Genomic DNA, 144,179 nt, shown 5'->3' on the forward strand with positions numbered 1-144,179 from the left:
TATCTTTGTTCTCATTGGTTTCAAAGAACATCTTTATTTCTGCCTTCATTTTGTTATGTACCCAGTAGTCATTCAGGAGCAGGTTGTTCAGTTTCCATGTAGTTGAGCGGTTTTGATTGAGTTTCTTAGTCCTGAGTTCTAGTTTGATTGCACTGTGGTCTGAAAGACAGTTTGTTATAATTTCTGTTCTTGTACATTTGCTGAGGAGTGCTTTACTTCCAATTACGTGGTCAATTTTGGAGTAAGTACGATGTGGTGCTGAGAAGAATGTATATTCTGTTGATTTGGGGTGGAGAGTTCTATAGATGTCTATTAGGTCTGCTTGCTGCAGAGATGAGTTCAATTCCTGGATATCCTTGTTAACTTTCTGTCTCGTTGATCTGTCTAATGTTGACAGTGGAGTGTTGAAGTCTCCCATTATTATTGTATGGGAGTCTAAGTCTCTTTGTAAGTCTCTAAGGACTTGCTTTATGAATCTGGGTGCTCCTGTATTGGGTGCATATATATTTAGGATAGTTAGCTCTTCCTGTTGAATTGATCCCTTTACCATTATGTAATGGCCTTCTTTGTCTCTTTTGATCTTTGATGGTTTAAAGTCTGTTTTATCAGAGACTAGTATTGCAACCTCCACTTTTTTTTGTTCTCCATTTGCTTGGTAAATCTTCCTCCACCCCTTTATTTTGAGCCTATGTATGTCTCTGCGTGTGAGATGGGTCTCCTGAATACAGCAGACTGATGGGTCTTGACTCTTTATCCAGTTTGCCAGTCTGTGTCTTTTCATTGGAGCATTTAGTCCATTTACATTTAAGGTTAAGATTGTTATGTGTGAACTTGATCCTGCCATTATGATATTAACTGGTTATTTTGCTCGTTAGTTGATGCAGTTTCTTCCTAGCCTCGATGGTCTTTACATTTTGGCCTGTTTTTGCAATGGCTGGTACCGGTTGTTCCTTTCCATGTTGAGTGCTTCCTTCAGGGTCTCTTGTAAGGCAGGCCTAGTGGTGACAAAATCTCTAAGCATTTGCTTATCTGTAAAGGATTTTATTTCTCCTTCACTTATGAAACTTAGTTTGGCTGGATATGAAATTCTGGGTTTAAAATTCTTTTCTTTAAGAATGTTGAATATTGGCCCCCACTCTCTTCTGGCTTGGAGAGTTTCTGCCGAGAGATCTGCTGTGAGTCTGATGGGCTTCCCTTTGTGGGTAACCCGACCTTTCTCTCTGGCTGCCCTTAAGATTTTTTCCTTCATTTCAACTTTGGTGAATCTGGCAATTATGTGTCTTGGAGTTGCTCTTCTCGAGGAGTATCTTTGTGGCGTTCTCTGTATTTCCTGGATTTGAATGTTGGCCTGCCCTACTAGGTTGGGGAAGTTCTCCTGGATGATATCCTGAAGAGTGTTTTCCAACTTGGTTCCATTTTCCCCCTCACTTTCAGGCACCCCAATCAGACGTAGATTTGGTCTTTTTACATAATCCCATACTTCTTGCAGGCTTTGTTCATTTCTTTTTCTTCTTTTTTCTTTTGGTTTCTCTTCTCGCTTCATTTCATTCATTTGATCCTCAATCGCTGATACTCTTTCTTCCAGTTGATCGAGTCGGTTACTGAAGCTTGTGCATTTGTCACGTATTTCTCGTGTCATGGTTTTCATCTCTTTCATTTCGTTTATGACCTTCTCTGCATTAATTACTCTAGCCATCAATTCTTCCACTTTTTTTTCCAGATTTTTAGTTTCTTTGCGCTGGGTACGTAATTCCTCCTTTAGCTCTGAGAAATTTGATGGACTGAAGCCTTCTCCTCTCATCTCGTCAAAGTCATTCTCTGTCCAGCTTTGATCCGTTGCTGGCGATGAGCTGCGCTCCTTTGCCGGGGGAGATGCGCTCTTATTTTTTGAATTTCCAGCTTTTCTGCCCTGCTTTTTCCCCATCTTTGTGGTTTTATCTGCCTCTGGTCTTTGATGATGGTGATGTACTGATGGGGTTTTGGTGTAGGTGTCCTTCCTGTTTGATAGTTTTCCTTCTAACAGTCAGGACCCTCAGCTGTAGGTCTGTTGGAGATTGCTTGAGGTCCACTCCAGACCCTGTTTGCCTGGGTATCAGCAGCAGGGGCTGCAGAAGATAGAATATTTCTGAACAGCGAGTGTACCTGTCTGATTCTTGCTTTGGAAGCTTCCTCTCAGGGGTGTACTCCACCCTGTGAGGTATGGGGTGTCAGACTGCCGCTAGTGGGGGATATCTCCCAGTTAGGCTACTCAGGGGTCAGGGACCCACTTGAGCAGGGAGTCTGTCCCTTCTCAGATCTCAACCTCCGTGTTGGGAGATCCACTGCTCTCTTCAAAGCTGTCAGACAGAGTCGTTTGCGTCTGCAGAGGTTTCTGCTGGGTTTGTTATTGTTTACTGTGCCCTGACCCCAGAGGTGGAGTCTACAGAGACAGGCAGGTTTCCTTGAGCCGCTGTGAGCTCCACCCAGTTGGAGCTTCCCAGCAGCTTTGTTTACCTACTTAAGCCTCAGCAATGGCGGGCGCCCCTCCCCCAGCCTCAATGCTGCCTTGCCGGTAGATCACAGACTGCTGTGCTAGCAATGAGGGAGGCTCCGTGGGTGTGGGACCCTCCCGGCCAGGTGTGGGATATGATCTCCTGGTGTGCCTGTTTGCTTAAAGCGCAGTATTGGGGTGGGAGTTACCTGATTTTCCAGGTGTTGTGTGTCTCAGTTCCCCTGGCTAGGAAAAGGGATTCCCTTCCCCCTTGCTTCCCAGGTGAGGCAACGCCTCGCCCTGCTTCAGCTCTCGCTGGTCGGGCTGCAGCAGCTGACCAGCACCGATCCTCCGGCACTCCCCAGTGAGATGAACCCAGTACCTCAGTTGAAAATGCAGAAATCACCGGTCTTCTGTGTCGCTCGTGCTGGGAGTTGGAGACTGGAGCTGTTCCTATTCGGCCATCTTGCTCCGCCCCCCCTCTTGGAGAGTTCTTGCTACTCTGGTGTGTATACTGGTTCCTTCTGTCATAAACATGTGATTTAGACTTTATTCTTCACCTCTGCCCTCCCTGTTTACAAATGTATTTCTGCTGACTCGGTCTCATTTCCACAGCCATGAACTCTTCCTTTCTCTTTCTCCTGGAAGCTCCCCTGGTTTTTGCAGCCCTTCCATCCATCTATTTCTTGTTCATAGCTTAAAATATCCCCTAGTTTTACTGAAAATTGATTTTTTGGTTTCCATTTCTTATTTTCCTTTTGCTTTGGATGATTTCAAAGAAGAGTTGGGGGTGGGAGGTGGGGACAGGGGATGAACTTCCCACATCCATCTTCAAATCAGAAATATTAGTATTTCAAAACTTCAGTGTGAGTAATCTAATGGGTAAAAGGCAGCTATTTCTGAAAATCTTTCAAAGAAAAACAATATGGGATTCATTTTATAGAGCACATGGACATTGAAACCTCAAGGTGGATTTAAAGCATTCAGGGTATTTTCTTAACTTATCACTTGGGAAAGTCATCTAATCTTTCTAGGCCCCATTTTTCCAATGAAGGGGTTCGACAAGAAGATTCCTAGAGCCTGAAGACAGAACAGCCAAAACCCAAGGTTTAATTCCAAGAAATGAATAACTGGTGGTAGAATATAGGCTCAGGGATACCTGGATTGAGGAGAAGTTTGGGGCCTTGGAGTAGAAAGAGAACTAACTTGTATTGAGACATGATTATGTGCCTGGCTCTGTGCTAGGATTAAATATGTGAATATTCTGGGGAGATGAGAAACTGGAAAGAACAATATTTTGGGGAGATATTATGATCACCTCTACTTTAATGCCATAGAAAATGAGGTTCTAAGAAGTTAAAGGACCTATTCAAGATGGTAGAGCCAGGATGGAAATCCTGGCCTTTCTAGCCTTGAAGCCCAGTGTTCTCTCCTAGAGAAATATACAGAGGCATGCAGGCCTGTCCTGCCTGAGATTCATGGGCTGGTTACACTCCAGCCACTGCTGCCTTTGTCGCCCTGCCTTCCACTCTAGCTCCATGGCAAATATTTAAAAACCAGACCTTTTCATATGCATCATACTGATTTAGTCTCTAATCATGAATCCAACCAAAATATCTGGATCCCTTCTGCCATCAGTCCATGGTGACCAGATCCAGGCTGTGTTAGGGGTCACTGCATTCAGCCTGCACTCTGGAAATTACACTCCAAACAAGAGAGTATTCATTTACTAAAGCTTTAACAAAATTATTCAGGCAAGTTATCCATTTAAAAAGTAGACTGAGTAGGTATCTTTGAAGACCCAAGGTTAACAAGAAAAAACAAACTGAAAAAAAAAAATTGGTAATTTTGTTCACATTTAAAAAAAAAAAAAAGCTGCATGTTGACCATCTGTCATGGTTTACTTATTAAATCACTGCAATTAATCTTATATTACTATTTTTTAAAAGTTAAGAATAAGTTTCCTGAAAATGCTTAGAATTTCTGTGGAATTGCTTAGAAATTCTTTCTACTTTTTGAACTTCCTTGGCCTTATAAAACCGTCAGCAGAGTAAAGTAAGGGCCGGTTTTCTGCAGCCATACTCCCTCTCTTTTACAAGTCTTTATTCTTCGGAAATATAAAGTGTTGTGTTGAAAAGCATTAACTGGGAAAATAAATGAGCAGCACAATTATCAGTTTCCATTTAGTGATTAGTTGCCTCTGGTCTGCTGGTTAACAGTGGAAAGCCTTTGAAGGCTGACGCCTTTCTTTGCACCTGGGTAAATGAAGTCTCCTGACTTTGCCCTCACCTTGCCTGGGCCTGTCCAACCCTAGGGCCCTCAGATAGCTGATGGCCCTCTAGGCTGTGTCCCCACTGGCCTGTCAGCCAGCCCTTATGATTCTAAGAACAACTTATCTTGGAATTTCCACCGCCAGCTTTAGACTATAGCACCAGGCAGAGAAAAAGTGAAATTATATCCCAAAGAGATTCTTCAAACCCAAAGAGCTAAGACTGCTTCCTTGCTGAATTCTCACTGCTTCTGATTCTGAAGACAGGGAAGGTGGGACTATGATGTGTTGTTAATTCCTTTCTTTCCCTTGGGGCTTGCCTTGGGCTGCACCTGCCTGAATCCCATTCATTCCAGCTCAGTTCCACCTTCTCCACAGAGCCTCCCATCTACACCTGGGAACCCTGTAGCTCCCTTTTTATGGTTCCTTATTCTGTGTGAGAACCTACATTTCCATCCCTTCAAAGCCAAACTCCTCTATCTGACTACAAGACATGAATAGCCTTACATCACCCAATTTATTACACACTGCTTCTAGACACAGATTCCATTCCCTGAGAAATCTACCTGGGTGTTACAAAGGAAAGATAAATCACAGCTCCGCCAATTAACAGCTCATGCATCTCATGGTCTGCTGTCTTGCCTAGAGAAGGGTTAAAAAATGGCAAATGGATAGATTTACATTTAGTGGAGGAACGAGCTTCCCAATATAGGAAATAACATATGCCTCCTCATTACTGATGATGAACTGTTACCAAATATTCAAAATAAATTAATTCACATCATCTTATATGTAAAGTGAGATATATATTCCTTAGTGGGCAACCGGCGGTGTAGACTACTGGTCATTATTGAAAACCATGCTCTCCTGAACGATTCTGTTCTGCACCCCAGCCACGTCCTTAGGAGTGACCCAGTCCGCCATAGTCCTGATTTGTGTAGTTTCGAGTTCCACCTGCTTGTCTTAGTTGCTCCAATCTTCTCATGTGGTGGAGGCAAAAGGTCTTATTTCTTCCTCTTATCAGCGTGCCTGCTAATTGGCTGTGAGTTCGAAAACCAGAAACCAGAAATTTTAAGAAGCATTTACAAAATAAGAATTCGTTTTGATGGAAGGATGGACCTTGTGAAATCTGATTGTCAAAGGGGATGTGTGAGGGAGGAAGGAAAAGAGACTGTGGTGTTAGAAGAGGCTGCACATTAAAATCCCAGTGCCTGGACCACACCTCGGGCTGATTATTTGCAGCATCTGTAGGAGTGGGGCCCGGCATCAGTATTTCTTCAAGCTTCCCAGGTGATTCCAACGTACAGCCAACGTGGAGAAGCTCTTGCTCCCCTGATGCTGGGGCGTCACTCTCCATGATGAGCTGGCCGACAATCTAAACACACAAGAAAGGGGGCGGAGATGGTGAAGGCAGCAGAACAACATCAGGGCCCTAGAGGAGCTGCTGGCTCATCTCTGCCCTGCTGTCACTTCAGATACAGAAAATTCATCTTCATGAGAAAACAATTCTAACGGGCTTTGACCAGGCTACATTTCCTGAAGCATTTTTTATTCTGCCTTTTCCAGAAAGATGTGCCTTCTCTATTTGGGTCATTAGGATATAATTGATAAATCACAAAATTCCTTAGTTCTTTAGAGAATTTCCGCAGGATAGACTTCGTCCTACTCCTCTGAGGTCGTTTTCTTTTCATTAGAAAAATTATGTATTAAGCAATTCATTAAATGTCAAATACTGAGCAAGATTCTGGGGATACCGTGGTGAGTTGAGAGTCCCCAAGACACCCCGATGTTTGAGTATTTGCAATGAGGACTCACCGGAGTTGGCACATAGCTGTGTTCACAGCTAGGACTTATGACAGTGGTGTGGTGAGGATACACAGCCAAGCCCGGAAAAAAGACATGGGCAGAGTCTGCAGAAATCCACGTACAGGCTTCCTTATGCTCTCTCCCTCCCAAGTGAGGTCACGTGGGGTGCACCTCAGCAATGGAAATGCAGCACCATGCCTGCAACAATTCTGCCTGGGGAAGTCCATTATCGATTCCATGACTAATGTTGGGGCTGGTCACGTGGGCTTCCTCTGCTTGGTGCGTACCAAAATCCCAGATCCCCGGAAAGAAAGTCGCATGTTCAATATAAAGCACATGCTTCTACCCACAGTTTAGGCACGGCCAGCCCCTCTGATCCTATCACTGTTTCATACCAATGTAAGGAACCATTTACCACTCAAGCTCCCAGATGCCAGCCAAAGGCCAACCTTGCAAGCAGGCCGTTCTAAGCATAGCAGTCTCAGGCCTGCCATGTTAACTCTTCACATGAGTGGTTAGTTAAATGTTCTCTGCCTTCATGAAGCTCGGTGTAATCCAAGAGATACACATTAATGTAATTATTAGGCCTAAAAATATAAAATTGTCTCTGTGATAGTTCCATGAAGGGGAGGTCAAGGGCGCTGTGACAGCTGTGATGGGAAGATCTGACCTGCTCTGGGGGTCAGGGGAGCCTTCCTAAGGCTTCCCTATGGCTGACCACGGTAGAGCAGATCTGAAGGAAGATTGGGACTTAGGTCATCAGAGGAAGCTGGCAGAACATTTCAGGTGAGGAGACAGCACAGCTAAAGGCCACATAGCCAGAGTAAGCACAGCACGACTCAGGGTCTGCAGAGGAAGTGTGGCTGCAGAGGGAAGGGCTTCAGCTCTGGCATGCAAGGCCTTGCAGGTCATGATGTGGGGCTTCATCCAAAGAGCAATAAAAGCTTTATAGTGGAGCTGGGTATGTGCGAGGGCATGGGAGAGGCAGGGATGATAGTGAACTTTGTGTTTGAAAGGCATGGAGAGTGCACAGGAGGGTTCTAGAGTTGGATGCTGGTCCTCCAGGTAGGGAGGACACAGTTGTGCTCTGGGAGATGACAGTGGTTTGAACCAGCAGGAAGGTGATAGGAACGGAGCAAAGTATCTGGCTTGGTGAGATTTTAACAGGATAAACTGAAAGATCATGCATGGGGTGTCGGGGTTAAAATAGCGAGGGAGGCCAAGGATGACTCTAAGATTTGTGGCTTGTTATCAACAGGTAAAGCTAGGAAAAACTTTGTCCACCATGCTTGGTTTTAAACACTTTCCTTCTCTACTTCCTTTTCTTTTTTCTTTCTTCTCTCCTTCCTTCCTTTCCTCCTTTCCTTTCTTTTTCCTTTCTTCTCTCTCCTTCCTTCCTCCCTTCCCTTTCCTTGTCTTCCCTCCCTCCTTCCTTCCTTTCTTCCCTTCCTTCCTCCCTACGTCTCTCTCTCTTTTTCCTTCCCTTTATTCCTTCTTCTTTTTCAATTAAGGAGATCATGAGTTGAGACAGTCCTTAAGATACCCAAGTGTGACTGTGATGTCAAAGGACCACTAGACATTCAAGCATGGAGCTCAGATGGGAAGTCTGGATGGAGGTCTACATTTGTGGAGTAGCTGAGTCTTGAGATTTGAAATAATAATGAAAAGGTGGTATTCAGCCTGGACAACCTTACAGAAAAAATATTTAACACCTTCATAGATAACATTTAATCAAATAGAACTAGGTTTTCCAAAGGCTGGTGATACTAAGTTCTTAACAGCTGTATCGTGATGGATTGAAATAATGTAAGCATGAACAAGGGAACAAACAAATGTAAAACAACACAACACCCAAACAATAAACACACACCCAAGGGTTCCTAGACGGATAGGATTCTGGAACACGATTCATCTGGAAGGCTTTTCTGCTTTAATTTTTAGGTTAAAGCTTGGGTGTTATGCAGCTGGAGGGCGTCCGTATCACTAGACTGGCAATCTAGCTAGACTGTTCTGCGGTCTGTGCTATGCTATTTTATTTATATTAAATATTGTGGATAACGCTCTTGCTATAAAGTGACTAAAGAAGGTGCAAGGAAAAGTCCCAAAGGAGTTTTATGAAATAGCAGCTTATTGAGATACTATATGGGAAAAATAGTTAAGAGTGGTAAAATATATCTGGGAGTACTGAAAACTGAATGCATCTCTAGTTTTACAAGGCACATGAAGATATTTGCTCCAAAATCGGTCAGGAGAGAAGCCTGTCAAATTCGGTATAACATACTTATTTTGCCACAAAATGCTGTTCTTTCTCCTAGGTAATATGTATCAATATCTAACCTCTTTTAGCAACAGTGACACAAAGAAAAATGTATCTCAATTTTCTAAAAATGCCTCAACAATATCAAATTTTTATAATTCCCTTTATTATATCATCAAATCACGTAAAAACTGAGGGAGAAATGAAACATTAAGTTAGGCTCATACAATTTTACATATTTCCAGAAGTGGCCTAAGTAACTTCAAAACCATTAAAAGCATAGTAGCAATTAATTTATCCCTATAAAGTTCTTTTGAAAAGCCAAGTACTAGCACTTAGAAATTGAGTCTCTAAAGTTCTTGCTGTGAAGTTGAGCAATTTGGTTACAATCTGCTAGGGCAAAAAAAAAAAAAAAAGCAAAAACTGCATGACACATGCACTGGCTTCTGTGCTCTGCTCACTCAGTAGTATGTTTTTCTCCCTCCCCTTAGTTTTGTAGACAGAAACGGTAGTTATCAGTCCTGGTTGTGATACACTCCAGAGCATTTGCAATTATTTCTAGGGCTCTTAGGAAATCTTCAAAGCAAAATTAATTAATTTCAGCGTGTGTGTACATGCCCAAAACACACAATTCCGAGCAAATCATATATCGCTGACCAGGTTGGGAAGTCAAGGAATCAGATAGTAGAGACCTGAAACTCTAAAGGTGTGGGGACAGAAGAAGGGCAATTATTTGATTACTGGTAGGATTTGCTATGATCTACTTGAATGCTAAGCAAAGAACGGTGAAACATATATAGTATGGTTCTTCCTCCAAGAAACTTACCAAATGAGACACAAAAATTTGAAAAGAGATTATAATCTGGAGAGGAAAATGATGAGTGACCGATATATAAAATAACAAACTGAGTATTTTTATTTTTGTATTAACATAATAGTAAAATGTTTATCTAGAAAATTTCTACAAAGGGAGACAAGAAAAAAGAAAGAAGGAGAGAAAAGAAGGAAAGAAGAGGGGAAAGAGAGGGAAAAAGAGGTATTACTTATACTTGCAGTACAAATTTGTTTTTGTTGTTGTTGTTGTTTGTTTGTCTGAGGCAGAATCTCACTCTGTAACCCAGGCTGGATTGCAGCGGTGTGATCAATAGCTCATTGCAGCCTCGACCTCCCAGACTCAAACCATTCTCCCACCTCAGCCTCCTGAGTACCTGAGAATATAAGCACATGCCACCATGACCGGCTAATTTTTCTTTTAATTTTTCTTTTTTCTAGAGATGGAGGTCTCATTATGTTGCCCAGGCTGGTCTCAAACTCCTTGGCACATGTGATCCTCTCGCCTTGGCCTCCCAAAGTGCTGGGATTACAGGCATGAGCCACCACACACAGCCCAATAAAAAAGTTTAAAAAATAATTTCAGCCTCCTAATTTAGTTTTTTTCTAATTACTTACTATTTAAACAGAACCACAGTGAATATTCTTGTAGCTAAATCTTTGCACACATTCCTGATTATTTCCTAAGGCTGTCTTTCTAACAATGGATATTGCTGAAACAAAGACAATGCAACACATTCAGGCTTTTCATATTTACTTCCAAGTTGGCCTCCAAAAGTTGTACCATTTTCTATTCTTACCAGCAAGGCCCACTTTCCACCTCCTCTCTAGCTCTGAGCATGGCTGTTTTCTAAAAGTCCTTGACAACTTGATAGGGAAGGAGTATGTCACCTTGTGTGTCTGTGACTCACGCGCTGAGTGGGGGATACATGCGGCATGCTCAGTGCTATCCTGGTGTTTTTAGCAACGCGGGTGTGTCTCTATTTGAGACATGGGCCATATGGTCTCTGCCCTCAAGAGAACAGCCTTATGCTTGGTGGCAGTGGGCATGAAGAAGAAAGGGCTAGCTGGGCACGGTGGCTCACGCCTGTAATCCCAGCACTTTGGGAGACTGAGGCGGGTAGATCACTTGAGGTCAGGGAGTTCAAGACCAGCCTGGCTAATGGTGAAACCCCGTCTCTACTAAAAACAATTAAAAAAAAAAAATTAGCCAGGTGTGGTGGTGCATGCCTGTAATCCCAGCTAATTGGGAGGCTGAGGCAGAAGAATCGCTTGAATCTGGAAGCAGAGGCTGCAATGAGCCAAGATTGTACCACTGCACTCCAATCTGGGCAACAGAGCAAGACTCTGTCTCAAAAAATAGAGAAAAGGGCTTATTCAAGTGCCAGAGTTTTCTATGTCTTGATTTGTCTGAATTTTAATTTTCCCATGAGGTATTTCTGAAGGAGAGCTCAAGAGGATTGGATTCTTAGAGGAAACGATGAAATGGACTGTATGAACAGTGACTGTAGGGCTGCTCGGGCTGCGAGGAAACAGATAGAAACTGGAAGTGGGAAAGTGGATAACTAAGAAACGGACCTGAGTCAGGGCCCAGGATGCAGTCACCCAGGGAAGCCTGAGCACTGCTGGCAGTGGGAGGTGGGGATCACTTCTGCCTTCGCTTTTTGTGAGAATGTATCATGAATTACTTGTGATTTAAAGGAAAAAAAAAACAACCGAATGAAATCTTGTAATGTTAGGTGTTTGAATTTAAAGTGTTGGAACAGAAACTCGGGGCACAGGTAAGACAGCAGGGTCTCTAGTGACAAACTTGAACATCATCAGAATCTAGTGGCTTTGGTTTTTGCAGAAGGAAGATTCACTTGTCCACTACAGAAGGGCAGGAATTTTGAAAGTCCCTTGAGGTTAACAAAAATTTCTACATGTGAAGGGAGGTGTGGAAAAATGGTAAACTATGTCCCAGAACTAGGGTCTAATTATTAATAATCTTTGTAGTCAGAGATTCAGAAACAAAATTATTTCCTGAAGAAGCAGATTGGGGTCCTGTGTGAATGCGGGAAGATCAGCTGAGCAGCACCCACACATTCCTCTTGCATGTCAAGTGGACAAGCCAGCTCAAATCTGCAGACATTTTTGCACAAAACCTCCCACTGCCTGCTAAAACATATTCACAACGCACCAGATTCCCCACCAAATCATTTTTTGGCATCTACTTCCAACCTTCCCTCATCTCCTATGTCCTTACTCTGAAAAATAAAATAATACACATACTGGACAAATCTTTTAAAAAGGAAGAAATGTTTAATAACTCCTGGAGAGATAAAACGCCAGTGTTTAGGCATATTTATGAATTAGAAGCTTCCAAATTGACATGGAGTAAAGAAGTGTCAGGTTTTTAAAGTAAGGGTTGAAACTTGGTTTGCCAAAGCTTTCAGGGTGAAATCAAGATAATCAAGTACTTTAAGTCACCACATCCATGCCTAAAACATGCTGGCCTGACCCAAGCTTGAGGTCCTCAGACTATGAACAGGTGCACAGCTGGGATGCTTTGAAGCTCCCGGACAGAACCGCCTAGCTGAGCGCTCCAGGGAGGAATGCTGCTGCCACATAGACTAGTGGGACTCATCAAAGAAATAAAGCATTTACAGTCAGCGCTTTAAAATACACCTTTTGGCACTTGGCAATTTTCCAGAAAGTGCAGAAGAAAAAGTCCGAGCCCTCTGGGAGTGTCTGAAGTTGCAGGGAAAACCGCCAAGCCTTGCGTGGAGCCACCACCGTCACTTGCCCCTTTTCTGTCTTTGTGCTGCCATCTAGAGAGGAAAGGAAAACATGTGTTGTGTCCTGGTGAGGAGAAACAGTCACCTGAAATCCCAAGCACCATCTGCAGCTCCTAGAACAGAACGCAGGGCTGGCGGGTTTAGTCCTGAGGGGAGCTGAGCATTTTTGCTTCTAAGAGATGACCTCAGATACAAGAAGGGGCTCCCATCATGGCCAGCCTCCGAGATCTCATTCTAGAGTTCATAGCAGGCTCCTGGAGAGCACATCAGGAAGTATATTTTTCTTTAAATGTTCAAAGGGAGGGAAATATAATGTTGGGGTGGCCCAAACTTATGGGATGGGCACCATCTTATAGGAAAAAAAAAAATACAAGAAATGCATGAAAATAACGTTCGGAGATGAGTACTTCTTAAACCATTTTTCTTTTCTTTTCTTTTCTTTTTTTTAAGAGGCAGTTCCTTTTATAAAAAGCAGGAAGCCTTATGTGGACTCCAATGTATAAAAAATAGATAAGCAGATACTTGTTGCTGATAGAAGTAATAGCACCTCATGTCCCTGTGAGGAATGTACTGAACAAGTTTAATTACTACAAGTTGGTTTTTATTGAGTGCAAAATTAAAAATAACTTATTTTGGAGCTATATGTTACCAAGGCCTTCTCTGACCACTCACTCCTCAGAACTCAGTGCCCTGCCTGGTCAGCTTTTTCCATAGGTCCTGGCACTACTTGAGATATCATCTGTCTACTCACTCTAGAATGGAAATTCTTGAGGGCAGGTATTTTTGCCTGCCATGTTGATATCTGCATTTCTACCATCTAGAACATGTCTAGCACACAGGAGGTGCTCAGTACATGCTCTTAAAGGAACAAATAAATCTAAGTTGATTCCTTAGCTTCTTTTGCTTGTTTATGCAAGAACTAACAACATGTCTAACTTTAATTTTACATGCATTCTGAATCAAACACGTGTAAAGTAACAATTCTTTTAAAGTCCATGAAGAAGCTCTGATTTCTCTGTAAATTTCATTTGGTGCTGTCCTCCATTTCAAATAGTCTTGATTAGCCTGAGACCATCAAAATAACATTTATTAATGAAAGTACAGTAAATGCTAAAACACTGACAGCTGAATTAAAGATTTGACATGCAAATGTACCAGCTAAGTAGAAGCTTTACTTAAATTCTGGCTTGCTACCGTTGAGGATAAATTGACCTGCAGAATTCATTATGAATAAAGCAAGAAGATGTAGCAGAATAAATGTGATTTTTTTTCCTTTCTTCAAGTAAAATTTGCAATTAAAACAGATTACTTAAGGCTAAATGGTCATAAACTACACAGACAATGGTATGAATAGGAACCTTGGGTAAACAAAAGGAATGAGGCCTAAGCTTGGGCATCTGGGCTTGGCCACCTATCGTCTGTATGACCTCACATGAACCATCAATAAAACAGGGATACCACCTCCTTCCAGTCTAGCTCGGAGGGTTGTTGTATAAATTAATTTATTTTATTTTACTTTTTTAAGAGACAGGGTCTTGCTCTGCCACCCAAGCTGAAGTGGAGTGTTACAGTCATAGCCCACTGTAACCGTGAATTCCTGGGCTCAAGCAATTCTCCTTCCTCAGCCTCCCAAGTAGCTAGAATTACAGGTGTGTGCCACCACACCTGGCTAATTTTTTAATTTTTTTTTTTTTTTTTTTGTAGAAACAGAGTCTTGCTATGTTGTCCAGGCTGGACTTGAACTTCTGGCCTCAGCTTCCCGAAGTACTGGAATTACAGAAGTGAGTGACTGTGCCCAGCTAATATTAATTCAAATACTGATAAATGATTGCTGTGAGAACTGTAAAAATACTATGAAACATAGGGAGGAGTCCTTTTGGTCAGTCTAATGGCTCTGAGGAATATGTAAACCTCAGGACTGTGTAATCTCAGAGTGTATACCAAGGTGTAAAAATCAAATCATTTCTTCTGATTATTCAGATGAGGACAAAGCCCATAAACATTTTCTAAGCACACTTGGAAAACACCCTCCCACTTGTTTCTCTAGACCTGGAGCTCTTTGTCTTCCAAGAGATCAGACTATGACATAGCTAACTCCCAAGACTGCCAAATTTTGGATTAGTCCTAGAGAAAGGGGTGTTTGGGAGAAAATATGTAATACAAGGCAGCTAGTCAAGTTAGATTAGCTTTAAGAACAGAGAAAGTCAACTCCTAAACTATGTGAAAAGGCTGTCTTTCCTATCTGGTGAAGAGCTGATGGTCTAGAATGTAACAGCGTCAAAGTTAGGGCCCCTGGGGAAAGGGAATTTGATGTGGTGGAGTCTGGATGTGAGAGGTCCTGAATTCAAGTTCTGGCTCAGTGATTCATTAGCTGTGTGATGTTGGACAAACGAGCTGACCTTCCCTTTTTCAACTGCAAAACAAGAGAAATAATACCCTTTGTGCCATATGGCTCCTGGAAAGATTAAACACATAAATTCATGTCAAAGGTGCTTTAAAAAAATCACAAAGCACTTTGCCAGTCTTTGTTATTACTTTCCAACAATTGTGTTCTTTGTATTTCTTTCTATTGCAAAGTGAAATAATCTTTGGAAAATGAAGAAAAGAAATATACATATACATGTGTCATGGACACCCCAAAACCCAGCATGAGCATTTTGTTGTATTTTCTTCCAGACTTTCTTCCAGCAAAACACATGAGCTAGTTCATCTAAAGAGTTTAGGGGAGTGCCTAGTATATGGTAAGCACTGCATGAAAGCGAACTTTAAAAGCACTTTCCTCCCAGGTATAAAGGAGATGAGGCTCCCCAAGCACCAGTGACTGGAGGGAAAGACATAAAAAATCTTGATGATGTAGTCCTATCTCATGCTGAGAGGTGACTGGGGCCCAGCGATACCAGTGACCTCCTCCACGCCTCATAGAATTGAGGCAGAACTGAGACTACAACCAGGACCAATCCTGCCACGTTGTATTAATTAGTCTGTTTAGTACTGAAACATGGTTAATGTGAAGTCCTTTTTTCACTTTATTTGTGTTTTTAAAGATTAAGATATCTGTTTACTGTTGTCAGAAGTTTGCATACAATATAAACAACACTGTACATTTAGTAAGTAAATGGGTACACTTTAGGTTCTCACTTCGAGCTTGCCTTTGTGTCTTGCTAGGCCTCAAATAAGAGAACTGTGATTTTGGGAACGGACAGCAGCACAATATGAAATAGATTTGAACAAACAAAAGACAATTCCACTTGACATCCAATTTAAGCCTTACAGAGGAGAGTCTCTTTGGCAGTGCAGAACCGAGAAGCACAAACCTTGAAAGATGACAAGATCTGAGAGTACAAGAAAATTTTAAATTGAAGATAAACTAGTCATAAAAAAGGAAAGAATGTTGGTAACCTGGGATCTCTTTCAGAAAAAAAAAAAAAAAATTTATGGTTTGATGAAAAAGATGGAGGCTCTTGTCTGTGTACCCAAGTGGTTTTGCAGTTTGTAGAAATATTTTGAAGTTTTCCCAAACTTGGCACATTAATCAAAAAGAAAAATGATCTAAGTAAGAGAAGCAAAGGGCCAAAGGATTCGAGTAGGCTAGCGTATCCTAACGTTTAGTACAAGAGAGTCTAAAAAGGCTCTAGTTTGAAATTCCTTAAATTATTTTAAAGGACAGGATATGTAGATATAAGTCTGTATCTGTGCATATGTGGGTACGCATTTATGTTTGTGTGTATATATGTGTGCTTATGAACATTTTATGTACAAATATAAACCCACATGGATTTGTTCCTAATATTATTCCCCAAAACAGCACCTGGTATGTGTAACACCTTTTGTTTTTCACTTTTCAATTATTATTCAACTCAGTTAATGTTGTACATTGCCAGTGGGATCTTCAACTTGGCATCAAAGGTAAAGTCAAATAGGCAAGAAAAAAAAATTGCCAATTTCCCAAATTCCCAAATAATTTGTAGCTAAATCATAACATGAGCTCTTATTCAAGCTCCTGTGAATACAAGGAGTTTATAAAGACCACACATATTCTCAAACTGCAATAATTTAGGTTGTGGGCTTAATATAAATAATCTCTAAGTGCTACGTAAAATGACTCCAGCAAGTGCAGTTCAATCAACTGACAGAAGCAAATTCACAGCCCTTTATCCAGAGAGATTAAAGACTGTATCTATTTCATTCATTACCAGCAACATTAACACACAAATTTAAGGCCCATACAAGTTTATGAGTGAGTTTATGAATAAGTCCTTGGACTTCAAATACTAACGCATCACAGAAAACTCATTCTCAGAATGACTCTTGAAGTTCAAGGGTTAGCAATAAGGCTGTCAACGACTCCAACACTGTATTGCTGAACACCTGTCTGGGGTGTCCAGAACGGATTGATGGATTGGTTGGTTGGTTAATTCTCTCATGCAGCAAACATCTTTGAGGGTCTACTGTATACAACCCCAAGTTAGGTGCTGCGTATGTACAGTCATGTGTTGCTTATTGATGGGATACGTTATGGGAACAGTGTTGTTGAGCAATTTCGTTGTTGTGTGAACATCACAGAGTGTACTTATACAACTTATACAGACCTATGGTGTAGTCTGCTACACACCTAGGCTATATGGTACAGCTGATTGCTCCTGGGCTACAAACCTGTATAGCATGTTAGTGTACTGAATACTGTAAATAACTGTAAAACAATAGTAAGTACTTGTATATCTAAACTTATTTAAACATAGAAAAGGTAATGCATTGTGCTACAACTTAGGTTGTGATGGCTACAACTCATTAGGTGATAGGAGTTTTTCAGCTCTGTTATAATCTTATGGGACCACCATCACATATGCAGTCTGTCATCAACCAAAACATTGCTGTGCCAGGCATGACTGTATGTGAAGCAGTCAGGCAAGGTCCTATGCAGAGAGTAATGCAGGAAAATGGTTTGGAGAGTACTGAGTAGGAGCTGGGTGGAGGTAGGGGAGGAAGGTCAAGGATTGGGTCTCTGGAAGAGTGATTAAGATAAGTGATAATAACAAGATGGAGCCAGTCCTGTGAAGACTCAGAAAAAGGCACATAGAGACAAACCAGTCATCCAAAGGCACCAGTGTGGAAACAGCTTGGCATATTCAAGGACCCAAAAGAAAGCCAGAAAACAGCTTAGGCACTTTAAAGGTAGATAAAGATCTCGACTTCACTGGAAAAATCAAGTCTCAATTAGTGAGAATATTGCTGAGATTATTCAACCTATCTGACTATCATGTACTCATCCTTTACCAATCGCATACTGTGTGCTCAGCACCATGCAAGACGCAAGCTTGAATGGCACAGAGTTCCTGTTGTTAAGAAGCTGACTTTCAACAGGGATAATGATGCAGGTGTTTAAGCAGCTCCTCCTCTCATCTTTTGCCTTTTGGGTGGGTGTCAATATTCTGGCTCGTATGGCACTGTACGATTATAGTTTTTGTACGGATTAAATGAGTTATTATATGTAAAGTGCTTAGGTCAATGCCAAGCACATAAATGCTATGCAGTGCTTGTTACTATTAGTATTATTAGTTAGTAGTATAGTGAAATGATCATAAGAGAAATAGGATATTAACATAGTCTCAAAGTATCTCAAAAATTGAGGGGCATTTATAAAATAACTGGCTAGTACTCGCAAAAGTGTCAAGGTCATTGAAAGACAAAGGAATATTGAGGGACTCTTTCTCTTTTTTTTGAGATGGAGTTTCCTCTTATTGCCCAAGCTAGAGTGCAATAGCACGATCTCGGCTCACTGCAGCCTCCGCCTCCTGGGTTCAAGCGATTCTCCTGCCTCAGCCTCCCGAGTAGCTGGGACTACAGTCATGTGCCACCATGCCCGGCTAATTTTTTGTATTTTTAGTAGAGACAGGATTTCTCCATGTTGGTCAGGCTGATCTCAAACTCCCAATCTCAGGTGATCTGCCCACCTTGGCCTCTCAAAATGCTGGGATTACAAGAGTGAGCCACCGTGCCCGGCTGGGACTCTTACAAGTCAGAAAACACTGAAGAGATGTGGCAGCTAAATGCAATGTAGAATCACAGACTGAATTCTGAAATTAAAAAAGTATTAGTGGAAAGATAGGTGAAAGTACAATAAGGTTGTAAATTTTCTGGTTTTGATTCTTGTAGTATGGTTATGTATGCTAACATTGAGGGAAGCTGGGTAAACGTTATATCTAAACTCTACTATTTTTGTGACTTTTCTATAAGTATAAAATGATTTCAAAATAAAAAAGTAAAAGAGAGAGAGAAAAAAAACAGACCTAGAAGACAGAAAATAACAAAGATAATAGAACTAGCAGATGAGGACATTTAAGTAGCTTTTTTAACTACATTGAAGCATTTAAAGAAAACCAACCATAATAAGAGATCTGGGAAGACATAAAGAAGAACCAAATGGAACATCTAGAACTAAAAATTACAATATTTAAGGCCGGGCGTGGTAGCTCAGGCTTGTAATCCCAGGACTTTGGGAGGCCGAGGTGGGCAGATCACCTGAGGTTGGGAATTCAAGACCAGCCTGACCAACATGGAGAAACCCCATCTTTACTAAAAATACAAAATTAGCCAGGTGTGGTGGCACATGACTGTAATCCCAGCTACTCGGGAGGCTGAGGCAGGAGAATCACTTGAACCTGGGAGGCAGAAGCTGCAGTGAGCTGAGATCGCGCCATTGCACTCCAGCCTGGGCAACAGGAGACGAAACTACCATAAATCAAAGTAAACTTGAAAATACACCAAGAGAAACTGTCTAAAAATTGAAGATAAACAAACAACAAAACAGAAACTCAGTGATAGGACCTGGAGGACAATACCAAGTGTTCCAGCAAACATGAAATTGGAGGCCCAGAAGCTGAGGGGATAGGGAGAAAAGGGAGGAAAAAACAGAAAAAAGTATTTAAAGAAATACTGGCCAGAAATTTTCCGTATTTGATGAAAATTAAAAATTCAAAAGTTCAAGGAGCTTAATAAACTCCCAAATGAGATAAACAAAATCACATCAACACATCATAGTCAACTTGCTGAAAACTAGTAATAAAGAAGAAAATTTTAAAAGAAGCCATGAGGAGGAGATACATTATGTAAAGGAGAGGAAATATAAGAAATATCATAGATGTCTCATCAGAGATTATGCAAGCCAGAAGACAATGGTTCTTTGAAAGGATCAATGAAATTGATAAACCTTTAGCTATACTAATAGAGAAAGCAAAAAGAAGACACAGATGACCAACATCAGGTATGAAAAAGGGAACATCACTACAGATCCACAGACATTAAAAGGATAATAAAAATATGATGAACAACTTATGCCAATAAATTTGACAACCTAGATCAAATGGATACATTCCTTGAAAGATATAAATTACCAAAACTGGCACAAGAAAAAAAATGAAAATTAGAATAGCTCCTCATCTATTACAGAAATTGAACTAGTAATTTAAAAGTTTTCCCCAAAGAAAATTCTAGATCCAAATGGCTTCACTGGTGAATTCTGTCCAACATATAAGGAAGCAACAACACCAACCTCACACAAACTCTTTCAGAAAGTAAGTGATAAAACAATACTTCCCAACTCATTTTATAAGCCCAGTTTTATCCTGACATCAAAATCAGACAAAATCATTACAAGTAAAGAAAACCACAGACCAATATCCCTCATGAACAGAGATACGAAAGTACTTAACAAAATATTAGGAAAAAAAAACCTCATACTACATATAAAAAGAATAATGTACTGTGACCAAGTAGGGATTATCTCAAGAATGCAAAGTTAGTTTAACATTCAAAAATCAATAATTATAATTCATATATTAAAAGACATTCCTTTATTAAAAAGAAAACTACTTGATCATCTCAATAGATACAAATTATCTGACAATATCTACATATGATAATACCTATATATTCAATAGCCATATATGATAAAAACTCACAGTGAACTAGGCATGGAAGGAAACTTTCTCAGCCTGATAAAGGGAATCTACCAAAAAACCACATACGTAGATAAATACTGATAGATACATGGATAGATTTAGAAATGTTGATATGAGTATATAGTGTATATAAATGTGTGTACATGTTGTACACACACACACACATTTCCTAGTGTTGGCTCCTAAGCAATGACATACCAATAGCAATGAGCATACCTACTGCCTAGATCTTGGTTTCTAAACTCCATTCTTCCCTGAAAAGAACCAGCGTTCCTTGAAAAAAAAAGGTGGATTCAGGGCTTGCACAGGGAAAGTACAAGAGGCTGAAACTCCAGTCACAGAAGTAGGAATGTATTAAAGAATGATAGAAATATACTCAAAAGATACAGAAGTCAGCTTGAAGGGTCTCCCACTAGCTCTTCTGAAACAACATGAGCATTAAAATTAATAATAATAATGTAATATAGCCCACTGGACAAAATAAAAATCTATAAAGCCATACTGTTAAGAATTCATAAATGAGTGAGGAAGCAAGGAAAAGGGAAAGTTCTTCCTTACAGAAGAATACCAATTGATAAATATAGAAGATATGAAAGTTAGAAAATCATCAGATCCTACAACTAGTGGGCAAACATCTGATAAGAAATAGGATACTTACAAAGTCCCAGAATACTTACCCACAAATTGCTTATTAATTACAAAAATAATCAACAATAATTCACAATGAAAAACTTGTAGGCAGCACCTTAATCAAGTGATCAAAATCAACAACACTGATATTGGGATAGACTGTGATTCCTGCCATGGTATACTGAGAAAGACATATTGCTTCTGTAGGTGCCCTAAGAGTATGACCTGAATTTAATCAGAAAGAAACATTAGAATGAGAAATATTCCAGCAAATATTTACCCTGTACTCCTCAAAAATGTCGAGTAAGACAAAGAACAGATGAGAAATTCTTGCAGATTAAAAAAAACTGTAACAACAACAAAAAGGCTCCAGTGCTAGATAGTTTTACCTCTAAGATTCTTAAACATTTTCCAGCAATAAAATATCATAATGCAAAATGAATCCTTCCAGAATATTGGAAAGAAAGGAAAGCTAGCCTAATTCTAATGCTAAAGCCTAACAGCAGCATTGCTTATGAATATGGCTGCAAAATTCCTTAATAAAAGCGTAGAAAGTCTAACTGAAAACTATATTTGACAAAGGCTAAGAAAGATAGGATGCATCCACTGTGTTATTGATCCTTTACTGCCAGGGGGAGTTTATCAGACACTCAGATACAGTTTGATGGTAGTAAAAACTTTATGGACACTTCAATAGATGCCAAAAAGATATCTGATAACAACCAACACCAATTACTAATTTAAACCTTAAGGAAACTAAGTATAAAAGGATGGATATTCTTTATCATATTAGCAACAGCTAGTGTCAGAATTAATGGTAAAGCACATCAATAAAATCACCAATTAGACACAGACAGCTATTATTACTCTTTAATACTGTTCCGGATATTCTAGCCCATGTAATATAATGTAAAAAATATAATAAAAGAGGTGTAACTATTAGAAAGAATTGCATGCAATTTTTAAAAACTAAATTACATACTATATTATGTACTGAAACCCAAAATAAATAAAATGGAAAATTTTTCCATTAATAGTTTAGTAAACTGGTTATTTAAAAGATAAATATATAAAAATATAAAACTTTACCACAAAATGACCAGTTGATAGACCTAGCTGGAAAAAACCAGATTTCATTAATAGCAATGAAAATATCTACACATACTCCTACAAAGAGATGTCTAGAACCTATTGAAGATGAAGAACCAAATGTTAGTTAAAGGTATGCTTAAGATTTGAGTAAATAAAAATAAATACTATATTCCCAAATAAGAATATTTAAGTTTGTAAAGATGTTTGTTTTCCCAAAGTAAGTTATGCATCTAACAAAATCTCAATAAAAATTCCATTGGAACTTACTCTGAGAATTTGACAAAATAACCCTACAGATTAAATGAAAAACTAAACTGGTGAGAAAATAATTAAATTACAGCTTTACCTCGCAACATATTTAAACATAATTATACATTCTCTAGATGATTTAAGTAATTAAATATAAAACAAAAAGAGGCCAGGTGTGGTGGCTCACACCTGTAATCCCAGCACTTTGGGAGGCCAAGGCGGGCAGATCACCTGAGGTTGGGAGTTCAAGACTAGCCTGACGAACATGGAGAAACCCTGTCTCTACTGAAAATACAAAATTAGCTGGGCATGGTGGCACATGCCTATAATCCCAGCTACTCAGGAGGCTGAGGCAGGAGAATCACTTAAACTCAGAAGGCGGAGGTTGTGGTGAGCTGAGATCGCACCATTGTACTCCAGCCTGGGCAATAAGAGCGAAACTCCATCTAAAAAAAAACCAAAAAAGAACCCAAAATATAACTATTAAAAAATCAGAAGAAAATAAAAGTGTCTAGTTAAATTTCCTGTAAAGTGAAATATCTTTCTAAGCACAATATCGTGTAAAGGAAAAGTTTATGTATATATGTCTACATAAAAACTAAAAATACCTGCATGTCAAAAATCATAAGCAAAATTAAAGGCAAAGTATAAACCAAGAAAAGAAATTTACAACAAACACAGTAGACAAAATTAATGTCCTTAAGCTATAGAATACTTTTAGTCAATAAGAAAAATATTGATACTCTAATAATGTAGCAAAGAATATAAAAGACAATTCTCTATAAGATGACAATTGATTAGTAAGTACGAAAAAATGTTCAAAATCACTACTAATGAATTAAAACTACAATAAAATGTTTTTTCACTTATTTCCAAAGGTAACAACCAGTGCTAACAAGGCGGCATTAAGCTTTCACATCCACTGTTTGTTAGAGTGCAAGACTCTATAAGCTTTCCATGAAATATATTCCCACAAATATATATTTGAAAATCTAATAAGCCCACATCCAAAAATCCATTATAAGGAAACAATAAAAGATGTGGACAAATATTTACTTATAATCTGATTATTCAAACGCTGAACATTTGTGAATAATCCAAATGTCCAAACAGGATCATGGTTGTTAAACAATCAAATATTCAAATAATCAAAAATTACACTGTCATTAAAAAAACCCATATTTACAAAGAAGAGTTAGTAGTCTGGGAAAATAGTAACAAAATAAAGTTTATAAAAAAGTAACTAACGTGATTCTTCACAGAATTAGAAAATAACTATTCTAAAATTCATATGGAACCAAAAAAGAGCTTAGATAGTCAAAGCAATCCTAAGCAAAAAGAACAAAGCCAGAGGCATCACATTATCCAACATTATCCACATTATCCAAGGCATCCACATTACCCATGCAAACTATACTACGAGGCTACAGTAATCAAGACAATATAGTACTGATATAAAAACAGATACATAGGTCAAAGGAAGAGAATAGAGAACCCAGAAATAAAGCCACACACCTATAGCTATCAGATCTTCAACAAAGTCAACAAAAATAAGCAATGGGGAAAGGACTCCCTGTTCAATAAATGGTGCTGGGATACATGACCAGCCATATGCAGAGGAATAAAACTGGACTCCTACCTATCACCATATACAAAAATTAACTCAAGATGGATTAAAAACTGTAAGACCTCAAGCTATAAAAATCCTAGAAGAAAACCTAGGAAATACCCTTTTCAACATCAGTCTTGGCAAACAATTTATGACTAACTGCTCAAAAGTAATTACAACAAAAATAAAAATTGACAACTGGGGGCCTAATTAAACTAAAGAGCTTCTGCACAGCAAAATAAAGTATCAACAGAGTAAACAGACAACCTACAGAGTGAGAAAAACTATGCATCTGACAAAAGACTAACATCCAGAATCTATAAGGAACTTTACACAAATCAGTAAGATACAAATAGCCCCATTAAAAAGTAGGCAAAAGACATAAACAGACACTTCTCAAAAGAAGACATACAAGTGATCACAAACATATTAAAAAATGCCCATCATCACTAATCATCAGAGCAAAGCAAATGAAAACCACAATGAGATACCATCTCCCACCAGTCAGAGCAGGTATTATTTAAAAGTAAAAAAATAACAGATGATGTTGGCAGGGCTGCAGAGAAAAGGGAACACTTTTGGTGAGAATGTGAATTAGTTCAGCCACTATGGAAAGCAGTTTGGAGATTTCTCAAAGAACTAGAAACAGAACTACCATTCGACCCAGAAATCCCACTATTGGCCACTACTGGCTATGTACTCAAAGAAAAATAAATTATTCTTATTCTACCAAAAAGATACATGCACCTGTATGTTCATCACCGCACTCCTTACAATAGCAAAGATATGGGATCAACCCAGGAGTCCATCAACGGTGGAATGGATAAAGAAAACATGGTATATATGCACCAAGGAATACTACACAGCCCTAAAAGAGAATGAAATCATGTCCTTTGCAGCAACATGGATGCAGCTGGAGGCCATTATCCTGAACGAATTAATGCAAAAAACAAACAAATAAAACCCAGAAAACCAAATACCACATGTTCTCACTTATAAGTAACAGCCAAACGTTGGGTACAAATGGACATAAAGATGGCAAAGATAGACACTGGGGACTTCAAGGGGAGGGAGAGTGGGAGAGGAGCCAGGTTTGAAAAATTACCCATCGGGTACCATGCTCACTACCTGGGTGACAGGTTCAATCACATCCCAAACCTCAGCATCACACAGTATCGCTCTGTAACAAACCTGCATATGTACCCCCTGAGTCTAAAATAAAAGTTGAAAAAAAAAAGTCATAAAATTACTATAATTCCCTTCTAAAAATTGTTATAAGAAAATATATTATCTCTGGGTAATGAAGAAATGGGAGATTGAAATTCTTATTTTATTACTTTCTCTATTTTCTACAAAGAACATCTATTCATAAAGACAGAGAAACACCATTAAAAAAATTTACCAAAAACTAAAGCCTTTTTAAAAGTAATAATTTACCTGACAGTTTTGTAATCCAGTTTCCCTCAGTATACTAAAAATATTATTACTATACCTACTGGGTGCAAAGTTGCATTAAAAAACAGTCATACACTCTAACATTGTCACAGGTCAGTTTATTGAGAAAATCCTGATGCTATATGTTAATTCTCTTCACGTGATTACTTTTCATTATGTCAGATGAGACTCCAAAAGGCCATAGCCATGAAGTTACACAATTACTTTCCCATATTTCGTTCAGGAACACAAAAACCAAATGCAAAGAAATGTTTAAGAGAACATGAAATTGGCCTCTTCCTTCCCCCCATCAAAGGTAGTTATTAATGGTCAGGAAGCACAAATTGAAACATGTAAAAAGCAAATATTTTTGCTAGATTTTATTATCAAAGTTTCAAACCTTTCCAATTGTTTTTTTATTTTTTACAACAAAAAAGGTATCAATACTTTTCATTCCACTCTTGTCAACTTTAGCCAAAGCCTTCTGAGCTGCAGTCATTTTGCTATTTTTCTGTTAATGAAAATAAGAGAGAAAAATTGTTATGAATGTAACATTTATTAATCATACATGCAAATCAAAGGAGACTGCATGTCTCAAGTTTCATTAAGGAAGGTAAGCGTCCCCCACTAACATGCTTCATAAGGGAGTGAAAAAGTTCTGATTTCTATTCAGAATTCAGACCTCAGAGACAGAATATGTTAAAAGAGGTGGAAGACAAAACTGCCGCCTTCTAAGGAGCAGAATGTTCCAATCAATGGTTTACATTGGAGAGGGGGTGGATAATTCTGGAGGGCGCATAAAGTGCAATAACACAAACAATGGAACTGACACAGGCCGCAATTGTCAGAGGTAGGAATTACAGCCTTGTATTACCACTTGATGAATAATTCACACCAATTTACCATCTGATTTCATTCATTTGCTCCATGGGAAACCAAGGACAACCCCATGATATTCAAAAGATGACTCGTGTTGCAAAGCATCCCAGACCAGCAGGATAGCTGCCTTATTTTTCCTCCAACAAAGCAATACTTTCCAAAAAGCTGACTCCAAATAATTCTGCCCTGTACATTTCTCTCTCTCTCTGGTCACTGAATTTTTTTCTTCCATGTCTTATATAAAGCACTGCAGAAGGTAAGTAGCAGCTGATTTAACTTTGATGCAGATGCACCACAGCTTGTTTGGAAGAAGCATAAATGATGGGAATCAAAAAACAAAAAACCACCTGTCTACCTGGGAATTGTAAGACAAAGTCATTGCCACAGTATTTTTTAGAGGCACAGTGTATGATTCCCACAATTCTGCTTTTCACATTCAGTCACTTATAATTTAGTAGGCTTATTTTTGACTCAATGGTGCAAAGCAACAGTCTGCTTCAGACTTATCTCTGCGTTTAAGACATTCCCCATGCTGTGCCCAAGTGGATACAGTAAGTGGCACTCACACAGAAGGGCGGGGCACAAAGATTTCTCTCAGAGAAACTGACAATGTCCCTGCTGACACAGCATCGGGATAACTAGCTATTTGGACAGATCTTAAATCGAACTATCCCCAATACCATATGCCCAAATAAATTACACATTGATTTAAGAATAACAGTTCTAAAAAACATTAAACTCAAAGGGGAGTTAGTATTTTTAAAATCTAAGTGAAAGTTAACTTATCTTGAGATGGGCAATGCCTTTCTAAGCATAAAAACAATGGAAAAATCATAAATGGAAACAATTTCTGTACTTAATCCTCAGAAAAATTTAACACTGTTAAAAAATCAAATGAAAAAGTTAAAACAAGTTTGTATCCTATATTTCACGAAAAGTGTATAATAGCCTTAATTTAGAAGGAGCTCATACAAAGCAACAGAGAAACATTACTATCTCAACATAAAAACAGTCAAGGGACAGGAACCAACAATTTGCAAAAATGCAAATGGGCCATAAGCATTTGGAAAGACAACCTTTCCAGTTAAAGAAATGTAGCCTAATTTGACAGGCAGCAATGTTCAAGAATAAAAGTGATACTCAATGCTGTCAAAAATGCAAGATAAATACTCATTGGCAATCATGTTTGGGAGCACAAATTTCTACAGTTTTGAAAAGCACTTTAGCTATATATATTTCAATTATCATGAAAGAATTCATGTTCTCCAAGCTCTTACTTCAAAGTTGTGTCTAATGAAATGATTGGAGATACAGTCTATAAGTAAGAATGTCTATCACTTCAATAAAAACAAAAAATAAAAAAATCAGAAGTAACCTATATGTCCAAATATAGGGGAATTATTAAATTACATTCCATATGGTGAAATAAACACCCATGGCTGAATATCATAAAAACATGAATAATTTTTCAAAGAATGTTTAATGACATGTGAACATTTTCACAATTTAATGCTAACTAAAAAGGGCAGAACTGAGTATTATAATGCCAGTGTTAAAGGCCACATATGTATTTACAAGGCATGTATAAAACTCAGTAAGGAATGTCACCAAAATGCCATTTGCCAGGGTGAGTGCTGAATGGTGAAATTGTTGATAATTTTTATCATCATCATCATAATTTCTGCTTCTGGGCAGCAGGGTTCATAAAAAATTACCTGTAGAGCTTCCTCCTTCCTTTCGCACCCTATCACTCTATGAATACATAGCAAAATTTAGGCACACTCTTGATAAGTAGTATATTGTTTTTCTTTCACTCATTATAAGTCTTAATTAACTAGTAACTTAATAAATCATAAATGCTTAACATTTTCATTGTCATACACAATTCTGAATTAATTATTAAGTCACAGAAATGCAAGTTAATAATTCTTCCTGGTCAAAACTGCAATCACGATCAAGTGTGCAACTGTTCCGCGTGTATTCATGTACATCACCCAATGAGTACGAACGATACGCCACTACACCTGAACCCACATACCTTTTCAGTCTTCAAATCTTTAGTATTAAACTTAGTGTAATCTTCTTTTGCTTCTACAGGCTCATCTGATAACTTTATTTTCTGCAACATTAGAGCAGTGAAGTGGTGTCAAATGTCACCTTGACACTAACATCAATCCATTAAAAAAAAAAAAAACAACATGTATAATTTAGACCTCCACAGAGGCAAATGGAAGAGAAGACACAGCAAAGGGCTTACTTTTTACAGGCTCCTTTACATTTTGTCAATCATTTAGGGAATCAAGTCACACATCACTTCTAAGAAGCAGCCTTGGTGATGGTGGGTATGATTGGGTAAGTACATGGCTGAGGTCCTTAGCTGGTCTAGCAAACACAGGCTTTGTAGGTGCCAGGTATGGTGGGCACGAGGGGATTGCTAATTACCAGATGAATGCAAAGCACAGAAGTCAAAATGAGAATAGTCTCTCGAAGGAGGCCAGGTGTCCAGCCAGAATCCCTATTTCATTTACCTCCTGGGCTGGTTTAATGTTCACTTATGAATGAAGGGACAATATTATTCTATAATCACTATCTTTGTACAGCTTCATGTCCTTCCCTCCTTTCAATTCAATTATCTTACTTTATCCATGCAAGAACAACCTTGCACAAGCAAGCAGCCAGCAAGAGAGGGAAGCACAGAGAGGCTAAATGAATAGCTTAAGGTCACCAAGTAGAGGACTTCGGCCAAGGTTTCAATTTTGATACAGTGTTCTTTCCATTAGGCCCAATGCAAGTAAGTCAGACCTTTACTTAACATTTTCTCCTTTCACATGAACATTTTACACCAGTGAATGTGAGAATCTTGTCAAGGGCTAGCCTTTAGCCTTAATGATCACAATATAGAAGAAATCATGCCACACTTATTATGTAAAAGGTACAATAGCAGGGAAGACAAGTCTTGCTGTTGAACATGGAGAATTGACTGCATGGTAATCACAAGTCAGATTTTTATAATTTTCAGGCTGGCTGTGGAGACACCAGGCTGACCAGACCCAACATGGATCTACCCTAGGAAACAGACTTCTTCCCAACTTCATTCTTCATGCCCCTGCTTGGCTAAACAAAGAACTGGTAGAATTGGTGCTAAAAGATTCCACAGCCCATGGTGTTTTATCCCACAACCCAAGAGAATAAAACACCATGTCTTGAAATTGTTTGCTGTAAAAAACAGAGGCTCATCCTGGGAATATACCACATACTATAGGAAAACCTGTTGGTCACACAGCAACCTCTAGCAAATTAATCATTAAAAGACAAAGACTAATCCATCACAAATGAACCACCTATCAGCACCAAGTGAATGTATATTTGCAACTTTGTTAAGAATATATGTTTTGGCTGGGTGCAGTGACTCATGCCGGTAATCCCAGTACTTTGGGAGGCCGAGGTGGGCGGTCACTTGAGGTCAGGAGTTCGAGACCAGCCTGGCCAACATGGCAAAACCCCATCTCTAATAAAAAGATAAAAATTAGCTGCGCATGGTGGCATGTGCCTGTAGTCCCAGCTACTCGGGAGACTGAGGCACGAGAATTGCCTGAACCTGAGCAGTGGCTGCAGTAAGCTGAGATTGTGCCACTGTACTCCAGCCTAGATGACACAGCAAGACTCTGTCTCAAAAAAAAAAAAAAAAAAAAACGAAAAAAAAAAAAAAAAAAAAAAAAAACGAAAAGAAAAGAAAAAAAGAAAAAGTAAAGAAAAAAAAGAATATATGTTTCTATTTAAATTAAGACAGTAAAGGGTGTTTAGGTGATGCACATTTTTTCTAGAAAGGGATCTTCAGCTAGGAGTGTGGAACTCACAGCTAATAATGCTGAAGGCCAAAATACTTTCAAAACACAAAAAGCTTGAAGTTATGAGGATGCTGTGGCAAAATGTTCCTAACATAGATGTCATTATAAACACTTAGGCATCATTCCCTTTTTTTCTTTAGAGACAGGGTTTCACTGTGTTGCCCAGGCTGGAGTGCAGTGGCTATTCATAGTTGCGATCATTACATACTATAGCCTTGAACTGTTGGGCTCAAGTGACCTTCTGCCTTAGCCTCCTGAGTAGCTAAAACTACAAGTGTGTGCCACTGCACTGGTGAGGTTCACTTTTCACTGATAATTCAAATAAAAAGTGTTCATTACAAGAACTTAAGATGAAAAGTACTTTTGTATGGACATAAAATGTTTAATTGGAGAAATGATTTGTTCAGGTGTTTTAATAGCTCACAACAAAACAAGATACCAGTTATAAGTATTTAAAAAAAGAAAATGATTGTGGTAGTCTCTACACAGAACTAGTTTTTATGTTATTCCTAGTGCACTGTTGAATATATTGGAAAAAAAGATGATTGAAGCATTTACTAAAATTTTTGTTATTTAAAAGACCAAATCACTATGGATTTGGGAGATTGTTTCAGCAGAAAAGTGGCTCAGAAAGACAGTAACAAATGACTAGATGGATACAGTTCTGGAAAGAGAACAAAGTACAGAGTACCACAGGGATTAATGTTAGGCCTTCTTACAAATGATTTGCAAGAAGAAACTCGGGAACATCTCCAAACCCACTGGTTGTATTCAACTCTGCTTGCTGACAGTGACAAATTGAAAAGACTGGAGCGAGTGAGGGTTGGAAGCTGAGTTTCAACAAAGGCAGACATATGATAGTAAAGGAAAATAACATAAAACATATTAAGGATGACAGGCTCCATGCTATCGATTACAACATAGATACAAAGATACCTAACAGCTACTGGAATATATTTCCTGCAAACAGTCAACTATATTACTGTAAAAATCAATCAAATCCTGGATACAGACAGGAAAGCTAGCAGAAGATATGTCCTACGCTTGTTTAAATGATGGTACATCATCCAGTATAGTTTATAATGTGTACACTGGAACCCCAGAAAGACACAGAGTAGAAGACCTCGAAAAGCAACTCAAATAATATAGAAGACAAGGCTGGGGTTTAGGAAGAGCAAGATGCCAAAATCGAAATCAGGGCTTGGCAAATGAAGGCCCAGGGGCCAAATCCAGCTGGCTGCCTGCTTTTATAAATGAAGTTTTACTGGAACACAGCCATGCTCATTCGTTTATGTATTATCTGTGGCTGTTTTCACAATAAAACAGCAGAGTTGAGTAGTTGCAACAGAGTCCATCTGCTTCATGGAGCCTAAAATATTTACTATCGGGCTTTAGAAGAAAAAGTTTGCTGATCCCTGATCTAAATCATAAATGATGAAGTCACAAACAACTTAAATTCTGAAAATTAAAATAAGAAAACAGAAATCAGGAGCAGAGAAGAATAAAGTTATGAAACATATTACTCCAAAAGGTACCCAAGGCTAAAGCTTTCAAGAATAGGTTTAGATCAATTCATGAATGATCTCTCAAGTTACTAAGGAAGATAGATATTTGGGAGAAAAAAATCTGCTTAAGTCTTGGATGAAGAAACATAAGAAACACTCTCAGAGAACCTACCCTCTTAGTTTCAGCAACACAATTGTGCCTGTCTAGGTCCTCTAGAGCTACTGTCAGAGATTAACGACTGGAATGAAAGAAGCATGGGTCTGGCCTAGAGCAGTCCTTAGATCTTACAGGAACAGGCTTCTGCCCAGTGCATTCTCCAACAGAGTAAAAAATGCATTTTTTTTTTGACAACATGCTGAACATAGCCCCAGACAAACACTGCTGTACTTTCAATTTTCTGTCCTTTTCTAAGGACAATGTTTTTGGAGCCACCACCACCTCTATAAAGGGAATGATATAAAAATTTCTGAGCATGTTGGCTACCTTATAGGCCAAGGAATGAATGCAAGGGAGAAGGAAAGTTTGTAACATCCGCAATATGTCCATTTTACATTCTCAAGGCATTCTTTACTTTGCTGGCTGAAGAAATGACCTCACTGACAAGCTGGTGCGCATGCTTATTTCCCTGTCTTGGAGCAGCGTTTAACTCATCTGAGATCTGGTCTGGGCTGAAGGAACGCTGCAATTTGCAGTCAGGTGTGGTTTATGATTGGCTTGTCCATTCTCTTGATCTAGGAGATAAACACACCAGCTGCAGAGGAGCTGTGGGTAGCAGCCTGAGAATGAATGAGGGAAAGATTTTCCACTAACAAAGATTACACGTAAATTCGTCAATCATTTCAAACTGAGAAAAAAAGTGATCATCCTTTCTCAAAGGATTCTTTGTGTTATGGAAATCACTTTCTGTTCACCTTTGTGTGCCAGTGACAATTAGATTTGGCAAAATGAATTTTAGTTATATATAGAGTATGATTAGTGATTACTAAATTTAATTAAGTGATCTAACTAATGCAGGAAGATTTAATTTTAACTATATGTCTTTAATATTGTCATGGGGTACCTTGCTAAAACCAACTCTTCTTGGGTTTTCATGGCACTTTATTTACCATTCAGGTGGAATCTACAAAAATAAAAAATAGTGATGGACAGCCCACTACAATCTTTATTCCACATGGCATCACTCCATGCAAAATGGATTTAGTATGTTTTAAAATATATTAGAAAAAACTAAACTCATGTGGTAAGAGTGTAATATTTTTCTAAGTCCCCCAAAGATATCTTAGTCACAGCTTCTTACCTTTGATGGAGGATTTGGCAACGAGGCTGAAGGTTCTGGAAGCCTAAGGAAGTTAAACATAAGAATCAAAGTCATGGTTTTTCATAGACAAACAAACAGAAAGACAGGGCCAACTTAAGACTTAGTAAGTCCTACTTTTCAACTTACAGCTTTACCTCCATATATCTTCCTGTTCAATTACCTCAGTGTAAAGAACGAAAGTTTTCTCAATAAAAGAGTCTTTATTTTGATATGTAATTCCTTGTTTTGGCATTGTCTGAACTAAAAAATAAAATTAGAACCCATCTGTTGGAACAGAGTTACTTTTCTTTAGCCTCTATAAATTTGTGTTTGGGTGTTGGAGTATTTTTTCTTCATAATAAAGATGCTAACATATATTTAAAGGTGAAAATTATTTTAACTGTTCACAAAAAGCCACATAAATTTCAACTTTTCTTCCATTAGAAAGCAGTTTAATTGGCATACCTTTCTTCTGAACTCTTCAACCAAAACTTAAAAATGTTAGTGGAAAGAAAGGAATCTATACAAATAACGGAGTACAAAGACATGAGGTCTCTAACAAGACAAGCAGCATAGAAATCTGGGGATATTAAGCAGAGGGATGTGATTATCAATTTGAAGCAGGCTTTCAACACACTTTAACTATTATAGAAACCAGCTTCCAATCATTGTTTTTTAAAGTAGGACCTCTGGAATTTGCTAAAACCAGTAACTATATCTATTAAAAAGTCATTTTATCTTCATGACTCAGAGGATAAAAAGGATTTATAAGGATCAGGAAAAGCTATTAAATCATCACACGCATAAAATCTTAACAACAAAATTAAGTAACGATTTTGCAAAAATCTAGAAAATAAACACTTCTTTTTCAACTTAAAGTCTAAATGTATAAACTCTTTATAAAGAAAGGAACATACATTAAACCATTCTTAAAACCCTTCTTCTGCCCCTCAAAGACACAGCTTGGGTTTCATATTACTTTGACTTCCAAGTCTTAGGCATAGTAAAGTCCCTTTAGTGAACATCTAGTGATAATAGTGCAAATGATACAAATATTTTATAAATTTAAAAAAATTCTATATTCCATCTACTCTTTCCATCCCTCTTTTCTACCTCTTAAAATGATCATAAAGAACCAAATTAGTTAAGTATAATTGAGGATAAAATTTTAACATAGTTAATCCTCTAAAATCAGACCAAGCCATAATTCCAATCTTGACATTAACTAGTTCCTGCAATCTGTATCCATCAAATCAGTTCATTCCAATCATCCATTAAAAATCACCTCCAAGGCACAAAGTAATATGACACAGCTCAAGAATAATCTTGTATCATAAACAGTGATATGATAAGCCATAAGGAAACCCCACTGCTGGGGAAACCAAGAAGCAGATGGTACTTCATTATGACTGAAGATAATCAATACTTACTTTAAGTATTTAGATAAGTCATCACTTAATTCTTTAGGGATGTAATCAGATATCAGACCATGGGCATAACGAATATAATCCTCTGAAAGAAACAGAAGGAGGAGTGAAAGTAAAAAAAATAGTAATTATGGTGGTTTTACAGTCAAATTGACCTGAGTTCAAATTCTGACCCTATCTGGATAAAGGGAACTCACTTAAGCTCTAGCCTCAGTTTTCTCATTTGTAGAATGGGGATAGTAATATCTATCTGTCAGACTAGTGGGAAGATATGATGGATGAGATATGACATGGGATGATACCAAAGATATAAGATAAAACAAGTATAATACAGTAGATGCTCCCTAAATGACAGTAAAAACAAAAACTCAGGGTTGCTTTCTTAGTCGAAACCATTGAATACAAATAAAGTTTAAAAATCAGCTATAACAATATGATATAGTCATGTCTTTGTTAAAAGGGTAATCTTTTCTAAGCCTGTTTCAATAAAGAATAAATCTAATTATTCAACAGTAATGAGCATACTCATTTAAGAGAAATAAAATACCGTATGTCTCTACTACTAGGTATTTGCTTTATAAGAACCCTGAAAAAAAAAATATATAGTTCTATATGTACATATTGTTCTATATATAGTTCTACACACACACACACACACACACACACACTCCCAAACTAATAAAACACTTAAAAAAAAACCAACTAACTCAGAATTTGTCATCATTAGTTCTAAAGCATCTGGGTTCTCAGTACTAAAATGCAGCTCTGGCAGCAATTAGAAACACAGTTACATAAGAAGACAACAAAAACTGTTTCAAAACTCTGTTCCTGAATTCAATATTTTATGTAGAATACAAGCAGATAATCAAACTTAATCATAAGATGGGATAACCATGCGGGGATATAAACCACCAAAAGCAGACCCCAGGTTTGCTGCTGGGATATTCATTCACTTCCTTTTTTCCATTCTTCTCTGCTCTCAAGTGAAAGTAACAATTTGCCTTAGTATTACATAGAAAATGACTGCCGTCTGGTGACCACCTGACGTCAAAAAGTCTTCAGTAAGAGATTTTCATTGTCAACGTAGAACTGAAAGTTATCATTTGACCCTTCTTAAAATTGCTCATGGTTCTGGGATAGTCATTATCCAACCAGTCATGACTAGACAAAGAAAACTATTTTAAGAAAGTCAACATATAGTTCATTTGCTTCCTCTGGTACCAAACCAAGCTAAATATCTAAAAAAGGAAATAATGTACAATATGTAAAGCTTACTTTACGGCCAGGACACTAAATGGCAATATATAGCCAAGCCCAGAATCTTAATATATAGAGTACTGGTAAAAGCACTAGACTTAGAACAGAAGATCTTGAGGATAAGTTACTATCTCTCCATTTAAAAAATGAGATGATCTGTCTAAATAACCTCTAACATCTCTTCTTCTACTTTTAAAACAAAATCTATGGTTTCATCCATCCATCCATGGATGCATCTATCCACCCACCTATCTATCCATTAATCATCTATCTCAATCCCTCATCTTCTATTGTTAAAGCCAATTAAAGACACTGACAGCTGGTAACTCAGTATGGCAAAGGTGCTGTCCACCACTCCCGGAATAGCAGTAGCCAACTAGCTATACATGCAAGGCAGATTCCTGCAAATCAGATTGCCTGAATTACTATCAATCACAAACAGGCCACTATTCCTAGTTTTTATTTATGTAATGACTAAAGCCATATGTATACCCTGAACAAGGGAACAACGAATTGGAGTTTAACGTCAGAATAATTTCTGTCTCACTATTTGAGATTGTTAACTGTATTATATAGCTGTTCTTATTCAACAATACATATAGAAATAAGAGGACTCTACTTGGAAAAGAAAATAATATACCTTTTTGAGATTATGAAAGAATAACCTAAAAGAAAAATTGCCAAGCAAATCAATTTTCATCTAAAATCAAAGTATATTGATCCCTGTATCAGGAAACATGCGTCTTGAGAAGAAAATGCAAACAGATGCAGCCACTGGAACAGTACAACTGTGTCGCAGGAACAGTATCACAAAAAGGTTATGAGTGTGGGCTTGAGAGACAAGCTCCATAAATAGCTCAGCTTTGCCATTTACTAGTTGCGAGACTTTGGACAGGGCCTCAAGACGCTCATTATGAAATTTACTGGGAAGGTTGGATGAGATCATGTTTGTATAGTGGCAACTTAGCAAAGGGCCTGGCACACAATACACCCTCAATAAATGATAGCCAGGGTTGTTACTACTATCAGTGTAAAAGAAATATTTGCTGAATAAATAACTTAAGTATCAATGAATAACAGAAGTAACCTATCGTAGAAATATTCTTTGCTTCTGAAACAAGATGCACACCTGCCACAATGTATACCAGGCATTGGTAGGAATATGAGGCTTCTGTGACATTAAGATTTTTAAATCTTAAGATAGGCATTTACACAAAAGCAACTTACTCCAGACAAAAATCATTTCTGATAAAATGCTTTACTTACCTTCCTTGTCAGTGGAAACTTGGTCACCAGAGAAAAATGCAGTTGACTGTACCCGGCAACTGACATTCACATTATTGGTTTTTAATGCTGCTGTAGTTTGGTTAACCTACAAAGCAACCAAAAGGGGAAAAGCAGCGTATTTTCAACTTAACTTTAGAAATCTATGACTTCATAGGTGGCCTTCAAACCACTTAAGAGATCTGCAAAGATGTATTTGAGAACCTAGAAGTATCTTCACCAGACACCAGAAGATGAGAAATGGTTGCCCATTTGAAGAAAGGCTGAGTGGCAGCAGGATCTCTGGATGATCTCACTACACAGACTGCCATGGCCTACACAGTATGAGAGGCAACATATTGTGATAACTGAGAGCTCTGACTCTGGAGTCAGGCCGCTGGGCTTGGCTCTGTAACCACGGCTAGTTACTTAACCTTTCTGTGGCTCTATCTGTGAAATGGGGAAAAAAATAACATCCACTTCACAGGACTACTGTGAAAATTAAATAAGATAATATATGTAAATAAAGCCCTTAGAATAGAACCTGGCATAAAATTTATATGTAATAATTTCCTAAATAGAATAATATAAATTTCCCACTTCCTAGGAAATATAATCAGTAAGTATAAACTCCTCTTCGCTATTCATATCCTTTTCCCTGGCTAAGAGCAAAAGTAAACATCAAGGATTCTGCTCTGCATTGATGTTCATTCTTCGTCTACATGGAATACTACTACTACTATATCACAAATGAAAAGTGAAACACGGCACTCTAAATCTCTCCACTACTTTGCACATTAGGAGCCTGATTATTCTACTGGACTCATTTCCAGCTTCTCAGGCTTCCAATGAGCCTGGTAACATGATATGACAAATAAACACGATTAATTTATTATTTATTATTATTTATTATACTTTAAGTTCTGGGATACATGTGCAGAACATGCAGGTTTGTTACATAGGTATACAAGTACCATAGCGGTTTGCTGCACCCATCTACCCGTCATCTAGGTTTTAAGCCCCACATGCATTAGATATTTGTCCTAATGTTCTCCCTCCCCTTGCCCCTGACCCCTGAAACGGCCCCAGTGTGTGATGTTCCCCTCCCTGTGTTCATGTGTTCTCATTGTTCAACTCCCACTTATGAGAGAGCACATGCGGACAAACATGATTTTTCACACAAAAGACGGAAGAGAATCTTAGGAAACAGTACTATAACTACTGGTATGCACTGATCTTGCAAAAACTTTATCATTATTCTATCTGGTTTAGTGAGATTCTTAATCAACGTGAGAGTACATATTATCCTTAGACCAGTGGCTTTCAAAGTTTTTTTTTTAATCACAACCCCATGGTAAGAAATATACAGCAATCCAATACTTAAACACATATAAATATGTTTCATAGAGCCATACTTAATACTTGCCCTTCCTCTGCTATATTTTAATACATCCCATCCCATCCAATCTGTTTCATTGCAAGAGAAATACTGGTTGTGACCTACTAAATTGATTTGCCATTCCCTGCCCCAGTCCTTCCATTAGGTCAAGATTCTTAGAATCACTAAGATACAGGCTTTGCCTGTAAGACGACCCCTCCTCAGCATCCAGACCCTGAAAGTGGGACATACGTCCTCTAAACCTGAACACCTTTGCCTGGCTGTGTCCCTGGGTCCCTTTGCCTGGCTGTGTGGGAGCAACATCACCCTTGGAGACACCTGTAGGACTGACAATGGCCAACAAGTGCCAGGCCTAGTATCCTCTTACTTGGAAGACTCAAATCTACACCAACAAATTATTTCATTCCGTAGTAGGATCAGGGAGAAATGAGAATGCAGGTCATGAGAAAACATAAAGTTAACTTCAGAGATACACAAGTTAGGGAGGATTGAAAAGTCAAAGCCTTCTTCTCATACTTGGTATCTCTACACAATTTTCCTCTTTTCACTGAATATACAGGATGGTCTCTGGATTCAGACTTACCGCCTTCTTTGAAAATTTCTTAGAGAACTGAATTTTTTTCTTTTACCACAAGGCACTAGAGAGGAACTATACCTTTTTTCCCAGCCACTTTAATGTCTTCTCTTTGCTGTACTTGTAATATTTCTTGTTGTCTATTTCTGGATTACATTAAAAGAAAAAAAAAAGACTCAGTACAATGAATTTAAAAAATAAACTCATAAGGTTCTATCATATACAAGTTAACCATTTAAAAATATTTCATAAGTTTATATTCTTGAAAAACTTAATTTACAAACCTGAGAACATACTTGAAATGTTTTTTTAAATGTTAGTAGTAGTGTGGCTACCTCAGGAGTCATCAACCACTAAATGAGTAAGAATTTAAGGACACCTTCCAATTATACACACAACTCTGTAGAAAAGGTAATTTTAAAACCTCAACAAACAAATGTGAAAGGAAAATAAATCTTGGTGATAGGGACAGGAGGCAGGGAAATTCTGGGCAGAAGAGGGCCAGTCCCTAGCCACGGCCCCACCCTCAAGCCAGACTAAATTGTGTATTCAGTGGAAGGCTGATCAAAAAAATGCAACCTTTTGTCTCTTCTCTATGTCTAATGTGGAAGCCCCCACTTTGAGTTGTTGCTGCCTTACTGGACTAAACCAGTGTACACCTGACACATATTGATTGATGGCTCATGTCTCCCTAAAACATATAAAAGCAAACTGTACCCCCAACCACCTTGGGCACAGGTCTCAGGACTTCCCAAGGCTGTGTCATGGGTGCGTCCTTGACCTTGGCAAAATAAACTTTCTAAATTGACTGGGACTTGTCTCAGATACTTTGTGTTCACACTAGCATACTAAGCAGTCTTAACTGTTTTGAATAATTTTAAGCTCATCTCAATGTTTTCAATGAAACACTTTTTTTTTCTTAAAATAAAAATGAAAATCCCAATAAAGAAAATTGAAACTAAATGCAGGTATCTATGAAGTTCACTACATACATTCAGGAAAAAAATCTTGGTAACTACTCAGTAGTGGCCTGGTGGGATTGGGGGAGCATTAAAAAAAGATCTATCTATCTTTTAACATATTACCAACATAATCATAGCTCTTTCAGAAGATTTAGATTTATGGTAGGCTCAACCTGGCCCTTTATGGGGATAAAAGTTTCACCTCTTATAAATTACACTTACTCTCTTCACAATCCACCCAGCCTTATATACCATGCCATTAAACCATGATCTCCTCTGCAACCTTTTTCATTCATGGGATTTCTTCTTTCTGTGCAATTAGCAAGGGCAGCACTTCCACTCCAGCCTCCTCTGTCCACGCAGGATTTATCTTTATGACCACTAGTAACCCTTGGGTCTGATGTGAATTCACCACCTCTGAGTTATATAGAATGAGGCTCTTTCTCCCTTCCCCTTGTGATGGGAAATGGAAACTGTCCATTCAGGGGTCATTTTCTGCAGTCTGTTAAATTGTATGGGAGAGGGGTTGGGAGGTCCCTGGCCTTAGTTCCTGTGAATTTTCTCCCTGTGTCAGCCTATGGTTGTCAATGCTGTAGGCAAGATGAGGCAGGCTGGATTGAGGGCTGGACATCTATAGCCATCTCCTCGGGACATGTCACTACAGTAACAAAAAAGAGGGACAGGTGCAAATAGCATTGTCAGGAGTGTGAGAATTCCAAGGTGCAATGTCTGCGGTTTTGAAGCCAGGACTACCTGGGCAAACAGCCTACTGTAAACCAAAGCCAATGAGACTGAACTCAACTTACTTGGAGGCTATGCCCCAACCTATGTACAAACCAGGGGAATTCTAAGAGCATACAGCAATCACTAAATAAATATATGCTGTTGAATGGCTTTTAGAAGTTATATTCATTGCCTGAGGAATGAATATAACTGAGGAATGAAAAAAGCAACTCCAAAAGAAGCTCACTGCTCAAGGTTCTCCTGAAAATCCTACCCTGATCTGGCATCTCACTTCTTTCTTGCATCTACCTCCAAATTTTCTGAAAGAATGTCTCCCACTCCCTGAGCCCCACCGGGAGGCTTCTCCTCTACCTCTGGGAATTGTTCTCTAAGAAGGGGCAGAGAGCACAGACCGAGCCATGCTACCAGGGCTCATGCATACCCCAGCACATGCTGTCTCCTTGGGAAGCTGCCTCGCTCTCAAAGCCTGTTTCCCCATGTGTAAAGAGAGGCTTTTTTCTCACTGGGCTATTCTGAGCATGAAATGTGATAATCCATATAAATCCTATAGCACAACACCTGCCACTTAGCAAATACATAATATTAGCAAAGATATCATGATGCAAAAGATGATTTATTAATAAAACATAAGAAACTAATGTTTATTCAGGTCTGTGCTAGGTACATAATACACATTTTCTCATTGAATGGTCAGAATGAATCTCAGAATCAATTAAAAAACCATGATTTATCCCCATCTTTGAAGACTGGGTCTGAGCGACATGAAGTAAACTGTCCTAAGTCACTGAGGAAGTAGGCAAGAGCACCCAACTCCCACCCACACTGACATCAAAGCTGTGGATCTGATGTTCACTTTACCAAGATCACTAGGTCTACACTTTCTTCAGTACCTCCTAACAACCGGTTTGTGGGAAAAACCTCTCCTCCATGGCATATATAAAATTGCTATTTTTTTATGTCTCTAATGACTTGTCTGATTCTTTTCCCAGCTCTGCTTCACCCTCCTCCAAAGCCAACTGTATCCTTTCATCTGGTGTGATCTCCTCCTGGCTCAACAAGACTCAACAAACTAACCGGGAAGCCCAAAGCCCTGAACTGAGGCTCCATGTGTCTAAAACCCAGTGGTTCATCTTCCTCCCACACCACTCTCCGGGATATCAAGGCCTAAACCTCAGAGCCAGTGCTCACACTGGCCTTGCCTCCCACATTCCATCTCTCCATCCCATGGGAGGTAGCAAGTGTGGAGAGAAAAGGAGCCAATATTATTTTGGGGGAAAGGGGGAATTAAAAAAAAATAGTGTGTTAGAAATCAGGAGGCTTAGCTTCTAGTGCTGGATCAGTAAATATTGTTTTAAAAATGAATTTTATTTAGGTGTTCACACAATGTTCATGTTCACACAATGGACACACCCATTTTAAATGTACAATTCGAGGAGTCTGGAGAAATGTATGCAGTCATGTAAGCATCATCCTCAAAGTTCCCTGGAACCCTTAGGTAGTAAATTCTCCCATGGCTACCCAGACCGCAGGTCACCACTCATCCATCATCACAGCGTAATTCTTGCTTTATTCTGGAACACCATAGAAATGAAATGATACAGTATATACTTTCTGTGTCCAACTTATTTTGCTCAACATTATTTCTGTGAGATTTATCCATTTTGTTGCAGCTAGCAGTAGTTCCTTCCATTGTACTAGGGAGTAGTAGAACTCCTGAGATGTAAGAAACTGTCAAGTGGCTTTATCATTGTAAGCCTTGGACAGCCAGGTAGGTGAGTTCCAACTATCCCACAACTCACAATCTCCTTTTTTTCTTAATGGCATTTTTCAAAAACAAAAGATAATACTTTTGATAAAATACAATTTATAATTTTTTTACAGTTAGTGGGTTTTGTGTCCTAAGAAATCTTTGCCTCATTCCCAAGGCAACAAGGATTTTATCCTATGCTTTCTTCTAGAAGCTCAATAATTTTCATTTTTGAATTTAACATAGTGATCCATTTTGATTTAATTTTTCTGTATGAGGCGAGGATCAATGTTATTTTTCATATGTATACCAAATTCTTCCATCAACATTTGTTGTAAAGACTATCCTTTCTCCCATTGAATTATCTTCACACCTTTGGAAAAAAAAATCAATTGACCATATAAGTGTGGGTTTATTTCTAGATTCTCTATTCTATTCCATTTATCTATACATTTCTCTTATACCAATACCACATTCATTTTATTTTTATTTATTTTTTAAATTTAGGGACAGGGTGTCACTGTGTTACCCAAGTTGGAGTGCAATTGTGTGATCATTGTTCACTGTAACCCTGACCTCCTGGGCTCAAGTGATCTTCCCTCCCCAGCCTCCCAAATAGTTGGAACTACAGGTACATACCACCACAGCTGGCTAACTTATTTTATTTTATATTTTTATTATTATTTTTTTTTGAGACAGAGTCTCAGTCTGTCACCAAGGCTGGAGTACAGTGGCACGATCTTGGCTCACTGCAAGCTCCATCTCCTGGGTTCATGCCATTCTCCTGCCTCAGCCTCCCGAGTAGCTGGGACTACAGGTGCCTGCCACCACACCTGGCTAATTTTTTTGTATTTTTAGTAGAGATGGGGTTTCACCGTGTTAGCCAGGATGGTCTCGATCTCCTGACCTCATGATCCGCCTGCCTCAGCCTCCCAAAGTGCTGGGATTACAGGCGTAAGACACCATGCCCGGCCCACAGCTGCCTAATTTTTAAACTTTCTGTAGAAATAGGGTTTTGCTATGTTGCTCAGGCTTGTCTCGAACTCTCAGCCTCAAGCAATCCTCCTGCCTCGGCCTCCCAAACTGCTAGGATTACAGGCATGAGTCATTGTGCCTGGCCCCCACATTTTCCTGATTATGGTAAGTCTTTAATTCAGTTTGTATAAGTTCTCCAAATTTATTCTTCTTTTTCAAAATTGTTTTGACTATTATAGGTCCTTTACATCAGGGCTCCCCAATCCCCAAGCCATCGACTGGTACTGATCTGTTGCCTGTAAGGAACTAAGCCACATAGCAGGAGGTGAGTGTCGGGCAAGCAAGCATTACTGGCTAAGCTCCGCCTCCTGTCAGATCAGTGATGGCATTAGATTCTCATAGGAGAGAGAACCCTATTGTCAACTGCGCATGCGAGGGATCTAGGTTGTGTGCTCCTTATGAGAATCTAATGCCTGATGATCTGAGGTGGAAGTTTCACCCCAAAACCATCCCCTTCCCCACCCCATCCATGGAAAAATTGTCTTCCACAAAACCAGTTCCTGCTGCCAAAAAGGTTGGAGACTGCTGCTTCTACTGCTTTACGTAGTCATATAAATTCTAGAATCAGTTTATCAATACTTACCAAAAAAAGAAAAAAAAAGAAGCTGGCTAAGCATTACATTGAATCTATAGAACAACTTGGGGAAAATAGACACCTTAAAAATATTGAGTCTTCCAATCCATGAACATGGCCTATTTCTCCATTTAGTTAATTTTTCTTTAATTTCTCTCAGCAATATTTTGTAATGTTCAGCATATTGGTCTTGTACATATTGTGTTATATTTAGCACTAGAATGTTATTTTTAATGGTAGTATAAATGGTATGTTTTTATTCTATTATCCAATTGTTCACTGCCAGTATATAGAAACACAACTAATATTTGTATATTGAGCTTGTATCCTGAAAGTTTGTTTATCAATTCTAGTAACTTCTTTTGTAGATTCTTCTGGATTTTTTCATACATGACAATATTGTCTATGAATAAAGACAGTTGTACTACTGACTTTCCAATCTGTATGCCTTTTTCTTATCATATTGCACATGCTAGGACATCCACCACATGGTGAATAGAAGTGGTAAGAGCAGGCATCCTTCTCTTGTACCCAGTCTTGGGGGAAGATTGTGTTCAGTCTCTTACAATGAAGATGATGTTAGCTGTGAGTTTGCCATAGATGCCTTGGAAGTTCCCTTTTATTCTTCATTTGCTGATAATTTATATCATGACTGAATTTTATCAAATACCTTTTCTGTGTCTTTTCAGATAATCATACAATTTTGTAATGCATAAATATGGTAAATTACACTAATTGATTTTCTAATGCTCAACCAATTGTGAATTCCTGCAATAAACCCCACTTAGGTTTTACATATTTAATTTTTAGATATTTGATTTTCCAATATTTTCTTAGGATTTTTCAGTCTATAATCATAAGGGATAATGGTCTAATTTTTTTGGTAATAATTTTGATTTGGTACTAGGGCAATTCCAGTTGCATAAAATTAGTTGGGAAACATTCCTTCCTCATCTATTTTCTGAAAGAGTTTGAGCAAGTGTTATTTCTTTGACTATCATTCTTCCTTAAAGTGTAGTAAAATTTATTAGTGAAGCTAGCTGGGTCTGGAGGTTTTTTCCTCAACTTTCATAGAAAGTTGACACTTGCCAGGAAGTTAACACTCCCTGGCAAGATGATTACTATATCCCAGAAGGCTACACATGGACCCAGTGTATAAATTACTGCTTATTTTTGAAATTTACAAATTTTGAAAAACAAGGAGGTTTAAAATATTCATGAAGGCCACAGACTACCCATAATTATGAAAAATACCAAAGCATATTCATTTGTGTCCTAAATTTAATATTTGTGAGAGTCAGTGAGTTTGATAAAACATGCATATGCTGGAAAGGTTTTTTTTCCCTTATGTGCCTGGTGCCTATAAAACGGATTTCAAACATCTGGAAAGACTGGGTTTACAAAATAAGGATGGAATAAAAGTGAGTTCACAGTTAAGTAACATGTTCAGCAATTGGGTAATCGGCTCACAAACTTGAATTTCCCTGACGTATTGTTGAACTGCCTCGAGCACATTTTCACTTCTACTTTCTCAATGTTTTCCATAACTGAGAAACTCATATGATCGCTTTCTTCCCCTGCTTCCTAGGGAAAGAAACTTGGCAATTGTACTTGGGATATTTTAATCAGGTAAGTTTTCCTGGCTCTTCCTGTTAATCACCTCAGACAGTGCACTGCAGCTTGTGCTGGCAATATGAAACAAAGGGTTACATTCAAGATAAGGTTCGTGACCCTTCATTAGTCCTTTCCCATACCATCTCTCCACTGAATGTGCACTTCTTTGGCAAGAAACCTGCTCTGAGCCCCACAACGAGCAAACAGAGACACATCATTTCTTTCACTAATAAAGTAGGCAGGGCTAAAGTCACAGCCATCATCATTCAGGGTACAAACAACCGTGGCTAGGTTCATTCACCAGAGAGAAGGCAAAAGGGGAAGATTCTCACAGGCCTAGCAGCCTTTACCAGGTCTTTAATGCCACAGATGTTTAAGACAGCATCTGGAGTTTAATATCAAAACAGCTAGCTGGGGAATTTGAGTATTTCAGGCTTTACTCTATCTGCACAAGTGCCTATGGAGAGAATGGAAGTTAGAAAACATCGCTTTCTTCTTTACCTTTACTCCCCATCATGGATAGTAACTGACCACTCTTTAGTAGTCGTCTTTCTTATTTAGAAATCTAGAAATAAATTACAGAGAATGGAAGCAAACACTAATTTATAAATGGACAATAATCCACATTCAAATAAGTAGCCAGTACCCAACGCAATCACTAGAAGAAGGCCTGTGGAGTCACATAGTGCCTAGAAGCTCTAGGAAGTTCCCTGGAGGGATAAGAATGGCCATTTCCTTAAGCTATGGAAGTTTTTTCTGTCTCCTTCCCTGTCTCTCTCTCCTTTTGCCACACAAAGGGAAAATATTAAGAGGGAATATGTGAGATTAAAAAAGAAAAATCAAAGCGAGGCATGGTGGCTCATGCCTGTAATTCCAGCAGTTTGGGAGGCTGAGGTGAGAGGATTGCTTGAGCCCAGAAGTTGGAGACTGGCCTGGGCAACATATAAGACCTTGTCTCTGCTAAAGATAAAAAAACTTAGTTGGGCATGGTGGTGCACACCTGTAGTCCCAGTTACTCTGGAGGCTGAGGTGTGAGGATCACTTGAGCCCAGGAGTTCAAAGATGCAGTGAGCCATGATGACACCACTGCATTCCAGCCTGGGTGACAGTGAGACTCTGTCTCTAAAAAAAATTAAAGAAAAATAAATTTTAAAAGAGTCAAGTTTTTGGCTGGGTGCAGTGGCTCACACCTGTAATCCCAGCACTTTAGGAGGCCAAGGTAGGTGGATCACCTGAGGCCAGGAGTTCGAGACTAGCCTGGCCAACATAGTGAAACACTGTCTCTACTAAAAATACAAAAATTAGCCAGGCGTGGTGGCGCCCGCCTGTAGTCCCAGCTACTCGGGAGGCGGAGGTGCGAGGATCACTTGAGCCCAGGAGGCAGAGGTTGTAGTAAGCCAAGATTATGACACTGCATTCCAGCCTGGGCAACAGAGTGAGACCCCGTCTCAAAAAAAAGAAAAAAAAAAGAGTCAAGTTTTTTTTTTCATATGAAACACCACACATACACACACACAAACGCTTATATATAGAGTACTTTGGAAGTGTTACATACACAGCTATAAGAAGGAAGGCAAAAGAGTTGCTGTCAGACAGACATAGGTTCAAATCCTGGTTCTACCACTTCAACTTCTATAGTGTCAGTCAAGTTACTTCAACTCTTTAAGCCTCAGTTTCCTCATTTGTGAGAATGCAGGTTATAATATATAATGAAAGAAAATTACTGCAAGGACTACATAACATATGTAAACCAGTAACCAAAGAAGTTTTGCCGTCATACAAGTGCATGTACTGCACTTGTCTTGGACTCTATGGCAGTGGTAAACTTCCGAATGCCGATCCGTGTAGATCTTCATGGAAAAAGATGTTTATCTCAGTACACTGTCCCTGTACACAGATCTTCCATAAAGAAACATATTTCACATATTTATGTTTTGGGTCAAGGGGTAAAGCAAGTAACGTGAAAATGCTTGTATGTATTTTGATGAAAAGGTCTTTTTGAGGATGAGGCATTTGAGAATCTTACTTATTTTTTCCCCTCATTTAAAAATCTTTTTGAGAATGGGCATGGTGACTCATACCTATAATCTCAGCACTTTAGGAGGCTGAGGCGGGAGAATCCCTTGAGTCCAGGAGTTCAAGACCAGCCTGGGTGACACAGAGAGACCCCCCTCATCTCTACAAAAAAAACTCGAAAAAATTAGCTAGGCATGGTGGCTTGCACCTGTGGTCTTAGCTACTCAGGAGGCTGAGGTGGGAGGATTGCCTGAGCCCCAGAGATTGAGGCTGCAGTGAGCCGTGATTGTGCCACTGCATTACAGCCTGGGCAATAGAGCAAGACCTTGTCTTAAAAAAATAAAAAATAAAACTAAAAATCTTTTTGGTTCTGTTTTTAAACCTTCCATTATTTTGAGATTCACAGGCTGCAGTTTATTAAGGGAAGAATTTGATAAAAAGAAACTGCCAAACCTCTAGAGATTGAATACATCTTTTACTGCGTGAAATTTATTCTAACATATTTTATGTTTTGCCCATCACTTAAAAATAAAGAAAAAAAAATTGACGCCTAGAGTTTTCGAAATCTGGCAAATATAAAGGCCAATAATATAGCTACTTTGAAAATGGAAGTGCAGAACTTCCAAAAGTTAGGCAATATTGAGAAGCAAAGGAGACTAAGACAGAAGTTCAGATAATGATGCAATAAATGGTCAGGGGTTCAGTGTACAAGAGGGAAGGGATGAGACAGAGACAGCTTCTTGCTCTCGGCTGCAGACTGTAAGGAAACAAATGCTGAGGCACTAACACTGTTTCTAAACCCAGATTTCTGGGTTTTAAGATGATTGTTCTTATACAGCTAATAGCAGAATTCTGGACAATGAGTTAACTGCATTTTCAGCTTGTGTTAAGTTGACAAAAATTAACATGGCTTCATTAAATTATTCTTCATTACTTTATCTTTTAAAAGTGGTTATGGGTTACTTCATTTGTCACCCACAAAAAGATTGCTGTCCTCTGCCAAATTCAGCATCAGAGAATATCTTTAATGGAACTGCTTTGATAAAACCTTGGCACCACACATCCCTCAGTTCCAAACTGGAGCTCCAAGTGTGGCCAAGTATGAATTTACTGGACCCCTTAAACATAAAATGTAATCAATAGGTTCTCCTCTTGGCATCACCACTTTCGTGGTCCCAGAAGAACTGTTATAGTTGGCCAAACCATCTATGACCCAAAACAGCCACTACTTATCAGCCCAACATTCTGGTTCCCACACTTTGCTTCCATATTAACTCTGAAACTACTTGGATGATTTTTCGAGACACTGAAGTCAAGTTTTTACACTATTTCCAACCTGTCAAAACACATTCACACACACTGCCTTACTTTCCCTTCTGAAAAATTAAATGAATGACAGTTAAAATGCATCTCTTCATTACCCTATCCTGCTTCTCCAGCCCATGTTCCCTGTGTCCAGGATCCCACCACTACACATCCTTTGGGTCAGGCACAAACCCAGAAGTCACTCTTGACTCCTCCTTCTCCTTGACCATCACCCAACCACCAGATGCAGTTGGATCCATCTCTACATGGCTACTTTTTTCTTGTTCTGTCTCCTAAGATCAAGGCCACCATTATCTCCTGTCTGGATCACTGCAACAGCCTCGGTGGACCTGGCTTCTCCAATATACTCTCCACACTGCAGACTGCCATGCTTAAAACTTCACACACACTCCACTAACATTAAGCAAAGTTCAAACACACACAGTGCCCTTTACCATCTGGACTCATGCCCAGCATTCCCGCCTCATTCCTTACCAACCTAAATCCTTCCCTAGCATCCTATACTTTGAACTTCTTGGAACTTCTTGAACCTGACAAACTTTTCCATACATCTAAGCCTCTGTTAAACTGTTTCTCTGACTATCCTTCAGTACTCCATAAAGCGGTCATTTCCCCCAGGGAAGCAACACAACATCTATCCACCTGCACCCCCCACCCAACCCCGCCAGATTAGAAACCTGTCCTGTGCATCCCCAGCAAATTCAGAGTTCACTTCCGTTACACTGTGCAGGCACTGCTCAGCTTGTCATTGACCCCTGTCAGACTGGGCGCAAAGTGAAGAAAAGGATTATGTCTTATTCATAAGTACCTAGAGCTTAGCACTAATGTGCAACATGTGCTTTTGGAAGGTGCTCGATAAATGCTTCCATCTATTAAGGTACAGGTTTTATGTAATTTTACAATGAGAAATCTGAGGCAGAAGGCAGCTGAGTGACTTGCCTGATGTCACAGAACTAGTTCAAAGAAGAGGTGAGACTGAAGGCACACCTTGTGATTCCTGCCCTGTGGGACATAGCACTAGACTGCTATGGTTGTAGTTTCAAAGACTAAACACTCTAAAGCAATAGAGGAACGGTGCTGGCAGTGTTAGCAAATCTGAATGGCAACTTTCCCTATGGTGGACACAGAATAAGCCTTACATTCAGTGGGCCTGTAAGCAGCCACATTCTTAGGCAAGGTCCATCCTTTCTACCAGTCATAAATCTTTAAGTTATACCATACCTTTTTCCTCCGTCACATGGTGAAGTAACTTCTCAAGTCCAGGAAGTTTCAGCAACAAGATGCAATTTGGAAACATGTTATCCACCACAACTTGATCAAGGGGCTGAAACTTCCCCTGAAAAAACACTTTAGTTAGTTGGAAAGCAAGCATTTCATTCAACAAAGACATTCAGAAAAAAAGAGAAAAAGACACATTTACTCATGACTGGGCCTTTAAACTTAGTGCAGAGCCACCTATTCCATCTAAGGAATCCCTACAATGGGACAGGCTCTAGGACGGACCCCAGCTCCCTTTAGGAAGTGCCTGTGAGCACCGCCGTCACACGCAGCACACCATCTACCTCAGGTGTACAGTCCTCAAATGAAACGGGGAACAAAATCAATCAATAAAAGCACTGGAAGCCACAGAAGCTTGCAAAGATGGTGGAGACTGCCTGGGGCTGGTCCAACCCATTCAGTTTGAAGAACCAGCTGTGGTCACAGAGCAAGAGTCCTGACTATCACATTGGAACAAGCCCAGACCAGGCTCAGACATACATCTGCCTCCCCATTGTCACTCTAGGGATGATGAAAGAAGCACCCACCACAAAAAGAAAATACAAAAGTGAATCTACCCCTGTCAGAGCTGCCTGACAATGCTTCCAAATTTAGACCAGAATAAAAGAAAAGACAGCCAGAGGGAGAAGTCCTGGGAAGCTGCAGACAGGCTGAATCAGGCTCAGCCACAGAAGTTTATACGGCCTGGTTGCCAGTGGGCCAGAAGTGCAGACCATATGGATTCACAACATCATTCTTCGGAATTAGGTCCAGTTTTTCTTAACTGTACTAGTAGCAAGTAGAGGTGAAGTTCGTCTAAATTAAGGTATTAGCCCCCTGATTTGGGGACACCAGACTGTACCAGATGTATGGCCTTGCCCATGCCCCACTTCTAGCTCGCTCTCTCTCTCGTGTACTGACAACTCCTCCTGAAGACACAAAAACTGTGTCTGATCAATTTCTGCAAATGCAGCTTTCTTGGGTTTTAAGGGTAAAATCTTTTCAATCATTTGGGAGCACATGTGATAGCTTGCCATACTTTCTCTTAGGTTAACTAGTGCCATGAACTATCTCAATTTAAATATTCTTTTTCCTTCAAATAGTAAGAATAATGCATAGATTTTTCCCAAGTCTTACTGTCTTTAGATTTCTACCTTAAATCTTTAGTCTTCCATGATCAATCGATATGTTAAATATTTGACTACTCTAAAACAATATTCATATGTAATGGACTACCACACAGTCATGATATAAAATAATTTCATAATTAACTAGCGTTTCATTCTTATTTTTATTTACCGTATACACATTGAAGGAAATGCAATAAGCAACCTGCCTTGACTGTAAAGCTAGTAGCAGTGGGATGCCCAGAAAAAAAGTTATTTTTACTGATGTTAAAATAAAGTTTAAAAGAAAAGGTCACATTTCAAAAGTGTGTATCATAATTTTTAACTTAATAGGAAATGATCATATCTAAAATGCAGAGAAGGAAATACCCAAACATCTCAAGTATTACTTTAAAGGGCATTTCTGGCACTTGGGAAGACGTGTTTGGGAAGTACGACAGTTTAAAATGAAAGCCAAAGACCATCCTGAACAGCATTTCTGCTTCATTCTGCACCTGTCAACGTGAGTTCCATAGCACCCCAGAGGCACCCAGAGTGCCAGGATAGGGTTAATCCCCCAGAGTCATGGTCCTAATGGGAGATGGAGAAATGCTATCAAAAAGGGGAGGGGAGCCTTAAGTGCAGATCAATACATGTGCTGAGGCTGGTTGGTGTCTTTCTGCTCATTAATTTATCCCAGAAAACACCACATAGGTGAGCCACTGAGGTTTTCAAATTCCTCACTGAATATTCCCCAGGGCCTTCCTGGTGGTGATTAGGACCATTTCTGTTCCTTAGAGACATGAGGCTTACCAGCCTCACAGCTTGTGTGCCCTCGTTATACTGGCCATCACAGTAGCTTCCAGATCAAGGGACACATGATTAAACGAAGTGACAAAACTTCACTAATCCACAGTGAAGGGCAGAGGGCAGGGAAGGAGGAGGCTAAAAGAGGCTAAGCTGCATCAAGAGAAAGCATGCATTGATACTTTATGACTTTCAGCATTTATAGCAACTTAAATTAATTTACCTACCAAATGGAGGTTTCAGGAATTTGGTCTAAGGATTAAGCAAGAAATTTATAAGTGTTCAAACTTTATGCAAACATGAGAGTCCAAAAAAACCAGATTTTTCTAAGCAGTTTGAGTAATACTTATCACTTAAAATTATTAATTAAAAGATTTTCCAACTATGGTTGATGGATTCCTGGGTCATGAAGTACCCAAGCTCAAAGCTATTTTCCTAATACTGCTAAGATGCTATCTGCATTTTCACTGTGTGGACATCTGCACTGATGATTCAAATGCAATGGTGGGTAAAACTGCTGGCTCCTTAGCCCGAGTCTGCTGGTGGCACCAGACTGTCCTAGTCATCATTTGGATCCTCATTGCCATTTATGTGCAGTTTAAAAAATGCCAGTATCACTTAAGAATATCCTTGAGTAAGTAGTAAAAGCAATTAATTTTACTTAAATCTTGAATCTTGAACACAAGTCTTGTAAATTATCTGTGATGAAAGTGAGGTATGGCTAAAGGCCTCTGGATGCTTAACCAAAGGTAAGCTGATTACCAGGAAGAGCATGTTCTCCTGGGGCTGGCTTAGTTGCAAGCAGAACCAGCTGCTTTTTCACGGATACCATTTTTATTTGAAAAACCCACTATGAATTATGGTGATTCAGGCCCGGTATTAGGCAGAATATGAATGAAGTGAGCCTGTCATTTCAAGGGAAAGATTGACAGTATTTGCAGCCAATAATAAAATTTGAGCTTTCAAGCAAAAATCAGAATTGTAGAATATTTCTATCTGCCACTATGACAGCTTCTCAATACCTAAACAGCTTTCTGATGAGATCAGTGGTAACATTAACAAAAGGGAGTGTGTGTGTGTGTGTGTGTGTGTGTATAAAATGAGATGTGTCAACATTTGGAAGATATGCATAACTCAACAAATCAATATTTTCCAAATGACCAAAGCATGATGTTACAAAATCATACATGGGTAAAAAGATCCTTTATTTTTTTTTTTTTGAGACGGAGTCTTGCTCTGTCGCCCAGGCTGGAGTACAGTGGTGTGATTTCAGCTCACTGCAAGCTGAGTCTCCCAGGTTCACACCATTCTCCTGCCTCAGCCTCCTGAATAGCTGGGACTACAGGTGCCTGCCACCACACCCGGCTAATTTTTTGTATTTTTAGTAGAGACGGGGTTTCACCGTGTTAGCCAGGATGGTCTCGATCTCCTGACCTCGAGATCCACCGGCCTCGGCCTCCCAAAGTGCTGAGATTACAGGTGTGTGCAACCGCACCCGGCCAAGAAAGATCCATTTTAAGTGCAAGATAGACCAATGGATTTTAATGTAACAGAGCATAAAAAGTTAACTGACAAAGTTTCAGATTCCACATTGCAACTAAACTTTAAAAAACTACCACTTGTTGATTTTTTAGGTAGTATTAAAGAAAAATATCCACAATAATCTAAAAAGGCTGTAACATTATTTCTTCCTTTTCTAACTACAAAGATGTACGGGGCCGCGTATTTTTCATATAATCTCACCAAAATAACATACGGAAACAGACTGAATGCAGAATCAGGTATAAGAATCCAGTTGTCTTCTAGTTAAGCCAAACACTAAACAGATTCGCAAAAATGCAAAAATGTCACATGCCTCATTAAATTTGGTTGTTTCAATAAAAAATGTGTTATTTATGTTAACATGTAATGGTCTTATTATTTTTAACTTTTAAATAAATAATTTTTAAATTTCTCAGTTTTAATTTCTAAGAGTGAGTATTGCTAGAACCCACAGAAACATAAGCTCTTTGGAACCCTTAATAATTTTAATTGTAAATATATCCTGAGACCAAAATATTACAGAAATTCTGGCTAAAATTATTACTATTAGTAAGCTGTGTCTTTATTTCTATTCCAAAGGTAAATTTTATCCATCTGGGATTCCTTAAGTCTCAACTAGCACATCCCCATTAATAAGCTTCTACTGGACCTGCCCCAGGTTACCTATTCCACAGTCTCTCACTAAAGAAGATACATTTTTCCTCTCCTAAGACATGTGGTCAATTTTTAAATACCTGTTTTGTATTTCAAGGGTAAGGAATACTTAATGATAAAGGAGTGTTAGTTGCTAGGCTTTGTCAAGCAGTAAGGTGCATAGCACAGTGAGTCAGGCAAGTCAGAGGTCACAAGCAAGCCAGGGGCAGACTGGATCAAGAGTAAGGTGCTGCTTCTCTGGCCTGTGCAGTAGTGCTCTGTCCTGCACTGGCCATATATGACTCATGTTTTTTTCTAATTACTGTATTAGATCTGAAGATAGAATCCACCTTTGGATCATTAAAAGCAGACAGAGGAGATCAAGCAAAAATAGTTGATTCTGTTTCCTCACTGTGGATGCCCCAAACTGGAAACTCACCTCCTTATCAGCCTTTATGAGGTAGTGGAGAAGCAGAAAGAGAGGATCCACAGGTGTGGCGAAGTGGAGAAGACCTCCTGCAGATTACAAAAAGGACGAAGGGAATTAAACGTCTTGGAAAGACAATGTGGCTATTTCACCTTAATCTCAAAGTGAAAAACAGTGTTGAAAAATATATGTGAAATTCCAAATTCAAATCTCTTCTTATACAGGTCTGAGAGTCTATGTGATTCTCTCAAAAGGCAGAATGTGCTCTATGAGATTTTACTCCAAAGAGCTTCAAATCCCTGTGTGGAGAGGAGAATCAAGACCCTGAAGTCGATCTTTAACTTTCCATTTCTTCTTTAGAAATCATTTTTAACACAGCCTCCCAACCCCCTGCAAAAAGAGGGGTTAGGAGGAAGCACAGACAGAATGAGAACACAGCAATGTTAGGAAACCTGTATAGTCAGTCTATCTATAAAGCTGCAGTAAAATGTAATTTCCTGTGCTTTTGAGGACAAAGCCATGGGAAAGCAGTGCCATTCTCTCTATACACAGTCCCTTCTGTAGTCTGTGGGCAGCAGGATGTGGGATGCTTTGAATACCCACTAACTGCCCCCACCCCAGAACAGGAGGCAGAACAGTTCCATTGGCCTACTCTTCCTTTAGTCAGCACTGTCCCCAAATTAAGGGAACACCACAAGAAACAGAACTTTGGTGCTGGGGGGTGTATGTGTGTATGGGGGTGGGGGAGCACGTGGGCAGGCAGGTATATGACAAAGCATTTTAAAGAAACTTTGTTAAGTTCGAGCCTATGTTAGAAGCCATATCAGTATTCAGTTTCAAGGAAATAACATGTTAAAAACACAAAGATCCTCAAAAGAGTTTCCAATCAACATGGTATGTGCCCCATGTACAAACCTAACTTTTAACTCAGGACGTGTCACCGTTTTAGGAGACAAATCAGAGTTGCTAGCTTAAAATTTCCTACCGTCTAAGACACACAGGAGATGACCTAACCTTAGTGCTCAAATGAGCTTTCCTTTCTCTTGATTAAACCTGCTCTGATGCCAAGGAAGGCTAAATCAGTGACCAGACTCCAAACCCCGTGACAGACCCACAACCCCACGTGTGAAGAATAGAAGAGCTGCAGTATGTGTTTAGTTATTGGAAATGCTTACACCTACCTGATTGAACTGACTGATTTATAAACCAAGAATGGTGTTTTTCCTTGAAAACTTTTACTTCAAACAGCTGCTGTAGACACATATTGAACAAGTAAATGGCTCCTTCTCCTGTTAAGACAAATCTGTCTTTTATTTGTAAGTTTTCTCACACACACACACCCCAAAAGACTATCCAGTATCTCTGAGGAATGTTCCTAATATGAACATGAACATAAACATACACAGGTCTATTCTAAGCTTATAGCTATTATACATAGATGGCAATTTTCCAGCTCCATAATCCTCACTGGACTTAAACCAAAAAATCAGAAAGTGCAAGTCATTTATCTTAACTGCTACAAAGCCTGTCCTTAAATCCTCCATCAGATCAAGAGGGAATATCCATTCCTAAACTATCAAAACACAATAGTTCAGCCATATGACATGAGCTGGCACATGGGTCCCTGCCTCTGGGCAGTGTGTGGCTCTCCCCACACAGGGTCTAAGACAGGGACCAAGCCCATGGACCCCACAGGCCAACCCTAAGTGAGAAAGACAGACATGCTTGAAGCCGTAGGGAGTGAGTAAAGCTTTATTCAACTGAATGAATTTTTTCCTTTTCTTTCTTAACCAAAAAAAAAAAAAAAAAAAAAAGGGAGGAGGCAGAAGAGGGTGAAGACTGTGCACATCTGCATGTTTTATCACTTCAACTAATGAAAAAAAATTCTTTTAACCATAGCACAATCTCTGGAGACAAGGATGCTGCGTTTAACTCTATCTTCACCATATGCTGGGCACATGCCCTTGGGGAAGTTACATAAACCTTCCTGTGGCTGTTTCCACATCTGTAAAATGGGGACAATACTGAACCTCCTCATAGGGTTTTTTATAAGAATTAAAAAAAGAACACATGTAAATTTCCTGAACCAATACTTGGCACATGGTAAGAACTCAGCAAATGTTAGCCTTTACTTTCCCACTGCCAATGTAGCAAATAAAAACATTTGTTCCTCTGTGGTCTATGAGCATTTAGATAAAACAGAAATTTTAAAAGAGGGCTGGCTTTCTTCTGTACCTGTACTTTTCTTAAATGCTTTAGAACCTTTCCTGCTACCTAAAACTTCTCTTCAAGAAATATTTCTCACCTCAACTTAGTCTGATATATAACTAAGAATTCTAAATATAGCTGACCAATTACAGTCAATTTCATTTTGAAGAAAAGAACACTGGAGAAAGTCAGGAATGTGTTTCTTCTCTTGTTGCTTCTATTTACATGTCTCTATAACAACAAGGCACTACCCATTGGCCCTCCCGTACTTTTACTATTCAGTATTACTGTCACCAGGAGAAACCTCTAATATGGCAAGTATCAAGTGTCTATGCAAAACCTTATAAATTAATGGAAAAACAATTACACACAGAGATAAACACTATCACCCATATCACTCCATATTTAGAATACATTTTAATATTTTTGCCTAAAAAATGTGAAGACAAAACTGAAAATGCACTGAATATAAAGTTAAAATAAAATTGTTTTTCAATAAAATATGAATCTCTTCAATATACAATGCTTATCATTAAAAAAAATCATCCCCTGACAGAGAAAAAAATGTACTACTTTTTGGTCAGAAGAAAATAGGGAAGTATAGCTAAAACTGAAACTAATCAAAATCTTGGCATGTCAAGTAAAAGCCTTCTGTTTTTGTTTTTGTTTGTTTAATTCTGGTTGTTTATTTTACTTTATAAGATAAAATGAATAAAAATGGAGGCTAATGTTGAATAACTACTCTAAGAAAAGTTGGCTTAAAGAAGCCAAAGAAAATTAATCTGTTTTTAAAGAGACTCAAACATGCTACTTTTTTGTTTTGCCAGTATTTCTGACGGCTGAATAGTTCTGTGAATTAAAATTATGAGAAGAAATTGTTTAAATTGTTTAAGTCAAATGAATTATCTGGGAAGACTAGTAATGTCATCAGCTTGTTTTCTTTTCGTCACGGTGCCATCTTAACTTTAAAAGCTATTCAGAAAGAGCAAAAGCAAGGACACAAAGACATAAAAGTATATATATTCAGTAGCCACAACATTTAAGAACATTCAAGTTACGAGAAGAGAACTTACCTGAACACGGGTTAACTAGTTTTACAAACATTAGCCCACTTTTCATCTTCTTTGAAGAATCTTTTAAATATTCTGAAAATAAACCATGAATATCTAAAATTAAAACACATAACTGCTTTGTTGCTCACCTTACTTTATCCTGTTTTCCTTTCTTCTACTTACACAACTTTTCTAAGATTTTTAACTCAATTTATCACTTACAAATGATGTGATCTTGAGCAAATTACCAATTTCTCTGCAAGCTGCAGTTGAATTTCAGGTAGTTTAAATTTATTTCTATGAGGAATAATGAGAAGCAGGGGTCTAGAATCAGAAGGCCTGGGTGATAATCTTGGCTTAGCCACTTGGATAGCTTTGTCACCTTGGGCAAGAGTCTTAATCTCCTGTCTCAAACGCCATTTATAGAATGAAAATAATAGTATACTTGTTCTTCAAAGTATCAAATTAACCAATCTATTGAAAACATTAAAATAATCAGGCAAATAGAAACATGAAATAAATGATAGCTATTATTAGTAGTACTATCATTTGTAATTGTTACTGTTATTATGAAGTAGAGAATTATAAACATATTTACCTGAAACATATTTTTTACACAATTAAAAATATAAGTTGCCTAATTTTTTTTTTTTTAGGCAACTTATATATTTTTTTCTTTGCCTAATTTTCGAGTGGGATATTTGGCTTTGTTGTTGTTGTTGTTGTTACTACTTTGTGAGGTATCTTTATATACTAAGGATATCAACTATATTTTTAATCCTGCTCATAATGACTTTTGCCATATAAAAGATAAAAAATCTTCATGCAATCATATCAATCTTTTTCATTATGGTTGTATCCTTTATATCACACTTAGAAAGGCCTTTTCTTAAGATTATGTGAATTGCCTATATTTTCATCTAATATTTAGAAATTATATCTTTAACTTATCTGGACTACATCTGGGTATAAGATATTAAGAGGAAATCCAATTTAAATATCTTTTTCAATGAGTTAACCAGTTGTACCAAAACCATCAAGTATTTATCACACAAATTAAAACATAATAACCATGACTATTTTATTGGTAACACTCATCATATATTTTGAGTGGCATATTCATGGAACTCTCAAAATGTCCCTATTACCAAAAGGAACAATGGGGCTCTGATTAGTAAGGGGGCATAGCAACAATTTACCAAAAGAGCAAAAGAGAAAGGATGAAAGAAAGGAGATTTTACTCTCTTTTATTTTTCTATGGCCCCCACTCCCTTTACTCTACTTCAGATCTTCATAAGCTTAAATAGAGCAGACATATTTTAGAAGTTGGCTTACCCATGAATGGTTAAAATACGACCATTTTTTTCTTAAACTAATAGTGACATTAAGTATCTACAGAAAAAAAAAAAAAAAAAGAGATTTCTACTTTCCACCAAGATGGAATAACAGGAATTCAATTAACCCTCTGAAACAACAACAACAGAAACCCACAAAACACCAGACAAAATATATGAAACAACTATTCTCAAGGCACTACACACAAGCCATGCAGGAGTCCCTGAGAGGTGGGAAACAAATTAGATGAGCCCTATGATTGCCCAGCTTACTGCTTTAAAAGAGTTTCCAGGCCACAGTGCAAAAAGGGAGAACACAGTAAAGCCTCGCTGACTTGCTGAATTGAAGAGATGATGCTGAGAATTCCAGCGACACCAAGGTGGTTAGGGTTCCCAGGTCAGCACACACGAAAGGAGAGGGCTAAAAAGAAACAAGACCCCAAAGATCTGCAGAGGGTCCTACTTAAGTAGGATCAGTGCATGCATGTGATGAAACTACCCAAAAGCCAGGAGAAAACCCATCTAAACAGATTTGAGGGAACAGTACCTCACACTCCCTCAGGGTCTTGAATTGTGCCTAGTCCCAGACACACTGTAAAACCTCACAATTCAAAAGGGTATAGTACTCAAAAGGGTACTCAGTAGTAGGGAACAGTCAGCCCTATTTGCTGCTCTGGTCCCACCAAACTAATTATAAAAGCAAGACCTAAAAGTATCCAATTCTTTCAAAGTAACTGTGTCCTAGAATGAAGTTCAAGAATAGTTATAGAAGCACAAAAATACTCATCACCCAAAAGGACAAAATTCACAATGTCTGCCATCTAATCAAATACTATGAGGCATTCAAAGAAGCAGAAAAATATGACCCATAATAAGCAAACAGAATCAATTACTGAAAGAGGGGTATTAATATACAAGATAATAGAATTGATAGACAAAGGCTTTAAAAACAACATTCCTCATGGACAAGTTAATTAGAGACATAGAAGATTGCAAAAAAAATACCTAAACTGAATTTCTAAAGATGAAAAACACACTGGATAAAATTAATAGCTGAAGAAAAGATAAATGAACTTGAAGACACAGTAATAGAAACCATCTAAAATGGGAACACAGAGAAAAAAACTTGAAGAAAAAAGAGTATTAGTAAACTAAGGGACAACTTTATGCATTTTAATATATGTATAACTGGAGTTTCCAAAAGGAGAAGAGGGAATGAAAAAAAAATTTGAAGAAAATAAGTCTGAAACGTTCCAAATTTGATGAAAACTACAAATCCAAGAAGCTCAATGAACTCAAAGCATAAGAAACAGGAATAAAACTATACATCACAATAATACTTTGAAATCAGTAATAAAAAGAAAATCTTGGCTGGGCATGGTGGTGCATGCCTGTACTCCAGCACTTTGGGAGGCCAAGGTGGGCAGACTGCTCGAGCCCAGGAGTTCAAGACCAGCCTGGGCAATGTGGTGAAACCCTGTCTCTACAAAAAATACACGTGTGGTGGCATGTGCCTGTAGTCCCAGCTACTCGGGAGGCTAAGGTGGGAGGGTCACTTGAGCCCAGGAGTTTAAAGCTGCAGTGAGCTGTGACTGCACCACTGTACTCCAGCCTGGGTGACAGGGTGAGACTCTCTAAAAAAACATTGTTATTGTTCAATTGTCTACATCTCCCTTCAGTTCTGTCAGTTTTTGATTCATGTAATTTGGGGCTCTGTCATTGGGTGCATATGTTTATAATTGCGGTATCTTCCCAATAGACTGTTACATACCTAGTAATAATTTTTATTATAAAGTTGATTTCATCTGATACTAGTATTGCCACTCCAGCTCTCCTTCAGTTACTGTTTGCATTGTATATCTTTTCCCATTCATTTACTTTCAACCTATTTTTGTTTTTAAATTTAAAGTGTGTGTAAGTGTGTCTAGTAGATAGGATATAGTTGGGTCAGGAGGTTCCCCCCCCCTTCTCTGCATTCTCCCAATCTCTGCCTTTTAACAGAAGTGCTTAGTGCATTTATATTTAATATAATTATGGATAAGGTAGGATTTATATCTGCCATTTAGCTCTGTTTTCTGTATGTCATATTCCTTTGGATTGCCCATTACTGTCTTATTTTGAGTTAAACAGATGTTTTCTAGGGTACCATTTTTGATCCTTTGTTGTTTCTTTCATTTAAAGGAGTTATTTTCTTAGTGGTTATCCTGGGAATTACAGTTAGTATCTTAACTCACAATGTAGTTCAGATTAGTATTAACTAAGTTTCAAGAGTATTTAGTAAGTTTTCTGCATATTCCTTTTCCTCTCCTCTCCTTTGTGCTACTGTCATACAAACTACATCTTTATGTATTATAAGCCTGTTAACACAGTTTATAATTATTGCTTTATGTAGTTATCACCCAAAAGAGTTACAAAAATATATTTGTGCTTTTATGTCTATTTCTGTATTTATCTTTACTAGTGCTCTTTATTCTTCATGTGGATTCAAGTTATCATCTAGTGCCTTATCCTTTCAATCTGAAGGACTCCCTTCATAATTTTTGTGGGACAGGTCTGCTAGTGACACATTCTGTTTCCCTTTATCTTAGAATGTCTTGGTTCCTTCCTCAGTTTTGAAAGATAATTTTGACAGATATAGAATTCTTTGTTGAGACTCTCTTTATTTCAGCACCTTAAATATGTCATCCCACTCACTTCCAGCCACCATAGCTTCTAATGAGAAGTCAGCTGTTAATTTTATTGAGGATCCCTTTTATTTGATGAGTCATTTTTCTCTTACTGCTTTCAAGATTCTCCTTGTGTTTTCACAGTTTGACTATGACACACGCAGGTATGGATCTCCTTGAGTTTGTCCTATTTAGAGTTTCCTGCACTCATTAGTTGTGCAGACAAATATTTTTTAAATCAAATTTGGGAAGTATTTGCATTATTTCTTCAAATATTCCTCTCCCACCCTTCTCTTCTCATCTGGGATTCCCATAATGCATATAACAGTAGGCTTGATGGTGTCCTACAGGTCTCTGGGACTACATCCAGGTTCAGTTTTCTTTATGCTTCTTCTTTCTGTTCCTCACCCTGGATAATCTCAATTGACCTGTCTTTGAGTTTTCTAATTCTTTCCTCTGCCAGCTGAAATCTGCTGTTGAGCTCACTAGTGAATTTTTCATTTGTTATTATACTTTTCAAATCCAGAATTTAGATCCTTTTACAATTTATCTGTCTGTTGATATTCTCTATTTGGTGAAACTTCATTGTCATACTTGCCTTTCATTCTTTAGACATGGTGTTCTTTAGTTCTTTGACTATGTTGATAGTAGCTGAATAAAATCTTTGTAGAATAAATCCAACATCTCAGCCCCCTCAGAGACAGTTTCTATTGACTACTTTCCCTATTGTGTATGGGTCATACCTTCTTGTTTGTGGATGTATGTCTCATGCTTTTGTTAAAACAAAACAAAACAAAACAAAACTGAGCACTTCAGATAATAATAAATGTGGCAATTCTGGAAATCAGACTCTCCTCTCCCAACTCCCCAGGATTTGTTGCTGCTGTTTTTTGTAGTTATTGCAGTTGTTGCTGTTTGTTTGTTTAGTGACTTTCTGGACTAATTCCATAAAGTCTGTATTTCTTGCAGTGTGCAGCCACTGATGTCTCTGTTTAGTTAGCTTAGTGGTTAGCTGATGCTGTGAACCAATAAGTGATCCAATCTTTGCTGAGCGGTGCTGTGTGTGTAGGTTGAGGCATACTTTCAACACTTGGGCACTTTAATCTTCTGCTTTAGCTTGTATTTATTGCTTTCTCAGGACCTCATGGTCAGTCAGAGGTGAGACACTGAGGCCCTCTCAGGTCCTTCTGAGCATGCACATAGCCCTGCATATGTGTGTAGCCTTCTAATCTCCTAGGAATATGACAGAGTTTTTTAAAGCCTCTGTGTACATCTTGTTCCTCATATCTTACCCTTAAGTTTTTGGCCAGGTTTTTATTTGCGCAACTAGTATTGACCCCTCAGAAGCTACAATATTAAACGATTGTCACTGATTGTTTTTGACAAATACCCTGAAGATAGGGCTCTGTGGGAACAGAGCAAGCTCTGAGCTCCAAGGTAGGTCAAATAACAACTATGCCCTGCAAATGAGACTTTTCCAAGGAGCTGTGAGAAAAGTCAAATAGGGACAATGCTCTGGGAATGGGACTTCTTGAGGATCTTCCATCTAGGCCTATCCTATCCAATGGTTGAAGGCTGTTGGTTTTTACAAGTACCGTGTTTGCAAGACTGCTGGTTTTCAAGGCTACTGCAGAGCTGAGGAGAGGAAATGGGAGTAGTTCAAGTTACAATCCCACAAACCCTGCTGTTCCTAATAAGATTCAGAAGATTTTCTTGAATAAACACTTCTCAAACTGTTGGAAGCCTTTGGCTAATTTCAGGGGTTCTGAAAAAGTTGCTTTTCGGTATCTTTGCCAGTTTTTTCATTGCTTTTATGGGAGGGTGGATTTACCCTAACTGAACTTTGAAGACTTGGTATGAGAAAAAAGAGTTCATTTACTATAATATTTCTGATAAATTCCTTAGTCTATACCTGGTATTAGGCATACAAAATTACTTGTAACTATAAATTAACGCTATCAAAGTTAAAGAGTTTCCATTTACTCTAAGAAAATCCTGGATCATTTCATGGACCAGCTTCTCACCCAACAGGTTTGGAAGCTCCATCCTTTTTCTAACTTCTGCTATATTTTACTTGCATCTAGCACGGGTGAAGAATAGCTAAATTAATTAGAGAAGAAAACTCTGCTTTTAGAGTAATGGGAAAGAATTAGAAAAGAGAGAGTGAGTGTGAGGAAGGGTCATGATCTATAAACCTACTTTTAACTTATGTCTATTTCTTCAATGATGTCAGCATAGAAAGAACATTGGACCCAGAGTCAGATGGGTTCATACTCCAATCTCAGTTTCTCTTCTGACTCAGCAGTGTGACTCTGTGCAAGATACTCAACTTCTCTGTGGTTCAGTTATTTCATCTATACAATGGGTATAATAATAATAATTTTACATGTTTCTGTTAGATTGAAATGAAATGTATGTGAAAGTGCCTAGAACACATAATAAGCAATCAATTAACAATCAGTTTCCCTTCCTTCAACTACGTGGAAAAAGTCAGGAACATGTAGGGAATAATAAGATCAAAATATAAAAGTCACAAAATCTAAGCACAGAGTTACATAAGGGCTTAACAATTAGTCTTCCAAGAAAATATTAAATTAGAACCAGCGTATCTTGTTTAAAAGCCAGAACACAATGCATTTTATATGTAAAAATCAAGATAATGTAAATTCCCAGCGGTGTTTCTGGCACATGAGATATACTCAATAAAGATAACATAAATGAATTGTTCAGTTTTAGAAAAAACTCAATAAGAAATTATGAAAGCGAGTTTTGATACTAAAAGAGCCAAATTTCACTTGTCTAGAAAATTTACTCATATGAGACACCTTCTTCCAAAACTATGCTTCCAACTCTATTTTTAAAAGAGTAGCTATACACTTTGTCTTTTTTTACTCTTTTATCTAAGAGATGATATAGTCGTGCTGGCTAAAAAAGTATTTTCACAAAAAAAGAAAAAACTCAGACAACTGAGAAGCAGCTATCGGTTTTGCTGGCCATTTTAGGTTTAATAATATGTTAAACTTCCCAATTATCTCAAGCTCTGCCCCTCTGGTTCCTTAAAAGTAACTGATTCCACAATAGTTATTCTCATGGTCTCTATATTCTCTGTAAAGATTCAATTGTATGTCCCACTGGTCACCATTAACTCTGGCAGCAAATCTTCCATCTCTTTACTATCCTGATCTAAATACTTCCACAGGCTGGGCACGGTGGCTCACACTTGTAATCCCAGTACTTTGAAAGGCTGAGATGGGCAGATCACTTGAGTCCAGCAGTTAAGAGACCAGCCCGGCCAATATGGTGAAACTCCATCTCTACTAAAAATACAAAAATTAGCCGGGTGTGGTGGCACATGCCCGTAATCCCAGCTACTTGGGAGGCTGAGGCATGAGAATCGCTTGATAAGAATCGCTTGAACCCAGGAGGCAGAAGTTACAGTGAGTTGAGATCACGCCACTGCACTCCAGCCTGGGTGACAGAGCGAGACTCTGTCAAAACAAAACAAAACAAAACAAAACACCCTCAACAAACAAGGAATCTCTGATTGCTACTTTCCTGACATCTGTACTTTAAAGAAAACATACTAGTGACAGAGAGACAACTGTGTCTAATGAATGTAAAATCAAAAATAACAGCTAATATGTATTGGCCATTTACTGTCTACCAGGCACTGTTTAAGTCCTTTATATTGGTCACATAATAAGTGCCATATTAATTTCCACTTTTTTGGATGAAAAACTTGCCTGAAGGTCAGAGTGCAAGTCAACTATAGAGCCAGGATTTAAACTCAGTCAACTATTATCCAGAGCCAACGTTTTAAACTATAATACTGTAAAGAAACTCTTAATCTGAAGTCCCATACCTCTTAACTTAAAAAGCACAAACTGCAGCTTGGAAACACAATGATCCTGACATGACTATTCTCCTATGATGTAAACATTTAAAACTTTCCCTCTCTTGTCCTGTCCTCCTCATCCTCAAAAACTAGCAGAGTCATCTAATCAGCTGCAATCCAGCTACTGTAATCCAGTCAGTAGACCCAGCCATGGGGCAGAAGCAAGAGAAAGGAGGGAGAGCTGGGAAAGCTAAAAAGAGAAAGGGGTGGGATCCAAAAATCCATATAAGAAGGATAAAGGGAGATAAACTGGTTGTGGGATATAAGAAACACCTAGTGACAAAAACAGATGAAACATTTGACCAATGGCAAGAAAAGAAAACTGATCTTCCTATTAGAGTTTACAATATTCTATACATAGATGTATATACTTCTCCCCACCACCCCCAGATATCTGTGACATTTTAATGCTTAAAAATTAGGTTACACAGCACGTATCAATGCACAGACTTAACCATTCTGTATTTTTTAAAGTTAGTCACAAAGTATTGTATAAGCCAAAATGGTACATGATTTTTCATCTACAGACTATACAGTACAGGTTGTTGTACAGTTGATATGAAGTTATTTATCAAGCAGGTTTGTCAAACTTGGCAGCTCTTTCTTATCCCTCTCTTGGTTAAGACAAGTTTTTTTCACTGCATTTAAAGTTCAAAGACAAAAGACAAGTGATTTTTGCCAATTGTTCTTATGACTTGGAATCAATGGACATTTGTTCCCGAGCCTGTCTGATTTTTGGCACATAGGAGATAAGCTCTGAGAAACATACACCCACTGTTACATAGAGGAGAAAGTACAGACATCAAAGCACCATTCACTTTATTTTTAGATACCATATCAAGGCTATTCAGGTTTCTTAAGAAGATCCAATAGAAAAAAGAAAAAGAGAGATGAGATTATCACTCTCATGCTTATGCAATACTACGTCCTAAATAGGTTCCAGTTCATTTTCTTTAGACTTCAGCCATCAGAACATATTCAGATCCTCCCCTTCCCCCGACCCCTGGCACCCTCCTGCCTGTTTGCCAGATACTTCCTTGGAAACACTTTGGTAGGACACAAATACGATGCATGCAAGACAAATCAGCATAATTTTCAAGTAACTTGCAGCTTCCAGGAACACTAATTTCAGTAATAGCTATATGCCTTCCCTTCCCAAAACATCAGCACTGCTGTCAAAGACATCTGGGTCATTTTCCTGGCTTTGAAGCTCTTTGTTTCTTCAAAGACTACAAGAGGCAACCAAGAAAGCAAGAGAGACATACACCAGGAAAATTATGTGATTACTGAAGTAATAGGTTCCTCTAAGCATAACTTTCTTTTGAAACTTTGGAAAAAAAAAAAATTAGAAAACTAGCCTTCAGCAGGACCACAGAAGACAAAATCTCCATTCTTTCAGGGCTGTCCCTATCAACAACCATATTTCTAGGAATGACCTGTGCACTGAAGAAGCTAGTAAAAAAATTCAGGTTCACAGCCAACTCAGAGCTACAAAGACCAGCAAACATATTGAGATGGAGCATGAACTATGTGGGAAGCAGGAAAAATTCTGGAATGCTAGAAAAGACAGACCTGACTGGGGGGACTGAGAGCAATCAGGTTTGGTTCCAGGGAAGGAGCTATATCTAGTCCCCAGTCATCAAACTGAGAGCAGTTTGAGACCAGCCTTTCCTGGTCCTCTGGCCTCTCCCACAGTGGTGAGGTATCATTATTCAGTCAGCAGAGTGGCCTCTGGCACATGCAGGAGTCCTGGAAAAGGACTTGAGAGAGTTGACAGTCTCTGCCACTGGATTTCTATTGTATGTTGACAGATTATTTGACTTCTCTGAGTCTTGGTTTCCCGATGTGCAAAATGGTGATAATAAAGCTTGCCTTAACTGCTTCCCAAGGTCATCAAGAGGGTCAAACACAATTATATGAAAGTGTTTTGCAAAGTTATAACAGCTAGAAGATGCAGACCTAGAAGCTAGGCTTCCTAAAAATTATACAAACTTTGACTAAATGAAGGCAAGTATAAGTTACAGCTAGAACTCAATTCTCCATACAAATAAACCTCTGCCATATCTATATACAAGTCAGTCAAAGAGACAACCAGCAACTGAGAAACCCCTAATGCTGGCCGTAGGCAAGACAGCTCACGAGTCCCACTGAGGTTTCTGGCCAGAGCTCAGAGTCCCACTGGTGAATGACGTGGTAGCTAGTTCCTCTGCTGTCTATCCTGGATCCTTTCCTTCTTCCAGAAAAGCACTCTTTATCCTCAAGTGCCCACTTTGTCCTCCTCTCGCACCTTGTGCTTACAGTGAAGCCTGCCCTCCCTGGTTACAGTAGGTATGTGATTACTGAAGTAACAGGTTGCAGGTGGAGGGTGGGACTGCAAGTGACCATAGCAGGACTGGTCAGAGGCTGTTTTGAAAGGTTTCAAACTGGAACTAAGAGAAGAGGCCCCTCCCAGCAGACACCAGGGGATCTGAGGCTTGGGAATCATGTGAAACCAGTTTTCCACTAAATGGAGGAAGTCGGTTTGAGAAGAGGAAGTTAACACTCAGGCAGAAACCCTGGACTCCCCCTGCTGCAACACCCTAGGGCCAGATGTCCTATGCTCTCCCCCACGCCACCACCCCTGCTCCTTCCTGGGAAGATGTGAACCTGCTAAGGAACTCCCACAGAAGTTCAAGTCTGGTTTTGTAACACACAACCCAGGTGCATTGATCCCATATTAAAAAATGGCAATTTCCATACTAAGGCAGACTCACAGGCTATTCAAACCAGTATCCACTTTCAGGAAAGCACACCAAGGGATGTTTGCAGGAGGCTATGGTTGTCCTCAAAAATGCAACCTGCTTTGAATGACTTCTGAAACATCCTAGTTTGCCATTGTGTCCAACATAGCTCTGTAAATGTATCTTTACCTATTTTGCACCTATTTGTATTTTCAATCTTTATCCACTTTCAAAGATAACCCATTCCAAATATGTACTGTCTACTGTGTGAAGCAATAAGTAATACACCTCTTCAATGTTCAAAGCCTAAAATACAAATTCTTTTTGTCAACTTGGTTCATATCACTGTGTAAGTTTCTGTCCTTATCAAAATCAAGAGACAAAAAACAGCCCCTACCTCTATTAAATCAACTGAACTGTCTGTCTCCGATTTTATGTAGAACAGCACTATATAAACTTTTATGTAACCCCAATCTCCCTGAGTGTTTTAGTGTTACATTAAATAAGTAGTAAGAGTAAACAATGAAATAAAGGCAAAAATAGAAAAATAAGAAAAAAAATTTAACAACACTGGAATTCATTTTGTAATATAAACAACATGAAAAGACTGGAAATAAGAATCTCCAAAATTTTTATTTTGGGTGGCAGGATGATGGACAAATTATTTTATTCTTTATTATTTTTCCTGTATTACTACAATTTCTATACTGGGTTAAGTATTACTATTCTAATTATTTAAAGTTATTAAAAAAAAAAACTCTAGGAGAAAAACGTGTAAATGTAGAGTTAACTGGTTAAAAGGGCAACAACAACAACACAAAACTTGAAAAACAATGAGGCAAAGGCAGCCGAGCATGCAGGAGAGCCTCACCAAATGCTGAGACCCAGGCCCTCGGAGGAGTCAGCACTGACTGGGGAGACCTCAGCCAGTCTCCAGCTTAGTTGTTTCGGGGAGAGATAATGAAACAGAGACCAGAACATGTAGCCCCAAATCCCTTACATCCCCTTGCCACGGGGTGGCCCATTCTGCTTTAGCAAACAGTCATCTTTAGACAAGGAAGTCATAAAGGTAGCGCCGAACAAAGGCCTGGAAATCCTACGTGACATGGTCTACTGTTTGGAGGTTCTGCTCTAAGCTGAAGGCTGAGGTGCCCACACTGAGAAGTGAAATGGCCATTCAGGGAGAGAACACACTTGGACTCGCTCTAGCTCCTGGCATGTATTAGGTGTTCAACACATATTTACATAAAAATGGCACTTAAATGAATAATCATGATGAAATGTGTAGGTGGTCAAAGAGGTACCATGAACCTGGGCAGTAACAAGAGGAGAGACCCATGGGAAGGCTTCCTGGTAGAGGTGATACTTGAGCTGGGTTTAAAGGATAAGTAGGAATTTGCCAGGTAGATAAAGTGAAGAGCAGGCAGGATTCCAGGCAGACACAAAGTCAAGACAGAGAAGTTGAGCTGGAGCAAATGGCTTAGCTTTGTGGAAAATAAAGTTGAACAGAACCTTGAGGAAAGGGTAGAATTTGGATAGAAGTAGAAGGGGAGGAAAAAGCAGAATAAGCAAAGACATTGCAGGAAGAAATGGAATGTGAGACTTTTATTCGTTCAGTAAATATTTATTGAAATATCTACTCTGTCCGAGGCCCAGGGCTAAAAGCCTGAGGTGTAAGAAATCTTATGAGTAACTCAAACCACAGATAACAACCCCACGAGACTGGTATTGTTCTCCCCACTGTAGAGATAATGAAAGTGAGGCTTTATAGTGAGGAGGTAAACCGTCCAAGGACACAGAGCTAATAAATAGCATAAATCTGGCTTTTAAGTGTGTGTCATTATAGCGAGGCTTTGGAGCACACTGACTGAGTTGTTTGTTTTTTAGCATCACAGTTAAAGCTCAGAGGATGTGGAAGAATCCATGCAGTCCCTATTCTGTTACTCAAATAAAAAATCATGAACACTGCTTGCTTTCCTTTAATGAATATATTTTTTTCTGACCTGGAGAATAAATACGTGGGAGTCATGAGTTCTTATTCATAAATATCCCAAGTATTTTGGAACAATTACTAAAAGGACAAGATCAGACCCTGGAAACAGCCTGATTACACCAACTAGCAACTGAAGTCCATCCACTTCAGAACGTGCTCAGATAGATAGCGAGGGGGGCGGATCCAGTGGCCATCTGAGAAAGGTCAGTTGGGTTCCACCAAAAAACATTTTGCAAAAACAAAACCAGACTGAGGATTCATGTGGAAAATGTTAAACACGCTCTATGCTGGAAAACTCTGAGACTCCTGCATTGCTGACTGCCTGCAGTAGACTATTTGGTAAATGACACATCTTCCAAAAAGGTGAGCTTAACTATTCTGAGGTTGTCTAAAATCAGCACTTGAACTGGCCAGGTTCTCCATCATTTGCCAAGTGAAGTTCATCTCTTCTGAAAATAAGGAAGCTTTTGGCCCTCAGGTGTATTTCTAAACACAAACATATACATACATACCGTTTTGACAAAGAACAAAAATCCTGCTAAGTTTTTCTTCTAAGATTAACCATGTGCCATTAGGTAAAGAAGAGAAAAGAGTGTTTTTTTAGTGTCACTGAAAAGTCAGTTAAATCTATAGTCATTCTTCCTTTGCCATACACTTTAAATCTTTACTTTTTTTTCTCCCCCAAAACAAGAGGCATTTCTTTGGACTTATAAAAAGCTACAATTATGCCAGTTGGTGGATTAAAAAAAAAAAAAAAAAAAAAAAAGCTTCAAGACTATAATCAGAAATAAATTTTTCTCCATCATTAAGAAAATTAGTTTTTCCTTTTAAATTTATTTTTTAAATCCTTTAATTAGAACATAGTTCTAATGCACGAATTTATACAATCCTTCCACATCTATTTTTGCATTCCACTTGGAGAGACAGCTCTGGCATAATCATTTGTGATTATCACGATGCCTCACATAAAAAGCTGTTATTGTATTTGAAATGTCTAAGGTAGACAGTGATTCTTATCTCCCAAAAAGCAATCCATCCTCTACCTCCAAGAAACTGCTTTCTGTGGGGAAATAAATAATAAGTGCAATCTTTCCTAAAATACTTTTTAACATATATATTCATGAAATAAAGGGGGATAACTTTATTGCAAAACTTGTTTCTAACTGAAAATCTGAGTTGAGGTCCAGTTTCACCTCAGGACTGTTTAATCAGGGAGCTGTTTAAGGAACATTTTAATCAGCCTAAGTAAACCCAAATGAGTTTTGTTTTAATAGGCCTGAAATGATTTTTCTTCTTCTTTTTTTTTTCATACACAATGTTAGGGTTTCCCAATTAACATTTCCTTGGAGATGAACCCAATTAACTGTTCAGCCCCCAATAGCAATAAATGCAGTCTTCTATACACAGTGAATTAGGTGACCTCTCACACCTGGGTACATCCCAACTTACTAGCATTAACAAGAAAAATTGACTTAAGAAAAATATTAAAAATATGACTCAAACATTTACTTTTAGGGCAGAAAATGAGGGATAGAAACTTATACTACTTTCCAAAAAGTAAAGATGTTAATGGCCTCTTATAGAAATTAAAACTGCAAACAGGGTAGTATTCCCAGGCCATTTTACAGAAACATTTAAGACAACCCCAACTAAAAGAAATGCTTGCCTTTGCTGAAATGGGAAACGGTTCTGTCTTCACCAGCCTATGAAAACCAACGTCCCAAGTCTGAATATCTCACAAGTATCTCTTCCAAGTCCCAGATTTGTTTATCTGAGATAGTCAGCTTCTCCAAACAAATGGAAAACTAGAGGCAACATACCTAAACCAAACATTTAAATATATCCTTCAAGATATAACACAGTGCTGTGGCAGGCAACTCGATGAACAGCATGAATTAAATGTTGAAAAAATGTATCATTGCAAGGTTAGGCAGCTTTACCCTTGTCTCATGGATAAATCCCTTTAAAGTTCTGTCGGCCTGTGGGTTCATGTGCTCACTTTCCAGTACACAGAGTAAGTTCTTCAGATCCCAAGTTTTCTAAAACCGAATACAGGCCGCCTCCACCAAATACTTTTGAAAAATGTTTAATAATCTTTGGTTTCTTTATTAAGGGCCCAACTTTACTGGGGTATGGTGCTCCCTCAGCCGAGGGCATATCGTTTCCAACTCCCAAATGTGTAACTAAGCAGGCTGATTTCTCACCTTCTGGAAAAGACAACTGGGAAGATGAACCTCATACTCTGCACTTACATGCACTTCCCTGACCATTTAAAGTGTGGCCCACCACAAAGAGGGCCAAACATGAGGCTGGTCATTCCTATATCCCAATCTAGTTCCCAAAGTCTTTACTGCAGTGGTTCCTGGGGTGGGGCCGAGATTTCCGGACAAGCAGCATCAACATCTCCTGGGAACTTGTTACCAATGCACATTCTCTGGCCCCAGCCCAGGACCTACTGAACCAGAACCTGTGGGGGCTGAGGCCCACCTCCCTAGGTGAGTGATGCCTTCAAGTTTGAGAACTACTGTTGCACTGCAGTCGCTATTAAACCGTGTTGTACCCTCAGAGCCTGCAGGTGGCACTAAAGGCCAGAAGGAAGAATTGCAGGAGCTGGCAGCCCAAGTTTTTAACTGTTAAGAGTTCCTGCCCGCCTGACCACACAGCTCTTTCTAGCAGTTCCCAACAGCTGCTCAGCCTCCGCCAATGCCTTAAAAGGTCACAGTAGATCTCAGCTTTGAACAGAAACTCAACAGAAACTCTTCTCACAACCCAGCAGTAGATATATTAAAACCTACATTTTTCAGGGATACAATCAATATTTAATTCTTTTGAGGGTTTTGTGTTTAATACAATAAGGACACAAACACTTTTAAAACGACGATGTCAATACTGATGAAACAGAACAACAAAATAAGAAGCTCAAATTATCATCAGCTATGTGTATATCTGAATAATAATAATGCACTTGATTCTGAAAGAATGATTAGAGTTCCTACCCTGAAAATCTAATTGTCTTGAAGTGACAAAGTGAGAAGGATGATTTTTCTAATGAAAAGCATGTATACGGGTAGTCCTTTGCGAGATTGTCAAAATTCTGAATTTTGCATTGGCTGTTTTACCACCCAAACGTCTTTACTGAAGATGTGCAGCAATGGGAACTCTCATACACTGCTTGTGGGAATATAAATCAGTATAACCACTTTGGAAAACCATTTAACAGTGTCAACTACAGCTCTACACGCAAGTACTTAGAACCAGCCATTCCACTCCAGGGTATACACCCTGGAGATATGAGTGCCTATGTCTACCAAAAGCTGCCTAAAGGAATGCTCTGAGAAGTGTAACTTGTAATAGTGCAAACTGGAAACAATTCAAATGTTCATCCACAGTAGGGCAGATAGTTTGGATATTCATACAATTAAACAGAAGTAGCAATGAAAAAACTAACCAACCAAACAACTGCTACAACATGAATGAATTTCACAAACCATGGATGAAACTTTCGGCGTGAAAGAAGCCAGACACAAAGGGGTACACTCTTATCCAAACAGGCAAAAGTAACCTCTGGTGACAAAGGTCAGCATAGAGGTTCCTGGGGCTATCTAAGAATAGGCATAAGGACCTAGTGGAAACAGTCTACATCTCGAACTGGGGGATGGTTACTAGGGTGATGTATACGTATGAAAAGTTCAATGAGTTGCATACGTAAAATTCGTACACTTTATATATATTTTTTAGAGGCAAAAAATATTCTTCACAGCCTGTCATGTAAACATTTTCAATAACCATCATAAAACTCTGAATTCCTGGGAAAGAATATTGGTATCAGACTATATTTAGGCAACGAACACGCTGCATTTGCTGAGCTAAACTCAAAATTTAATACAGGGAACAGGAGATTTTCCTTTTTTCCAATGTTTTACATATATAAAAAGATCAAAACTTTCTGGCTTGCATTCCGTAGGCCAAATTCTTTTAACTGTATCATTTAATCGATCCTTCCTTGTGTGGCACTGGCTGTCCATTGTCTCAAGCCCTCGCATGTCCTGGATGGCCGGTCATCATTCACACGGGGGCTGAAAGGCCCGGCTCCAGCACTCCTGTGGTCATTATCCTGCTGAGTCGCTTTGAACCACCCTTGGCCTAACAGCGACTCCCATCCCGCTTCCCTCCTGCCTCGCCACCGCAGGCCTGTCCCTCTGCTTTCTTGTTAAAACGGCGCACCGTCTGGGGCCACTTCGAGCCTACTGGATCCCTGGTTCCAACCCAGTAGGATCACAGAAGCAGGACCAGCTGCCAGGTGGGGAACACCAAGGGCAGAAACCTCCGGGGCCCGCAGCGCACCTATGACCCCGAACCCGCGTGGCTCCCCGCAGGCTGAGTCGGCTTCCACCCGCCCACCCGAGCTACCGGGGATCAGGGCCCAGGAAACACGCTCGGTCCTTTTCGGCGCTTCCGGGTTTGAAAACCGCGGTTTGCTATGACGTGTGACCAAGATGCGGGGCCAGCTGTCCCAGAGAGAATCCCATCCCGCGCCAGGCCGGGGAATGGGAGTTGCCGCGGTGGGGGGCAGCGCGCCCGGGGTGGCGTGCCGCTTCACCAGCTCTTGGGCAGTCCCCGCCGCCCGGGCGCGCGTGTTTACCTGGAACCAGGAACACGTGCTGCCGGGCGCCAACCCCGTCCCCGCAGTCCGCGCCGGCGGCCATGCCACCCGCCTCTTCCGGGGCGCCGCAGGCCCAGCGCTGCGGGCCTCAGTCTCCCAGCCCCGCCGAAAATGGCGGGAGAAGGGTCTGTTCCGGGTGGCGCGGCGCGCTGAGGGACCGGCAGCGCCCGGGAGGAGGCCCGGGGGCCGAGTTTCGTTTCGTTTCCGGGACCAGCCTGCTGCTGGTGTTACGTGTTTAAATTTAGCGCCAGGCGAGGCGCTCTGAATGCCGGCGCAGGGCCGCCGGCAACTGGAAGGGGCCGCGGCCTCTCCCTTGCAGCTCCGCTAGTGGTAGGTGCTCACAGCGCGCCGCAGGGCGCCGAGTGACGCGGCGCGGGGCGGGGTCGTCGGGGCCCCGCGCTCTGTCGCTGCACCCAGCGGCCCTCCGTGGTCTAGCGAGCGAGCTAGGACTGGGTCTGCGTGGTGTGGGCCCGGACAACGGGTGACGCCCGCCACACCCCCAGGGCCGGGGGACTCTCCTGGAGCTAGTCCGTGTTAGGGACATTAGCAGTCACGTCGGAATCCGAATCCAACTCTTAGGCATGGTCCTCAATTATTTGTGAATATATATTGGTCATCAGTTGCATTCTATGTTGCTATTGATGTCAGAATATATGTGCATTGTGAGTTATAAGGGATGTCCTCAATTTGGACTCCGTCCTCATCACTAAAAGAGGTGCACAGTTTTAGGCTCAGAATATGAATTTGTTGTTTTGGAGAACGCTGTAATGAGGTAAAAATTTAGACATTTATTTAAAAAGTTAGAACCACGAAATTTGGGGGTTTAAACTTTTAAAAATAACATTTTAATTGAAAAGTGATGTTTGTTTGGTACATGGGTTTTAAGAAGAAAGTACATATTCCTTTCATACTTTAGAGAAAAGCATGGGCCAGGCGCAGAGGCTCAGGCCTGTAATCCCAGCTCTTTGGGAGGCCAAGGCAGGCGGATCGCCTGAGGTCAGGAGCTCGAGACCAGCCTAACCAACATGGTGAAACCCCGTCTCTACTGAAAATACAAAATTAGTTGGGTGTGGTGGTACACATCTGTAATCCCAACTACTACGTAGGGAGACTGAGGCACAAGGATCACTTGAACCCAGGAGATGGAGGTTGCAGTAAACCGAGATCCCACCACTGCACTCTGGCCTGTGCTACAGAGCTAGACTCTGTCAAAAAAAACACACACACACAAAATCCACGAAAACCTAAATTTCTTTTTCTTTCTTTCTTTCTTTTTTTTTTTTTTAAAGAAAAGCATGATGTCTCTCTTTTATCCCAGATCCCAGGGGTAACTGTTAACATTTCTTGTCTATTCTTGCAGAATTTTTCCAAGCAAAAACGAGTCAATATCTTATTTTTGCACAATTGAAAGAATAATATACATAACTCATGCACTTTGCTTTTCATGTTTAATCTTGAAAGTAGTTAAATTTAGCAGCACTAAATTTATCTCGGCCCTCTGAAAAGGTTTTTAACTTCAAACCTGTTTCCCATGGGGTGAGGCAAATATGCTGCAGTTGATTGCAGGACACAGCTGGTGGAGAAGAGGCCTTTCTGGCTGAGGAAAGGCGCCTCTTGCCAGTTTTGGGGCAAGGAGCAGCAGATTGGTACCGCTCTGATCTTCCCTCTTCCCCAAAACTACGGTAGAAGATGCTGTGGTGTATAGCGCAAATCCCCAGGTACACCATCATCTTACTAACAGCTACAGAAGCACCCCATTATTCCTACAGAAGCACTACATTATTCCTGCAGGATGGGATCCAAAACCCCCAGTGAAGGCCTAAAACTGCAGATAGTACCAAATCCTATATATACTGTTTTTTCCTTTGCATGTATATCTATGATGAAGTTTAATTTGTAAATTAGGCCCAGTAAGAGATTAACAACAACAATAATAAAATAGAAGAATTTTCACAATATGCCAGCATCACTACTCTTGCAACTATTAAGTGGCTCATGAGGAGTGACTTCTGCAGTGACTCATAAGTGACTTCTGCAGTGTGGATCCGCTGGGCGAAGGGAGAATTCAGGTCCTTTGCAGGATGAAGCTGGATGGTGCAAGAATTCACACCACTCAGAACACTGCACAATTTAAAACTTACGAATTGTTTGTTTCTGGAATTTTCCATGTAACATTTTTGGACCAAGGTCAACTGGGGGTAACTGACACCTTGGAAAGCGAAACTTCGAATAGGGGGAGCAACTGTACATGAGAAATGTTACCCATTATTCCGTTGCTCAGACATACATACCTGTTTCATTTTTCTCTGATCCTTTCCAACCCTTGGCTATATGAATGTGTATTTTTGTGGTTGTTGTCACAATTTAGACTATTTTGTCTGCTCTTCTCACTTAACATTGTCAGAAGCATGTGCCCCTTCATATTGAGAGCTATCATTCTTAATGGAGGCATGGTATTTAACACTGCTGGTGTACCAGGATTAGTTATCCATTCCCTAGTGTGCAGTATTTAGGTTATTTCAAGCTGTTATTATAAATAATGCTACAATGTGTATTGTATATGGGCCATGTATACAGAAGTTTGACACAGTGATTGATGTACATATACAAACAGATGCTTTGTATCTAAAGAAAAAAATTTAGATGCAGGAAATTATTTTTAGCAGAATACCATGTAGGTAATTTTAAAAGGCATAAAGAACAATATGATGTATTTTGCAAGGATACATGTGTATTTAAGACCATGTCAAGCACATAAAGAAATGGGTGTCTTTACATACATGTGGCCAACAAACATGAAAAAAAGTTCAGCATCACTGATCATTAGAGAAATGCAAATCAAAACCACAATTATATACCATCTCATGGCAGTCAGAATGGTGGTTATTAAAAAGTCAAGAAACAACAGATGCTGGCAAGACTGGGGAGAAATAGGAACGCTTTTACACTGTTGGTGGGAATGTAAATTAGTCTAACCATTGTGGAAGACAGTGTGGTAATGCCTCAAAGATATAGAGCTGGAAATACCATTTGACCCAGCGATCCCATTACTGGGTACATACCTAAAGGAATAGAAATCATTGTATTATAAAGATACATGCATGCATATGTTTATTGCAGCACTATTCACAATAGCAAAGACATGGAATCAATCCAAATGCCCATCAATGATAGACTGGATAAAGAAAACGTACGTAAACACCACGAATACAATGCAGCCATAAAAAGGAATGAGATCATGTCCTTTGCAGAGACATGGATGAAGCTGGAAGCCATTATCCTCAGCAAACAAATGCAGACACAGAAAACCAAACACCGCATGTTCTCGCTTATAAGTGGAGCTGAACAATGAGAACACATGGACACAGGGAGGGGAACATCACACACTGGGGCCTGTAGGGGGAGGGTGTTGGGGGAGGAGATCATTAGGGAAAAGAGCTAATGCGTGCTGAGCTTAATGCTTAGGTGATAGGGTGATAGGTGAAGCAAACCGCCATGGCACACGTTTACCTATGTAACAAACTTACACATACTGCACATCTGCCCTGGGACTTAAATAAAATAATAAAAAACAAACAAAAAATGAGTGTCTTTAATATGGAGAGGAATGGGAGAAAGGAATAGGTAAGGAATGAGGGGCAGGAGAAATTAAATGAGAGGGCCAGGCTCATACGGGTAATGGTCACTATACTCTGTGAATGAGAAAACAATGAACTCTGCCCTCTCTGTAAATAATTTCCTTTATCATTAAAAAAAATTATGTAAGTACCTTTTTGAAAAGGGTATCATTACTGATAGACTGACTCCAGATCCCTATCGTCTTCAAGGTAAAGTCTAAGGTGCTAAACTTTGAACACATGGCCCTTGAGATCCGGTCCTGGCTGGAATCCCCAGCTACAGTTCCCACTACCTACGTTGCTCTCCATCCAGTCCACAGTGTGGCCACAAGGAACTGCCTGTGGTTCTCTCCTCTGTCACATCTAGCACTTGGTATTGTGTCCCCAATGCTGAGGCCATTCTGTTCTCCACAAGCCTCGTTCCTTCCTTTCTCCCTTACCCTTTACCACTGCCAGGACAACTTTCACTGATCCATCAGGGCTCACTAAGTGCCTTCTCTTCCTGCCTCCTAATACCCTCCCCAAGAATAAGTGAGATGCCTCCAATTTCACCAGCTAGAGGAACCAGTCAGTTCCTTGAGGGAAGAATAGCATCTAGTAATTCACCACTATATTGTCAAAAAATAACAATGGCTTCACTGAGTACTAACTATGCTGAGCACTGGACTGAGCAGTTAATGCAAATGACCTCTTTCAGCCTTCCAACAGCCTTAAGGGTAAGTATTATTGAGTCACCCACATTTTACAGAGGAAAAATGTAGAGTCGAGAGAGATCAAGTACCTGCCTATGATGACATGACTAGCAAGTGGCTGAGCAGGAATTCCAACCTGGGCCTTAGGACTCCAGAGATTGAGCTCTTCACCTTCCTTCCCTCCCTGGTGTCCCCATGCCTGGGACAAAGTAATATGGAAACATAGCGTGTGTTCAGCAAATATTTTTTGAGTAAATATTTATGTAGATAGCTAGGCAGTCGTGGCTTGTGGTATTCCCAATTTTATAAATCAAAACAAATTGATTATATCCAGTTGATCATAAAATAGTCTGTGAATTACTTGCAGTGCTAGTCTGTACTAGTTAGTCTAACAAGAGACAAGCAGGTTGTTCTTCAAACAATAAAAAGGGAGCAGCAACTTTAACACCTCTGAGTAGAAAATTTGCGACTCTTCTAAATGCTGAAAACAATAGATGTTTGGTTTTTAGTAAAAAGAGAAAAAAGAAAAACTGGGTGGAGCACAGGAGAAGAAGTCAGTGCCAAATAACCTTTAGGAATGCTTAGTGGTAATTAGAGGAGACATTGTATCAAAGGTAGTGGAATAATATTTTCTCCTCTGTATTATTAGAAACCTGTAAGATTGCTTCTTTCAAAACAAAATTAAAATTAAAATCCATGTTTATCACCATTTTTCTCAGGAGAAATGGTTGTTCTCTTTTACCAAATTTTCCTGCCATCAAATGCTCATCCAGTGACAACAGAGAAAGCACCACAGTCCTCAAGCATCAGATTGGGAGAAGAGTTCGCTCTCAAGCGCATCTACTATGTAGAAAGGGGACCAGGGAGTATGAGTAGCACTGAATCATTCTTTCTGGGAAGAATATTCCCTTTCTGTTCTCTCGTAACCAACCCAACCTAAAATTGAACTGTAGTTGGCAGTGTGACAAAAAGGCACACATAAACCTGTGAGCTCTGCCCATTATAGGATAAGAATGACTGAAGCTATTGAGGAAGGAAAAAGGGCAGCCCCTGACACCCAGAAGCTGGCCTGGCTCTCATAGGCAGACCCTGTGATTCTCCTATTAGACATGAACCATCTCACAGAAAACCAGCCTCTGACCAGGCTACTTTGAGACTATGATTAAATAAGACCAAGCAAGGCCAATTCATAATTTTGTCTAAGCACAGACAAAAGCAAGTCACTGTACCACCCACGAAATACCAAACACCCTATCTCTTGGCCAAAATGAGTGCTACTTCTTTACCAATGACAACTTTATTCTCACTATAATTTCCCCTTCCTATAAGAGTAAGTGAGATCCCCCATTACAGAATTACTCCGCTTTCTAACAGCATCCAATCTAGAGGGAATCCCTGCTGCCTTTGACTCTGCCTCAAATCACCCAATCAAAGCCCAGATCCTATGAGGTCCTTTCTAACACCTTCTTACTGAAACACCCGTGATTCCCGTGACGTGTGTTCTCCCTCGCTGCAACAAGTAATGAACCAAACGTGTTCAACTACAGGTGACTTCCTGGCTTCCTTGGCTGAAGAGTATTGATGCTATGTTTACACATTTCCATATGCGTATATGTGTGTATAGAGTTATAAGTGTTACATTTATTTATATAAAATCAAGGTAACTAGAAATTCAGGCAATTCAAACTCCAAAGTATACTTTTCTGGCTGAAGTATCTGTAGAGACAGACTACCAGAATTAAATCAGATAATCAGATAATTACATATTTTGCTGCCTGGCACCCTAGTAACCATCATACAATTCATATAATTTTAATAACTTGATGTCCTAGTTATTCTCACCTAATTTGCTTTTATATATGCTATTAATATTTTCTACAATGCAGTGTGTTTGAGATTTTTTTCAAGCTATGCATTTTTTAACATGATAATAAATGGAGAAATCAAAATGTTGGTTACTTTAAAAAAAATTGTTTTTCAAAGCAGGATATAAACTTTTATAGAAAATATGATCACAGGTAAAAAGAATAATAAGAATAAAAGGGTGATTACTAAAGTCTAACCATAGTTGCACTTGAATCATTTCAACTGTGATATATTTTCTAACATTTTTAATATTTTTAATTTGATGGTGGAAATACTATTAATTTCTGGTTTCATTTTACCCTGTTCTTCCTCTTAGGTGCCTAAACAATGATATCCTGATTCGCTTTTGGCAAATCTTAATTACTTTTACCAACAGTCTCTACAATTAAGAGGCTTAAGGAGACACGCATTACTAAAATCAAAGCTGTTCATATCTGCTGCTTTCTCACTGTAAGTAAAATACTCTTCAAATAGTAATAAGATATTTTATTAATTCATGCTAATAAAACATCTGTAAAACAGGAAATGCAAGTACTAAATATGGTTTGTTGCTTGCCAAAGATTAACAAATTTTTCTGGTAATGTGAGCATTTCACCCAATGTTTTGCTTAAGAGCAAAAACAGGTAATATTGACTGAGTATTTAAAGAGAAAGTGTTGTAACTTCTACAGAATAATGTCAATTTCATGTTGACTTCTGCAATTATGTTGATCCTGAAAGAGCAACATTTCTGAAACTTAGTCTTCTTCATTTGTTCACTACATATCTCTAATTATTTAAGAATGTAATTCAATTAATAAACAGATTATTCTTTAAAAGTCCTTATAATTTCTCTATTTTTAGCATAAACATGCAGCACATTTAAAAAAATATCTTTATCAAAACCTTTAGGCAGAGTAAATGAGTCTTTTGTATTTCTTATTAAGATTATACTAGAGGTGAAGATTGTAACAAAGCAAGCATCCTTTTTCTGGATTTGGAAAGAAACCAGAGATTTAAAAAGGATTTAATATTGAGTTAAAATGTAAAGGATTGCTCTGTACTTATAGACTACAATATTCGTTCTGTAGGATTAATTTTGAGTTAAAATGTAAAAGGATTGCTCTGTACTTAAGGACTACAATATTCGTTCTGTAGTAATTTCCATAGCAATGGCAGTAATTGATTAAATTGTAACTAAATTGACAAAAAAGTGGCAAGCCTATAATGAAACAGACTCCTTGTCACCTGCTTGTGGATGGGCACTCTCCAGACATTGCTATCTAATTAAAATGTGGATTAAGATTTAGAAAATTAAGAAGTATGAACAAGCTATGGCGTAACATTTGTGGTTTCAGAGTTAAACACTGAGTTAAAAGGAGCTTTATTGCTGAATTGATGTTCAAATTGCTCAGACCGTAAGTATAGACTGGGACAAAGAAGGTATAAATTTGGGGATAGAAGAAAAAAATACTTTTTTGTTTTTTACATTATCTGAACAGTAGAGGTTAGGACAATGATTAAAAGGAGTGGCCAAATCTTTAGACATCCCTTGCTGAGCTTTTGAGCATTTTTTGTTTGTTTGCTTGCTATTTTATGATGTCAGTGTATTTGAAGTTGCCTCCGTTTCTTATTTCTAACATCAGATGTGTCTTCTCTGAGCAAACATCCAAATGACATTACTGTGGTAACCATGTACAACTCAGAAGTGATTTTCTACCATTTTTTCCAGGAATGATTTATTTAATAATAAACTCTTGAAAAACAGAAGCTACTTTACATATGCTTCATATAGCAATGTCCAGATCAAGCTATCATTTTTGGAGTCAGTACACAAAGGCACTGTTGACTTCATTAGGTGCAAATAGCAGCCTGTCTTTCTGGGTATGCTGGACATTTTCAGGCAGGAAATAATGAGATGGCCCAAGTACATAACACTCCTGCCTCAGCAGCAGAGCCAACTCCACAGTTTAGTTTATTCACTAAATGTGGTAACTCCAGCAGGGGCAGGGGCACCTCTGGGCCCATTGCACTGATCCTGTTACTTTTCTTCCTTAGTTTTATGTTGTAAACCAACTATCCCCGAGATTTATTTTCTGATCTTTTTTTACTATTTCATTTTCCATGTTGGATAAATAAGTTCAGCAGAAGCACATGTTTTGATGATTTTGCCTAGATTTGCTATATTAAGACTATAAATTGTAAAGAGACTCCTTTTTTTTTTTTTTTTTAAACTTTCAATACACTCTTCTGGGATGAATTCCTAGAAGTCAGTAGAAGCTGTTGCTCTAATATCTTGTAGAGCCAGATGGGAATGGGCCCTATAAGGAGGAAATGTAAAAAGAATAGCTACTTCAAATGAGAGTTAGAAGTTTTTCATAAAAGATAGGACATAACGTAAGAATGCACTAGAATCTCCTGTAAAGTTGTATTTGATGCTTGGCCAGTCTCTTTTTCTCTCTCTCTCATGATCTGGACCAATCTGAATTAGCTCATCAATATTTATTAATACCTACTTTGTGCCAGACACTGTTCTAGTTGCTTGAATTACATCCATAAATAAAATATATTAAAATACCTACCCTCCTGGAGTTTATATCTAGTAGAGGGAGACAGACAAACAATACACGTAATAAATACATTCTGCAATGTGATAGAAGGTGGCTGGTGCTGTGGAGGAAAGAAATACAGCAGAAAAAGGAGGTCTGTGAGAAAAAAGGGGAGGGTCACTGTTTTAAATAAAGTGGTCACAGTGGACTTCATAAAGAAGCTAACATTTGAGCAAAGACTTGAAGGAAGAAAAGGAGTTAGGTGTGTGAATACCAGAGTGAAGAGTGTTCCAGGCAGAGGGAACAGCCAGTGGAAAGGCATTGCAGCTGCAGCCTGCATGGCACGTTCAAGGACGGCAAAGGAGGCTGTGAACTGAACAAGAGGGAAAGAGCAGTAAGAGGTAAGGCTGGAGAAGTGAGGACCTCACGTGCCATTGGCAGGGATGAAATGGGCTCCACCAATGGGCTGGCCAAGGGATGGTAAGAAAGCATATGTGTGTATAGGAGAACAACTTCAATCATTATGCAGCCAAGGGCCAAATCTAGAACAACTTCAGTTGCAATAAAAAACCTGAAAGAAGCCTGGGGTTTCTCAAAATGTTTTTACTGTAATCCACAGTCAGAAATACATTTTTAGGATGACTTTGCAGTCACACAAAAGATACACACATTATTAAAACAAAGGTTTCATAAACCTACACACGTTGTGCCCAATGTATGCTAATATCTTTGGTACTATTCTAATCTATTAGGTTTCTTTTCTTTATTCAACCCTAATAAAATCTATTAAATTGATTTTATAACCTAGTAATGACACTTCAAAAAGCATTGCTATAGGCAATGTGATTATTTTGGCTATACGCTAACTGGATAACATAATCACATCATTGTCAACCCTGAGCACACTTTGGCTAAAAACCACATTGGGGCTAATTACTTTAAACAGAGAACCACCATTAGCTCATTAATCAAAATACAATGTATATATAAGATATTCTGCTTTCCTGACAGCTGTCATTATGTAAAAATATTGTGTGGGCTGGGTTACCATGAGGAAATGTAAAACATGTGAAATTCGGGTACATCATTTCTGACAGGCAGCCAAATTTATGGTAGTTGGCTAAAGAGATTTTACTTCAAATAAACAAATGTTTAATGTTTCCATAAACACATAGACATGACCCTAATTAGTAAATTTATTAATAGATTTTGGTTCATTATCTCCACACCAATCTTTAGATATATTTATTTTTAGAAAACAGTGAAAACTTTACAGCCGTGTCTCAAAATATTTTGAGAGTTTCTTAAAATGTTTGAAAGCAGCATGATTTTACGAGTGTATAAGCATTGGTACTTTTCCAAACTGTTAAATTGCCCTTTCAAAACTCAAAATTCATTTTCAACTAGATTCTGGTTTTAGATATTTTTTTCTGCTGCAGAAAGTTCTTAGATTTTACCATAAGATGGGTTCAAGTTTTTTAATACAGTCATGTACTACATGATGACATTTCATCAACAACAAACTGCATATATGACAGCAGTCCTGAAGAATATAATATTGTATTTCTACTGGACCTTTTCTATGTTTGATATGTTTAGATACACAAAGACCATTGTGTTTCAGTTGCCTACAGTATTCAGTACAGTAACATGCTGTTCAGATTTGTAGCCTAAGAGCAATAGGCTACATCATACAGCCTAGGTATGTAGTAGGCTACACTATTTGGGTTTGTGTAAGTACACTCTATGATAATCACGCAACGATAAAATCACCTAATGATGCATTTCTCAGAATGTGTCCCTGTTGTTAAGTAACACGTTACTGTAGATCCATAAGAGAAACCTTAAAAGCATACTGTCTTAAGTATAAGAAAGTTCCAGAGTGATACGTAAACTGTGGTATGATTTACATAAAGAATATGAACACTTAAAAATGGTGCATATTGTATATGGAATTTATGTAGATATCCCATGACATAAACATGTATATGATATATATGTGTATATGAGATATGTTCATTATATATATTTCTGTGAATATACATATATATTATTTTTAAACTTGCCAGGAAAAAAAATGTCCCTGACTTCAGAATAGTCATTACTCTTTGGAAGGGAAAACAGGCAATGGTACAAAGGCATCATTCACCTCTATCTATAATATTTCAAATTTTAAAAGAAAATATTTAAAGCAAATGTGACAAAATTTATCTCTACTTTCTGTATGTTTCAAGAAGAGCTTACTTCCTTATAGTCAGTACTGTAGATGGTCATTTATTTTCAAACACAGACCAGATATAAAACACAACACCATGTCTTTAACTTGTAAAGAAGATAAGCTGGGAATACATGTTTTTAAAAACAGTTATATGGTGTGGACACAGTTTTCAGCAAAGAAAGCCCTAGTTCCTGTTTTCACTTAGGGTTGTGATAAAGGGAACAGACTTGAGTGGCAGACAGAGATTTAGATTAGATATTAGAAATAACTTCCTATCTCTGCAAGACACTTAAGACTGCCTGGGGATTTTGAGAACAAGAACTTTGCTTAAACAGCTTAGGCCCTATCCTACTTGGAACTAGAAGAGATTATCAGTGTCCTAGTGGTCCTTTAAAATTTGAGATTCTGTCTGCCATTTCTATAGGCATGAAGATCTTAACTGATCTACTCAGACTCTACAGCAAGGCAGAAAGAAGGAAGTGGAAGAGAACTAAAACAAACAAAAAAACTTGGTCCTCAGCCATCAAGAGCCTGTTCTAACATTAGAAGCTAATGGTACTCTAACAGGACAGTGGCAATGAAGGCCCTGGGGAGGGGAGGAAGGCAAAGAGGGCACCACTTCACTTGTACTCCAGTTATTTCTATCCATCAATCAGTAAGCTTGTAGAGGAGCTTTCATCTTCCATATGTGCAAGATGCTCTGTAGAATGCATGTAAGAAAGAAAAACATCATTGCTTATTCTTAAACAGCTTATAATCAAATTTGAAAAGATCCACACATTAAATACTGAAAAAAACAACCTGTAACACAACAATTGGTGGCACAGTTGTGAAAGCAAGAAAAGGTAAGGACAATCAGTATGGGCTAGACTCATCATGAATGAGAAGGCATTTACAAAGAGCCCCATAGGTTGAATGGAACTTTAACAGTCATGGGAAAGTTGGTTGAGAGGGCATTTCAGATATAGGCTAAAACCTATAAAACACGGGCTAAAACCTGAGGGAGGAGTACTTCTGAATATCAGAGCATGTTGTTAAATGGAAGTTTCTGGCTATAGTGCAGATGTTTTAGAGAATACAGGAGGTGATGAAGTGAAATAGCTGAATAATTGGGGGTCACAGATTGCTTTTTATTTATTTGTTTTTAAATTTTTAATTTTGGGGGGTACATAGGTGTATATATTTATGGGGTACATGAGAAATTTTGATACAGGCATTCTATGTGTAATAATCACATCAAGGTGAATGGAATACCTATCACCTCAAGCATTTATCCTTTGTGCTACAAACAATCCAATCATCCTTTTTCAGTTGTTTTTAAATGTATGATTAAATCATTATTGACTACAGTCATGCTGTTGTGCTGTCAAATACTAGGTTTTGTTCATTCTTTCCAACTATTTTTTTTTACCCATTAACCATCACCACTCCCCGCCACCTCCACCACTACTCTTCACAGCCTCTAGTAGCCATCCTTCTACTCTCTATCTCCATGAATTCAGTGATTTTAATTTTTACCTCCCAAAAACAAGTGAGAATATGCAAAGGTTGTCTTTCTGTGTCTGGCTTATTTCACTTAACATAATGACCTCTGGTTCCATCCATGTTGTTGCAAATGACAGGATCTCATTCTTTTTTATGGTTGAATAATGCTCCAATGTGTGCATGTACCACGTTTTCTTTATCTATTCATCTGTCTATGGACACTTAGGTTGCTTCCAAATCCTGGCTATTGTGAATTGTGTTGCAATAAATATGGGAGTGCAGATATCTCTTTGATATACTGATTTCCTTTCTTTTGGGTTTATACTCAGCAGTGAGATTGCTGGATCATATGGCAGCTTTATTTATAGTTTTTTTGAGGAACCTCCAAACTGTTCTCCATAGTGGTTGTACTAATTTACATTCCCACCAACAATGTGTGAGTGTTCCCTTTTCTCCATATCCTCGCCAGCATTTGTTATTGCCTGTGTTTTGGATATAAGCCACTTTAAATGGGGTGAGATGATAGCTCATTGTAGTTTTGATTTGCATTTCTCTAATGATCATGATTTTGAGCACCTTTTCATATGCCTATTTGCCATTTGCATGTCTTCTTTTGAGAAATGTCTATTCAGATCTTTTGTCTATTTTAAAATTGGGTTATTAGATTTTTTTTCCTATAAAGTTGTCTGAGTGCCTTACATTTCCTGGTTATGAATTCCTTGTCAGTTGGGTAGTTTGCAAATATTTCTATGGTTTTTCTCTTCATTTTGTTGATTGTTTTCTTTGCTGTGCAGAAGCTTTTTAACTTGATGTGATCTACAAAATACTTTAAAAATCAGCCAGAGAATTCTAAATTTGAGGACGGCAAAAAGAAACAAGTGTCTGTTCTTAAGTAGGTCAAGGATATATTGAAAATGACATTTCAAAGTCTTCTTTAGCCGCAACTTTCACAATTATTTCATATGGATTCTGCATAAAATAAAATTCATCTTGCTATTTATGCTTTTTCATATTAAAATGTAGGGTGTTTTGTTAACTGGCTACTTGATTATTTTATAACACACTTAAGAAGCCTAAATATAATCAGATAAACTCAACATCAGTAGGACAACTGATGCTGAACCTTAACTTGGAGCTTTAAACTCTTTCCCAAATGGTTTGTCCTTTAGATTTTCACTGCATCTGAGCGCTGTGAGCTAGTTATTTCTCAGAAAACACCAATAACAGTAATAACACCTAATATGGCAAAAATAAAAAATTCTGACGTCTTAACTATAGACTCTTAACAGTTTTATTTCAGATTCCCAATACAGTGTTTATATAATGCTCATGTGCCATAGAGAAGAGGTGCTGGAAATAAGTGTGCAGCCTCAGTGTACCAGGACAGCAGGTCAAGCACAGAACTGAAGCCTTGGGCTCTGTCCTATCTCTAGGTCTAGTCTATTGTTTCTTAGTCATTTCCCCATTGTAGGTTTACCTAAAAAGAGGGGATTAAGCTGAATAAACTAAAAGAAAACCACAACATTTTTCAGCTCAAACTTTATAAAACTACATTTGTTCATGTTTTGGGAGTTCCAGCATGAGCCTAGCTTGACATTGTAGGGCATAACAGGGCCTATTTGTCAGGTGGGTAGGAAAAGTCTAGTTGCATAATTCTCCCAAGAATTCTCTTGGGAGAATAACCCACTAAAAGAGTTGAGCTCACACCCTTGGGTCAACCACAGTGCTCTAGCACTGGAAAAAGAGGACAACATTGAGTTATATTGTTTACTACTCAGAGCTTCTTCTGGCCCAGTCCCTGGGATTAGTAGTTAAATTCTAGGAACATTTCAGAGACATTGGAGTACAAATTACTCATAAGACCACTTAAATTAATTAAGTAGTTTCACCTATGAGGAATCAAAATACCTGACTCAAGCTTGTGTATGCAATAAGAACATTTATCTGCCTCACTGGATTTCAAAGGTAGGGCAGCATTAGTTTCATCCTAAGACTGGTTCTCCTTGTGCTCACAGTATGGCTGCCAGTGGCCATGGGGGATATATACTTCCTGGTTTACAATGTAACATGAAATATGAGTCTTTCCTTTTATTCTGCTTATTTCATCTCGGATTATGGTGCCCGTCCCTGTATAATCTCAGAGGGTGGAAGACTGCCATTGGCTTCAACTAATTAGGTTCTATCCCCAGTGATCCAGATATGGTCAGTTTCCTCTGAGGTATTTGGAAAATAGGTAGTTTTCTGATAATTACTTTGGTTCTCTAAAGTACTAAGGAATATTTTGCAGAAAGTGAACACCTTCCATGACTCTGACTGGTGTCTAGGCTAGTGGGAAAAGAGAGCATCTGCTGGCTGATGAAATAAACTCAGCTTGAGGACATCAGAGCAGGAGGTTGTTGACAAGCACGGGTGTCTATAACAGTCTTGGAAGAGCTGAAAGTGTTACTGGCGGTGAATCTGTATAGGTCTGCAGCAACCACAGTTCTTGCCTTCTCAGAAGAAAGAATTTGGCTCAGGGACATAAGGCAGAGTGAGAGACTGAGGCAAGTTTTAAAGCAGTGGTGAAAGTTTATTAAAAAGCTTTAGAACAGGAATGAAAGGGAGTAAAGCACACTTGGAAGAGGGCCAAGCAGGCAACTTGAGAGATCAAATGCACAGTTTGACCTTTCGACTTGGAGGTTTATGTGCTGACATACTTCCAGGGTCTTGGGTCCCTTCTCCTCTGATTCTTCCCTTGGGGTGGGCTGACCACATGTGTGCTAGTGCTTGGGAGGGGCTGCATGCGCAGTGTGTTTACTGGAGTTGTACGCATGCTTACTTAAAGCGCTCTTCTCTTACCAGTTGATTGCTCCTAGAAGGTCATATACCAGTCAAACTCTGCCATTTTGCCTCTTAATGCGCGTGCTTGAACCCACTGGCCCAACTCCTGAGATCTTATCCGGAAGCTGCTGATGACTAGTTTCAGGTGTTTTCTATCTATTGAGAGGCTGCCTTTCCCTGGCACCTGGGTTTATCGTTCACTGCTATTGACTTGGGCTGAAATTACATGTTGCATGCAGCTGGAAGGAAGTTGCCTAAGAAAAGCTATCAAACACATGTGAGGATTGGAGACTACAGCAAATGTACAAGTGATGAACCTGCTGACTGGGATATGAGATGAATGAAAATTCAAGAAATATATTTGGACAGACCTCTAGAGATCTGGCAAAAATAAACAACAGCAGACACATAAAAAAGTGTTTTTCCTTGATTCGTGGTATAATTATTCTTTAAACCATGAATCTAACTCATTTCTTGATAGGTGGGTTTGAACTGCAGAAATTCTGGTTCAACTTTTACCTCTTCTGATGGCATCATTTTAATGTTAATGCATGTTGATATATGTCTCCTTTCTTTAGCAATAGGACTTCCTTGAGCTGATTAGAGTAGCTGTGCCATCAGCAAAAACCTTACCTTAATGCACTACTTTAAAACCTTAACAACCTTAATGCATCTACTTTGCATGTAAACAGGGAGCATGGCTGTGGCCTAACTGAATTTCTATGCCTGTAAGTGTGGTTTCCTGAAAAAGAAAATGAAACCCTGTCTCCTTGTCTTTACAGCATGCATGTATGCTTTTTTTTTTTTTTTTTTTAATCTGTGCGTCTGAGTCACACTGAACAATGCTCTTTCTACTCCAAAGGGGGAAAATAAGTTAAATTTATGTTTCATGCCTGTAAGGCATTTTAAAGTTAATCGGGCCCTTTGGGCCTAATTTAATTTGTGTAAGATTGCTGTTGATGATTAGAATAACTATTTAAGATTTTTGTTAACAGTCTGTTACGTGGACTTAATGGAAGCACTCCAAAAGCAGTCTGTTCACTTTCCCCTGTCAAATTCAGGTTACAGAGCCTTCGCAGATGTGAGTAGACATCAATATGAAAAGGGGATAGAACACAAATTAAAATCAGAAGTGTACTCAAACTGCCAGTGTTGAGCTTTGGTTAAAAACATCTGTCACATAAAAGCAAACACTCAGAGCCGTTATGTCTTGTAACAGTTGTCTTTATTTTTCATATCTTTGGCATTTTCATCATTTTATGTTAGTGCTGTCTTTGGAATTTTTCATACAAGTGATTGCTTTTTTAACATCACTGATTTCTCTACACAAACATTTGTAAGGCTTTTGTCCCAACACTACAAAGAGAGAATGCCCAAGCAGAGCTGGAATTCTAATGGTCTCATAGAATCTGAAAAATCGGCTGACCAGGGCAGAGCACTTTAGTGAAGTCAATGTATTTGACTCATCCTGGCCAATATTAGATCAAACTTTCCCTTTGATTCCTGCTACAAGGTTATTTTTCGTCGTTTCAAAATTTACAGCTACCATTCTTATTTTACAGATGGCAGTGATCATAAGAAGCCCAGGTCTCCCTTTGGTACAATCAAGGAGATTTCAGGATGCTCTTGAGTCACTCTCCTGATATTTGTTATAAATCATATATATTTTTTTCAGAGTTAAGACTTTATTTCTCTCATTACTTTGTTTCATAGCTTTTACAGTTTCATTCCTTTATTCTGTTTTCATTTTCTGTTTTCCAGGCGTTGTATTTCAAAACCATGGCCCTTCTATTTCCTCTTTCTTATTGTTTTTCTATTCCGTGTCCGCTTCTGCCTTCCTTAATTTTCTTTCCCCTCCTTTACTCTCATTTCTTTTACAGAGTGAGTGATTTCTGTGAAAGCTTGGCAAGTGTCTCATGAGCTCCCGCTAAGGATGCAACTACCAAAGGCAAGATCAAGGGACAAATGAGCACCACCTCCCCCAGCGCCATGTTCCCCTGCCCGGGAAACACCACCTGCTTCCTATGTGGCTGGAGGGGTGGGGGCTCTGCACAGCAGCGAAGATGCTAGAGATTACAGGCAGATATTTTGCAAATAATCTTTTTTAAAGTTATTGATTCATGTAAATGGAATATAAGATTTATGTTAATCCTATTCCTTAAATCAGAAATCTCTAATGTTATACTGTTTTATGCAGTAGGTAATTTACATTAAGAAAAAGGATTTTAAAAAAACTAATAGGAAAGTTTGTGGATCATCCCATCCCAGTCCACTTTCTTTCTGGTCACCCCTGACTGGTCACCTCAACCTTCTGCTTTCTTATGCTGCCATTTGCGCCATGCATGACGTTATATCAGCTCTCTCTTTCTCTTTGTTCAGAACAAAATCCCTTTTATAGTAAAGTGGAGAAAATTCTCGATGCCATGAATGCTGAGTGAGACTCAAATGCAAAGGCCCTGCAATCACATTTCCCCCATAATTAATTATGTTATTATAAAGCTTTGTCAAGCCATTGTATTCCCCCTCAAATATATTTTGAAGAATTTTAAAGCTTTTGTTTCTATACCCCTGACAATAATGATAAAACACCCTTACCTCTCCTATTTCCACGTGTCTATCACCTTTTTAATAATACTCTTGATAAAAACATGAGATCACTGATATTAAAGTAGAAAGGTCTTGCAGCTTTTTCCTATTTACTTTGATTTGTGGAACTCTAATTTGATTGTGAGCATCCTTTATACGGCTTGTTCCACCCTCTCCTGTGGAGCTGTACCAGCTGTGACTCCTGTTTTAAGAACTATGTTCTCTTCTCTGTTGCAGACCTATGTTATATTTGCCTTAGTGCATGGGCTGCTGGTCCATGCTAATAGCTGGCTCTCAGGGGAAAAAGAAAAACCATCTGTGGCATCTGCCAATTTCTGTGGTGTAAATACTCTCAGCTCTGCCAATTTCAAGCCATCAATTTGACATTGCTGAACCCAAAGTTGGCAAGGGGTGTGCCCAATTGGCTTTTGTGAGCAAGTAAGAGTTGTCTTGGGGATTATTAAGCTACTCAAGAAGCATTTGCCTACTGGCATCCACTGCTTTTTTAATGTACTCTGGGAGGAGAGGGTATATAAAATAGTGCTCTTGGCTTAAGAGGTTTACATTCTAGCCAGTGAGAAACAGTCCAAAGCAATGACCAGAGAAAGCAGAGTGCAACAGTGATCCACAAACTCCACTGAAGGGATTCAGAGCAAAGCCCTCAAGAAAGGCACTTTAGCAAAGAAAGTGTGTTTAAAGGATGCAGAGGGTTTCATGACATGGAGGAAAAGGGGAAAGGCATTCCAGGCAAGGGAAGGCTGGAAGGTTGGAATAGACATGGAGTGTTCTTAGAAGAGACAAAACAGAGTCTCAGTCACTGAGACTGCCTCATGATCCAAACAGGAGGTTTTTGGTACTATGACAGAATATTCACTTCCCTGTTTACCAGGTACTTTTACACACATATTTCTTTTGATCCTTCCTATAACTGTAGGACATTGGTAGAATATAATAGGTGTTATTATTATTATATTCACTTAGCAAAAAAGTATACTTAGAAAAGTAAGAAAACTAAGGGAAGTTAAGGGCCCTTGTGGACCCTTTTAAGCCAGGCCCAGAATGCTGTCTCCCGAGCATTGCACCCCAGTCTTATCACAGCCCAATCTGCTCTGAGGACCCTCATTAGGCAGTCCTTCCATACAGTAGCCTCTCAAACTGCAAGACCTTTCATTGCATGAGCAAGATCCATTTTTCCTTACAACGAAACTGAAGAACTGCCTCAATGGCTTTACAAAGAAAAGCAAAGTCTATTTCTCTTCTAATGCCTGTCCTGAAAAGGGCTTTGGGGGCATGGTGCAGTGGAAAAGTCACTGAGCTGGGTATCAGAAGAGCTAGATTAAGGTTTGGGATCTGATTCAGGTTTGAGATGTATTGGAGAGCTCTGTGATATTGGGCAGATGGCTTAACATTTCTGGGTTTCCGTATGTCATACAGAAACTGATGAGTTTACTTGCATGGCCTCAAATGTTCCTTTTATCCCTGAAAAGCTGCACTTCTATATATACTAAAATGCCAATCAAGAACTATATCATTACATGGGCCTCCAGAGAAGCCGGGGAGCCTAGAGGAGTTGAGTGTGTTGAAGGTTGAAGCACAATTACCTTACAAAATAATTTAATTGAAGTTGTTGGATATTACTTTCTCAAGATGGGCTTTTTTTTTTTTTTTTTTTTTTTTTTTTTTTTTTTTTTGCCTGGGCAAGAATGCAGTGACATGAACATGACTCATTGCAGCCTCAACCTCCCAGCTCAAGCAATCTTTCCACCTCAGCCTCCTGAGTAGCTGGGCCTACAGGCATGTGCCACCACACCCAGCTAATTTTTTCTTTAAATTTTTTGTAAGGGGGAGGTTTCCCTATGTTGCCCAGGCTCAAGATGGCCTTCTAATGGAGCCAATATCTATATATTCATTCAACATATTGCAAATAAACTTTGGAAATAAACCAGTTATGTGAAATAGAGAAGTAAATAAATTATTAAATGAATGGCCTTACTTTATTCTTTCTCCTCTGCAGGCTTCTGCAAAAGACTTGAGACAACTCACGATGAAGTGCTCTGTATCAGTCAGGGTGATATTGATTGCAAGGGACAGAAACCCAATCAGAAACTCACTGGAGTCATGAGGAACACTTATTGGCTCAGATAACCTAACCGTTGGATGGGCAGGGATGTATCTGGTTTGGGAGCAAATAGTACCAGGTGCTGAAAGTAGCTGTCTCAGACTCTGGTCTATCTGTCTTTCTGTGTCACATTCTTTCACACCTTGGAGGTTGTGGCCATCTGGCTTATCACTGGTCAAGAAGATGCCTCCTTCAATAGTTCCTTGATTTCAATTTGAAATAATGCTAGTCAAAGACTCTGGCCTTTGGCAAACACCATGGCAATGGTCTGAGAGTGGCAGAAGGCAGAGGTTGACTGCATTAATAAAATGATAAGGTTGGGTTGGGACAGGTGGGGAGAAGGGTTTATCTAAAAGAAGGTGCTGCTGCTACCAGAAGAGGGAGTGTTTGGGCTGGGGGGACAAAATAAAAGATGTCCACAACAAATACGTAAATAGAATCATTAAATAAAGCGGGATGGGATGGAAATGAGCAGGGTTTGTTGTGTAAGAAAACCTAAATTAATTATGGTAGCTTCAGTTTAGCTCTCACATATGTGAAAGTCAAGGTAACACAGAGAAACTTATCATTTATAAACAAAAGGAAACAAACATTCTCCTATGTGTAAACTGTACTATGATACTAAAATAGGTTTACAGGAGTCATTCAGTGGACAACATCTTCCATAGTGATTTTCAAAAACGATGCAAACAATTTTTATTCTGTAATATCTTATGTCAAAAAATTATATTTAGAGCATAATGTTAGCTCATATTTCTTTTAGGTCTTCATGGTGTATTTAGGATGATAAATAAGGTATATCTGGGGAGATAAATCCAGGTATATAGCTTTCAGATGATCAAATCTATTAACACATCCAACTAATGGACTATTCATGATACCACATTTTTATCAATGTGTAAACGTTATGTTTGCTCTCATTTTGAACTTTTTGTTTGTGTAGAAGACTGGAATGATCATATTATGTGACGCTGTGTTGAAGAGAGTCACTAAGAAAGAGGTAATGTCAAGTTACAGGGAAAGTAAGAAAGACTGGAACACATTGGGACTGCCGTAAACATAAAAGACAGGCATTCAGAACAGTAAAGAATTGTACTCAAATTGTTTGAGTACAAACTGTGTGACACTGTGGCACTGTGTTAGGGAAACCAAATAGTGTATTCATTGGCAATGTCTTTTATGGATACCAGGAGATATTGTTAGTCAGCTATAGTGCAATTATTGTTGATTTGTTTGGTGTATTCTTAATTTATTGAATCTTTTGAATTGTGCTACTCCAAGTTCTAGTAAATACTAGAATGTATTTGCTACTCAAGTATTCCAGTAAATACTAGAAAGTATCCAGCATATTCCAAAAGACCGAGAGTCATTGACTTAGTAGACAATGAAAATTGTTACCTTAGTTGAACCAATTTCAAACTGTATGTGCTGTATCTCTGGGGGCAGAGGGGAGAAGAGTGACTCCATCACAGTCAGGTAGTTCCAAATGTATCTGTTTTGCATATTTGACTTGCACATAATTGACTTTTAAAAGAAATTGTCTTTAATCCAAAACAAAACACCTTGAAAATCAGTCTTAGACTGTCACTTTTATTTTTCTAATATCTCTTAGTATTCCTGGACTTTCAAAATTGTTCTATTAAGGAAATTCTCAAACATCCAAAAGTAAAAAGACAGTATAATAAACCCCATTTACACAATATTCAAATTCAACAATTTTTAACATTGTGTTTTTCTTGGTTTTAAAAAATATTTCACATAACTGATCCAAAGGAATTTTTTACACATAATGTCACCATAGAATGTTAGACTTTTTTATTTAAAAAAAAAACCTGATTATAAATATTTGCACATTTATAAGAGGAGTTTTCAGGAATTTGACAGGGCACACCTAGAACCACCAGGGTGGTGCTCAGGACCCACCAGGTACACCAAGGACCCACCAAGCACAGGTCCAGCCCCAGTTGTCCATCTTGTTTTATCTATTATTCACTGTTTTTGATATCATATTGTTTTTATCCATAATTATGTCAGTAGTATATAAATCTAACAGATGAGGATTTTTAAAAGCCACAAATCCACCATTCCATTATCACATCTGACAAAATTAACATTAATTCTATTATTTCACCTATTATGCAGTCCATGTTCAAATGTCCCCGATTTTCTCAAATATAAATATTTTACAGTCCTGTTGAAATCACAGAATAAAGTCCACAAATTGCATTTGGCTGAAATGTCTCTTAGGTATTTTCTAATCTATGAGAGTTCCCACTTCCCCACTTTTAGTCATTTTTTTGTTTGTTGCAGATATTGATTCATTTGTCCTGTAGAACTTCCGGCATGCCAGATTTTGCTGATCGCATTAGATTAACCAACCCATTAATCTAATAACTTGTTCCTTTGTATTTTTCATAAGCTTGCTGCCTGAGTGTGAAGCTTGCTTAGATTCAGATGCATTTATTTTGGCAAATACTCCATAGGTAGTATCATGTGCTTCCGACTGCATTCCATCAGGCGGCACATGAGGTCTTGTGGTCCCATTTTTAGAACTGTTAACATTGATCAAGGGTTAAGTGTTGTCATCTAATCTACCCTTTCACTAGTGTTTTCCTGAGCCTCTGACAGATGTTTCATTGAAAATGAGATCTGGCGTGCCCATCCAGTGGAAGCATTTTGAATTTTTTATTGATTCTTAAATGTCCTTTCTCATGGAAGCCTTCATGCCATCCAATTAAAATGGCAACTCCCTCCTCTCTATTGGCCTTCTCTGCTTTTTTCCTTCCTCCATGGAATGTATTAGTATTTTAATCTTTTATAAACACATTACTTATTTCCCCCAACCATTGTATAAGCTCCATGAAGACAAGGATTCTTGTTTTTTTAATTAGTAGACTTTGTTTTTTAGATCAGTTTTAGTTTTAGAGAAAAATTGAGTAGAAAGTACATAGAGTTTCCTTATATGCCCTTTCCCATCTCACCCTAACCCCCCTAAATTTCCCTTATTATTAATATCTTGCATTAGTGTGGTACATTTTCTACAATTGATGAACCAATCTTTATTCATCATTAACTTAAGTTTACTCTTTGTTTCGTACAGTCTTATGGGTTTTGACAAATGTATAATGTCATGTATCCATATTATAGGATCATATAGATGATCCTAAAAAAATCCCCTATGCTCCACCTATTCATCCCTCCTCCCTCGATCCCTGAACCACTAGCAACTTCTGATCTTTTCACTGTCTCTATAGTTTTGCCTTTTCTAGAATGTCTTACAGTTGGAATCATACAGCATGTTGTTTTTTCAGACAGGCTTCTTTCATTTAGCAATATGCCTTTAAGTTTCCTCCACATCTTTTTGTGGCTTGACAGCTAATTTCTTTTCATTACCACATAATATTGTACTGTCTGGATATACCACAGTTTAGTTATTCATTCACGTACTGAAGCCATCTTTGTTGCCTCTAAGTTTTGATAACGACGAATAAAGCTGCTATAAACATTTGTGTGCAGGGTTTTTTGTGGACACACATTTTCAACTCGTTTGGATAGATACCAAAGATTGTAATTGCTGGATTGTATGGTAAGACTACGCTTAGCTTGTGAGAAACTGCTAGACTGTTTTCCAAAGTTGCTGTACCATTTTGCACTCCTACCAGCAATGAATAAGAGTTCCTGCTGCTCCACATCCTCGCCACCTTTAGTGAAGTTTCTGTTTTGATCTTTTGCCCGTTTTTAAGTTGCGTCGTTTGCTTTATTAATGCTGTTTTAAGAGTTCTCTGCATATTTTTGATGTAAGTCTTTTATCAGATGTGTTTTGTAAATATTTTCTTCCACTCTGTGACTTGTCTTTTCATTCTTTTAACAGGGACAGTAGAATTTTCAAAAACTCTGCTTTGTTTTCTGTCTTATCTCGAGTGCCTAGAACAGTGCCTAGTTTATAATAGCTGGTCAGTCTAGTGAGTGCTTGCTGAAAGTGGTCTATATGCCTTAGATACAGCTAAGAACAAAGTTGACACTTGATTGTAAAAACGAAAGAGCTGATCCAATTGGAGGACTATTCCCCTCTTCACAGAATTAAAGCTTTCATTGACCAACAGTTCTGATTTTATCAAAACATTCATACAATTGGAAGTCTTTCTTTCAAATTGGAGGTAGTCTTAAAATAATCTAATTTGTTTTACAGTTAAGACCCTGAGCCCTATTCACAGAGTGTCAATCTCTGCTCTCCCAGTGACTACTTGAGGCCTAACAGAATGATTCTCAAGTTCTTATTTCTCTGAGACATATTCTCTAGTATTTTCTTTTAGGGTTAAATAATGAAGTATTCAGACATAGAAAAGTATAAAAATATCACACATTCCTATCTTCACCATATGGTAACATTGAACTGGTTTTCACATTTTGTCATGTTTGTTTTAACTCTCTCTCATTCTCTCTCTCCTCCTCCTGTCTTTCTTGGAAGAAATATTAAAGGAATGGCTGAAGCCTCAGATACCTCATCCCTACCTCTGTCTCTACCTTCATTTTCCCTCATTAGTACCCATGATAGTGAAATTGATGTATAATTCCCATACAAGTGTTTGCAATTTTTTATGTATTAATATAGACGTAACTAGCATATTGCTTTTTGTGTGTTTATAAAATGACACAAATATTATATTAATACTAACCGGATCATTCTGGGTGGTAGACACTGTGGTGTGGCCCACCGGATCTTCAGGACAAGGCACTTGCTCCCTCATTTGGAGATGTAAGCTTAGAATAGCTTCCAATTGAATCTCTCACCGAGAATTCCCTTTGACCATAAGTCTTGCCCAAAGTCACACACCATCCCTATAAGCATCCACTGACCGTTGGCTGGGAGAGGGGATAGGACATTTATGACACTGGAGTAAGGGAGTATTTATTAAATAAGATTTTAAAATATAAATCACAAAAAGAAAATGAACTTGAATATCTTAAAATTTTAAAAATACCTCTGCACAATAAATGAAATCATATAGTGAAAAAGCAAGATACAAACTAGTATATTTGCACAGCAAATACAGTTATTAGTACATAAACAATCCCTATTCCTTCTTCAATAGGAAGATCTGGCCTTCCTGCCTCAACTCAGGGCGACTCTAAAGGGAGATCCCAGCTCCAGAGCTCCCCATGGGCTTGACTGAAGCCTCTGCTGCAATTGCATTGTGGTTCAACTTCTCCCTCTGCCAATCTCACTTTCCTAACTCCTTGTAGGGTTTTGTTTTGTTGTTGTTGTTGTTGAGACAAGGTCTTTCTCTGTCACCTAGGCTGGAGTGTACTGGTGCAATCTCAACCTCCACCTCTCAGGCTCAAGCAATCCTCCCACCTCAACTTCCCAAGTAGCTAGGACCACAGGCATTTGCCACCATGTCCATGGAATGGACGGGAGTCGTACACTGAAAGCTGGTGCCAGGGTAGGAGAACTGAGAAATACCCTCCCCAGGTACTCCAGGTCTTCCCAAAGTATAAGAAAGTAGCCCACTGAGCACAGGAATTAGGCAGGAGAAGTGAGAATGATTTTCCAAGGCATATGAAGTTCATCCGTTGCAAGGCAGTCCCCATTACACACTGGGGGTAAGGCAGGAAAGGTGAAATAAATCCCCTCCTAAAAACCACGGGGCTTTCACCAAATGCAAGGCAGCAGCCTGCAGTAGCCAGAGGCAAAGGAGGAGAACTGAGAGAAATAGATGCTCTCAAAAACCCTTTCAACTCTCCAATCCCCTCAACCCTACCCACCCACCTCACCCCAACCCCCACCCCACTACACAAGGTCTTTACTGAGTACATTGTAGCCACCTATTGAATGCTGGAGGAAGAGCTATCTCAAGGCTCTGAGATGTGAAGGCAGAGTTTAGGCAAAGAAAAGGCCCCAGCAACCCAAGAAGTTGGTGGCTGGGCTGTAAGGCATAAAGAGAACTCTCACAGTTTGGAAAGTTGGGAGCTGGGCTATGTGAAGCTTGGAGAAATTTCCAGAGTCTTACTGTCTCTAGGATTCCAAGATACACTGAGAGAAAAGTACTGATCCTACTTTTCAGATATTAAAACCAGTCAGGAACTGAATTCCAACAAGCTGCAAGAAAGCTCAGACCCAGCCCAACCACACAGAGATCAGATGGACCCTGTCTCTCATCACAGGGGACTGACAGAGCCAGGGCTTTGCCATTTTATAGCCATCAGTATTATTTGCCTCAGTCACTATTGTTGTTTCTACATGAAATGGTCAGCATACAACAAAAAATGTGTATATGTATCAGCAGTGTTTGATTGTTTTAACAATGTTTATAGATAGATGATAGATAAATAGATACTAATACCATGTTCATGGGTGAAAGATTTAATATTATTAAGACATCGATTGTCTCCAAATTGATCTATAGATTCATTGCAGTCCAATTCAAAATCCCAACAGGCTTTTTTATTTGTTTGTTTTTGTAGGAAATGACAAGCTAATTCTAAAGTTCATAGGAATGTAAAGCATCTAAAATAGGCAAATTAATTTTGAAAAAGAAGAACAAAGTTGGAGGACTAAGATGACCTGATTTCAAAGCAGAGTGCAAGGCTTCAGTAATCAAGACAGTTTAATATTGGCACAAAGACAGACAAAGAGATAATGACACAGACATTAGGTCCAGAAGACAGTCCAATAATAGACTTTCACATATATGGACAACTAATTTTTGACAGTGCCAAGGCAATTCAGTAGAGAAAGGATAGTTTTGCAACAATGGTGCTGGAACATTTACATATCTATATACAAAAAACCCCCAACATTGATCTGTACCTTGCTTCACATGCAACAATTAACTAAAAATGAATCTCATACATAAATGTAAAATGTAAATCTATAAAACTTCTAGACAAAACATAGGAGAACATTTTTGTTACATTGGGTTAGGCAAAAATTTCTGAGATGCAACAACAAAAGCATAGCCCATAAAATTAAAAAAAAGATAAATTGAACTACATCAAAATCGAAAACTTCTGTTCTTGGAGAGACAGAATTAAGAGAATGAAATGAGAAGCTGCAGACTGGCAGAAAATATTTCTGAAGCCTATATATGATAAAGGATTTATAGCCAAAATATGTAAAGAACTGTTAAAACTCAATAATAAGAAAAGAAACAACACAATTAAAAATCAGGCAAAAACTCTGAACAGACACTTTACCAAAAGACATATACAGATAGCAAGCAGATACAGGAAGATGTGCTCAACATCATTATTCATCAGGAAAATACAAATTAAAACCACAATGAGATAACACTCCACACTTATTAGAATGACTAAAATTAAAAAGACTGACTATATCAGGTGTTGGGAAAATGTGTAGGAAATATACCTCTCATATGCTGCTGGTGGGGAATGTAAAATTGTCCACCTGCTTTGGAAACATTTTTATAGTTCCTTAAAAAGGCAAACATACACCTACCATCTGACCCATCCATTCCACTCTGTGATGGTTAATTTTTTGTGTTAAGCTGACCAGATCTTGGGTTGCCCAGGTATTTGGTAAGGTATTATTTTGAGTGCATCTGTGAGGGTGTTTCTGGATGAGAATATTTGAATCTATACACCGAGTAAAGCAGATTGCTGTCCCCAGTGTGGGTGAGCCCCATTCGATTTGTTGGAGGTCTGAATAGAATTAAAAGCTGAGTAATAAAGAATTCTTTCTCGCCTGTCTTCAAAGTTGGACATGGGTCTTCTCAGATTAGAACTTACACCCTTGGCTCTCCTGAGTTTCCAGCCTGGCAACTGCAGATCTTGAACTTCTCAGTCCCAATAATCACACGAGCCAATTCCTTATAGCACATATTAATATATATGTACACACATACACACATATCTCTATAATTTATGTTTATGTTTATATATATTTACTAGAAAAAATTAGCCTGCACATGCGTGCACACACACACACACATCACAAGGTCCAATAAGCATTTCCTTTGAGTATGACCTTTGAGCATTACATCAGATTTCATAAAGTTTTGAATTTTGGAGCATTTCAGATTTTGGATTTTCAGATTAGATATGCTCAACCTGCATCTCCTATTGCTTCTGCTCCTCTGGAAAGCCTAGTCTATTACATACTCTTAGGTGTTTATGCCCCCCAAAATGAAAACATCTATCTACACAAATACTTGTAGACAAATGATTGTAATAGATATTCATAATAGTAAAGAACTAGAAAAAACCCAAATGTTTCAGCAGGTAAATGGATGAAGAGAATGTGGGTTATCCAGTGTAACCATACAATTAAATACAATTCAGCAATAAAAAGAAGGGAACAATTTATATATATATATGCATATATATATATATAATGTATATATATAACCACATGGATGAATCTCAAATCCATAATGATGAGTAAAAGAAACTAGATAGAAAAGATGATACATGTATATACTGTATAATTCCATTTATATAAATTTCTAGAAAAAAATTAATCTATAGTAACAAAAAACTGATTAGAGGAGGGAGCATTGGACTGCAAAGGGGCGTGAACACACTTTTGGGGGTAATGGAATGGTTCTGCTTGGATTATGATGGAGGTTTACAGGAAGGTACATCTGCCAAACTCATGAAATGATACACTTAAAATGGATGTAGATTATTGTACTGTATTGTAGGTTATATTTCAATGAAGTCATTTTTACAAAATGGAAATACACTGTTATACATATGCAAATACGTAACAAACGGCTTGGACGATCACTTCTGTACAAGAACTTTACATTTTCCTTTATATAGTTCCAGATTTTAAAAATGTACTAGAAAGTATATCAATGTAATTCTTGTAAGAACCTAAATATTTAAAAAATCCAGTTTTATAACAAAGATTGGGGAAGTTGACAAAGATTCTGATTGGCCACACTTTAGTCAGGCTCCTGAAACTTCCCCTAGGCCCATCTGGGCACTTCCTTGTAAAATCCAGTTTTAGAAAAGAGCCCTGCTCAGTTGGTTTAGCAAGTGGTCCCATCCTCAATATCTGATCACCCTTGATATCTGATCGGGTTCCTCATCCTGTACCATTCCCCTCCCCACCCTGGGTGATGTCTGATCACCCTGGCCTATCTTCAGCAAAAAATCACATTAAATTGGATTAGCCAGAATTCCCCTTACCCCTGCTATTTCCTCCTGGTCATTTTCCATCCACTGACCCCCACCCTGCTGCTTGGCTATAAATTCCCACTTGCCCATGCCATATTTGGAATTGAGCACAATCGCGCTCTCTCACTGCAAGACTCTGTTGCCGTGGTTCCTACACCTTTCACAATGCTCCTGAATAAAGTCTGCCTTACTGTGCTTCAACAAATACCATCAAATAATTTTGTCTTTAACAAAGTACAGAAACCTTTAAGAAAAATTACAGATTACTCATAATCTCATCACTCAGGAAGAGTCTTCTTACCATGTTGACTTAACTTAAATCAGTTACATGTGTGTGTGTGCTTGGGAACATGATTGTACAGATGCACATAAAATTGAGATCATTCTGTATGTAATTTTTGTATCAGGATTTTTTTATTGAAGATTATAGAATGAGCATTTCCAAATGTCTATACTTATTGTTTGAAAACGTGATTTTTATGGGAGCATATGGAATATAGTTTCCACTATATGGAAACACCATAATTTACTTAACTTATTCCTTATGGTTGGATATGTAGATTATTTTGAAAATTATAAACAATGCCCAAATAAATACACATATATGTTAATCTTTTCATGCATCCCTATTTGTTTTCTCAAAATAGATTTCTAGAGGTAGAATTTTTGGATCTAAAGCAATACAGACACTATTCATTTTGCACAGTTCTGATATCATTGAGTTTCTGAAAAACATGGCATCATGCAAAGAAAGAGCTGCCTGCATGTAAAGGCTATTGATGCCTATAACCATATAACTCTTCCAAAAATAGTGCCAGTTTACATTTCCACCAGCAATCTATGCTATACCCCAGCCAAATCTGGATAACGTCACTTTTAAAAGTCTTTGATAATTTGAGAGGTAAAAACATGGCATTTAATTCTTAATTTATTTTTCTTTATTATTAGAATGGTTTAACTTTTGTCATATTTATTGGTCATTTGTATTTCCTCCTTTGTGAACTGTACCCTGCTTTAAATCTTGAAGCAAAATGCTCTCCAAAGGCAAAATGGAATTTTCAAGCTATCTCTATAACAATTCCTCTACTCTCTCTTTCTGTAAAACTTTTAAATCTTTAGAATCACTAACATAAAATATTTAAAACTTATCTAGGATAATATCAGGAAGTACAGAAGCAGTGAATAAATGGTCCGTAGTAGACAAATGCTGCTGGAAGAGAAAAAGTGAAACAGAAATCTAAACCTATCTTCCCTTAGCTTAATTCAAAGCTTTCAACCCCATAACGTTTGAGTGGGCTCAGTATTCTCAATAAAACCGTATCTTAGATACACAATTTTCCATTTCCTGTAAAAAGAAGTTATAGTTTGTTTCAAACTGTAGTTGTTGGAAATACAAATGTTTCAGGTTCAATGTATATTTATAATATGTAACTTTCTACAATCAATATCATAAAGACCTGTTTATTTATATTTATTTATTTATTTTAAATTTTTTTTACTTTTTTTTTTTTTTTTTTTTGAGACAGAGTCTAGCTCTGTTGCCCAGGCTGGAGTGCAGTGGCACGATCTTGGCTCATGGCAACCACACCTCCCATGTTCAAGGGATTCTCCTGTCTCAGCCTCCCGAGTAACTGGGATTACAGGCACATACTACCACGCCCAGCTAATTTTTGTATTTTTAGTGGAGATGGGGTTTCACCATGTTGGCCAGGATGGTCTCGAACTCCTGACCTCAGATAATCTGCCCGCCTTGGCCTTCCAAAGTGTTGGGTTTACAGGCGTGAGCCACCGCGCCTGGCCAGAAGACGTGTTTGAAATGATGAAGTTTATCATGAAAAGGACTATGTCTAGTCTGAAGCACATCTGTTAAGATAGGGCAGACAATATCAAACCCAAATGGTCTTTCAGTTTGAGGGCTCAGCAAAGGCCGGGGGCATAGTAGGCATTCAACAATTAAGTGCATCAACTGGAGTAAAGGATGTCTAAGTATATACTATTCCTACATTCTTGGGATTTTTGTTTTCATTTTTTAATGAGGCGATTTACAGACTACATACAGGAGTTACGTATTCAGTCTAATAAGTTTCGATCATTCTTTACTGCTATAAATACTGATATTATCTCTGTGGCTCTGAATGAAATCTTCCCCACCATGCTTTCCCAGATATCATTGAACACTTTTTTCTTTTCACCACCAAAACCAAAATATGCTTTCATCACCTCAGAAAGTTCCTTTGTGTCCCTTTTCAATTAATTACCTACCTCCTAAACCCAGAGGCAACTGGGTTTCTGATTTCTGTCACCATGTAGTTAGGTTTTATTGTTTATTGACTTAAAGAAACTGAATCAGCGGTATGGAATTTTGTGTGTGGGGGGATTATTTTGCTGAATATGACATTTTAAAGTTTCATCTCTGTTGCTCTGGGTATCATTCCTTTTTACCACTGAGTTGCATTTAACTGTATGGATAGCCTACATTTGCTTATCCATTTTCCTAATGATGGATATCAGGTTATTTTCCATTTGAGGACATTATGGACAAGGCTGCCATGAACATTGCTGCCTGTTTTTTTGTGGACCTAAGTTTTTTGTTTTTCTTAAATAAATTCCTATGAGTGGAATTGCTGAGTTATGGTGGGAATGGATATTTACTTTTATAAAAAATTGCCAAGCACTTCTCCACACTGGTTTTATCATTCTAAACTCTCACTAGCACTGCATGAAAGTTTGAGTTTCTCCACATCCATGCGAACATTTATTGTCAGGCTTTTTTATTTTAACCATTCTTGTGGGCATATTGTGGTGTCTCATCATAATGTGTGTGTGTGTTTTAATGAAGATATAAAGTTTAATGAGTTTTGACGATTGTATAAAACCAGGTAATCACCATGTAAAACAATATACAGAGCATTTCTATTATCTCAAAAATTTCCTTCTTTTAGTTGGTTTTCTTCTTTGGGAGACAACTACTTTCTAACTTCTATCATCATAGAGTTTTAGCTCTTCTAGTAATTTAAATAAATGGACAAATACAGTGTGTTAGTTACCTACTTCTGCATAACCAGTTGACACAAACTTAGGCTTAAAACAACAGCCATTTTATTTATTTATTTATTTATTTATTTACTTACTTATTTATTTATTTTTGAGATGGAGTTTCTCTCTGTCACCCAGGCTGGAGTGCAGTGGTGTGATCTCGGCTCACTGCAAGCTCCCCCTCCCGGGTTCATGCCATTTTCCTGCCTCAGCCTCCCCAGTAGCTGGGATTACAGGCACCTGCCACCATGCACGGCTAATTTTTTGTGTTTTTAGTAGAGACGGGGTTTCCTCGTGTTAACCAGGATGGTCTTGATCTCCTGACCTCATGATTCACCCGCCTCGGCCTCCCAAAGTGCTGGGATTACAGGCATGAGCCACTGCGCCTGACCAACAGCCATTTATTATCTTACATTTCCATAGGTCAGAAATCCAGCAGAGCATGGATGAATTCTCTGTTCAGGGTTTCACAAGGCCAAAATGAAGTTGCTGGGTGAGCTGAGAATCTCATCTGGTTCTCTTTCAAGCACTGATTGTCAACAGAATTCCTTTTCTTCTCATCCTTTCCACTCGGATCCCTCTTTCCTCAAGCTAGTCTGAGTTCTTCTCAAGCTCTGAATTCCTCTGCCTTCCCCTTCGGGCTCTGCTTTTAAGTTTTCCTGTGATTAATTGGTTCTACTAGGAAAATCCTGAATAATCTCCCTATCTTAAGGTCAACTGATGAGTAACCGTAATTACACACACAAAGTCCCTTTTGCCACATAATGTAACATATTCATGAGTGTAACAGCATAATGGTCATAGGAGCCCAAATTTTGAAACCTACAGTAAATACTCTTTTTTTGTTGTTCATTTGCTGCAATCAAATTAATATCTGATTGCAAGATTCAAGCATATTTTTACAGTTATCAGTAGTTAAAAATAAGTTTTGAGAAGTATTCCATTATGCGAATATATGATAGTTTGTTTAATCATTCTCTTCGTGGATTGATAGGTGTTTTTCCAATTTTTGGCTATTGTAAATAAGAATGCTAGGAATATTCTTTTGCAAGTTCTTTGTTACACATGTTTGCATTTCTCTTGGGGAGTACCTAGAAATGTAACTGTTGAGTCATAAGGGCTTTATATGTTTAATTTTATAAGAAACTCCCAAACATTCTCCAAATTGCTTGCACCATTTTTTTACACACCCACCAGCAATGTATAAGACTTTCAACTGCTCATAATCTCTCTACATTTGTTGTTTTTTCATTTTTTAAAATCATTCTAGTGGCTGTAAAATTATATCACACTGTGGTCTTAATTTGTATTTTCCAGATGACAAATGAAATTCACCTACCATTCTTGTGCTTGTTGACTGTTCATATGTCTTCTTTTGTCAAGTATTTTGCCCTTTTAAAAAATGAAATTTAAAAATTCTTAATTTGTATATATAATAAGTAATTCATCAGATATGTACTGTGGATATGTTCTCCAGTTTGTGACTTGCCTATTCATTTTCACAATGATGGCTCTTGAATAACAAAATAATAATAATTATAATAATTTTCATAAAGTCCATCAATATTTTTGTTATTATGATTAGTGTTTTTGCAGTTCTAAGAATACTTACCTATCTTCCCAGAAGCTGTATGGTTATAGATTGTTTACTTTTAAGGCTATGATACATTTCATATTGATCTTTTCACTACAGAATGACATAGTGGTTGAGTTTGCCTTGATTACGGCTTATAAAAAGTCATGATATCAACTTTGCCCTTCTTCAAAGCTGTTTTGGATGTTATAGGTCCTGTGCATTTCCATATGAATCTTATTGCCAGCTTGTCAATTTATGCAGGAAAAGTCTGCTGACATTTTGAATAAGGTTGTGTTGAATCCATTTATTCATTTAGGAAAAAATTAACATCTTGACTATATTTGATGCCTTTGATCAATGAACACAGCATATCTCTCCATTGATTTGGGACTTCTTTAATTTCTTTCAGCAATGTTTTGTCATTTTTCAGTGCACAGGTCTTGCACATCTTTTGTCAAATTTATCCCTAATTATTTCTTGCTTTTTGATGTATTGTTAATGACACTTCTTTTACAATTTCAATTTCTTATTGTTTGTTGCCGATATAGTAAAAAAATTTTGATTTTGGGTATTGATTTCTATTCTGTGAACATGCTGTACTTGTTTATTAGTCCTAGTGATTGTTTTTTGTAGATTCTCATTCGATTTTCTACATAGATGGTCATGTTGTATGCAAATAAAGATAGTTTCACGTCTTTCTTTCCAATCCGTATATGTTTTATTTCTTTTTCTTGACTTATTACACTGATGAGAATCTTCCAGAATAACGTTGAATAGAAGTGATAGTGGACATCCTTGCCTTGTTTCCAACCTTAGGGGAAATAACAATCTTTATCATTAGTATGGTGTAGCTATAAGTTTTCCATAAAGGCACTTTGTCCACTGCAGAAAGTTTCTTTCTATTCCTAGTTTCCAGCAAGTTTTTGTTGTTTTGTTTTTGTTTTTATCAGAAATAGATGTAAAATTTTGTCAAATGCCTTTTCTGTATTTACTGATATGATGATAGTTTATTTTAGACCACTATTTTAGTGTATTTCATTGAAATACTGTTCATTTTTCTTCAGCATCTTGTCTGCTTGTTTTGGTTTGGGTGGGTTCTATTTATCTATGTCCCCCCTACAATTTCCAATCTGTCATTAAGCCCATCAGTTAAATTTAAGTTTCAGTTTTTGTAGTTTTTACTTCTAGAAATTCTGTTTTTTAGAGTGTTCATCTCTATGTAGAGATACCCTATTCTATTATTCACTGATATCATAGTTTCCTTTAGAACTTTAAATCTCTTTATAATTGCTGTTTGTAGTCTTTGTTTGCTAATTCCAACATCTGAACCAGCTTGGAGTCAAATTCCATGGACTGTCTTTATTTTCTTAGTATGGTCACACTTTTCTGTTTCTATGCGTGTTTAGTGTTTTTTGTTTAGAGACTGGACATTGTATTTAGTACATTGTGGTAACTGGATTTTGCGATGTTCTTCTGAGAATGATAGGTTTTTATTCTATGAGACAGTTGATGTGTGTGAATTCCACCTGCTAACTTTCCTCTTTCACGTGCGCTGCTAAGATTGTGCTCAGTTCTCAGGGTTCTCCTTTTCTGCTCTCCAGCCTTGCCACTGCATTATTTGTTAGTCAGTCGCGTCTTTGGGCATAGATAGGGCTCACCCTCTCAGTGGTTTCTTTGTTTCTAGGTATTCCCCTAGTTTCCAGCTGCTCTGCTGTTCTTTATTCTTTATTCTGTTCTTTATTCTTCAGGGCCATAATGATTCACCTTCCTGCAGCCCAAGTTGTGGCATGGTTGGGAATGTGCTTGGAGAAAGAAAAGAGAAGAGAAAAGAGAAGGGAAGGGAAGGGAAGGGGAGGGGAGGAGAGGGAGGGGAGGAGAAGGGAGGGGAAGGGAGGGAGAAGGGCTAGAGGGAAGGAAGAAAGGAAGAAAGGAAGGAGGGAGAAAGAAAGAAAAGAAGAAAAGAAAAAAAGAAGAAAGAAAGAGAGAAAGAAAGAAAGAAAGAGAGAGAGAAAGAAAGAAAGAGAGGAAAGAAAGAAAGAGAGGAAAGAAAGAAAGAAAGAAAAAGAAAGAAGCGGGAAGGAAGAAAGGAAAAGAAAAGAAAAGAAAGGAAAAGAAAGAAAAGAAAGGAAAGGATAAGAAAAGAAAAGAGAAGAAAAGAAAAGAAAAAAGAAAAGAAGAGTCAATGAAGCCATAGATCTGGCCTCATGTGATTTTGTCTTTCAGGACCAGACTTCTTTCTGCACGCTTATTTGGTGGACCACTAGGGTCTCCTCCATGCCTTTGGAGTTTGGCTGTTAGTCAGGGATCTGAGCAGAGCGTATATTCAGAACTCATGTTTCACTTTTTCCTTACGCTTTCCCTGCCAGGATTGTCCCTTTAAATTTCCAGCTGCTTTTCCGTCCCTCAACTCTTATCTCTGGCACCTTTAACTAATAAAGATGTGGTTTGATTCCACAATTTTCTGTAGCCATAGACACAGGGATTGGGCCATGCCCTTGGGCCAGAAAGCCACAAACTCATTTTACCCCTTCTAATTACAGGTTTTTGTACTTAAACTTTCCTGCAGCTTCAGTCAGATCCAGTTTTAAGACAGACTCACTGTCTTAAAATATTTTTATTTTATTTTACCCAGTTTTTATAAATGTTGTTTGAAGGGTGGGTTCATGTGACCCACCCTGTTTACTCCTCTGCTATTACCAGCGGTAGCAATTGATAACTATCTTCTTGTACAATTTAAAAAATATAATTGGAATCATTGTATACAAGTTCTGTGACTTTTAAAAAATATATTATGCCTAGACTATTTTTCCATGTCAGTATGGTAATTCCTCACTTAACATCGTGGATAGATTCTTAGAAACTGCCTGTGACTTTAAGGAAACCAATGTGTAATGAAACTAATTTTACCAGAGGCTGATTGATATAAATAAGAGTTAAGTTTCTATGGCATATTTCTGGTCACAAAAACCACCAAACTTCTAAATAAAGACCAAAACACTTTTCAATATTAAAATTTGAAATAAAGATAAGCTATACATACATTTAAGAAGGATTAATAAAAGCAAGCTAATTGCATTATTTACCTGCTTATTCCATTTCACAGTCCAGACTGGCTGGAGCCTCTCCAGGCAGCACAGGGTCAAGGCAGGAACCAACCCTGGACAGGACACTATCCCATTGCAGGATGCACTCTCATACACCCACACTCACCCAGACTGGGACACTTCAGACACGCCAACTCACCTAACGCGCACCTCTTTGGGAGGTGAGAGGAAACCGGAGTACCCAGAGAAAACCCATGCAGACATGGGCAGAATGTGCAAACTCCACATGGTCAGTGGTCCCAGCCAGGAATTGATTTCTTTTTTCTCATCAACACGATAACAAAACAATGTTGAACAAAATGACGTTATTTGAGGACCTGCTGTACTTAGATTGTTCTTTTTAATGGTTTCAGTGTATTTCTTAGTATGATATACTCTAAATTATTTATTCATCTCTAATTATGTAGATGAGGCTAAAGAAAATGAGCTTAACAAAATAAATCAAATGACTGAGGCTTAAAACAATTAATAGTTTGGCATTTACATAATGTAAAGCTGACTCTTGAGCAACATGAGTTTGAACTGCATGGGTTCACTTATGTGCGGATTTTTCTTTCTTTTCTTTTTCTTTTTGATTAATTTATTTTTTTTGAAGTCTCACTCTGTCACTCAGGCTGGAGTGCAGTTGCGCGATCTTGGCTCACGTCAACCTCCGCCTCCTGTATTCAAGTGATTCTCATGCCTCAGCCTCCTGAGGATTACAGGCGCCTGTCGCCATGTCCAGCTATTTTTTGAATTTTCAATAGAAACGGTTTCACCATGTTGGCCAGGCTGGTCTTAAACTCCTGACCTCAAATGATCGGCCCTCCTCAGCCTCCCAAAGTGTTGGGATTACAAGCGTGAGCCACTGCGCCTGGCCATGTGTGGATTTTTCAACCAAATCTGGATCAAAAGTACAGTATTCCTAAGTATATAAAGAGGGACGACTTTTCCTGCACTTGGATTCCGCAGGGCCCCAGCAGGACGTGAGTATGCTTGGATTTTGGCACACGCGAACGTTCTGGAACCAGGCCCCTAAGGATACAGAGGGACAACTGTACTGACAACAGGTACACACAGCACACCTAGATATACCCATGCCTGTGTTTGTATATGAAATATAGCCTTGCTGTCAAAAGGATGGGCTTTTTGTACCCAAATCAATTGCTTCTCAATGGATCCTCTTGTCTTTCTGTTTCCTAGGGCTGCTCCTGTGCAATGAGGAGTAAGGGAGATGGCTCACAGCTGGTTTCTATACATGTTAGCTATTTGCCTTATTACACTCACAAACAGGGCAACTTAGAGTACAGTAAGTTTCTCTATTCGACATCATTTCTTTGCCACATACAACTATGTCTTTTTCTTCTTTTAGCAATGACTATTACTTTTCTCTGATACCTCTTTAAGCTATATAATGCCCAACATTCTATCTTAAGCAAAATGCTTAACCACACCACATCTTTAAAACCACAAAGACCTACTAAAATTTTAAGCTGTAACTAAAATTTTGTAACTAAACGCACATCATATCATATCCCTACAGATCCAACATGCATTATCAACATCCCTGAAGCTGAAATTTGTGCCATACTCCCCTGGTGCTTTCAAAGTTCCCGGGGCTGTTAAAAGGCCCTGCAGCTGTTGTTTTCATTAGCACCTGAAGTGCATAGGGGGTGCTCCGACATTATTTGTAAATCATCATCTAACTGCCTCAAAATGATGCCAAACACAAATTTTCCCACAAAGGAAATTGTGTCAAAGTTAATTCTTCAACAGTAGTTCTTAATGCACCAAAGAAAATTTATTTGTATTCGGCTTATCTTCTTTTGAATGTCATGAGTGATATATAATTTGATTAAAAAATTTGCTTCTCCCCATTCCACTTTTTGTTTTTTTGAGGGGAGTTTTTATTATTATTATTATTATTATTGTGAAAAAACACATAACATAAAATTTAACATCTTAACTTTTTTTTTTTTTTTGAGACGGAGTCTCACTGTGTTGCCCAGGCTGGGGTGCAGTGGTGCCATCTCTGCTCACTGCAACCTCCGCCTCCTGGGTTCAAGTGATTCTCTTGCCTCAGCCTCCCAAGTAACTGGGATTACAGGCGTATGCCACCTCACCTGGCTAATTTTTGTATTTTTAGCAGAGATGGAGTTTTGCCATGTTGGCCAGGCTGGTCTTGAACTCCTGCTCTCAAATGATCTGCCCACCTCAACCTCCCAAAGTGCTGGGATTACAGGCATAAGCCACCACGCCCGGCCCATCTTAACCATTTTTAAGTGGCATTAAGTACATTCACATTGTCGTGAAACAGATCTCCAGAACTTTTTTATCTTGCAAAACTGAAACTCTATGCCCATTAAAAAAATCCTCATTTTCTTCTGCCTCCAGCCCCTGGTAACCACCATTCTGCTTTCTGTCTCTATGAATTTGACCACTCTAGATACCTCATGTAAGCGGAATCACAGTATTTGTCTTTTTGTTAACTGGCTTATTTTACTTAGCATAATGTCCTCATGGTTCATCTGTGTTGCAGCATGTGACAGAACTTTCTTACTTTTTAAGGCTGAATAATATTCCATTTTATGTATTTACCACATTTTGTTTATCCATTCATGTCAATGGACATTTGTGTTGCTTCTAGCTCTTAACTATAGAGAATAATGCTGCTCTGAACATGGATGTACAAATGTCTCTTCAATATACTGATTTCAAATTATTTGGATATATATCCAGAAGTGGAATTGCTGGATCATATGGTAGTTCTATTTTTAATATTTTGAAGAACCTCTATACTGTTTCCATAGCAGCTGCACAATTTTACAATCCTAGCAATTGTGCATAAACCTTCCAATTTCTCTACCTCCTCACCAACACTTGATATTTTATGTTTATTGTTTTTTTTAGAGTAACCATCCTAATGAGTGTGAGGTAGTATCTCATTGTAGTTTTGATTTGCATTTCTCTGATAAGCAGTAACAGTGAGCAACTTTTCATATGCTTGTTGACCATTTGTATATCTCTTTGGAGAAAGGCTTATTTAATTAATTTGCCTATTTTTTAGTTGGTTCCATTGATTTTTTGTGGTTGAGTTGTAGAATTTTTTATGTATTCTGGATATTAACCCCTTATCACATATATGATGTGCAAATATTTTCTTCCATTCTGTAGGTTGCCTTGTCACTCTGTTGATTGCTTCCTTTGATGAACAAGAATTTTTCAAGTTTGATATAATCCCATTTGTCTATTTTATCTTTTTTTGCCTGTGTTATTGGTGTTGTATTCAAGAAATCATTGCCAAGTCCAATGTCATGGAGCTTTTCCCCTGGGTTTTCTTCTAGGGGTTTTATAGTTTTGGGTTTTACGTTTGGTCTTTAAGTCATTTTGAGCTAGCTTTTGTGTATGGTATATGAGAAGGGTCCAACTTTATTCTTTTGCATGTGGCCATTCAATTTTCCCAACACTATTTGTTGAAGAGGCTGCTCTTCTCTCATTAAGTGGTGTTGGTATACTTGTTGAAGATCACTTGACTATATATGTAAGGGTTTATTTCTGAGTTCTCACCTCTGTTCCATTGGTTTGTATATCTGTCTTTATCCCCATATGACACTGTTTTGATTACTGTAGTTTTGTAACATATTTTGAAATCAGAAAGTAGAAATCCTCCAACTTTGTTGTTTTTCCAAATTGTTTTGGCTATTCCTGGTGCCTTGAGATTCCGTATGGATTTTAGGATAAATTTTTCTGTTTCTAAAAAAAATGCCATTGGAATTTTGATAGAAATTGCATTAAATCTGTAATCACTTTGGGTGGTATAGACATATTAACAATATTAAGCCTTCCAGTCCATGAACATGAGGTATCTTTCAATTTATTCATATCTTTTTAGTTTCTTTTAGCAATGTTTTATAATTTTTAGTGTATGAGTCTTTCACATTTTTGTTTTGGTTTATTTCTAATTGTGTTATTTATTTTGATGCTTGTATAAGCAAAATTGTTTTCTTAATTTTCCTTTCAGATTGTTCATTGTTAATATACAGCAACTACTTTTTCTTCACAGTATTAAATTAAAGACATATGTGTCACATAAACACAAAACCACCAGCTCAAGATTTTTTATAGATTATTGTAGTTTTTATTTTATAAGATAATGTTGCAACGTATAACATTACAATTTAAAGTGTTCAATCATGTTATTGTCAAATGCCATCATTTTTTAATGACAAACTTTCCTCCATCATTTTACATTGTATAATTATATGCAAACAGATCACCTGAGTTCAAATTAAATCTTTTTTTTTTCAGCTTTTATTTTAAGTTCAGGGGTACATGTGCAGGATGTACAGGTTAGTTACATAGGTGAATGTGTGCTATGGAGGTTTGCTGGATCATCCCATCACCTAGGTATTAAGCATTAGCTATTCTTCCTGATGCTCTCCCACCCGCCACCCCTCGACAGGCCCTAATGTGTGTTGTTCCCTGCCATGTATCCATGGGTTCTCATCATTCAGCTCCCACTTATAAATGAGAACATGTGGTGTTTAGCTTTCTGTTCTTGCATTAGTTTACTGAGGATAATGGCTTTCAACTCCATCTAGGACATGATCTCATTCCTTTTTATGGCTGCGTAGTATTCCATGGTGTATATGTACCACATTTTCTTTACCCAGTCTATCATTGATGGCCATTTATGTTGATTCCATGACTTTGTTATTGTGAATAGTGCTGCAGTGAACATACACATGCATATATCTTTATAATAGGAAGATTTATATTCCTTTGGGTATATACCCAGTAATGGGATTGCTATGGTCAAATGATATTTCTGCCTCTAGGTCTTTGAGAAATCACCACACTGTCTTCCACCGTGGTTGAACTAATTTACATTCCCACCAACAGTGTAAAAGGATTCCTTTTTCTCTGCAACCTCACCAGCATTGGTTGTTTTTTGACTTTTTAGTAATTGCCATTTTAACAGGTGTGAGATGGTATCTCATTGTGGTTTTGATTTGCATTTCTCTAATGATCAGTGATGTTGAGCTTTTTTTGTATGCTTGATGACTGCATGTATGTCTTCTTTTGAGAAATGTCTGTTCATGTCCTTTGCCCACTTTTTAATGGGGTTGTTTTCTTCTTGTAAATTTGTTTAAGTTCCTGGTAGACTCTGGATATTAGACCTTTGTCAGATAGATAGATTGGAAAAATTTTCTTCCATTCTGTAGGTTGCCTGTTCACTCTGATGATAGTTTCCATTGCTGTGCAGAAGCTCTTTAGTTTAATTAGATCCCATTTAAATGATCCCATTTGTCAATTTTGCTTTTGTGATTGCTTTTGGCATTTTTGTCACGAAATCTTTGCCTGTGTCTATGTCCTGAATGGTATTCCCTGGATTTTCTTTTAGTTTTTATGGTTTTGGGTTTTACATTTAAGTCTTTAATCCATCTTGAGTTAATTTTTGTGTATGGTATCAAGGAAGGGGTCCAATGTCAATTTCTGCATATAGTTAGCCAGTTCTCCCAGCACCATTTATTAAATAGGGAATCCTTTCCTCATTGCTTGTTTTTGTCAGGTTGTTGAAGATCAGATGGTTGTAGGTGTATGGTCTTGTTTCTGAGTTCTCAATTCTGTTCCATTGGTCTATGTGTCTGCTCTTGTACCAGTACCATGTTGTTTTGGTTACTGTAGCCTTGTAGTAGAGTTTGAGGTTGGGTAGCATGGTGCCTCTAGCTTTGTTCTTTTTGCTTAGGATTGTCTTGGCTATTCAGGCTCTTTTTTTATTTCATATGAATTTAAAAATTTTTTTAAAAATTCTGTGAAGAAGTCAATGGTAGTTTAATAGGAATAGCATTGTATCTATAAATTACTTTGGGCAGTATGGCCATTTTCATGATATTGATTCTTCCTATCCATGAGCATGGAATGTTTTTTCATTTGTTTGTGTCATCTCTTATTTTCTTGAGCAGTAGTTTGTAGTTCTCCTTGAAGAGGTCCTTCACATCCCTTGTTAGCTGTATTCCTAGGCGTTTTATTCTCTTTGTAGTAATTGTGAATGAGAGTTCATTCATGATTTGGTTCTCTGCTTGCCTGTTGTTGGTGTTTATAGGAATGCTAGCAATTTTTGCACATTTAGTTTGTATCCTGAGACTTTGCTGAAGATGCTTAGCAGCTTAAGAAGCTTTTGGGCTGAGATGGTAGGGTTTTCTAGATCTAAAACAATAATAATTTTACTTCCTTTCTGCATATTTGAATACCCTTTATTTCTTTCTCTTGTCTGATTGCCCTGGCCAGAATTTCCAATACTATGTTGAATAGGAGTGGTGAGAAAGGGCATCCTTGTCTTGTGCCTATTTTCAAGGGGAGTGCTTTCAGCTTTGACCCATTCAGTATGATACTGGCATGGGTTTGTCATATATGGCTTATTATTTTGAGGTATGTCCCTTCAACACTTAGTTTACTGAGAGTTTTTAACATGAAGGGATGTTGAATTTTATCAAAGGTCTTTTCTGCATTTATTGAGATAATCATGTGGTTTTTGTCTTTAGTTCTGGTTATGTGATGAATCACATTTATGGATTTGTGTATATTCAACCAACCTTGCATCCTAGGGATGAAGCTAACTTGATTGTGATGGATAAGCTTTTTGATGTGCTGCTGCATTTGGTTTTCCAGTATTTTGTTGAGAATTTTTGCATCAATGTCCATCAAGGATACTGGCTTGAAGTTTTCTTTTTTTGTTGTATTTCTGTCAGGTTTTGGTATCAGGATGATGCTGGCCTCATAGAAAAAGTTAGCGAGGAGTCCTTCCTTTTCAAATTTTTGGAATAGTTTCAGTAGAAATGGGGGTAGCTCTTCATTGTACCTCTGGTGGAATTCAGCTTTGAATCCATTTGGTCCTGGATTTTTGGGGTTTTTTTTTTTTTTGTTTTGGTTGGTAGTCTATTTATTACTACCTCAATTTCAGAACTCATTATTGGTCTGTTCAGGGATTCAATTTCTTCCTGGTTCAGTCTTGGGAGGGTGTGTGTGTCCAGGAATTCATCCATTTCCTCTAGATTTTCTAGATTATGTGCATAGAGGTGTTTATAGTATTCTTTGATGGTTGTTTGTATTTCTGTGGAGTCAGTGCTGATATCCCCCTTATCATTTCTGATTGTGTTTGATTCTTTTCTCTTTTCTTCTTTATTAGTCTAGCTAGTGGTTTATCTATTTTATTAATATTTTCAAAAAACCAGCTCCTGAGTTCATTGATTTTTTAAAGGGGTTTTCATGTCTCTGTTTCCTTCAATTCCACTCTGATCTTGGGTATTTCTTGTCTTCTGCTAACTTTGGTGTTTGTTTGCTCTTGGTTTTGTAGTTCTTTTAGCTGTGATGTTAGGTTGTTAACTTGAGATCTTTATAGCTTTTTGATGTGGGCATTAAGTGATATAAATTTCCCTCTTAACACTGCTTTACCTGCATCCCAGAAACTCTGGTATGTGGTCTCTTTGTTCTCATTATTTTCAAAAAGCTTGATTTCTGCCTTAATTTCATTATTTACCCAAGAGTCATTCAGGAGCAGGTTGTTCAATTTCCATGTAGTTGTGTGGTTTTGAGTGAATTTCTTAATCTTGAGTTCTAATTTGATTGCACTGTGGCCTGAGAGACTGCCATGATTTCAGTTCTTTTGTATTTGCTGAGAAGTGTTTTAGTTTTGCTAATGTGATCAATTTTAGAGTAAGTACTGTGTGGCAATGATAAGAATGTATATTCTGTTGTTTTTGGGTGGAGAGTTCTGTAGATATCTATCAGGTTCTCTTGATCCAGAATTGAGTTCAGGTCCTGAATATCTTTGTTAACTAATGATCTAATATTGTCAGTGGGGTGTTAAAGTCTCCCACTATTATCGTGTGGGAGTCTAAGTCTCTCTGTAAGTTTCTAAGAACTTGCTGTATGAGTCTGGGTGCTCCTGTATTGGGTGGATATATATTTAGGATAGTTAGCTCTTCTTGTTGAATTTAACCATTTACCATATGTAATGCCCTTCTTTGTCTTTCTTTTTTTAACCTTTGTTGGTTTAAAGTTGGTTTTGTTAGAAACTAGGATTGTAACCCCTGCTTTTCTCTGTTTTCCATTTGCTTTGTAAATTTTCCTCCATCCATTTATTTTGAGCCTATATGTGTCTTTGCATGTGAGATAAGTCTCTTGAAGACAGCAAACTGATGGGTCTTGGCTCGTTATCCAGCTTACCATTCTGTGTCTTTTAATTGCGGCATTTAGCCCATTTACATTTAAGGTTACTATTGTTATGTGTAAATTTGATCCTGTCATCATGATGCTAGCTGGTTATTTTGCAGACTTGTTTATGTGGTTGCTTGATAGTGTCACTGGTCTATGTACATCAGTTTGTTTTTGTCGTGGCTGGTAATGGTTTTTCCATTCCATGTTTAGTGCTTACTTCATGAAATCTTGCAAGGAAGGTCTGGTGGTTACAAATTCCCTCAGAATTTGTTTGTCTGAAAAGGATATTATTTCTTCTTTGCTTATGAAGCTTAGCTTGGCTGGATATGAAATTCTGGGTTGGAAATTCTTTTCTTTAAGAATGTTGAATATTGGCCCCCAGTCTCTTCTGGCTTGTAGGGTTTCTGCTGAGAGGTTTGCTGTTAGTCTGATGGGTTTCCCTTTGTAGATGACCTCACCTTTCTCTCTGGCTGCTCTTAACATTTTTTCCTTCATTTCAACCTTGGAGAATCCAATGATTATGTGTCTTGGAATTGATCTTCTTGTGGAGTATCTTACTAGGGTTCTCTGCAGTTCCTGAATTTGAATGTTGGCCTGTCTTGCTAGGTTGGGAAACTTCTCCTGGGTGATAACTTGAAGTGTGTTTTCTAACTTGGTTCTATTTTCCCTGTCTCTTTCAGGTACCCCAATCAGTTGTAGGTTCAGTGTCTTTACACAATTCCATATTTCTTGGAGGTTTTGTTCATTTCTTTTTCTTTTTGTTCTTTTTTTAAATTCTCATTTGCCTGTCTTATTTCAGAAAGATAGTCTTAAGCTCTGAGATTCTTTCCTCTGCTTGGTCTATTCTGGTATTGATGCTTGTGATTGCATTGTGAAGTTCTCATGTTGTATTTTTCTGCTCTATCAGGTCAATTATGTTCCTCTGTAAACTGGCTATTCTGGCTATCAGCTCCTGTATTGTCTTATCATGATTCTTAGCTTCTTTGCATTGGGTTACAACATGTTCTTTCAGTTCAGTGAAGTTCTGTATTATCCATCTTCTGAAACCTACTTCTGTCAATTCAGGTATCTCAGCCTCAGCCCAGTTCTGTGCCCTGCTGGAGGGGTGTTGTGGTCATTTGGAGTAGATAAGACACTCTGGCTTTTTGAGTTTTCAGCATTTTTGTGATGATTCTTTCTCACCTCTGTGGGCTCACCTACCTTTGATCTTTGAGGTTGACCTTTGAACAGGGTTTTTGTGAGGTCTTTTTTGTTGATGTTTTTGTTGTTTTCTGTTTGTTTTTCTTTAAGCAGTCAGGCCACTCTTCTGTAGGGCTGCTGTGGTTTGCTGGGAGTCTGCTCCAGACCCTAGTTGCCTTGATATCACTAGTGAAGGCTGCAAAACAGCAAAGATGGCAGCCTGTTCCTTCCTCTGGAACCTCTGTCCCAGGGGGGTACTGATTTGTTGCCAGCCTGAGCTGTACCTGTAGGAGGTGGCTGGAGACTCCTGTTGGGAGGTCTCATCCAGTCAGGAGGAATGAGATCAGGGACCCACTTAAAGAAGTAGTCTGGCTGCTTTTTGGTAGCACGGCTATGCTGCATGGTGGAGGACCCTTCCTCATCTAGTGTGGACTCTCCAAAGCAAGCAGACCAGAATAGCTGAGTTGATCAAACTGCAAAGATGGTGGCCACCACTCCACCTGGGAACTCAATCCATCTTAGGCAGACTTCAACCTGTCACCACTGACTGGCTGGAATTCTAAGCCAATGGGTCTTAACTTGTGAGGTGCTGTAGAAGTGGGGCCCACAGATCAAGACTGCTTGGCTCCCTGGATGCAGCCTCCCCTTTAGATGTACCTCGGGATGGATCTCCCACCTTGCAAGGAATCCTGGGCCTGGAATATGCAAAACTCTTGGTTCTCTGTGTGTGGCCAACTGGCTGCTCTGCTGGGACTCCACACAGCTTATGAGGGGATCTCTGGATATGCTGGTTACAAACATCCATGGGAGAAGCATGGTTTCCCAGGTGGGATCACACAATCACTGCCTGCTTCCCTTGGCTGGGGTTGGGGGTTCCTTTGGCTCTGTGCTGCTCCTGGGTGGGCCATAGCCCCACCCTGCTTTTCTTTGTTCTCTGTGTGTCGGGCTGTTTGCCTAGTCAGTCCCAGTGCAAGAACCTGGATATTTCAGTTGAAGGTGCCAAATTCATTCACCCCTTTCATTCCTCTCTGAAAATGCTGCAGACCGCAGCTGCTTCTAATCAGCCATCTTGGCCCCCTCTACAGCATAGGCTTACAAGAAATCAGGCACAAGCCATAGCAGTCTTATCAACCAAGTACCTTGCCTTTCTAACCTATCTTGTGTAATGCTTATGGGAATTTATACAGAAAATATGTGAGGAGCAGTAGAAGCCAGATATGCAGATGTTGGGGCTAGAGAAACAGATCTTGGATTTAAGGTAAACATGAGAGGCTAAAAGTTGAACTAGTGGATCCAGTGATATTTTAAAAGACATAATAATAACCAATACTTATGGAGAATTGCTACATAGCAGGCACTGTTCTGACTCCTATCTATCTTAACTATTTCAATTCTTACAATAATCCTGTGAGTGAGCTACTTTCTGATTCTTGTAAACTTCCAATAGTCCATTTTTCACTTGGCCATTTCATGAGAGCAGGACCCAACTAAGGCACACATATCAGAAGCTACTCATAATCAAATTTGATTGAACCAAACTTGAGCATATACTTTAAGCTTTGAGTCTAGAGATAATACTTCATATTTTTCCCTAGAAATGCCAGATGTTTTTAAAGTTTAACACTTTATTCTTAACTTTTAATTTTTGTACTATTTTAAAATGTATACAAAATAAGGGAGAACAGTATAAGGAATCTCTAAATATTCCATTTCCTAGATTCTGAAATTTTTACAACTTTGTCACTCTTGCTTTATTGATTCTTTTCTTTGCCTCTCTTCCTCCTCCTTCTTCTCCTCCTTCTTCTTCCTTTCTACCTCTTCTGCCCTTCTGTCTCTCTCTCTCTCTCTCTGCTAAAGATTTTAAAATCAAATGACAGATAACAAGTCAGTTTCCCTATACAGAATTCAGTATGCCCCTCTACTATGAGGATATTTAAAAATATAACCACAAAATTATTATTGCACCTAACAAAATATCCATGTGTCCTTGTTATCATCTAATATCCAGTCCATACTTAGTTTTCCCAAGTTATCCAAAAAATTGCTTCCTTTGTAGTCAGATTATTAGAAAAAGGAACTGAAGAAATGCTATATACAATATTTGGATATTATGTCTGTTATATCTCTTTCAATAAAATTGTGCATATTTATCAAAACCTATAGGGAAATTTGTTTATTATAAGAGGAAAAAACATCTCTCAAGTCTAAACATGGTATCCAACTACTCTCTCTACTTTCAAAACCTTTCCATAGATGCTAATAATAGAATAAGTGGATCTTTTGCTAAAAAAGACATTTCAACAAGATTGAAAACAAAGAGGAAATATATAAGACATGTAAGAATGTAAAGTGACTGGAGAAATTGAGAAGATGACTATCCTGAAATCCTAGCGTGAGAAAGTCCTCTGATTTTAGCAGAAAACATTATTTTGAATGTTTGACAGCAAAAGCAGAGAGGGAAAGTGATGGACAACATGACTTCATAGTAGTTGGTCAGGAGAGGCAAAGTTTTAAAGCTCTAAGCTCCATCGGAAATTTGCAGTGTGGATGAACCTCTGTATAATGAATGTTGAGGTACAACATGGATAATGTTAATAGCAGTGTGTTAGTCTGTTCTTGCACCCCTATACGGAAATACCTGAGACTGGGTGATCTATAAAGAAAAGAGGTTTAATTGGCTCACAGTTCTGCAGGCTGTACAGGAAACACAGCATCAGCATCTGCTTCTTGGGAGCCTCAAGGGGCTTTTACTCATGGCAGAAGGCAAAGGGGTAGACAGCACTTCACATGGCCGGAGCAGGAGGAAGAGAGAGACAGGGGAGGTACCACACACTTTCAAACAACCAGATCTCATGAGAACTCACTATCACAATGACAGCACCAAGGGGGATGGTGTTAAACTATAAGAAACCATCCCCATGTTCCAATCACCTCCCACCAGGCCCCGCCTCTAACATTGGGGATTACAATTGAACATGAGATTTGGGTGGGGACACAGATCCAAACCATATCAGGCAGTCTTTCCGAAACACCATGGAAATGTTCTAGATACAATCTTTGCTTAACCCCACACTCAAAGGCAGAGGAAAACTGACATTTAAGGGCCAAAGAGAAAAAGGATCTCACAAGGAAGAACCAGCCAGAGAACTGGGAGAAAAAAAAAAATAGACAAAGATAGTAGAAGCCCCAAGAAAAGAAATGCTTTTTCAAGAAATGGTTAAGAGACTGACAAAGGGCCACTGAATTTACAAGCAGGTTGACTGGCTCTTAGGAAGGGCTCTGCTGTGCAGGAATGGAATTAGAAGTGAGGAAGTAAATACATGGCAAACAGGGAGGCCTTCCAAGGAGTTTGCTTCTGAATGGAGGATGGAAGCAGGCTGGATTGACAGAAGATGGGATTTTTAAGCAGCAAAAAATAACCAGTGTATTTGATGAAAAGAAGCTAGCATAAAGAGTGCATTTGGAAACTTATGAGATGAATAAACTTAAAATAAAAATGGATTTAGTGATTGCTTTATGGGCTACATTAAAAAATATTTTCTTATTTAATTCATAAATATTAATATTATCCCAGTTTACAGGTGAGGAACATGAATTTCAGAGAGTTTAAGAAAATCACTCCATTTACATAGTTAGTAATAAGGGTTGTGGGGCTGCATCTGTGTCTGTCTGATTCCAGACCTTGTTTGTGTGTGTGTGTGTGTGTGTGTGTGTGTCTGTGTGTGTGTGTGTGTTTTAAATGCCTTTAAAAAATTACACAGACAATTTAAGGACATACTTCTTTTTGATAAAATATCTAAACAATGTAGAAATCCACTGTTAGTCATTTGGTTTAGATCCTACCACACTCATGTGTAATTTCTTTACAACATCAGAATCACACTATTACCCTCCAGTGGCTTCCAGTCATTTAAAATTCAAAGTCCTTGGAACCACGGAATCAAAGTTTACTGGGGAAACTGAATAGTCACACAGTCTCAAAATATGCCTCATAAATGATTTATTAGTTGCAAAGCAGGGAACGTACCTATGCAGGGGAAACCATTTTAAATGAGTGATCAAAAGTTTACATCACCACCACCGAGATATTAATAGAATGACGTCTGGGGTCTCCTAAAGTATGCACTGAGGTCGCAGTATTTATGTAACATTATTGCCAAAAATGCAAATGAATTTAATTGTGAGGGAATTTTTATACAAGCAGAAATTGAGGGAAAGCCTACAAAAAACTTACCTGTACTATTAAAAAATATTAATTTCGGCCGGGCGCGGTGGCTCACGCCTGTAATCCCTGCACTTTGGGAGGCCGAGGTGGGCGGATCACGAGGTCAGGAGATCGAGACCATCCTGGCTAACACGGTGAAACCCCGTCTCTACTAAAACACAAAAAATTAGCCGGGCGCGGTGGCGGGCGCCTGTAGTCCCAGCTACTTGGGAGGCTGAGGCAGGAGAATGGCGCGGACCCGGGAGGCGGAGCTTGCAGTGAGCCGAGATCGCGCCACTGCACTCCAGCCTGGGCGACAGAGTGAAGACTCCGCCTCAAAAAAAAAAAAAAAAAAAAAAAAAAATTAATTTCATAAAAGACAAAGAATGGCTGAGCAATGGTTCTAGCTTAAAGGAAACAAGGAAGCAAAAGACACATGACAATTAAATGCAATCCTGAATCAGAACAAAAAGGAGAGAGGGGTCCTATGAAGGGCATTGTTGGGGCATTTAGTGAAATTTGAATGTATTAGACAGTAGTATCTTGTCAATGTTCAATTTCCTGAGTTTGATAATCATACCATTATTATATAAGAGTATGCCCTTGCATTTAGGAGATTGATAAAAAGTATTTAGGGATTAAGGGTCATGATGTACGCAACTAACTCTCAAATATGTTTTTAAAAATGTTTGCTGAAAGAGATTGATGGAGAAATGAAGCAAACGTGACAAAATGCTAACCACTGATCAGCTTCTAAACAGTATATGGGAGTCCTTTGTTGTATTCTTACAATGTTTTCTCACAATAAAGAGTTAAGAAAAAAAATCTATGTCCCTATAGAAGGCCCTCTAAGGTCCCAGTGCTCTTCTATTCCATCAAGTCCCCAGCATGCACTCTTTTCCAGCCACACACACCCCACAAGCACGCCCCTGCCTCCATCCTCACTGCCAGCCCTTCCCTCAGCTCCAAACATCTCCATGGCTACTCCCCCACTTCCCTCAGGTCTCTGCTCAGTGTCACTGCCTTGTTGCCTTCTCTAGAGTCCTCACCACTTCATACCCCCTTCCTCTGTGTGGCAGACATTGTTGGCTGGCTGACCCATCCTCCATTTCCAAGTCCTCTTTCTGTCTCCCTCTGCTTTTGATGCTACAAAAATCAAACAATTTCCCAGTCTTCTTTCCAACCAGTGATGACCATACCACTGCATTCTGGCCAATGACATGTGAAAAGAACTCTGCTGTTGCCCGTGTTTTTCTTCCTTCTCTTTTATGCCTGTAATGCTGACCTACTGCCTAGAGATACAATAGACATCTTGTAAGCAAGAGGACAAAAGTCATGGGCTGAGGATGGTAGAACAAGAAGCTAGAAGGAGCGTCTTCAATCCTTGATGGTCTACTCTAGCTTCCCTTCCCCTCATCAGAGTTTCTGTTACCCACAGTAAATAAATCCTTATTTATTTAAATCCTTAGCCTCAGCTAATTAGGTTTCTCCTGGAGCTGAGCAGGCTAAAAAAGAAATGATGCACCATGCTTTATTTTTCTTCACTGCATTTATGATTATTGGACATCATGGGTTATATTTATCTGTTGATTTGTTTATTGTGAAACTTACACTAGAATATAAGCTTCATGAACGAATTTGGTCTGTTTTACTTGTATTTGTCTCAGCCCTAGAGCAGAGGTTGACCAGGTAAGATACTTGAGTGATGTTAATATTTTTCGGGTTAGTGAAATATTTTGTGACTTGCTTTTCTCCATGATAGTAGCTATAGTTTGACCTATTCTTTGTAACAGCATTCTTTGCAACAGGGACATAATACTATCTTGGTGCCCCGTGATTTTATTTATCTATTCCCTTATAGTCAGAGATTTTAGTTATTTACATTTTTTCCTTTTCTTAAATTACATGTACTGTACATACAATTGTGCATACATGTGAATATTTCTGTAGGACAAACACCCTCCAAAGAGGCTAAATCTGTGTTGTCCCCCACGCAGCTAGCATATGACACTAGCCATTACCCTGCATTGTTGGTGAACTGTGTATTAACCAACTTTTATTTCTGCCAGTGAGGGGTTGAGGGTGGGGGGATCATATCAACAATGGTGATCTCATTTGCATTTTCCTGATTACTCGTGAGGTTGATGATCTTTTCATATGTCTGTCAGACCTTGAATTTTTTCTATTACCCTTCACCTATATTCAAAGTCAATGCCATTAAAAAATTTGTGGTTGCTCTTTGTATATTAATTTATTAATTTTTTTGTTTATTATGTTGCAAATATGTTTTCTCAGCCTTCCACTGGTTTTAAAATGTTACTTATAATGTCTTTTATCAAATTAAGGTTTTAATATTTTATGTAATAAAATTTACCCAGTTTTTTCTTTATGACATCTTGACATCTGGCTGTTGTGTCTTATTTCAAAATGTCTTCCCCATTTAATGATTGTCAATATATCTAATAGTATATTCTTTGAAAAAAATGTTTATTTTTAATTTTTATGAATACACAATAATTGTACACATTAATGGCATATATGTGATATTTTGATACAAGTATACAATGTATAATGATCAAATCAGGATTGCTGGGATATTCATCACCTCAAACATTTATCATTTCTTTGTATTGGAAACATACCAAATCTACTTCGCTAGTATAACATACATTATTGTTAACTATAGGTGCTCTATTGTGCTACTAAACACTAGATCTTATCCCTTCTGTAATAACTGTAGTTTTGTACCCATTAACCAACCTGTTTTTATCCCCCTTCTCCCATACACTCTTCCCAGCTTCTGGTCTCTATCATTCTACACTGTACCTATATGAGAGCAACATTTTTAACTTTCACGAGAGTGAGAACACGCAATAATTGTCTCTCTTGCCTTATTTCTTATTTGTCTTTCTAGCTTATTTCGCTTAACAAATGTCCTCCAGTTCCATCCATGTTGTTACAAATGACAGGATTTTATTCTTTTTTTATGGCTGAATAATATCCTGTTGTGTATATGTACCACTTTTTTTTGTTTGTTTTTCTTTTTGCGACTGAGTCTCACTCTGTCGCCCAGGCTGGAGTGCAGTGATTTCATCTCGGCTCATCGCAACCTCCACCTCCCAGGTTCAAGCGATTCTCTTGCCTCAGCCTCCTGCCACATTTTCTTTATCCATTCATCCACTAATGGACACTTAGGTTGAATCTATATCTTGGCTATTGTGAATAGTGCTACAATAAACATAGGAGTGCAGACATCTCTATGATATACTGATTTTCTTTCTTTTGAATATATACCCAGCAATGAGATTGCTGGATCTTACAGTAGTTCTATTTTTTAGTTGTTTTGAGGAACTTCTATACCGTTATTCCTAGTGACTGCACTAATTTACACTGCCACCAACAGTGTATGAGGGTTCCTCTTTCTTCATATCCTCACCAGCATCCATTATTATTAGTCTTTTTGTTTGTTTGTCTGTTTTTGCTCCTGCTTGAAAGTCTCTCATGATCAAGGTAGACTATAATACACATGATGGATCCATCATATGTATTATATATTTTACCCTGTCATGGAATAACAATTACTCAAAATTCTTTAAAAGTAATCCACTGTTAAATAGATTGTGCATTAAAATGAATACAGAGAAAGTATTTGATTTTTGTTTTTATCAAAAGTGAGTAGGACATTAAGAATCACTTCAATGCTTCTTTAACAAATTACCTATCATTAACTAGAAATGATCCATCAAGTCTATGATTTAAACTTTTGAGAAAGTTTAGATTTTTGAACAGAGGTATTTAAGATCTTTATGAATGTGGTTTCAATTTTCAAATGGAAAGTACAGATAAAATAAAATGTACATATGATTTTTTGAACAAAAGCTTGAAATTTGATTATTTCTGTGGACCATTTGCATTTTATGGTCAAATCAGCATCTCTAAGATCCACTTGCTAATTAAGAGTGAATATTAGAGAAACAGATGATGACAATTTAAAAATAGATATACTTTATGCTAAAAGATATATATTTTTATATAAACATATTTTTAAATATTTTATATTTTTTCCTCCAAGAAAAAGTGAATTCAATCATGTTCAACAAGTATTTATTTTAAAAACATCTTTTACCTTATTTCAACTCTTTTGACTATTCTTAACAATATTTTGAAACAAAAGTGGTCAAAATGACCAAACAAATAAAATAAACACATCTGTTGGCTTCTCTTGTTTTCCTAGCACTCAGAGTCAGTGTAAGAAGGCTTTAGTCCAGTTTTCAAAACTGGTTTAGTTCTCCCTTGCTGCACTCAGGGTTTAAGAGTTGAAGATTACATCGAACCTCCCAGGATGAAGTTTTGACTTCATGAATATACCCATAGTGATCTTGTAGCAAAAGCTAAACAAAAGAACGATGTGGCCCCTCAACCCCCTCTCCTTTTTCCTTGCCCCTTTTTTTCACTGTAATTACCATAGGAAAGGAAGCTTTGGAAAAACAGAAGGAGGAGAGGAGCAGATGAAAGAGTAGATAAAACTCCAATGTCTGCTCGGCCATAAAGCCTGCCAGAAAAGAACTTGGAGAACAAAAGTAGAAAATTCCTTAGAGGAAAAGAAGTGTGTAAGGGAATGAGGATGAATGTAAGGAAAGGTACTGAGAAGATTTTTTTAAAAATTTAAATATAACGCCGGGCATGGTGGCTCACGCCTATAATCTCAACACTTTGGGAGGCTGAGGCGGGCAGATCACTTGAGGTCTGGAGTTTGAGACCAGCCTGGCCAACATGGTGAAAACCCATCTCTATTAAAAATACAAAAATTAGCCAAGTGTGGTGGTGCACATCCGTAATCCCAGCTATTCAGGAGGCTGAGGCAGGAGAATTGCTTGAACCTGGGAGGCAGAGGTTGCAGTCAGCCGAGATTGTGCCACTGCACTCCAGCCTGCCTGACAGAGAGAGACTCTGTCTCAAAAATAAATAAATAAATAAATAGAAATACAAAATAAAAATAAATTTAAATATATAGACCTAAGTGAAGTATTTCTTTCCATCACAGTAGAAGGGTATCTACTGAAACTTGAAAATACAGAATGATCCTGGAAAGTGATAAAGTGGTCACATTTTTTTCATTAAGGATCCTGGAATTTAGTTGGCAAAGTCATTGAAACACTCCTGACCTTTCTCTTCTCCATTTTTATCACTGCTACTCTTTCTGCCACCTCATTTCAATACTATAAGCCATACTACTCAGATAATCAAAATAGTTCAGGAAACCAAGAAGCTTTTAAATTTTTCTCTCCAAGTGAAAGGATATTCCCCAGGGGTTAGATTTTATAATCCAAAATGGAGGGGGAGATCCAGCAAGTTTGTCTTAATGAAATGTAGGCAGCATGAAAATTCATGGCATTCCATCACTCTTAAACTTGAAATCATCCACCAAAGCTACAATAATTAGAACAAATTATATTGACTTTTAAAAATTCCACTTTTGATTTTTTTTCTGCCAATATCAAGAATTCTCCTTGGAAATAAACTGATTACTAAGCTGAAACCAAATAACTGATTATTAAGACAGAACTAAGCACCATGATTTATATGTCCAGAAAGAATTGCATTTTGTGTTGACAAATTGCAAAGGCACAGATGTACGTCAGGTGACATCTGGACTGGCAGGTGGGAGTCAACATTTTGAACTTATTTTCTTTCCCTTTACCCACTCTTGTCTATTTTTCTTCTCTAGCTTCATTAAACTTCACCAGCTTCAGAAAGTCTGGGAAGGCAGTGCATACATGATGTTCTGAAAGCACACCATCCTATGTAAACAATTGTTTTTGGCAATTCAGAGACTTCAGGGTGGTATTGCATCTTTGTTTTACCCCCAAAATAAAATGTTTAGGCCAAAGTTAGAACAGCACGTGCATTTACTTTCATAACTTGGCATATTCAAACATTACAATGGTACATTTAAAAAAAAGAATTTGATCTTTTTTGCTCTTTCTTTCTTTCTTGGGCCTACACCTTGTCCTAGTTCCATTGTTTTCTCTTTCACAGTACATTTTCATATCTTGGTGTATCTCTTCAGCATCTGTTTCTCCTCAATCATAATTTTCATTCAAGAATAATAACTCTTTGGTCTCTTTGGATATGTTTTGTTCTGACCTCACCTATGAACTTCACCAGGGTACATTGAAGGTTAACAACTCCATTTCTGGAATTCTCCTGGATCCTTTTTGAGGAAAAATGCCAAAGAATATAAACAGGGGTCAAATGTATTTGGGCTCTGCCAAGTCCTTTGAGGACAGCTCCACAGAACTGTACCTTCTATCAGCTCCCTTTGGTTCTCACTGTGCCCAGCTTCCCCATGATTCCACATAGGAACTTGTATCTTTTGCTCATGCGGGAAAGGAAACTTTGGATTAATAGAAGTTCCAGCATATTCGTTTATCTAACAACACTCTACCTTGCCCATTACCAGGTAGAAAATTGCTTCTCACTTCACTGAGCTTTCTACCCTCTTCTCTTTTCCATCCCACAGGCTGCTGAATGTTTCCAGTGCTCATTTAAAAATGCTCCCATCAGAGTTACACAAAGAACTTTTCCCACAATTGTTGAAATTGTAGAAAGTTTAGGTGAATGGCATAAGCACTGCCAGAAGTAGTTGGCTGGTTAAGCCGAAACCAAATAACTGATTATTAAGACACCTTCCGGCAGTGCTTTGCCTAAGGGGCACTGGGTCACAGGGTCACTCCATGAACATGCTATCTTTCCTATAACATATGTCAGGCTATTTGCTTCAGCTGTGACTCCTTCTGTTGCAGTAGGCAGTAAACCCAATCCAAAGTGGCTTAAGCAAAAAGAGACTTCATTGGCTTGTATAATTGAGAAGCTCAGAGGTGGGGCTGTCTTCTTGTGCTGCTAAATGTGGAGCTCAAAGGCTGCTATATGGCCATCGTTTCTCTCTATACATCTGTTGGCTTTTGTTTCATGAATGTCTTCTCTCCAGGAGTGCTGGCTCATTCATAGGCGGGCTGTCCCCATCAAACTCATGAGATGGCTGCAGAGGCTCCAGAACTTGTATCTTCTCAGCTTTATTTGCACAGGGGTCACTGAAGTCAGATATTTGACAGTAGAAAGATCAGCCTCATGAAAATGGACTTGCTGTGTATTGAGAAAAAGAAGCAGTCCTGGAGATCTGATATATTCTTTACCCGGAAACCCCTGCAAAATCCTCATTGTTCTCTGTTGCCATTGCTGATGCTTGGTAACAAAATCTTGCTTCATATCAAGTTGCTTCGAGGGAGGCTAGACTCAGCCCCAACTCCTACTGAGTTCTAGTTCACCTTAGACTCTCATGGTAGCCTCTTTCCTCTTGACTGTGATTGATTAGGCAAGAACATGTGACACAATTCTGGCCAAGGAGATGTGAAAGGAAGCCAGCTGAAGGCTTTTGAGAAGTGTCTCCTTGCTCTTGAGAAGGAATACATAGGAAAAGATGGTCTTTTCTTCTAGTTGTTGTTGTCTAGACATGATGCCAGCAGCTACTAGTAGCCATGGGAGAACTAGCCCAAAGATCAAGGACTAAGCTGATGTGCTGGGAATGGCATGGCAGAAAGAAGGAAGGAACAAAGGACTTTGATTACACTAAGGAGCTGCTGTATTAATCAACTCTGGAGCCTTTGGACTTCTTGTGATGTGAGACAATAAATTATTCTTATTAATTAAATTATGTTATGTTGAGTTTTCTAGTTTAAAGGGAATTTGATCTTTTGCTATTTCATCTCTTGGCCTACACTTTTTGTTTTGGCCTGTACTCTGTAACTGTTGTTTTCTCTTTTGCAGTGCATTCAACTGAAAGCATCTTAAAAGATACTGTCTCATCGGCTCTAGCTGGGTCACATACCCATTCACTGTGGGGATGTGATGTGTGATGGGACTTAGGCTAGATGATCCAGTAACCTTCTGCAGTGAGATGGGCTCATCCCATCTGTCTTCACGGGCAGAGTGTGGAGGAAAAGGAACATCTACTGAGAAATGAGGGTATGATTTCTATAAAACAGTGAAATATATGCTGTGAAACAAACATATCAGATGTCTAATACTTTGTCCTTTTGAATGTGTCTTACAGAATGGCCTCAAATTGTGAGTACAGTGGGTAAGAAGTAGGCCATCTCTTACTTCGTCTGGTAGCTCAGTAAACATAACTATGGAGGTGTTTTAGACCAAAGGTAGATCTGCTATGCCATTGACTCATCTAAACAGACTATGAAAACTTTTCCTGAGTTAGGCTCTCATATCTCTAGCTTTGGAACACAGGCCATTTTGGGGTCATAGCAAAAGACAGTGCGACCCATAGCCAAGAGAGACAAAACTGAGTGTTTTACTCAGTTGCCAGATGATCCAGGGTTTCCTAAGAGTACTAGAAAAAGCAGGCAGCGATTTAAGCAGCATGTGCCATCCCTCAGGCCCCAAGGTTTTCTGGCACCCTTTTGTCATACCCCCTGAGGTTCAGTTGGTCTCATGGCTCTGACTCAGCGTGGTATGCAGAAGAGTGGGGCCTCAGGTCAGCCTGTGTCTAGTGATTTCAATTCTGCTGTTGGCTGCAATTCCATCTGTCAAGAAAGTTTTGCAGTCAGCCATTTGATAGTGGAAGGGTTAGCCCATGAAACTGAATTTCCTGTGTATCTGGAAAGACAGGCAGCCCTGGAGATCTGACATGCTCTGTGAAAATTAGGGGTTCCTTTTTGCTATTGCTGGTTAGTCTCTGCTAAACCTAATATATTTCAACATTTGAGGATTTTTTTAAAAAAGAAAAATTTTTCTATTTTTTATTATGAACTTAAGTAACTTCATGGCAAGAAAATCTAATCAACGTTAAACTATTTACTTCCCTCCAAAGTAATTTCCTCTCTGTCAATGCACAGACATGCATTTTTACTTAGTTATAATTAGTGTGAACATACTCGTTTTTGTTTAAGAAAGGTTTTCTTTATCTTGGCATTCAGATTTGTTTTCATAGGCGAAGAAAGCACTGGGAAGGAGAAGGAACCTTTGCTGGCAAGTTGGGAGGATTATATGGGGTCATACTATCTCAGAGTTAAAGAAACCTTAAAGGACCCCACATCCCTCTCCATATCTCTTCTGATGATCCTTTTGTACTCACAGACTAACCAGCGTGGCCTTTTCACTCAAAGGCCTCTCCAGATCTCCACAGCACCAAGGGTGCTGTCTGGCTCCTAAAGGAGGAATGAAATTCCATTCTCAGGTCTGCCAGGGCCCACCTATCTGTCATGGGCATGCACCACGACCCAGGCTTTACTGGGCTGTTGGGCTGTCTAATGGTTTTCCTTGCAGAAAGCAAGCCGGAACAATGCTGCTCCGGACTGGTTTTCCATACCACTCCTCTCAAATATCTTCTATTTTCTTAAGTGTGATCACACACCCATGGTTTCCAATCTATCAAAGCGTAACACTGCCAGTCGCTTTTTTCTAAGTTAAGGAAGTAGCCATGTTGGGTTTAATTAAAAACAGCAACTATTTGTACAGCTGTCCCTAAGTTCATGGCTCATAAAAGGATTAACTTCAACCTTGCTGCCTAAGTCTTTTGGGAGTGTCACAAAAAAACATTTAGGCTTTTCTGGGCAGTGCCAGGCCTGGGCCTTGAGGCTTGCTGATGCTAGTTCAGCCACCAGGCTCTCGGTGCTCAAGTGGCATCGAACAAAGCAGAGAAGAGCAGAACTTCTAGATACTCAACTCCTCCTTCTTTTGTTTGGCGGATGCAAGGCCTTGAAGGCTGCTTCAACAAGTTTCTGAAAATTCCCCTCGGGTTGGGAAAGGCACAGTCTTCCTTTTGCAAGTTTTTCTAGAGCTCTTCGTACTTTCGCCCCAGGGTGGGTCTGTTGCACCCCCACCTCCCAGACCTCAGTGGTCACTGGCAGGCGTCCTTCGAAGGAGGTGGGGGCGGGGTATCCCCGCCGATAGATGCGCCCGCACAAAGCAGCACGTTTTCTCATCAAAGCCCTGGAGAGAGGGAAGAACGAGCGCTCAGCATTTCGCTGATTTTCAAGTGCACACTGAGCAGCGCGTCAGGCAGTTTGGGTCAGAACGCGCCTGATTCTGACTTCGGGCGAAGGCAGAGGCCAGCACGGGTCACCGATTCAGAGCCGGGGGCGGGGCCGAACACACACGCTGTGAGACCCTGAGGCCGAGGAGCCGCGGGTTAGAAAATGTGACCCTGGCGACCCCAACGCCCCCGCCTCCCTCCCTGCTGCTCCACCTGCACGCGGAGCGCGCCGAGCCGCCGGCGGAGGCGATGGCCAGCCCCGCGCCCTTAGTGGCCTCCATCAGCCACCAAATGGTGGCTCTGGAGACCTTGCAGCTGCTGCAGCAGGAGTGGGGCTGGGGGGACGGTCCAGGCGCCCCCGGGAACCCGCGGGACCCGGAGCACGTGTCCACCGCTCCAGCCCGTCGCTCAGGCCCGCCGCGGGCCCGGCCAGGGCCCTGGCGCGAGGAGCGGGGCGGGGGCATGGGGACCAGGAATCGGGGGACCGCGGCCCGGACGGGCTCACCAGAGGAGGAGGTAGTGCGGGGCGCTGAGGGGGGCGCCGAATTGCTGCCCTTCCCCCAGGACCGCGGGCCCTGCACCCTGGCCCGGATGGCGATGCGCAGCGCGCTAGCCCGCGTGGTGGACTCGACTTCGGAGCTGGTCAACGTGGAGCAGACGCTGCTGGGGCCCCTCCAGCAGGAGCGGTCCTTTCCCATCCACCTGAAGGTGAGTCTGGCCCCAGCCATCCCCTCTGACGTGCAGGGCAACCCCCGTTCCTCCAAGGGTGGGGCTGCTGGGATGGCGGTGGGTTGATCGCAGGATCCCAAACACTGCTGCCCACTGTGATTCAGCCCCGGTGGGAGAAGGAAGGGGGCGGGGGACACTCTGGGGACTCAGCAGAAGAGGCAGGGATCCCCAGACCCACCTGAGGCCCGCCTGACTGGCACAACCGAGATGTGGGGACTGCGTTGCCAAAATCTCCCCCTGGAACTCCTTCCTTTCTCACAGAAATCAGCTTCCTGCGCTGGAAAGGCCCTTTCCACACGTGCAGCTTGTAGGGATAGAGGACAGCTCCCTCCACCCACTTTCCAAATTAATAACGCTTCCTCCAGAGCCTTAAATACACTTACTAAGTCCCTTCTGCCTTTTGTATGATGAAATCATCTACATTTATTTAAAGTTCCTTCACATTCATGAATCACTATTATTTTTTGCATAAATCCAATTCCCCACAGAGCTAAGGGGTCTTACAGAGTCAACCTAAACTATCATAAAGCGGGGTGAAAGCCAGGTGGGTCCCGGGTGTTAAAGCGTGAATACTAATGCTAAACTCTTGCTAAGTCACCCAGCTCATATAGGTACGGCACATTTCCTCTTAAGGTACCAAACTGTGTTAGCCAATTTAGCTCGGGAACGGAGCAGCTGTCTCCCAGGCTGAGTGTGATTGCGGAAATCTGGGGGTCTGCGTTTCAGTTCTGGACTTGCCATTAACTAACCTAATTGGTTTAAGGTCACAGATCTCTCTGAGACATTTTGGCTTTCAGATTTTGACCAGGAGCATTGCTGTATTGATTCCCCTGGGGCATCTAGCAGAAGGGAGTCGGGGAGGGGTGACGAGGAGAGCTTACAATATGTCTCAAGAGTTGCTATTCTGCACAAGCCAAGGTTTGGAAAAAGTTGCTATATATTAAGTTGCACTATACACTGTAAAAGATTTATTTAAAATCAAACATAATAAAGCCTATTATATACCCAAATAGGTATTGTTTCTCGACATCGGGGTTTCTCAATCTCTGTACTATTCACATTTTGACCTGGCTAATTCTTTGTTGTTGGGGATTGTCCTGTGTATGATGTTTAGCATCATCTCACGCCTCTGCCTGTTAGATGCCAGCAGCATATTCCTTGCCGCAAGTTGATACAGCCAAAAATGTCTCCAGACACTGCCAAAGGTGGTGGGGGTGGTGGGGTGGGAGGCAAGATGAGAAGCACTCTTACACTCACTTTAGAAAGTTAGAAAATGAAGCTGCATTTCACCAAATGCTCTCCAATGTAAGATGTACTTTTTCTTTTTTTTTGGTATCACCAAAATTTTTTTTAATCCTGTCATTAAACTATGATACACCATTGATTATAAGTTACATGCTAATTTAAGAGTTTTTTTTTTGTTTTTGTTTTTTGTTTTTTTTTGAGACAAGGTCTACCTGTGTTGCCAAGGCTGCAGTGCGGTAGCCATTCACAGGTGCAATCATAACACTACAGCCTCAAGCCCTGGGCTCAAGTGATCTTCCCACCTCAGCCTCCTGAGTAGCTGCAACTACAAATATGTGCCATCACATCTGGCTTATTTCAGGGATTTTTAAAAAATGTGAATAAAAGTGCATTTTAAAATGGATGAAATATGAACTTGTGATGTCAGTAACACATACAGGGCATAGATAAGGCTGGCAAAAAGAGAGACTGATAATCCGTTTTACCTAAGGTGACCCTGGAAGGCTTCTCAGAGGAGGCAGCCTTTAAAAAAAAAAGTACATATTATTTCCCAGACATTAAAGGGAAAAACATTTCAGGGGAATCCTTTGGTCAAGGCCCAGCAGCACTGAAAGGGCCTGAGGCTCTGGAGGAATGACAGTTAAGTTCAATATGGCAGAAGGCAAAAACTGATGCTGGAGACACAAATGGGGGCCAGTTAGGGAAAGGCCTGTGTGTCATGCTGAGGACCTTGGATTGTCTTGCAAGCAAAGGGTAGGTAGATCACAGAAGCCTGGATAAATCATAGAAGGGTAGGTTTCCATTTGAAAGTCAGGTCAGAAGACAATTTTCTAAGGGCTTGACCCAACTCCGTGGCAATGGACTAAACCCCATGTCCTCTGCTCTGGAAGCAGTCCACTATAAACTATGCCATGTTAGCTTAATGCCACAGTCACTTCTACTTGGAAATCCTTTTAGTCCTTTCTAACTGACTTTTGATTCTAAACATTTTCCATCCTCCTCAAGCCTTCTTCATCCAAACCTCAACCCTCTCACACCTTTTCTGAGAAAATAGAGGCTGGTGGACACAAATATCTATCTAAAAAATTGCATTTCTACTCATCTTCATTTTTGTCTCTAAAATTTAAATGCTGCCCCCCATCCCCACGTATATTCATGTTAATTCCACCGGAGCAAATCTTTCACTTGCTCCTGGACCTGTTTCTATCAATTTTCTCTCTCCTTACATTTTCTACTGCCCCCTCTCTGCTGACCCTCTTGGTCCATAACACTCTTTACCTACCCACCCCTTGAATCCCCATCCTTCCCTTCCTGTCATGAGCAAACTGAAAACATTTAGATGTATTGCTGCCACTTTCTAGAAATATACAGCTACTGGAGTCTGCTGTTCACCCGCAGGGGGATAATGAGTTTTAGGGCCCCTGGAAATAGCCAGGGCTTTCAAGAGACAAGCAGAGAGCAGTTTCTCTGTATGATTTGTTCCCTTGGCAGCACCTAGGAAATTTTTTTTTTTTTTTTTTTTTTTTTTTTGAGACGGAGTCTCGCTCTGTCACCCAGGCTGGAGTGCAGTGGCCGGATCTCAGCTCACGGCAAGCTCCGCCCCGGGTTTACGCCATTCTCCTGCCTCAGCCTCCCAAGTAGCTGGGATTACAGGCGCCCGCCACCTTGCCCGGCTAGGTTTATTCCCTGTTATTTTTTTGTATTTTTTAGTAGAGACGGGGTTTCACTGGGTTAGCCAGGATGATCTCGATCTCCTGACCTCGTGATCCGCCCATCTCGGCCTCCCAAAGTGCTGGGATTACAGGCTTGAGCCACCGCGCCGGGCCAGCACCTAGGAATTTTGTTTGATTTGCTGTTTGCAGAACAGGTAATATCTCCATTTGGTTTGTAGATTAATGATTACACAGCACTTAGACTTGAGGAGATGGCATTCTGTCTTTCCAGGGGGCTGGTTATGCAGACTTAGCTTCCTTAATACTAGTGTTAATTCAAATGACTTGGAAGGATGTTTTGTATATTTTTAAATCAGGAACATACAGATTTTATACAATAGAATGATTTCAGAAATCCTTGCAGGAGGATTTCTGTGAATGGAAATAACTACTGTGTATCATTTAGAAGTACGTGGGAACCTCTCCAGCATCAGATCTCTTTGGTGGTGTTACTTACCACAGAAGGTAGGAGGGAGATTCACTTGAACTAAAGCCCATGACGCAGTTGACAGGCATTAGAGATCCTGCAGTGGAGACAGCATAGCACAGCAGTCATGTCCCACGGAGCATTTCAGACCTACTCTGCCACTTCCTACATTGGCCCTTGGGTAAGTTATTTAGCCTTTCTGTCCCTCAGTTTCCTCCCTGTATAGTGAGGATAATGGTATCTAACCTAAAGGGTTACTGAGATCATACATTTAGTCAGTGGCTTCCCAAAGTTAGTCTCCATCTATCTGAGTTATTATGATTATCATTATTATTACTGTTAAAAGATTGATGCCTCATGAATTCTTATTGACTGTTACTTTTGTAAATTCTATTCTTGATATTAATGAATATGATCCATTAACTCTGTGTCTATTTTTCTGGAACTATTGACAAAAGCAGACTCAGGATGATCCAAAGAGATTTCCAGGAAGCCTACACTATCTAGAGGTCAGCTTTAGCCTCATGCCTAGTGATAGGCTTAGAGGTGTCACCAGTGAGTGACTCACTGATCAATCCACCAGAAGGTTAAGACAGTGAAGTTTGCAGGCATGAAGGCAGAAAAATTCTCACCACAATGATAACAGACATTTTAAAATAGAATTTTACTCTTTAATTAAAGAAACCAACACAATATTCCTTTGAACACTTAGAAATCATCATACACATGCAAACACCCATGCAGTGGGTTTCTTCATGGTGGATGAAAAATGCTTAACAGTACCGAATCTTATTAAATTTGGTGCCGAGGCTAGATTTAACCAGCTTAACAAACATTTATAACAGAGGAAACTGAGGCTTGGAGGAATTGAGGACTTTGCTCAAGACCCTGCAGCTAAGAAGCGATGGGTTTTATCTAACTTATTCTCCTACATCACAGTGTTGCCCTTAGGGGCGTTATGAACATCATGCTCAAATTGTGTACATGAGAGATCTTAGGGGCGATAGTCGTACATGCTGTGCACTGTGTACACTGCTTGGACTACAACAGTCACATCGTAGCCAGCGGAGCTGCCATAGCAAAATACCACAGACGGGGTGACTTAAATAACAGACATTTATATTCTCCCTGTTCTGGAGGTTGGAAGTCCAAAATCACAGTGCCAACAAATTCCATTTCTAGTAAGAGCTTCCTTCCTGGCTTGCAGACAGCTGCCTTCTTGTTGCGTCCTCACATGGCCCATCCACAGTGTGTGCAGGCAGAGAGAGAAAGCTTTGCATGTCTTGGTGTCTCTTAGAAGAACACCAGTCTTATCAGAGTTGAGCCGCTTTATAACTTCATTTTACCTCAATTGCCTCGCTAAGAGCCTATCTCCAAATACAGTCACATTGGGGGTTGAGCATGTGAATGAGGGGACCACACAGTTTAGTCCATAACACTGAATGATCTCTGCACCTCCTTCCATTGTGGCTGCCTGATAGAGTGACAGAAAGCACTAGGTAAAATCAGGAAATCACTATCAAACTAGTAATACTAGCAGGAATGCCTTCAACATTTGCCACCTGAAGGGAGCATAGAAGCGTGCAGGACACCAGGAGGAAGCTAGTCTAGGATTTTTTGAACTGCTGAAAATGACTAATTCACATAGGGACCGTTAGCCAAGCCAATGACGAGTTACTCTGATTGAGTTTTGTCTATCTTCTTTTGAGAATTAAAAACATTTATAGTTTCCAAGAGTTCTGTTCTGAAGCAAGTTTCATGGAAATTGTGGCGGAAGCTCACTTTCAGAGGCAGAAGAACGTTTTTGCCCTTGTAGATGAAACCTGCCTGTGAGCTCACCCGTTTCAATGAGTGCATTATTATTCCCGCATGTTTGATAGTCCTTGCTGGTTTTCTCATTCTGTGGTGCAAGAGCAGCAGTCATAAAACTGCTGGCTTTGGCTTCACAGTCATTGCAAACTGCAAGTGTGAATATTGACTTGTTCAGAGGAAGACATTGATGATGAGTGCTTTTTTTGCCCATTGGTTAAAAAAAAATAATAATAAGCAAATCTTTCATTTGCCCCTGGAGTTGTTTCTATCAACTTTCTCTCTTCTTATATTTTCTACTGCCCCCTCTCTGCTGACCCTTTTGGTTCGTAAACATGCTCAAAGCTTTCTCTATGTAGCCAGCCCCATGAGTCCCCATACTTCCCTTCCTTGTCATTAGCAAACTTTGAAAACTGAATGTGCCGCTGTCACTTTCCAGAAGTATCTATATTTGGTACTATCAAGAATAGAATTCATAAAAATAACAGTCAGTAAGAATTCATGAGGCATCAACCTTTTAACGGTAATAATAATAAAATAATAATCAAATCTTTTTCCCATTGGGGAAAAAAGCACTCATCATCAATGTCTTCCTCTGAACAAGTGAAACCAGCTTCTGCAAATTTGAGAATTGTGTCTTCAAAGACTACTAACATACTATTGAAGACATAAATGCTCACGGTTATATAATCAGTAGCCATAGCCAAGGTGGTGCTCATTATCTGTGACAAAATCATGCTTTTATGTTAGAAAAAAGGTGCAGTGATGAGTCACAGAATTTCTGTTCTTCTCTCCCCCTAACCCATGGATATGGTGACTGCTCTAGAAGTAGCTTATGTATAGATTTGCAATTTCTTATAATATGAATGATATGAAAATCAGGACCTAAAAGCTTTCTGAAATGAACATTTGGGGAGAGATACTTCGGGAAAGGCCTAAAACAAAACTACTTATGTTTGACATCTTGGTGAAAATGTTACAGTGTTTTATTTTACCATTTTTGGGTTTGCCTGGTGAGCACCCCTGAATCAAGTGCTTATACCCATCACAAAAGTGCTTTTGACTGGATTTTCAACTGGAAACGGTGCTGTACCCAAAGCAAATGCATCAGGAGCCTTAGTTATTTGTGAGCATTTCCAGTGGGTCTACCACAAGTAAAAATGTTTAATTTCCTGTGGATGATAGACTTTTTAATGGTGACTGGCTAATACTTTGCTTCTTCATTGGGTGTTTTATTAATACACAGTTACACATCTATTGAGACTGACCTTGGGTTCAGGTGATGGATGACTGTTCTGGGCCCTGTGATTTGTAGTTCAAAGCCAGATGTTGATGAACCAAATGAAGTTAGGGCAAATCGTGATTCACGATAGTATGTTTTCCACAACATCCCAGTAAAACAGAAAAAATCACTCCCCTTTTATGTAGACATCCAGTGTAGAGGGTGCTAATGGGTCTGGAGAAGGGATTTGTATTCTTTTGTTGGGCCCAGCACTGGACTGCTTTAGTGGAGAGCAACCTGCTGGCCAGGCAGAAGTTTACTAAGGACAGGCCCCAACACAGACTTCTTCCTTCTTTGCTTCCTTCCTTTCTCTCTTTCTTTTTTCTTTCCTTTTTTTTTTTTTTTTTTTCCTTTTCTGAGACGGAGTCTCGCTCTGTTGCCCAGGCTGGAGTGCAGTGGCGCCATCTCGGCCCACTGCAAGCTCTGCCTCCCAGGTTCAAGCCATTCTCCTGCCTCAGCCTCCCGAGTAGCTGGGACTACAGGCGCCTGCCACCGCGCCTGGCTAATTTTTTTGCATTTGGGGTAATGCAAAAAAAGAGATGGGGTTTCACCGTGTTAGCCAGGATGATCTCGATCTCCTGACCTCGTGATCCGCCCATCTCAGCCTCCCAAAGTGCTGGGATTACAGGCGTGAGCCACCGCGTCCGGCCTCTTTTTTTCTTTCTTCCCTCTGTCTCTTTCTTCTTCTCCTCTCTCTTTCCTTCTCTTTCTTCTCTTCTGTTCTCTTTCTCTCTGCCCTCCCACCCCCATCTCTCCATCTGTTTCTTTCATGCTCTCTGTAGAGGACATGAAGCCTTCAGGGAGAGCTAGAGGGGGAAACGTGAGAAGAAACAAGCTTGTGGAGGCCAGTGTAAGAGAATAAAACTCAAGGTATCTCAAGACGTGACTCTTTTGAAAAGAGCCAACTTGCTGTAAAGCCGGTGGTTGAGTACGAACTGATTTACAATTTATGTAGAAGTGATTTTGAAGGTGACATGGTAGGAGAAAAAAGCACAATCCATGTGGCTTGTTTAAATGTTATCTGCATTTTAGAGCCGATTAAGTCATATTGGGTTTTTGACTTTACTATCCACTGGCATTGGTTTCGGAAAACAGGCTCTCAAATGGACTCACACTGCTAGATTCTTTTTGTCTTCAAGACTTCAGTTATGATGAGAGTGTTTATTTTCAGTACCAAGCTTTAAAAAAAGGCTTAGCTTGTCTTTCCTTTTAAGACTTTGCAGGTGCATTTTCAGTTGTTCAAGAATTCCAGATGTGTGCATTCCTAATAAATGCACAATGCGGAATGCAGAAAAGTACACGGTGTGGCGGTTTTTCCGAGAGACCTCCCTCACAGCGGGTAGGAGAGAACAGAGCTGAGGAAAGGAGACCTCCAGTTGGGCGGTCTCTGATTAGCTCAGT

General features: G+C 38.9%; 2 protein-coding genes across 5 annotated transcripts in view; one reads left to right on the plus strand and one right to left on the minus strand.

The window, feature by feature from the left end:
* Positions 1-11,914: 11,914 nt before the first annotated feature.
* LOC101002334 (ribonuclease H2 subunit B) lies at positions 11,915-75,295 on the minus strand. Of its 4 annotated transcripts, XM_009191948.2 has the most exons (11): positions 75,133-75,295; positions 57,904-57,975; positions 55,804-55,911; positions 54,635-54,711; positions 50,072-50,186; positions 38,914-38,978; positions 36,863-36,968; positions 34,343-34,424; positions 32,913-32,955; positions 28,300-28,380; positions 25,482-25,893 (listed from the first exon to the last, which is right to left on the minus strand). In XM_009191948.2, exons 1-11 carry the CDS (start codon positions 75,194-75,196, stop codon positions 25,777-25,779), a joined length of 930 nt encoding a protein of 309 aa, XP_009190212.1. In that variant the 5' UTR covers positions 75,197-75,295; the 3' UTR covers positions 25,482-25,776. The 4 variants fall into 4 exon arrangements, with proteins under 4 accessions (XP_009190213.1, XP_009190212.1, XP_021785326.1 ...); XM_009191949.2 differs by lacking the exons at positions 25,482-25,893; positions 28,300-28,380 and adding an exon at positions 11,915-12,443; XM_021929633.2 differs by lacking the exons at positions 25,482-25,893; positions 28,300-28,380 and adding an exon at positions 30,471-32,391.
* A 60,218-nt stretch (positions 75,296-135,513) lies between these two features.
* Positions 135,514-144,179, plus strand: part of LOC101001397 (deleted in lymphocytic leukemia 7) — a 25,718-nt gene continuing 17,052 nt past the window's right edge. Inside the window, exon 1 of the mRNA XM_003913897.5 lies at positions 135,514-136,282. Within this exon, the coding sequence (XP_003913946.1) occupies positions 135,824-136,282 (459 nt within the window). The 5' untranslated portion in view covers positions 135,514-135,823. The remainder of the gene's footprint in view (positions 136,283-144,179) is intronic.

The sequence above is a fragment of the Papio anubis genome, unplaced genomic scaffold (genome assembly GCF_008728515.1).
Source record: "Papio anubis isolate 15944 unplaced genomic scaffold, Panubis1.0 scaffold89, whole genome shotgun sequence".
Lineage (NCBI taxonomy): Eukaryota > Metazoa > Chordata > Mammalia > Primates > Cercopithecidae > Papio > Papio anubis.

What these genes read in the sequence shown, in the direction of transcription:
- LOC101002334 (XM_009191948.2), bottom strand. Translation starts at nt 75,196, where the DNA reads ATGGCCGCCGGCGCGGACTGCGGGGACGGGGTTGGCGCCCGGCAGCAC. An exon ending in TGCCAAATCCTCCATCAAAG is followed by an intron (nt 28,381 to 32,912) that starts GTAAGAAGCTGT and finishes CTAATGTTGCAG; the next exon opens with AAAATAAAGTTATCAGATGA. An exon ending in AAGATTTGAAGACTGAAAAG is followed by an intron (nt 25,894 to 28,299) that starts GTATGTGGGTTC and finishes TTTCATTAACAG; the next exon opens with AAAAATAGCAAAATGACTGC.